The sequence below is a fragment of the Electrophorus electricus genome, chromosome 8 (genome assembly GCF_013358815.1).
Source record: "Electrophorus electricus isolate fEleEle1 chromosome 8, fEleEle1.pri, whole genome shotgun sequence".
NCBI classification, from domain to species: domain Eukaryota; kingdom Metazoa; phylum Chordata; class Actinopteri; order Gymnotiformes; family Gymnotidae; genus Electrophorus; species Electrophorus electricus.
This window is the reverse complement of record NC_049542.1, coordinates 9,275,029-9,419,207: the sequence shown is the minus strand read 5'-3', so window position 1 is coordinate 9,419,207 and position 144,179 is coordinate 9,275,029. Positions and strand designations below refer to the sequence as shown.

Genomic DNA, 144,179 nt, shown 5'->3' with positions numbered 1-144,179 from the left:
TTACATAAAAGAGAGAAATCACTTGATGGTAGCTTCATTTTGACAGTCACAATTTATCACATCAATATACATTACTCTAAGTGAATAAGTATCACTGCTACAAATAGACAGACTGTGTTCTCAATCATACAGCCTAAATAAATACACTATACATCGAATACAACTTCAAGAAAGCACATGTGCACAGTTTGACCACAAACAGAACTGTGTCAATTCTGACCTGACTTCAAGGCAGTAGCACTGTGGTCAAAGCTGCATGCTACCAAGTGCATATGCCATGTGTTAGTGGGCCTGAAGGTGGGGTCATGGGAAAACTCTCTCTGCCCTCCTTGAAGCCTCTGAGGATTAGGTGTGTAGCATGGGGAAGACTCCAGCTCCGCCCACCATTTTACACCCATTGTACTCTTTCTCATTATATATGTGTGTGTGTGTGTGTGTGTGTGTGTGTGTGTGCGTGCATGTGTGTGCATACTGTGTGTTTCACGCATGTGTACGTAGATGTCTAGAGTTCTACACAGATGCCAAACGAGTGGCCATTAGCATTCCAGACCAGAATTAAGATACTGGTGACTTGAGCACAATAGAAATGTTCCGTGCATGACAGGGCTCCAGTGTTCCTTGGAGGCACTGGGATAGAATGTCATTTTTCAAATTAGCCTTTCTTGTTCTGCTCACTGGAGTTAGAATGCCTGCGAGACACACTCTCTCCAGAGTAAGGTCACAGCCATTTAAAGGTACACTCTGCCATGGAATAAGCTGATGATGCAATATGACTACATGAACTGAATGGTAATGTGACACATTGGGATGTTGTTGTCTTTTAGAAGAATGTAATACCGAATGCAATGTGGTACTAACCCCTAATGAATATGCCACCTGATGCAATCATACTCTACCAACTTCTCAGCTCTGGTCACTTCTTCTCTGTGGATGTGACTGAGTTTGTCATGAATTGTCACGAAAATTTTGAGGAGATAATCTGCTTTACAGTGGGCAGTAAATGATCATTAATACCTAAAAAGGGACTGGTGTTTAAGCATAAACCATCCCAAGTAAAGGGTATCCTTTACTCCTGCTGCAAATTTCATGCAGAATTTGATTTCAACACATCTGTCCCAGCTTCTGATTAGTCTCATGCCAATAAACAAATTTTTCTAACTATGGATTGGAGAGAAACCAACCTATCTACCAACATTATTAAACATACATCATATTGTATCTTGTTAAGTTAAAAAGACTAATATGGTAAGGCTAATTTAACACTACAAGCTGTTCCAGGAGAGGACGAAAAACACTCAAGCTCCTACCTTGAGGCTTTGCACCAGCTGAGGCAGCGAACAGTGTTGTCATGGGCAAGGAAACAGTGGTATGGGTAAAGGCAGACAGATCTATCTGGAGCCCTGACTTTCTGCAAGGGTGACTTGGTGCTCAGATCCCACAAAGCCACCATACCTGGAAAGGAGGTATTCAAAATATCCTGTAAATCTTTATCTTCAAATAGCAAATGACTGTATTTAGAAAAATACGATTAAAAAAAATCAAATACCAATTTTCAGATACATGCTTAGTCATGTTTTATACTGCACGTTGACTATTTATGCAGTAGAAAACACTGATGGAAGCGACATCCTTAAATCTGTTACACGCAAATAGACCTTTGAAATGGCTATTATTTGTGAAGCTGATTTAACTGCCCATCACTGCTTAAATTATTTTTTTCCACGCCTAAATTATGAAAAACCAGAAGATGACCAATCACCATCGGAGAAGCCACCTGCCAGGATATTGTGTGGCTTGACAGGAAGCCAGTCAAGGGCAAAGCACTGGCCGCTTTGGCCGTTGTGGTCTGCCTGGTTGGAGCCTACCTTCACAGTCATGATACGCTTCACCTGTGCAGAGAGGCAAGTCAGACATTGCTGAAGGAATTGGTGTGGTCAATACTTCTACTCATGTTACTTCTATATCTAGCATTTTAAGCAATTTTGTACTTAAATCGGCCTTTTAAAAAAGTGCACGTGTAGTCTTCCAACTAAATGGTCAGAGTGAATTGTTCACAGATTTGACAAGTAAGGTATTAAGACCAAACTAAGCAATTGCTTTATAACTTCATAATATATCATCAGTACATAAGGTATTTTATGATGAATGCATGATTACTGTCACTACAGTAATTACATGTAATTACACTTAATGATAATCAACAAAGCTACTGACTAATCTACTGATTTGACTATGATTGTCTTATACTTAAGATTAAATTAAACACGCAGAGGCAGAATTCTACAGAATTCTATCCTTTGGAAAGATCACAATCTTACAGCGCATTTTATGAGTGAATTGTGCATTAATTATAAAAAGCAATGAAATATTTCAGAAAATGGTAAGATAACCTATTACAAAGCAAATGCTGGTGTTTTACATGTGAAGATAAGATTATCTCTGGTAGAGGGATTATTGACTTACTCTATATATCAATGGTGCTTGGCTGGCTTCTCCTGTTGGGGAACACATCAATAGCACTTATCAACTCTGCATGGTTCTTGATAAGAAGATTATAATTCAGTACATGAGTACCCATTCATCATGAAAGACAATTAAAACAAGAGGAGCAGAATATGGCCCCTATTAAGTTGATAACAACAACGAATGCACATGCACAAGCAATCCAGTTAACAGCCTAGCACACCCTCTTGTAGTGTATAATCACACAAATCCAATTGTATAATCAAACTGCATTGAGCCTTGATGATACTAGTGCCTGTAAACCAAGGCAAAGTGAATACCCCCCCAGCCAGAATGACTCCTGAACAATCATCCCAACTACCAATATCAACTATTGCACTCACTACAAACCAGTGACATTGCTGGGTTGGACTGGATAGCGCCTCCAAATTGGGTCTGGCTCAGTTCTAGGTTATAGCCAGGAATGCACATCAGTGTGCTCCTTTATGGTAGGTAAATGGCAATATTCATAGCACCAGTTCCTCCAAAAGACTACCACCATTTCACATTTAAAGAAATGGGACATAAGCCTTAACCTTATAATTAATCCAAAAATGCTACCATTGCTTATGCTCAAAAAATGCCAGTAGGTATCAGCACTACCCAAATGAAATCACATCAGATGATCTTCAATATCTTTCACTCAGTGTTAGTCAAATACGCAGTCCGAGTCAATACCTTCTTTAACTCTTCATTGAACTTTCCCATGCTCCATTGAAATAAACGGGGTATGAGTGTCTTTACCATAGACCCAGGGATAGAATGTTACCCAAATGTATATAAAAGGCAGGAAGTAAAAAGGAGAGAATATACAGATGTATCTAAATCTCTGAGGAAGACACGGACAAGTGGATAGTAAGGTACTTAACATTTCCTGCTATGCAGCTGATAACACGCTTTTCAATATGCAGCAGCTTCTATCAGGGGAGTGCTTGAATGAACTTTCCAACAAGACATGATTAATTAGCCTGTGCTCATTCTCTCTCTACAATAAGGCATAGAAAACAGAAAAAGGGATGATAAACAGCTAAGTGTGCTGAAGAATACACAAGTGTGTTTGTCTGTATGCATGTGTGTGTGTGTGTGTGTGTGTGAGAAAAAGAACGTGAAATCAGAGTCATACACCACGGTGAAAGGTCGATCAGGTCGATAAAGCAAGACACTTTGCATCCCATCGGTGCGGCCAGCACTTGCCCTGGGTGAGTAAGCCTTTTCTGATGGACACTCCGGAGGAAGTGGGTGTCAGCTATGAGTCTGAAATTCATGGCTTCAAACACTAACAACTGCATAGCGATGCATCTTCTTTGTCATTTCAATTATAGATTCTTGTCTGATGGAAAAAAATACCAATCTCCACTGAGGGAGGGGGGGAGTCTGTTTCCTATTAGCCTCCTTTTCACAGGTTATGGACACACTCCTGACCATAAAAAACCCCCCCAAAAAATCTAATCATCTTTCTCAGTCTTGGTGGTATAATAAGAAGAGTGTGACTGCATGTGGACTATTTTACTGCCATAACCTGGCAATGAACCTATTTACTAAAGGATGACATTTCAGTAAATGGGCACTAACCCAAGTTACCTGAACTACAGCTAAGCTGAATTTAGTGACAGTTCAGCTCTTGAATGTCGGCACTGATGTGCCTCTGACTTTATTTTGAATGCATGGTCGGAAATTATATCCGACATTTTCTTTAACACTTAGTTGACAATTATACACAATCACAAAAAGTATCTGACACATTATAGTCGCAAAGAAAAGATTATCACTACAGAAGGGCCAGCAGGTGTTTCAGGCTTGCAGTGAGGGAGGCAAGAGGCTTTTTGGTGGGGGTCATTTATTTCAAGGAGATTTCTTTTGGCAGAAAATGACTGTCTGGGCCACCGAACAAGGTGAGAAAGACAGAGCATGTGAGAGAGAGCACTACAGAGAGAGAGAGAGAGAGAGAGAGACAGAGAGACAGAGAGAGACCCATCTACTGCAGCATAAGCCGGAGGCGTTTGTCATCATGGACAATGATGTTTGGAGAACTGTGAGAGGCAATTTCTGTAGTAATAACAGAAGAGTTTTAAAGACCAGCAATTAAAGTGTGGAAGAGAGAAGCCTTTGAGGGCAGATAAAATATTTATCTTACAAGTCAAATACAGTGTGCTTGTGTTTTATAACAACTAGTCGGAGTCATGGTGCAGATTTTAGACATGCACCAGGTATTTGATCCATTGTGCTCAATGCCACACATTGGCCATATTTAATAAGATAATTAGCCAAATATTAATTACATTTTAACCAAACAAGAAGTCTTAGGCAATTTTTTTTTCTTACCTCATTATCTGGGCAACATAAAGTATGCTATTCCTAATAATAATGTGAAAGAAATTTGCCTTTGTGTACTTGGCTCTAAATGGTAGAATAGATATCTTCATTTGAGACCCATTTACAAATCAAATCAGTTCAACTCCAACTTTCCTCCCATACTGTGAGTTCAACTAACTGATTCAGCCTCTTGAAAGCTCTTTAAACAGAGCATTTGATGTGTTTAAACTGTTCAAGCCTTAAGGAACGGTAATTAGATGCATGTTAAGGTTTCCTGTAGGATCAATGGATTAGACACAGAAATGGAGATGGGGAGGAGAAAAGGAGAAAAAGAGGCTGACAGAACTGAATAATGCACTCAATAACGAAGATGCTCTGTTCATGGATGTGTGCCATCCCGGGCTTATCTGCAGGAGCAGCTGAGAGAGAGAGAGAGAGAGAGAGAGAGAGAGAGAGAGAGAGAGAGAGAGAGCATTCACACACTGAATCATGCATGGTCCCTGTGGGACCTGCAGTTCAGACAATGGGGCCAACTGAATAAGCGTTTGCAATTACAGTGTTGTGGATATAATGCTTGACTGTTTTTATGAAACAAATACACCATCTTAGTCTTGGGCTGTAGAGTAAATGAAGCAAGTGGATGTCCAAATATGGAGAACTGACATTGGATCACGCTGGTATTAGGTCTGTCAGTATTTATTACAGCATGAGTAAGAAAAGTAAGGAAAACACAATCACTGGTGCAGACTGTAGACATTTACACACTGAATTCTGAAAACTAAGTATTTGTGAATGCACAATATCAAGGTTGTCAGACAACACTGGATGCTTAATCTGTCTGCTGCTGGGAAAGTTAGTTATTTTTAAGGATACTATTAATAGTGTGTGTAGACACTTGAGTAATAAAAAAGTACTTATGCTAACCTATTTCTGATGTACTCTGTACAGTGAGTAAAATGGTTTGTAAGAGTCAAATCAGAAAACAGAGCAACCCACAAAAAAGAAGTGGATTTTATTTTAGCTTATGGGCAGTCTCATCCATAAATGTCATGGAAGTCTTTACAGCTCCCACAAGGTACCATGGCCAGCAAGCATATTCCAAAACGTCAGCTTCTAATAAATGGTTAGAGGTCAGTGCAACAGCCCCACATCTATGGGCTATTCATGTCATGCATACAGTGTAATATAATCAATACTCAATACTAAATATAGAAAATTCAGACTAGGCTTGGGCTATAATGTAAATTCAGACAGAATTACAGCAATAAATGATATTATGGTGTTTCAAACATGAACCAATTAGACCTTACAGCCTAAGCGATCTGCTACATCTCAGTGGAAGAATGACAGGCAATTAAGATAGCAAATCTTAATTCTGTAAAGAAAAAAACCCCAAAGAAATAAAACTGGTTTTGGTTCATCTTTTGAACCCGGCAGTTCATTTATAGTTTGACAACACAGACTGGTTCAGACATACTGCTAAATTTATTATGTTTAACGTTTTTCAGCTGTTCATGCCAACAAGCATTATTTTGGATTCAACTATAGTCATTTAAATTCAGTGGGTAATGGACATAGTTCTTGTGTTGAGATGTATTGTTATTTTATTTAACACTATTAAAATTTATTTACCTCTCTTTAGCAGAGAGTAGGTCACATGTATTTTTCCACACATTGACTTTCTTTGCTTCATTTGCATATACACCTGCATTCCTTGCCAGACTGAAAATCTATGTTATCTATCTTTTTAGTATGATTTTAAATTTTATATTTGTAGTTCATTAGAGATGTGTGGCCTATAAATTAATCCAATCTTTTCTATGGTATTGCTTTTAACTAACCATAGATTAGCATGCTTGTACAAAGGGAATGGTTAAAATGTGAAAAAAAACATGGCAACAGTACATGACACAAAGCAACAGAACAATAATTAGCTTAATATTGTCTTAATATCGTCATAATAATATGAATTGTTGCTATATTCGATAATATCATTTATCAGCACCAGGGTCCTCAGGACACAGAAAGGAAGAACACTGGAATTAGACACTGCAATATCAACAGCACATAAAGAGGAATGCCAGCAGGGAAAGGATCAGTATGGTATAGTCAAGCGAGTCCTCAGGAAAGTGGTACAGACTGGAATTAAGAACCTCAAAAGACATGAATTCATACTACAATTAAATTTCTATGGGATTTTTTCTCCCAGTCTGACTGTGATAAATGAGTCCCTGGGAGTGTACGAATTTATCTGTGAGCATGCACACACGCACACACACGAGATATAATAATGAATGCAGCGAAGGGCAAAAGACCAACTTGTCTGCAGCATTCTCTGAACATTGGACCTTCCCCTGCTGCTGACTGATTTTTAATACTGCTCTATGTTTTTCACATTCTCTGTACTGTAGCATTTCATTGCAGTACCTGTTTCTTTCTGTAAATATAGTCATATACACACTGGAGTAACACTTATAAGTGCATGCACTGTTGGAGAACCTCTGCTGCTCGTTCAGATCTACCTCATTCCACTTTACATAACATCTTATATGCACTGATATTTCAAGAGCCTAAAATATATTTTTATCATGCTAAGAGTAAATTGGAATATAGCCAAGCTTTTCTACTTCACATTTTATCCTCCTGTTAGATGAAAACTGCCTTTAAAAATGTGACTTATTTGCCCTAGTTCGTTCGATTCAAGACCTAACCTGGCCAGAGAAGGGTGGAGTGTCAAACCATTTTCTGTAATGCAGAATCAATATTACCAGTGTCTTGAACCCCTCTGAACTTTTTAAAGCTATTTTTCTTAGTACTTAAAAGCATTAAAAATAAATCATTCTACAAATAATAGCTCATATCCTGAGGAATAGATTGAAAGAAACTATTTTTAAAATCTGCCTATGTGGTGTTTGGCTAAGAGCAGTTAGCTTTGGCCACTTTGCTACCATAGCTTATGAACATCTGTTTTGGCACAGTGCCCTCTTCTGGGAGAATACAGAAACTTCAAAATCTTTTTTGCATTCATCTAGCATTATCACTGCACATTTACACTAATATGAATGAACGTGATTTGTGCTCCACCTCTCATTAATTTCTAAGGAGACAAGCAGCAGTAGTGCATGGAGGATTATGGGAGCAAATGTGTTGTGAACCAATCAAAGAAAGCATTGAAATGTTGAGCTATTCTCAATTTTATTTCACTGGATGTCAGACAATCATAACCAAGTGGTGCATTTCCTCATGTAACATCAAGCCACAAGCTGAAATCAGTGTTGTGACAAGATGTCACAAGGAGAGGATTATTATCACTGGATCAAGGTCTGATGTACTTTTCTTTGATGTACTTTTATACTTTTCAAGAAGTGGAACAAGAGTTTTGCTTTGCTGCAGGATAAATGTACTGCCATTCAGACATCTTGAAAAGTTGCCCTTTTATACTGAACTTAGACTACCTTCTGTTGTAATTGTAATGTTATGATTATGGAGCTGGGTTGATGTCAGTGTACACAGATTCTTATCTACCTTATACTCGCCATATAGCAGTATATCTTGCAATCACTAACCTGTTGCTGGATTTTGGGTCATTAGAGCCTCTGGGTGTGGTAGACTGTAGACACCAATAGATCCATTAGAAAAAGCTGCGGCAATGAGTCCTAGTCGAGGCATGTGTGGAGTCTATGAGGAAATGGACACATTATATGATTAAATTGAAATATAACAGTTAGAAAATAGAGCAATAGTTTGTTTCAAAACCTGAGCTAGTGGTATGTTTGCCTAGTGTATTCCACAAGGCACATGTATAGTTCACTGTGTCTAGTTGCACAAAGAGAAGTTCTTCATAATGGCATTGAACAATATCTTTTTTGTTGTCGTGCACTGTTGTCTACTTCTCACATGTTTACCTTTCTGTTAGTAGTAGGCTGTTCCCAGGCTCCTGAGGGACACCACTTTAGATTCCAGATGCAGCCATCATTTATTGCCAGAGCGTAGGCTAGGTGTGGAGAGGATGATGGTCTGAGGAATAAAAATGGATAACTGACATCCTGCACAATGATAGTCATTTGCAAGTTTCTACAGCCGTATACTGGATTTATCAGTGGATTAGGGGATCAGTGGTCTTTAGATCTTTAAAAGCCTTCTGTGCCATTTCGAATATGGCACCCTAAGTACAGATAAGAGATAATTTGGTGAAACAACTAACTACACATACCACTGATTCAGTCCAGTGATGTTTTTTTGTTTTTTTTTGCACAGGAGCTCCGAGGCTACTGCTGATAGCCTAATAAAGAAGAATAGCCTAATAAGGGCAACATTTATCACACTATACATTTCTTTACTGACTACAAGAAATGTAAGCAGAAAGCTGTACATTTGACTTTCAGGCCTACTGACCACTGGTTATGTAGGCAACAATGTATTTGTGTATAACACGGATGACATGCAGCGGTATGTGCTTAGACCAAAGATGTATTTAGAAAAGTTTGCAATCCCAACCAACATGTGCGATTTTTCAGCTGTGATTCTTTATTCTGAGATTTTTCAAAGTCTCTTAAGCTTTAGGTACTCGAGTAGTAATTAGAAAGTTGCCAGTTCAAGTCCCACCACCAAGCTGTCACTGTTGCTTTGTATAAAAGCACCAGCTAAGTGCTAAAAAGTTCCCCTCCCCTCTTTGCATATGTTTCCCAAATATTTTGAGGGCTTTTCCACCTCTCTTCACCTCCACCTCTTTTTGGAGACTGCTATTACTAATGTATTGTATTATTGAATGGAAAGCATTTGAATATGCTCAAAGTGCTACAAAAGCTCATAAAAGAAGCACTTGCAAAAAGTAAATATTTGAAGATTAATGAAATCTGTTACTCAAACATCCATATCAATGATAGTAATGAATAGTGTACTAGTCATTTAGCCACTCACCTACTCATCTGTAGATTGCCCAGATCCCACAGTTGCAGCAGAGCATGCTCTGTGTGGAGTATATTCATTTTGTGCCGGTCATCCATGCCTCTGTTGCAGTACAGGGCAGCATACTGTTTATCTGAAGCTCCATCAGGACACGGGCACCACTCCATCGCCCAGACAGGGCCACCAACAAAGAAGAGGGAATCCCACCTCTCTGAATGAGGTGGCAGGGATTCAAACCTATAATGCAAGAGGACCAGTAAACACATTTAGAGTAAAATGAATAAAGTGGTGTTACATGAATTATGCGAACAATACAGTCTTTAAATTTTGTATTTTCCCCTACCCTAACCCACTCCTATCCGATTCAACTCATAGGTTAAATACTGGGCCATTAATGAGATGTCTAATGATATTCTCTGTAACTTGAAAAAACAGTCTAATATTTCATTACCTTTTCACCCTCTGTAGAACACTCTGACCCTTGATTCCATCACGGGATAACATAAATGTCATTGATTCAACTCATAGGTTAAATACTGGGCCATTAATGAGATGTCTAATGATATTCTCTGTAACTTGAAAAAACAGTCTAATATTTCATTTTTCATCCTCTCATTTTTCACCTACCTTTTCACCCTCTGTAGAACACTCTGACCCTTGATTCCATCACGGGATAACATAAATGTCATCGATTCCTCCTCCTTGGGTAAATATTTTTCTGCCTCACTGATATATATGAAACAAATACATTAGAATTGTCAGTTTACATGGTTAAAATATATAAAATACATAAAATATCAGTATACATTAATACCTGATAGACATTAGATGCCAGTCAGTGACTGAGGGCATCCACTCTGAGAATACCCAGGGGGAGCAATGCTCATCACGACTAAAAGAAGCATTCGAAAAGACCAAGGTGATGAAAATCCAAGAAATGTAGTGATGTACATATTAAGCTATGAATGAATGAATGAATTGAATGAATGAATGAATTAATTAGAAAAAAACAAAAAACAAAACCTTACAATTCTTTGGTGCTTCTAAAAGATGCCCATACAGGTTGCATGGCACTGTTAGAAAATCCGTTGATTCCAATCACTTTGGATTGGCTCTTCTGTAAGGAAAAGTAGGGGTGATCACACTGAGATACAGATAATGCACTACAAATGTACTCTCTCATTGTTTGGACTTGGCTATCTTTGTAATTTATCTCTTCACTCATCAAGCCAACTGAAATTTTGGATTTGTTATAACTTCTCATTTCTTCTCATAAGATAAAATCACAGCATGTTTTTTTGATTCCTGGATGCTGTGTCCTTTTGGGCCTGTTTACGCCATGTACATGTGTTCCACGGCCCGATCTAGATGGCTGCATCTGGCTATAATTTGGCTTGATTTTGTTTACACTTCTCACTAAAATGCATCCCCAGTGTGAGCAGATGAGATCCAATTTCATTGTCCTGTGTAAAAAGAGCACCAACATATATGATTTGTTTTACTTTTTAGCATAAACATGATTTCTCACCCACTACTACCAGAGTATTATATGCTGTCAAATAAAAAACATAAGAAAGCATTAAATCATCTGCATCAGCGGGGGAGAGGGCTTTGTCCGGAAGCTGCATTGCAGTGGTCAGTGCTACTGTCCAGAGTACTATTTGGGTAAGAAAAATAAGTCAGAACTCAGTAGATGGATTTCTGTTTATATGTGGATAACAAAAACACATTCCATTTACACTTGTGTTAAATGTGGTGAATGTCCATCTCAGTCCACCTCTGATTGTGGTTTGAGTGACTATCATAATTCAATCATAATGCATCCAATCACAATGTGGCCAAATTAAATCTGTTATATCATCATCTAAAACCCCCCCCCCCCAACCCCCCCCCAAAAAACGGTTTTAATGCAAGTTGTAAAGAGCCTAATTGTAACTCACCTTGCTTTTTACTAAGAGCAACAAAAAGGCATTTTGCACTTGACTTCCAAACATATTTGCCATTGAACACTGTGTGTAAACAGTTATGATCAACAGATGCCAACGGTTCTGATATAACGCATCCCTACTTTATTCAGCTGCAAGCATGGCTTTGAATCTCCATACTCCTCATCATCGTCTTCCTCACTTTCCACCTCTCCATGGCCCTCTGGGTTAAAGTCAGCATCATCGTTGTTGTCGCCATCATAGTCCGGGGCTTTTCTTTTCCGGCCCCTCCCTCTCCCTCTAACTGAGGTTTTTCTCTGAGGAGTACTGGCCAGCTGGATTGGACTGGTGTCCTCTCTCTTTGTGGATGCTGTGTCAGCATGCTCAAGATCCTTGTGGATTTTTTGCAGGTACTCTAGAGCACTAGTGAAAAACAGTGATTCAAATTATAAAAAGAATCACATTTACAATCTAAAGCAATATGATGAATGCCTTACAAGACCAAACAAGAGTGAATTTACGGCATTTTACTTCATGATGGTATTTCAGCAGCCCTGGCTATCATAGGAATAACTAATCAGTGATTAGTGGTATAGGCTTTGAGCTCTGAAGATCAAATCCATGAAGCCACTGAACAACAAAAAGCTAACCATGATCAGTCAAAGATCATTTTCTGCCTTCCACTTTCTCTGTGTCTATAAAGTTCAGTCCAGACAGTTAGTACTGCTTGGAAACAGCAAAGATCACAAGACTTTAAGGGTGCATAGAAAACAGAGCTCAACTAAAGGCACATTAATGTCAATGAAATAAAAATGAAAATACAGTAATAGAATACAATCACAAGCTGCTCACTGATACAATGTGTAGTCAGCATTCTTCACTCTTGTCAGCTCATGTAACAATTACTATGTCATGAATTCACTGCTAAATATCCATATTATTATCTCATAGTACACACTGGCTTTTTTCATTGTTTACTTTTTCTAACCTATTTTGTGCACATTAGTGTTCTTCAGAGTAGGATATTTTAGGGAATTATAGCTCAACTCCATTATTTCATGGATTTTTGGAGATTCAACAAGAGAAAAGTTTTAAAAGCATACACTTTTGCAGCTCTCCTTTTTGGGCGGCCACCTGGAGTCATCTCAGGGGATTCTAGAATGGCAGGACTGTCATGTTGAAGAGGAGTTTGTGAAAGTGATTCATTAACTTTTTGTTTGATTTTTGCTGGAGCTTTGCTTCTGCTTGTTTCATTTTTTGGTTCTGCATCAGAAGCAGAGTCCTTCTTTGACTTCTGGTTGTAAGCTAATTTTTTTCTTGGACGCCCCCTTTTACGCTTTTTGATTGCTGTTGGTAAAGCCTCTTGGTCATCGTCTGAGGGAAGCTGAGAGCTGACAGCTGCCTGTCCTGCAAACAAACATATACTAGCCCTCACTTTTTACATCTCTCATTAGCAATGTATGATTTATGTGAGTAAGCTTGGTGAGTTGCATGGTAATAAACTGGTGACAAGAAGAATGGACAACACATTTAGTAAACCAATCATGTCCTTCCATGCGCATGTCCTTCACAGGTATGCATGAACAAACACACAAACAAACTTGCCTTCACACATTTCTTGACTTGCTTCAAGGGACAAGTTGATCGTGCTAGAGTCTGATCTCATTTTCGTCTCAGATTGGTTATAATCAGATGCCTGAGGTTCTGATTTTCTGTCCTGGGGTACATGGACATCCAAGGGATCTCCATTCAAGTCACAAGCACTTTCACTGTCCATACGGTTAATCTGTTCACTTTGTTCCTCTGCGTCTTTTTCGCAGGGAAACCCCATTAACTCTCCTGTTTGTATGCCCACCTCTGGGGCAGTACCTGCCATCAGCACTTGAGCCTCAGTTTCACAGCAAAGCTGTCAGTGCAGCACACGAATACCTTAAAGAAAAGTTCCGAGGACACGGTTAGCATTTAATGGCTAATGGTATGTATACGAATGACTGATATTGCATATTATTAGATATTAGAAAATGTAGACGCAGTAACATTTCTGGTGACAAAACATATTCGACGACCAGCCGAAGATAGTGCTAGTTACTGGATCTAAAACAGCTTGCCTAGCTTTAGCTGGCGGAATAATTGAGTTGGCTACCTAGCTAGTTAGCTAGCTTATATGCTTGTATTGTATAGTTAGCTAGGTATCTTACTTTAGCTAGTCAAACAAGCTCACTCATGTTAACAGAATTCTTATAATATTGCAAAACAAAATATTCTGGACGAAAGAAAATAAGTCTCTAAACAACATTGCTAGCGTTAGCTGGCTAACTTTAATCAATCAAACTAACCTCAATGCCTATTAGCTGGATACCTAGCTAGCTATTAAGATAGCTGGTCGTTTATTTACCACTTAACACCACATTTTTGTATCACGTCCGCTAGTTGACAATTTCTACGGACAGAATACTTTATTATGTTTATCAGTGTGTAATACTCACAGAACACATGACCACTTTTTCCGTTGGTATTGAGCGTTTTATCGGTGGCTCAGTGTGTTTGTCCACGCTACAGCAGGTCACCGCCAAACTAGCTACCTCGGTTCGAATCCGCGTCACATTGAACACGAAAGTACAAGAGCAAGGAAACAAACCGACTAAGGTCTTGGCCCGTCTTTGAATACCGAGTCGGTTAAAGTTGAAAAATATCTTACGTCTTGTTAGCGTTAAAGCAATTAAGAACAGAATACTGGTAATTTCGATTTGTCAGTCTGTCCTGTCCGCCATGTTTTTCTTTGGTAACGAAGAACCCAGCTCGCTACTGCCCCCTATTTCAAAAAAGCTTTATAGTAAACATTGAAGCCTTGACTCTACCTTGACTCTTGCATCTAGCCCAGAACCAGAGATACTCAAACTTTGTCCTTCTGAGGGCCCTTTGCCAGTTTTTGAGAACTTGGGGCCCCTGTCAATATACAAACTACTGCAGTGTATGTATAAAGAAAATCAGGTCAAATTTGTCCAAATCATCATGTCAATATAAGACAATGGCATGAAGTGACATTTCTTCTGCAAATTTGTTGAAACTTACAATGTATCATGTAGCCAATTATTATTAAGCTACTGATGATAATGATGATTTAAAATTATAACGATTATTATTAAATTGCAAGAAAATGTTTTGTAAATCCCTGAACAATAATTGTATGGAAAGATTTCAATTTGCATACATTTACTCCTGAAGGAGTAATTGGAAGTTGTCTATGCAGGTTATATGAAATAAAGGATTCATAGTAAACAGACCAAGTCATATATTTTTTAAAAGTCTAGTTACTATAATTACAATGATATGGATATCTTGTTGACTTTCACAGATATATGCCCATGAAAACATCTGAGTAAGATGAACTGTCTGCATTTTTAATAGACCAACAAATGACATCAGCAGGACTTGACTACATCAAAAGGACATGCCTATGTTATGTTCAATACACTCTGTTAAAAGAACATTTTAATAGCACCTATTCGTGAATTCAGTTCACTCAATTTCTGTGTAGAGAAGTCTCTACTTTCTCCCGACAGATAATATGTTTTGTGTCTAAATGTCGTATTAGTTTTGTTGGTTTCAAGCTGTCGATAGCAAGTATCTGAACAGATGACATCCTGCAGCCTTACCTCCCCACATACTTACTTCGTGGAAGTAAACCCATATTTTAAATAATCTTTATCATATCTTCTCTTTGAACATACCCAAAACAACCCTAGAAGCCAATTTAAGGCTATTTGGGATGGGTTTACCAAGGTAATGCCCTGTCCCCACTGCTGTTCTGTTTAAGCCTGAACCTATGCCTCTTCAGTGAAATCACCATCAAGAGTGGCTATGGATACTGGCTAAAGAGTAAAGCAACCAACAGCCACCTCCTCCATATGGATAACATCAAGCTGTAGGCCAGAGGTGAATGATACATTGACTCACTAGTCCATTTCACCAGGATAATCAGCAACAGCATTGTAATGTCATTCGGACTGGATAAGTGTGGTGGGATGCTTGCAAGGAGAGGGAAGGTAGCTAGAACAAAGGGGATCACATTACCAGAGGGTAACATACCAGATGTTGAGGGCAGCTACAAGGACCTTGTAATCCCACACGAATCATGAAGCCAAATGCCTACAAAGAGTGAGGCCAATCCTGAGACGTCAGCTGAATGGGAAGTACCAGATCTAGGCTATCAGCACGTACACTCTACCAGTCATCAGATATCCCAGTGACATAAGATGGCCAAAGGAGAAGATAGAAGCCACTGACATCAAGACAAGGAAACTCCTCAAAATTCACAGAGGTTTCATCCCAAATCCAGCACTCTAAAACTGCACACCAAGTAGAAGGATTGGGACTGAGGAGTAGTGAGTGTCATAGCCACTATCTAGGATGAGACAACCAAGATCCAGAAATACACCAGAAAGATGGTCTCAAGTGATGAAGTGCTTAGTGAGTACCTCAGACAGCTGAGATGATGGGAAGAGAGAAGGCATTAAACAGATTAAATAGGACAGTGTTCCTAACCAGACTTTTTGTATTTGGGGTTGTCTAGTTGAATTAATGTTCCTGCTAATAAATTCAACCTTTGCCTCTTGGCCCCTGCCCCCCATCGAGTCATTAGACTCCATGTCAAAATACAGTTGTTTCTAGATATGAATGCAGATGTGTACTACGCTATTTAAGTAACTTTCCCAAAAGCATTGTACTGTTCATCACCAATAAGAGATTCGCAGTGTTCACTGTAATATTTTCTCTACCCTCTAAAAGATGATTCAAAAGTAGTTAAATACTTTGGATGCATAACATGAATCTAGTTGCCTTGGTCAATGAATCTAGTTGCCTTGTTGCAGACATAGGTCAAGTGCAGGTTATTGTGTTCTCTTTATTAAAGACCCTTTAGAGAAAACAAAGAAAAATCACATCTCATTTATATACTTAAAAAAAACAAAAAACTAGTATAACTCAAGTAATTGAAAGCCAATAAAATGTTACCAGAAGGAAATAAGTTTCCTCTAAACATTAAAAGAGCACAAGTTCATTTAATTTGTAAGAGATTAATCTTTCAAACAAATTATAAAATTTGACAATAAACAATCAGTACAAACCTTAAAAACTGGTATATGTATAGCATTAAGTTACACAAACACTTAAGAGTACAAAACGTCATAAAACAATTATATAAATATAGCCTCATTTAGCAGCAGACAGGGGAAGGTGGTCATTTGCAGGGGAGACTAAATGTTTGCTACTTCAAGGTTTTGACAACCTACTACAAGACCACTGCTTACCTGTGCTAGCTAGATCTATAAAGAGAAACATCAAATCAGTAAAAGGTACTAAAACAGAATTAGGCATCACATTGTTAACCCCAATGGATACACAAAGACCCAGAAAATAAATTAAATTGAAGGCAAAACAGCAGTGGGCTTGAATCCTCTTGGCTGCAGAACAATGAGTGAGTTCCAAAGGACATTATTCAGTGAGATGTATCATAAAACTTCTGCTTCCATCATACTTCCAACCAAACAAAGGAGCAATTGTTGCCTCCACAGAAAACATTAGGCCTACACTAACAGGAGGAAGCTACTACCACACTGTCAGCTTATGGAGTCTTCTCCCAACCAAAAGACATAAACACAGGAGAAGGCAACCTGCTACAGTTGAAAATAAAGGCGCCATCACAAATGAGTCACCTGCAACTAATTACTGAGGGAGAGTTATGTGTGCCAAAAGGGACACTGCCCCCCCAACTGCTGTGAGGATCTGCTGCTCCCTGATACAAAAAAAAGAAGAAAATCTTTACTATATAGCCTCATAATCTCACATCACTAAAGGAAAACAAAATACATTTAATAAAGCTTTCAGAATGTAGTTTAACCTTATTACATTGACTGCACTATGGCTGATTAGACAGAAGGTGGCATAAACCTGCCATTCTAGGGAATTCTTAAAGTGGGTGCGCTGACGAGAAGAATCCTACTGACAAAAATAGTATAAATGTATACGTCAGAAAGATGTTTAACTTAGCATGCACATGGTCCTACTTCAAGGCTATTTCAAGATAAGTCTTTCCCCCTTATTGCTTGTATTTGCAACTTAAGAAATACACATTTAAAACCAAAAAGCAAAACAGATTATATGTAGTCTAATTAACTTTGCCACACAGAGTATATATAGGGAGAAAACCTGCCCCGCTTTAGGCAACGAACATGTTGAAATAGTATCCGTTACTGCAGTCTTGAAACGTCATCAGAGAGAAGAGGGTGGTTCTTCAGGATACCTACCATAGCAAAGTTTTAAAGATATTGAAACGGTTCTCTCGGGCGAGAAGGGTTTCTCAGAAGAGAGTCCGTCTTAGGTGAGTGATAATGGAAATATCCCAGGGAGAAGAACATGGGGCCATGCACGCAGCTACACTGCTGGGGACAGGACAACAACAGAAACATTCTGACAGCGCGAAAAACGGAACACATAAGAAAATAATTGTTGGGGTAAGTGACTGCTCACTCATAACGATACAATGCTATTAGGTACATCAAAGGCAGATTTTTCGGACTTGGCAGTTTTTGTGGCGTGGAATGGGTCAAAGTCTCATCTGAATGTTTTTTTTTTTCCCGGCACGGGTACTATGAGTCATGGTTTTCCATTAATGGAAGTAAAAAGTAACAGCTTGCGTTAAATGTTTAGTGCAGCTTTGTGATAGTTTCTGATTATTATAGTCGGTTATTACAAACGTCACTGCAATGTAGGTTATCGTATTAAAAACAAACTGTCCTTTAATTGCAGTTCTTTGGTGTATCAGTCTATGAAGGCTAACTGTAATTTTGAGGGTCTGACTGCTTATGTGATGCGGTCAGACGACACAAACACAGTCTGCACTTTAGAGGATTCCGTAACCTACAGTTACCTGAAGCTGTGAAGAATCTGATTAAAACAAAACTCGCAAACACTGCTGTTGAAAGACTTTGATGTTCATTTGGTTTTCATTTGAATGCTCATCTTGCCATTAGCGGGAACAGAGATGTGCATTATTGTCTGGTTTTATTGCAAACGGTCAAACTCGAAGTGTGTGTGCACACTACAATAGGCTTACCTTTGTCTGCCTCTATTTCGCACCTCGACATTTAACGTTCTGGGTATTTTTCGGTAACGTCTCAATTACGCCACGACGGGTCGACCCTGTCTAGGACACTCTAGTTGCCATGAGTTAGAAAATGACTGGATTTTTAGTACAGCCTTTGAACTTTCAAGGAACTGTCTGAGGCACTACAAATAGTCATGCAGTTGATACGTGGGCAGTTCTTTACTTCAAAATAATTACCCTTAAAGTCTGTTATCCACAGCCTACTTCTGGTTTTTGAAAAATGAGAGCCAAGGAAAAAAATTCTCAGAGCATTTGCATATGGTCTCATACTCCACTTACAGGATTATTAATTTAAGTTATTTGTTTTATATAGATATTGATGAGCTTCCTCAGGGTGCTATACTGATTGTATGACTGTGCTAATGCTCAGATGTGTCACCAACCTCTGATACAGCTATTGTTTCTGTAGATCAGATACATTTCTTTGCCATTATGCTTATCAAGAACGTTTATGAGTCTTAACTTGTTTTGTTGCCAACTTCTAACCTATGTATTTCCTCAGATATGTACATCAAATATGCTTTTAAATAAATATGCTTCCCATAAGTATCTGGACAGTGAGAACATGACTAGGTTACAGTGTGATGGGTGTAGAGGCCTATAACTATTAGAAAACAGAAATAAATATTGGTAAGAACAGGGTAGAATTGTCTCTGACCAGTTTCTCAGCTTCTTCTTCCTTGAGCCTTCGGCTAAGTTGAAAAAGAAAACCCTGCTTGGTTTTCCTCACTAATACAATAGCACTTCATTGGCACAAGGTTAGAAAATGTTAACCTCAGACAAAAAGTTTAACTTAAATTTGTACTATTACTGCTCATTACTGCTAATTTTCATGCTATAATACATACTTTTACTGTCCATGCCCTTTGCAATTGAGAGCATTCTAGTACTGTGAGCTCACCTTACTTATAACAAAAACTTGCAGACAGATTTACATAAAAATACAGAGTTGCCAGTTTGTTAGCTAAATCCCCCACCTTCACACAAATTGTACATTCCAGCAAGTCTTATGTCATGTGAGAGTGGTGTATGGAATAAATCAGGTGTTCCATTAGTTTTTGTCTAAAATTGGCAAAAAAGTGACCTTTGTGACTTTGAACATGGACTGATAGTTGTTGTTATGAGTTCTGGTTATAGCATCTCCCAAACAGCTGTCATGCCTTTTTTAAAACACACATTTTGTAGGTTTTACAGAGAATGATAGAACTAGCAAAAACCTACTAATGATTGCTTGCTATGGACAAAAAAGTGAATGACGGGGCTGAAATGAGTATGCTGAGAATTGACCAAGGTTAAAACTGGTACAAACAGGAAAATTGTAAATTTAACTATGGAGTACAGAATGTCATTTCAGAACATTGAACCTATCAGACTTTATCTTGAATTGGCTACAACATTGAGGACCATATTGGGTGCCAGTGTTGTGGTCGTAAGATCTCTGGTATGAGCCAGGTTCACACTTCAATTTCAGGCATGTGCAGATGTCTGGTCTCCTACCACAATCCTGCTATAAATGCCATGGCCTGCTATCTTCATTAGGAAGGGCTAATTAGTGGCCAAGCTTTAACTACACTTTTAAGGATGGTTTCAGTCAGCAGGGGAAAGTTTTTGTAGATGTGATTTAAATGTAAACACATTGTCTTCTCCAAAAGACTCAACCATTTTTACACACCACTGTGTTGATCATTATTTGAGTAATGACCAGAAGTCTGCTGTATAGAATTTCTGATGAGGATTTAAGGGAAAACTTCATCAGATGATCTTTTTATCACCTGAGCCAATGACATTCTGCATTTGTTCTTCTGTTTGGCTTCTGCGCTGCCAGGCTGTTGAAGTTTTGCTGAGTTCAGCCAACTGCATCCCCTGGGAAGAAAACCAATTGAGACAAAAACAACCCGAAAAATCACAGAGGGTGTGGCAATGGACTTTAAAGCAAAATCATACCATTCTGATCCTATCTAAGAAACATAACTAACAGTTTGTGGGGTGCAGATATATGATGACTTGGACTTTTGCAGATTTCTTTCTGGAAACCTGAATAAAAAATATCACCAGATCCATTCTGATTCCAGAAAAGACCTAAATAAGGGCTTTACATTTCCTAGCTGCAAATAATTAAATTTACAGCTGGAAACAACTTGGTGTTTATTACTCTCCCTTTTAAATAGGGTTTTATTTATAAACTTAATATGATGATGGGGTTAATGCAATTGTTTAATTGTTGTTTGGAACGTCTTGGAGTCTTTAGAAATAATAAAATGTACTTTTTTAACCTTGCTAACTGATGTCCTTTGTCATGTTATGCATGATTCTTATTCAAGTCTCAAAATTCTTATTTCTCTGAAATATTATATATCATATAAAATATATGATATATAATTATATATCAGATAACTGTTACCAATGTACCTTAGTAGGCCTTTATCTCTAAGTTGAGAGTAGGGGGTTGCAGAGCCTCTTCTCTTTGTCCCTGGGCCTGTTGTCGAATATTAAATGTTCCTGTGGCTGAAATAAGCTCTTTGTTTAAATATATATATATTATTAGTGAAACTGGTAAAGAAATGAGGAGGGACAAATAGTCCAATCTCATGTAGGGAGAATCATGGACTATCTTGACGATGAAATGGCAGGTTTCGTCCTACCAATTCAACCTGTGAAAACTTACATGAATAGTTTACAAGAGTACTTTCCAACTGCAAGTGAAACAAACAATTCAATTAATTGTACTAAACTTAAACTATTATGCACTAGCTCTGCTTGGTGTAACTCATTAAAATGTAATAATGCCTAATGGCAATTGAATTTAAGGTTAACTTTAATGCTTTCATTTCACTAGCAATATTACTTTTACAACCTCAAGCATCTTCCCATAAAAAATGAATAACCAGAAACTTGGCAGTGAAAGACAAATGTCTTTGCATGCAGGATGCAAGCTAATCACAGATAGACACAGAGGGTAGATTGGAGATGAAATTCCATCCCATTTCCTGTACTCCATTCTTGTTGCCTAAACTTTCAGAAGAGTTCGTCTATAATAAGATTCTTCAAACTGACGATTTTAAAATTTCTTGCTGACACTTTTTAAAATCAAAAAGCTATGGAATTTATGTAATTTAGATGCACTTAACATGTTACAAATCTTACCCACAAGACTGAGAGAATATCTGAGATCTAGTTAGGTCACAAGGGTGGTGTATATGCATGGATCTTGCAACTTCAGATCATGGCAGCCAATTTTGTACTGCATGTACCTGTACAAATAAATGTTATAGTCCTGCAGAGAGTAAAATTTACATTATCGTTGGAAAAAGTATATGATCAAGACTTGTGGAAACCTAGCATGCATGCTCTGACAAGACACAAGATCCACAAGCAACCTGGACAGTTAATTGCTAATAGGAAAATATGGAATAAAGAATAAATTATCCCTCTTTCCAAGCAAGGATTATTCCTTAGTGTGCAAAGAGGTTTTTCCTTTACGTTTTTCCTCTTACATAACACACACAATAATAAATCTTGAGTAACTGACAAAGTAAAACTCTTGGAGTCCAGCACTAAATGCATCACACCAAGAAAACTAGCATTTACATTTTTTTACAGACATTTGAAGAGGCAAAATGCCAACATATGCTCCAACATAATTCACTAGACTATTATGACTATGCATTCATGAAACAGACAGTTATAAACATACCCCAGTCTTTACTTGCCATTTATTGTGGCTCTGAATTAATGCTTATATTTGAAAAATCAACATGCTAATAATATAAATTCCTTTCTGAATGTGTACCTCTGCATTTTCAGAAAGTGTTGATAATGCATAGATAGTGTAGCAGTGTAGCACAAATAAAGCTCAAATATAGATACCTTTCACATTCATATCCATTTTTCCACCTTGATTACTGTGATCATTAGCCAGGTTTCCATCCAAACATTTTGCAAATGCACATTTATAAAAGTTTGGCAGAAAGAAATGTGAATTAAGTTGTTTCCATCCAGTATGGTTATGCAAAGATACTGTAGGTTGCCATGATTAGGAGTGGCATTGAAACATTCAAAATGAAAAGATTGAACTCTTTACAGCTTGATGTGTCATCATTTATTTGAAAAACTATTTTCTTCACTCTTTCTCCCATTTTGGCTTTAGTGATATTCTGACTTTTCCATCTCATTCTAGTGTATAAACAGTTTTGTGATATTTGGTGGGGTTTTTTCCTTCTAATTTTAGGCATTTTCAATAGTGGTTTTGTTTTGGGTTTTTTTGGGGTTGTTTTTTTTGCATATTTTCAAAATTTTCAAAAACTTGGTGGATAGAAAACCCACTATTGTTCTAATTCAAAACCCATCTCAAGAAACATGTAAGAATAGCATTTTTCACATGTTGTCAATGACGGGATGAACTTCAATGGACTACCATAGAATGCTTTAATGACATTAGAAACGTTGAATTGAGAAAAAGATTTGAGTGAAGCATGCATCGTTGAAATTTGAAAATACCCTTCTGAATGGTTAGAGCTTCTTTTATGTCCAGAATAACTACATTTAACACCCACTTTATAAGAAACGATGTGTGCACCATTAGAGACTATAACTACCATGTTGCCTCCTTGTGGGTCATTTTCTGGTAACATGACTGCTTTTGACAGACCACTCTTAGCATAGTAGTGAAAATAACACCAGTGCAGTATTTACTGCCATGCTAGTACCATGTCAATGCCACCACATTGAGAATGGTCTTCCACAGAAATAACATTATTTCATCAGTGATCCTGTTGTCTGAAATGGACCAGAATGAATAGGTTAGAGATTGGCTGACAAATGGAGCATGGCAACAGCTTGGCCTCTGTCTGCTTTCTTGCACCTATAAAATGCTTCTTATAATATAAATGTTCCTAATAGTGGCCAGTGATTTATAGGTCCAGGTTAATGTATTTTTAATTAAATTGATGATAAGTATACATTAATGTCGGCCAGCAAGATTGCAGTGGGACTCATGGCCTAGACAAGAGTGTAATTCATTTAGATCAGAATAGAAGTAGTAGTTTTGGGAGTTGGACTATTATGTTTTAAGGCTTTAGACTATGAAAAATTGATGTATATAATTTTTGGACTGTTTTATTCCATTAATCCTACAATGCAGTTGGTAATTAAATATCTGCATGAGCAGGGTGTGGACAGGTGTAGATATAATTATCCATTGAGTCTAGGCCAAGTTTCTCTAAGCAGAAGCATGTCCAAATTTTTCTGGGTAATTATGTAATTGAACAGCTACTGCTCAGTGCCAAATTGGGACATCATATCTGTGTTTACAATAGTTTTTGACTTAAGCCAAAGATCTCAAACAGCCAAGATATAGTTGGCAAGTAGTTATAATGCAAGTCTTTCAATGAAGACAAAAATCCAAATGATAACCAGCCAAGTAACCAAATAACCAGAAAGTCTGTTGATATAGCTAACAAATTCTAAACAAAGGGGTTGTTGGGGGAAAGAATATACATACACTCTTCTTATTCAGGATTAGTTTTTTTTTCAGACATCTACAGTTTGAATCCTAAAATTAAAAGTTTTTATCACAGCATGCAATGGTAAAACACCAGTTTAGAAGATTAGTTTCAATGATCTTTGATTTTTCAGCTTACTGGACTGCTTGTTTGACCTGAACGGACAGGTTGCACTTAAGGAGTATTATAAATATTTGGTTAAATACAGTTCCATTTACTGAAATGGTTGGTCTTCTGAAATAAGTATTGCCTGTGTGTCTCCCCATTCTGCTCAATTAATCATGAACTTGCCCATTTGTGCCTTCTTTTTCATTAGTCTCTGCTACCTTTGGGTAGATGCAATTCCACAAGCCTGACATGCATTTTCAACTACTTGTTACCTGAGTTTAGAGTAGTAACTACTGACTAATTACCTCTTGACTTGTAATTTACATAACTGAACATACCTTGAAATCTTTAAATTGATTCTTTTGGGGAGTAATAGTAGACCTTGTAGACTTTAATACTCATTTTGATAGCTACACAGCTAACATTTTCGGGATGTTAATTATACCAAAGTCTACTTTATTGGTCTACACAGTGTAAAAATGGAATAAAGTTAAAATAATTGTGAACTTTACAAGTTTTAGTGACTTATAGGCATTGCAAGAGAACAGTTCTAGATGATAATTATCAAAAACCAGTCCTGCAATACTGAACTAGACTGACCTCACTGACATGTCAGTGAGCAGACCGTAATCTGAATATTGAAGAATACATTCCACTTCTTTTTGCTCATATACACAAGACTTTTCCTGTTGTACACAGTGCCTGAATATTAACATTTTGTGCTTTTAATGACTAGGTTTACAGTTTACATAATTGAACAAAACATCTAAAAGATATGTGCTGCCAAAGAATATTTTCTTGGTTGTGTTTTTCTTCTATATCCTTACTAGTTGTTTACATATAATATTGTTTAATGTTTTGTATAGCTTATTGTTTTTCTGAATGTTTTGTATTTGTTGACTTGTGCTTCAGTATCTTGTCTGCTGCTGTACTGTGTTGAATACAGTTCTGGAGAAACTAGCCTATTTCTTCTTCTCTAAACACAAGGCCATAATCTGAAAGAATTTCAAAAAGGCCTGACTTGATGACTTCGCTATCTAGTCTGTCAACTAAATTAATGATAATCTACCTGAGTAGTAATTACCTTACTACTCAGCTAGCATATTTGTTTTCTTAACTCAGCAATTTGTGTACCTTTCTTTGAAATGTATTGTATTGTATTTATTGTATAACATTGTCAGTGTTAACATTTTTCAATTTCTTTGTTCATTTCTCTAAAATTTGCTTTAGTGTGATTTTTTTAAAGTTGAATTTATTTTACTCTAAATCTTTGTTGTTGTTGTTGTTGTTGTTGTTGTTGTTCTTCTTCTTCTTCTTCTTCTTCTTCTTCTTCTTCTTCTTCTTCTTCTTCTTCTTCCTACCACTATTAATCATAATTTATTTATATTTTTGTCCATAGGTCATTCTAATAAGCTTACTGGCTGTCATCCTGGCTGTCATATTTGTGATGAAACTACACTGTGATGTAAAAGGTAATTTCTTTTGTTGTTTACTGCTGTTCAAAGATCATATGAAAAACAAAACTTTTATAGTCCTAGCAAATGTTATTGGTATCCATCCCTTTTACAATCAGCTTGAAGTGGTATTTTGACCATTACATTTTAATTAGACAAATTTGATTTTTAACTTATACAACCACAACATTGTGAGCTCTTCTCAGGGGTCATCAGTTAGGCACCTCTTTTCATCTGTGTTTCCTTGAATTAAGTACATGACATCTGCAGAATGCTCTGCAGGACAATGAGTTTTGGCATCCCAGCCTCACCCCCTTCCAAGCTCACTTTTAAACCAAGCTGCACCTCTTTAAGCACTATACCACCTGTAAACATCCTGTAAAATCCATGACGGCCTGCCCAGTGACTAAGGTTGTAACTAAGGCTATACTGATCCATGCCACCAGTTCCATCCGAATTTACCACTTTACACAATGACATGACAACCTCAGCCACTACACTTTTATGGTGCATTGCCACAGCTAGTCTGAGGTCTCCTTAACCAAAACCATCCACTAGCCCTTTCAAATACTTCTGATAACTCCTTCACAGCTACTCTTGACTTACGGCCAAACTGCACAAGAAATGATGTGGCAGACTTTGTTACAAATCCCCTAACATCTATCTCTACTGGTCTTCCATGTGCCTGCCACCTACATTCTGTCACCTAAGCCACCATGTCTGCATACTTCAGCTTTATTCTGTCTAAAGCTTCATCCACTGGTTCCTCAAATGGAATTGTTAATAAACTATCCCTTTATTTTTTTTTAGAGTACATCATAGTTAATGCAGTACACTGTGGGACCTGTAGTTTTTTTTTAACCTACATCCACAAGCAATTCCTAATCTGACACTTCAACCCATTTACCAATATTTATAACCTGCGCTTGCTCTCCAGCATGTTGCCTCTCTCACACAAACTTAATTGCTTTATTACTAATAGCAATTGGCAATGTGTTAACTTCTAGGCACTTAGTAAATAAATGCGATAATAAACTAATTTGTCTCCACATATATTGACCCTGCAACGAAGTAACCTTACATGGTGATAAAATATGCTTCAGCATGCCAACCCCCACAAAGAAATTACACTTAGATTCTTCACCTGGACTTCATAATTTCATCATTTCAGTAACTAACAGCAGTCAGGGTCCCATTTATCAAATGGAGTTTGGTGCAACCCTCCTAGGATATGCTTCCCCAGACAATTACAGACCCACTGCTAAACTGGTCATGCCTGGAGATGTTGCAGATGGCATAAGATTTACCACAGCGTATCCATACTCTGCTGCTTGATTGATGCCTTTCAACAGTCTTGTCCAGCTCTCCTAGTGTAATGGCCTGTGTACTGCTATCTTTTCTATGCATTTGAGACTGTGCTGATGTATGGATGTGCCATCCTGGAGGAGCTGGACTACTTGTGCAACCGGAATGGGCTGCAGGCACACCTTCCACTCTATTAGTAGAGACAAGGATCCTAGCAAAATGCAAATTTTGCTACTGTAGAGAAGAATCAATCTGGAAGGATAAAGAGAGAGTAATTGTTGTCACCATCCCATTGGAGGTTTTCTTGCTGTTTCCTCTCCAGTATACCTGTTGTCACATTCATTTGCACCAAAGTAGGTGAATTTGATTCACAATCACTTATGCTTCCTAACTGGAAAAACAGCAAATTGATATCCCTGAAGTTTTAAATATTTTGAACAGTGTATACATATGCAATATATGTGAGTGAGCAAGAAAAAGATATTCAAAATTGTAGTGAAGTATAGTGAAAGAATATGTTTTGAACAAAGATCTTGTGCTCACACAGCTGACAGATATATCAAAGTAGGTGAAGGACAAATGTTCAAGTCCTGTTTCTCTGGAAACATTATGTATTTCACATTATGTATCTCTACATCTATATGAACTCCCCTTTCTGTGGCAATGTGTTTGCAGTGCGTCAAAAGGTGACATAATGGCTGGCTTCATGTGGCTTGGAAGGCCCAGTCACATTTTGACAGAATCACTTCAGGTTTTTGGCTGCAGATGAAGATAGAAGGAAAGTGCTATGATATTGTTATCCTGAGTGATATTTTAGCACTCTCAAGTATGTTATATTGATGTATATCTCCGAAATGCTGGCCTGTTACTCATAGCAAACAAATCACCTGTTAGAGGATGTACAGTAATGTGCCAGGAATACCAAGCTCATTGCTTTGATTCCAGAGGAATTATCATGGTTGACTGCTTGCATGCTACCCATCGACTCCAATGATATTCACTTCAATATTCTTTGATCGCTGAATAGTGGTGTGTTCTTTGATGGCTAAATAGTCCAATCTTGTGTTCTGTCATGACTTTGGCATGTGTAGTGGTCCTCCAGGAATAATTTTGCTGCCTCATCACCATCCATGTTACTAGTCTCATGCAGGTTGACATGCCATGTGTTAGAGTCAGCAGTCGTATATAATGGTGATAAGTGACCCAAGCTTCTCAGCTCTACAAGTGGGTATAAATGCACAGTATTCAGCAATTTTGTTGTGCAGGTCAAGGTTCTTGTTCTCAAAAATGCTATGCTGAAATTTCTTAAAGACAGCTAATGCTTGTTTAAACTGATTGTGTATTTCTTGATCAATACTGCAGTCCTCAGATATACTGCCCAGATGTTTAAATGATTGAACTACAGCAAGTAGTTTATGATCAATTATGAAAGTGGGTAGCATGTGCAATATTCCAGAGCCCCAGTGGCAGAGCACATGTTTTGGAGGTGTGTACAGACAGAATCCTACTGCAAGCAGGAACTACCACAGTAAGGATGGACTGAAGTTCCTGTGGAGAATTAGCTACAGGTGCTCAGTCATCAGCGTAGTGTAGTTTTAGGACTTGCTCTTTGGAAACTGCATCTCCTATGTTGAACAAAATCTCATTTCAGAGGAGTTGGGAAGCTAACAGGAAGCTATTGAAAAGAACAGTTGGTTTTGAAACTTGGGAATTCTGGAAAATGGAGGATGGAGTGCAGGCCTGTGGAATTCCTGGAAATAAACAGGCTTTGACGCAAACAGTCTTTTATATGCTTTTTTCCTACTTTGCAAGGTAGAGCTCTGTCTCACTCACAGAGGTCTGAGAGAAGAGGAGTCCAGATCAAGACATACATGTTTATATAACGAATGAGATAAGACCAGACTAGGCTGAAGGCAGGCCTTCAGGAATTCAGTAACAGCAGGCAAGAATAAATTTACAGGTCCCACTTAGTTTCTCTCCCTTAAGCTTTTGACCTGTCTTTTAGCATATTCATATACACAATATAGAAAACATATACTTCTGTAATTTCTCTCACAACACATACTGTCATACTAATAAATGTATGTCACTCTGGATAAAAGCATTTGCCAAATGCAAACGTGAAATGTAAATGTAATTTTGGTGGGGGGCATGGGTGAGCATTGCCTGTGAGGCAGAGAGATGGCTAGAGTGAACCTGCGGGTAATTAAAATTGTTTGCACCTGTGTGTAATTAATGTCAATGTACTTATATGGCAACTTTTTTTTTCAATTTCCTCTTTGATTTGGTTGCAGTTTGATATGATATTGTCATGCAGATCATAATTATGTTATATTAATTATATTAAGTTTCTTCTACTTTTTATTACTATTACAAAAAATGGACATGTATACAGGTTACTTTGTGAGGCCTATATTTAGTAATGAGCATAACTGTCACAATGAAGCTGTATTTCCAGTAACCTGATTTATGTACCTTTTGTAGGTGCAGAATAGTACTACACAGTGCTGTCATCTCTGTTACCTTTGCAAATGGGTGTGTGTGTGTGTAACACTTTAGACTGTGTTATAAGTACACAGATAATTTTAACATGATGAGTGTTGCATGTTTCTAAACCATAGAGATCTCTCTTTTGCCCTCTCACAGTGAACAGCTGTAAGAGTAGGTGTCTGTCAGGAAACAGAAACATCGGAGCCACATGTCACTGTGACCCAAATTGTGTAAATGAAGGCAACTGCTGTCTGGATTATGAAGAAGTGTGTATTGAGCCAAGTAAGTCTCACCTCTCTTAGCACCAGTTTGAGTTATTTTTGAAGTTTTCAATGTGAATGTGTGTCTGTGTGAGTGTGAATTAGTTTTAGCTAAATTTTATCAGGGAAAGTTTTGCCAGTGGTCAGGGAACAAACAAAACTCCAACAGAATTTCCTGTTTTCTGCTGAGGAAGATTAATGATGTCATGCAAAATAACTGCATAATGCCTGGGCTGGGTTTCTCAAAAGCATGTGAAACAAAGATCATCTTTAAAAAGTGTAGTTTCCACATGCCAATCAAATCAAGGTGCAGAGATTCCGCTGCAAAAACTAAATATAGACGACTCCAAATCATGAACGCTTCAATACAATAACACAAAAATGTACAGACATCTACCCCAAGCTGGTACGGGGCAAGTCAACCATCTTGGCATAACTACTTTACTAAGGGTGCTATAACAGGCAAGAAACTGTGACACATCCCCAGAGTGTCCAGTTCATGTGAAGCTTGGTACACAACATCTATATGCATGTATGGAGCAAGACCTACAACAAGGATACTATATCTACAAAATGGCGGATGCCATCGGCCAATCAGTTTTCAGTTTCACAGGCTTAGCACTGGGCAATTCACATGAAACTTGAATGGTATAGTCTTAGCGAGTATATACATGACATAGTCAAGTTTCAAGGGAATTGGCCACTGGGGGACACTATACTTGAAAGTATATCTCCTATATAATTTCACTTGGCTATACAAACTTGGACTGAAATGATTCTTTGCAGGAGTCCAAACACCTTTGCAATTACAAGTGCTTTATTGCTATAAAATATATAGTTTGTTCACATTAATCAATTGTATAAAATTAACACATCAAATCATATCTTGAAATACTAAGCAGTATCTGACTAATAATTATTGAAAAAATTTCAATAATTTTTCACAATTTATGGATGCAACACATTAATCCAATGGATACCACTATGGCTTAGCCATATTACAGAAAATCTGTCATAGTTTGTCTGATTTTGACCAAAATGGGCAGATATATTCATACTAACATTCTGAGGAAAACCACAAAGTTTGAGTCAAATCTGTTGCTGGGTGGCTCTTACAGTGATCAATTAAATTTTGCATATTATCACAGGCCTTGTGTTTTCATTCCTAAATGAGCTGAAATCAGGAAAAGAAGAACACCTCAACACAGAAATATACAGACATACAATCATAGTCTGATGTTGCCTGCAAAGTATGAGGCATGTCGCCCAATGGTAGGCTGTACAGCATACAACTAACTACTTCACGTCTAATTGACAGGTTGTGTGTTTGAATGTCTAAATGGATAGAAGTCAGAAAAAGTAGTTCACATCCAAACAGAAATTTACAGACATGCATGTAATGACAGAAAAAAGTTGTACATTGATATCAGATTCAGTAGGTTATGGGCTTTGTTAATTTTAAACATTTACAAGGCACACACTGCTTACAGTCATAATATCATATAATCAGTGGAGGCTATTAGCGCAGCACAGTACAGTTATTAGCTTTTTACACCAGCACCAAATACTCAAAAACTCACCAGCATACACAGTGGCAGAAACATAGCACACACACACACACACACACACACACACACACACACACACCTACCTACCTACCTCTAGGGTTCATCATCACCAGATCTCCAATGCCAATTTCATGGCAGCTTCTTATAAAAAGGGACAAAAACAGATGCAACCATGGTAGTAGGTGACTGGCATATCAGATATGATATAAATTAGTCAGAATTAGTGGCAGGATATAACAACAAAACCTAGATAAAGTTTGAAATGTGTGCATCAATCCTGCATTAAACAAATACATAAAACTGTAAATGTAACCTCCTCAGAAAAAAGCAGCAAATATCAGACCTATCATGTCGTGAAATGTAACAAGTAGTAACAAGTAGTATATGGATGTGTTTAATGTATCAGGAGTATTCAAATTGACCCCAGAAAAAGTGAACATCTTTCCATGGAAATGGCACATTTAGCCTAAGCAGAGGGATGGAATAATTTTTATATTACTTTGCTAATGATGTTCTGAATCTGAAGTCATTTCTTTGTTCATACAAAGATTTCCTTTTTAAGAGAAAAAGAAACTTTAGTTGCCAATAGTTTTTTAAAAAAAAGATGCACATTGAATAAACAGAAATTGATTGTATTTTGAATAAGATAGAAGTGGCTTAGATTTGATTAATTGTGCTCCCAGTGGACGGGACTCCAATGTTAATGTTTTTCCCAACTCCCTTCTCTTTCAGCCTTTCCTAATGTTTGCCCAACTTCATTTCTCCAATATCTCTCTCACCAGGTCAGCGTTGGACATGCTCCAAATTTCGCTGCGGTGAAGAGAAGTTGCCCAATAGCCTTTGCTCATGTGCTGCAGACTGTGATCAAACAGGAGACTGTTGTGCAAACTACAACAGTTTATGCAAAGGTGAAGAAATTATTCAGACATTATTGGAAACTTGAAGCTAAGCCTCAATTTGTCTTAAATCTTCATCTGAACTTGGTTTCATTTCCTTTTTAAATGTGAGACATTCAAAAGGTTAAATGGGTTTGGTAGTGACATTTAGTTCTAACACCATTAAAAATATTTTATCTCTGAAACAGTTGGCACACTAAATTTTTGTAAATACATCACCACAATAGACATTAACTTTTTATTTACAGTACCCGCTAGAATGATTGGCCTCCTTGGTGAAGATGAACAAAAAAGGTTATAGATAAAAAGGCCTTTGATGAATTTTCAGTGAGGCAATATTATTTAGAAAAAAGTAAAGGTCAGATATCTCAATATGTTTAATAAAATGATAAGAAGTAATAGGCATTTATCACTGCCTTTGACCCCCTCATCTTTACAGAGTCCTGCAGGAGTAGGAAAGAGCCTGGAAGAACCATGTTTCCTCCAATTTTCTCTGTCCTGTTAGTGTACTGCATATATTTTACACTAAAAATTCAACTTCCTATACAGTGTATTCAGACTTTTGTCTCTTCACATTGGCCTTAGTTTCTTAATCCTGCCCTAGCCACAGGATTATGCTTATATAGATATTTAATTATTTCAGACAGGCAACATGTTAGTTTATTCCCTCCTTATCTGTTTATCTGTTTGCAGATTTAGATACAGTTATTGTTTTAATTCAGTACTTGCACATTTTCAAAATATTTTTATGTATATCAACATGTCATAACCAAGATCCTCACATTTGTTGTTCCACCAATTGCTTTCAGTGTACTAAAAGTAGTACAGCAATGTTTACTTTTATTATTTATGATTACAGGGTTGTACTGTGGCTCTGGTCCTCCATTTGATAGAATTACTTATTTTTGGTAGAAACGAGGCCTTATTCTGGCCTGTGCTTCTGGTCAGATTTTCTTTTCTCAAATTCTATTGTTACGGTCTTGAGAAACAAGAATCACCATGAATGTAACCATCAGACACCCTCAATCTGCTATCAGGAAGGGTTGTCTGTGTGAAAATGAAGTTGTTCTGAATGTATATGCACCCAGAATCAGGATATGGATTACTAGCATGCATGTAAAATTGTACAGTATGTGCCCCACTGTATTGATGCTGCCTGCTTCCAATCACATGATGTTTGCTTTAACCGTCTAGCCTCCCCTAGATCTTTTTTGTACCAGATCTTTTTTGTCATCAGTCTTCCCTGCCTTTCTCTTAAAACTTCATGCACCTGTAACAGATTATTGGTCTTGCACATTCCTGGGTCTCCATCAAGATTTTTATCTGTCATATATACATTTGTAGCTGGTACAAAAAAATACATTGGACTGTAAGGCGGCTGCTCTCAAGACTGGTTCAGAAATAAAATCATAAGTATGAGTACAATAAAGCGAAGATACTAATAGTGCAAGTGAAGTTAAAGTGACCAAGTGTATTGTGCAAGTGTCTAGTTCAAGTGTCGTCGTGCAGTCCTTTACATGTGCAAGTATGGAGATGTGCTGTGTGTGTGTGTGTGTGTGTGTGTGTGTGTGTGTGTGTGTGTGTGTGTGTGACTTTCAGTGAAGTCTTGTATGTGTGATGTTATGGAGATGTGCTGAGTGTGTGTATTTGTGTGCCTCACAGAATGTTGTGAGGTTTTAGCTGTTTATTTTCAGTATGGCCTGGGGGAAGAAGCTCCTTCTTAACCTCTCAGCCCAGACCCTGATAGAGTAGCGACATTTCCAAGAGGGTAACCACTGGAACAGATCAGCCTCTCCTACTGCCTTTTCCAAGTCCTGTCCTCCCTGCATATCATACTAGACTGCTGTGTAACTTCAGGGCATTTTAGTGTCTAGGAGGATCCTATATCATTTAGCTCCAAGATCAACATTGCTTTTACTTTACCTTACAAAACCATTAAACACATCACATAGCCAGTTCTGTGATTGCTTGGCCTAATGATGACACCATGTTGGTATGTTAGCTGTGCAATGACTTCATTCCATTTAAGACACCCCTGCCTGATGACATCAGTCTCTCCAATGAAGCACCTGGTTCTCGCCCTCCTGACTTCAGCCTGACTGTTCCTGCCTAAACAGCTTTTCCTCAACGTATTTCCTTTTTGCTCTGCTTAATTTATTGTAGTGCCTTACCAGATTTCAGTCAAATATAAAATGCCAGGAAATTTTAATAAGAAGATAAAAAGTCTTGAGTACACGATTTGATTGTTAGTTTCTCAAACCTGACACAGTTTGAAACTTGGTCTCAATTTAAATTGGTACAAAGGACTCCTTGGATCAATGGAACAGCAACAGGAATCGATATCACTTCTTGGTTGAAAGTGGTCCCACACCCTAAAACATCCAGTCAACTACTGTCCTGTTCTCACAAAATAACCTTTGTTAAAGCACGTATTTATTAGTTATATTTAGTACCAGCCCCCTGCCACACATAATTCCAGAATTAATATGAATGGAATTGAGACACCATCTTGTGCCCTGTGCTGCCAGGACAGGCTCTGGCTCCTTGTGACCCTGAACTGGATTAAGAGATGAATGAATTAGTGAAGTACAATGAATTAGGCAAGTACATTACTGGTCTGGAGGACTCTGTCCTGGTAGAGAGGCAAATGCATTGGAATATGAAGCTTTATCAACAACAGCTGTTGCATCACATAAGGTATTGCTGGCAGCCTGCTGCTAAATTATACCCCTTTAGTGAAGAAATCTGAGCACTTAATGGTATCTAAGACTTATTAATGGCCCGATCAGGAGAGGAGTTTTGGTATTACAGTTCCATTCATGGGTGACTACATGACAAAACTTCATTTTTTGAACAAAGGGATATTTAAGGTCCTTTGACCAGAAGCAACAGCCTTATGTCTGAGTACTTTTTTTTTTTTTGAGGACTCCTCTTTCTGTTTTAAGGAGGCTGTCTCTTATTTTTTGTGGCCTTCTAGACAAATCTATATTTAAGCCTGTTTTCATCAAAACAATCTTGAGTACACCTTCTGTTGTCACTGACTCTACAAAATGTATCAAGTTCATCCTGCTCTATTCCCTTGGTCATTTGTATACTCAGATTGTACTCCTCTGTCTTATACCATCTTTCCATCTGATCCTCACCTCATCTGGTTTAGCTGTCAGACTTATAGTTCTGCTCTGAAGTAGTAATGCTTTTCATCAGGATGCAGTTACAGTCCCATAGACTTGCAGCTGTTCACCTATTGGTGTATTGATTTTGGTGGCTTTCACTACACTTGCAGGTTCTCCTCTTTTTGCCTGCTGAATTCACTCTCCTGCTGCAGGAGACACTTCAGCCCTGTGGAAGCTGTTACCTGGTATTCTTCCAGCCATTCATTGAGCCTTCTAGAAAGTTGCTGTCCAAAAAGTCCAGCTTTTATTATCATAGCTTTTTTCCCTTCTACAGTTTTAAATTTACTAGAGTTTATTGTTTAAAATCATAGCCAGAACTTGCCAAATGCAGTCATGCAATAACTGAAGTTTGTGAGAAAGACCAGGATTCATATCTTCAATTGTTAAATATATTTGGTACCTGACACCACTGTTTGCTGTGATGGCATTTTTCACACACTGCCATTAGCTGTCTCTTTCCTGTTCACCATAATGCCTCTATCATTTATTGCAAAGTTCTCTTAGCCCCTTCTACAATTTTGCATTTACTAGTCAAATCACAACCATTTAACTCTTGCCATGGAATGCCCTCACAAATTGGGATTTTTGCATGAACTGGCCTGGCTTGTGGAATGGCTCTTTTGACACTGTTTGCCATTTCACACAATCCTAGCTAGCTGTTGTTGAGCCGGTTAGTCTGCACAGCTGACTTTATTTTCACTTTCCTTCACTTTTAGGAGAAAAAGCATGGTTTGAAGAAGACTGCGAGGACATCAAAACACCACAGTGTCCTAAAGGGTAACATTATACAGTTGATGTATATATGATCAAGTTTAGTGTACAGTTGTGTAGATCTGGGTGATTTTGTAATGTAATTGTTGGCTAATGCTGAAAGAGTGTGTATGATTTAGCTGCATAGTTATTAAGCTTTAATGCATTCTGTACAATTATGTCAGCTGGCATGTGGCATGATCTTGGGTACACTTTGCCACTCATCAGAAGGGCTTCATGAGTTCAACTGAGTGCAGAGATACAAAAGCCAAAATGTATATGGCTTTTACAGTGTCCACAGAGTGTACTTGCAGTCAGAGCTGCAATGTTTGTGGATGGTTTTGTGCAAGTCCCAACTACTGCACAGACTTGGCAAAGAGATGAAACTGATTATAAATATTTAGAACACACAGTCCAATTTGTGTATGGTGGTCATAGTGACAAGATTCAGGAAGGCCTATCTAAACAGGACTAAACAGGACAACTAGGAGGTGTGACTGTCCTAACTATTTTCAGCCACTTCTAGATTCTCATTGGGTCTTAAACACTAACAACATAGTTATTCCACTACTGGGGGGCTTATTCCACTACTACTATTCCACTATTCCACTACTGAAGCAGATGGGCTACAGCAACAGAAGACCATACCGGGTGCCGCTTGCATCAGCTAAGAACAGGCAACTAAGCTACCATTTTCTAGGGCTTAACAAAATTGGACAGTAGGAGACTAAAAAAATCATCTCAGTTTCTGCTGTGATATTCAGATGGTAGGGTCAGAATTTGGTGTAAAACATCAAAACATGTATCTATCCTGTCTTGTATCAACTGTTCAGGCTGCTGTTGCTGGACTATTAGTGTGGGGGATATGTTCTTGGCACACTTTGGGCCCCTTAGTACCAACTGACCATTGTTTAAATGCCACAGTCTACTTGTGTATTGTTGCTGACCATGCACATCCCTTTATGACCACTGTGGACACATCTTATGATGGATAATTTCATCAGGATAATGTACTATGACATTTCAAATAATTTCAAACTGGTTTCTTAAACATGACAGTAGTTCACTGTACTAAAATGGCCTCAACAATCACCAGATCTCAATCCAATAGTGCACCTTTGGGATGTGGTGGAATGGGAGATTCACGTCATGGATGTGCAGCTGATAAAGCTGCAGCAACTGTGTGTGTGTGTGTGTGTGTGTGTGTGTGTGTGTGTGTATATATATATATATATATATAGTAAAAGTAAAATATAATAAACAAACTTGAAGACTGCTTACACAAAGATGATTAGGATATCCGGACCCATAAAAAAAAAAAGCAAGAATCCATCATAAATTCTATAATTTCCATGCTTTTCAGTTTAGGAATATTGCTGTTTAGTTTTTAAAAGCTAGATAAATTCAATGATTGATTTCACAGCTAGATGTGTTGCAGCTTGGGTGGGTGTGTGCGTGTGGCATGTTTTGTTTAAAAATAACACCACCACATGTTGTTTCTGTCTTAAAATGGGATAATTGTGTGTTGCCTATGAATTGATGCGGAAAAGATTATATCCCTGTGTCTTTGTGTAAGGGTGTTTCCTTGAGTGTATGGGTGTTTTCAACTGTAGAATAATGTGAAAGGCCATAAAATTACCACTGGAAGACATTTTAAAGGCTTTAAAAAAGTGATGCCTTTAAATGCTTTTAGTATATCATAGATAATGTGATTAACACACAGAAACGTTTTGTTGTGTCAAAATCAAAACTGTTTTCTACTCTTGTAAACATTTTTTCTGCGATCTTAAATGGAATGCAATAATCTGTTAATTATTTTGCTTACTGCCCTAGTCAAGTGGTCACCCGAGCAAAGAACAAGATCCATAAATAAACATAAACATCTGTTTTGGCTGATTGTAAATATTGAATATGTTTCCTAGGTATTTATTACAAAACATATCAGTCAGGTGTACTGATAACATGCACTTGTGGTCTTTGCAGGAAGTCCATTTTGTATCTTGCATCTTCTCACAAATTACACAGTTTGATCAAGATCTGGGCAGTGATGTCAAAATATCAGAGTTAAAGTAGCTCTACTTGTACAGCTTTTTTGGCTTGAATGAAGTATAAAGTCTTTTATGTTTTTGTAGACATGTTTGGATCTAGCTATATTCCTATACTTGATGCTGATGCGCCATGTGAAATGGTTCTTAGGCTATGGTTTAATGCTTGTCCAACATTGGTCCTTCAGTGGCCAGTGCCAATATTTGGAGAGCAGGAATTTAAAAAAATAAAGAAATATAATTAGGCACAAAATTGCTGAACTTAAATGAACATTCATTTTACACTGTTACTGTCTGTATTGTCGTTTGCTTCATTAGATCTGCACTCTGGAGTACAATTATTTTAAATCAAAAATATATTAACTAAATACATTTCTATAGGTAAACAAAGAAACTTTCTAAAAAGGCTTTGGGTAATGCCATAAAAACAAGGTATTTAAATGGAATTTAATAGGTCCAATTAATTGTCCAACCGATTAATCCGCTGACCTCTACTAGAATTATAATGCTATAGATATTGTATGACACGGTATATAGATATAGTGCTATAGATATTGTATGACATGGTATTTTACTATCAAGTTGAAATACATTGAAATTTATATACATCAATACAGCTGTAAAAATGTTGATGTAATATGTAATATTCTTCTGTGCATAGAAAAGAGTCACTGGTGTTTATTGAGCTTAATCCCCACAAAACATCCAGTACTGTAAATCCATCAAATGAGTTGATCCTATCCTGCAGTGAAACCCTGTGAAAATGTCAATAGGAGTGGTACACTGAGAAACCAATCCTCTGCTTTTAGTTCACAATAACATAATATAGAAAAAAGACTAGAATATAGAAGTAAAAGGAAAATTTTTTTTTCCCACAAATGCATAACATTTTTGCTTGGAGCATCTTACTACATCCTTCCAACCTCACGCAACCTTGAACAGGGGTTAGGTGAAGATTCTAGTTTAAATTGTGTGTAGGGAATGGCACGCTCAAGCATATTTTTTCAGCACGGGACATTTATTTGTTGCAGGGATGATATACATGGATAAATAATCAGGGGACTAGTGTGTTAGCCTTTTTATTTGATAATGAATGCTCAGATGTTAATGACTTGTGTAGAACTGATTACAAAGAAAGTGGTTAGGTTTGTGAGGGGCAGTGTACTGGAGAGTGAAAGCAGTCTATAAATATTGGTCGATGGGTTGAAGCAAGAGACTGGACATTTGTAGCAGATATGTAAAAAAACTACAGGTCTCACTGTGTACTGCCTTAACTACACCAATGCTGTACACAGTGTTGCACTCTGAAAGTAAAAGGATGGTTTATTTTATAGTATTAACAATTCCATTTAAGGATGAAGATGATAAATCTTTTGAAAGAAAGAAGCTGAAAATGCAGATTTGGCTGAGGTGGGAGAATGTGGGTGGCAGGCATATATAAGACCAGTAGGTGTTGGGGAGATTTGAATCTACATCTGCCACATCTTTGCTTGTGCAGTTTTGTTTTAGAGGCTTTAAAATAAAGGTAGCTGCGAAGGAGTTATTGGAAGTAGCTGAAAGGGCTAGTCAGTGGATGTGGATGAGGAGAGAACAGGCTAGCTGGGGAGCTATATTATAAAGGTATAATGACTGACATGTTCGGTGTCTCAGGTACATGGAGGACTGAGCAGTTGTGTGAGTTGTTGTGTTGTCATTGTGTAATATGGTAGATCCAGATGGATCCAGTGGCACTGAGCATGTAATAACGGTCCTAGTGGTGCTGGGTATGCCCTAAGTTAACCAGCAGGCCAGTGTGGCTATGTGGTGTTGGGGAATGCACGTAGGTAAAATCCATGTGGACCTGGACGCAATGAGCACATATTGGGCCTGGGTACAGCATTAGTCACCAGGGAGGCCAATTTGGCTTTACATTTAAAGAGGTGTGCATGGTTGATTTAAAAGTGAGCTTTGAGGGTGGTGGGGCTGGGATGCCAGAGCTCACTGCTGAGTCACCTGGAGGTGCTGTGGGCTTAATTCAGTAAGATGCCAATGAAGGGAGGTGTTTACCTGAAGAGCTTGAGGTGATGTGGTTTCTGAATGAGTGGGCTCGGCCCTACATAAAGCACTAATGATTTGGTGCAAGATGTTTGACATCTTTTATATTGTGAACAATTACAGTATCATATTAAATAATGAATTAAAAGTAATTTATAAACTCAAAGTCAGGATCTGTAGTTCATTTTAATGTATGTAGGACTATAATGAGGCTTGTGTATTTGTGGTCATTGATTTGACATGCATTTCTTGTTTGCTTATTTTGACAGTTTTTCCAAACCACCACTAATAGTAATATCTCTAGATGGCTTCAGAGCAGAGTACTTGAAAGCCTATGGCAGCCTGCTTCCAGCCATCACCAAATTAAGTATGTATCAGTAACTGTCTGGACTGAAATAGTTATACCTAGTTCTAGACTAGTTTGTTCTGCCAGTGCTCCATTTTAAAATCTTATTTATTATTGTTTGAGATGAGGCTTAGCCTGTACACAGAAACATATAACTGTAATTCTTGATACCAAGTATAAATTATAACTTTTTTTTAGTATTTTCAAGAATACTTGAACTTTATTGTAAGATTTCTCTGAAATTCATTTAGCTTTTCCTCAGAAAATAATGGCTTTGTTTATTAAGTTTCAGAAATTTTACAAGAATAAATAAGTATCTTGTATATGTTTATATTTTCAGGAGATTGTGGAACATCTACAACATACATGCGTCCTGTCTATCCTACCAAGACCTTCCCCAATCATTACACCATTGTCACAGTAAGTACAGTTTGAATATGGTTTAGATCTATCCACATTTTGGAATAGTGTTTTTACTCACACAACATATAGGTATAATATAACAAATTTTGGTTCACATTTGTTATTTCTGGATATAGCAATGTTGCAATCTTTAAATATGATTGTGGTAAACATGGTTAAATGTAGTTTGTAGGGATGCACAAACCTTTGCCTTCTTTTGTAGAATGACATAGCCTGTCAGAGGTCTTCCAGAGATAAAACCAGAGTTTTATCTTATTCATGAGCATTATCTTGCCTCTAAGATCAGGCCAGGCATTTATCAAAATGCAATGTTTACCCTGGCTAGGTAGTGAGGAAGCAAGCTTGTATAACATAAACTCCTTCCAGAACTCTTTTAAGTACAGATCAAACAGAGTTTAAGTAAGTAGGGTATGGGGCATCGAAGATTTTAACAAATGGTGGGTCATTAAACCAATTACCATTCAATATTCCCTAGACTGTTAGGAACAGACTCTGTTATAGGGTCCATTCTGGTTAATTGCTGCAGTTTACCTCATAATGAAATCTTTGTCAAGTACATGGTGAATCACATTGGGCCAGGCAGTTTCAGTGGGTTCATGATTAAGTAAAAATGGTAACACCTGTATGAACTGGACCAAAGCTGACAAGCAGTTAGAGTTTAAAAGGTGATATGAATCATCAATCACTGGCATCCGTCTACCTTGAGAGGCAGTATGGTATGGCAGTTTCCTCCACTCTGATTGCATGGCTAGAGGGTGGTCAGTCTCTGCTTTTTTGGTGTCTGTTTTCTCCCTCATTATAGATGACACAATCATCTGTATTAGTTTCCCATCTTCCATCTTGTTTCCCTTTTCTTGAAGTGTGTCGCCCCAAGTTTGAGATCTTGTTAGGAGGTCTCTATAAAGGAGGTGTTTTGGGATATGCCTGTCTGTCACCTAGTGGATGTTGAAACAGTAGATGCATGGAAACCTCTTGGCATTGGTACCACAATAAGGGTGAATCTGTCTTGCCAATGAATGCTGAGAATGTGCCACAAGCAGTGAAGTTGAAACTCTGGTTGTTTCCCTTGTCTTGCATATGATGTCTACCATTCAAAAACCTAGAAGAAAGTGTTATGGACATCTTAGCTTTCACTTTTGTGTTTTTCAGTTACTTGTTTACTGGGCCATACTTACTTTCTCATAGTCTGGACATGACTACAGATGCTTTGGGGGTGTTCTTCGCTGTATTACCATTAAGTGATGGGCAGCTAGTGTGGTGGTTCCCACCCACATCTTGATGCTGAATACATCTATATCTTGACCCATGATACTGTTGGACTGACAGCCCAATCTTCTAGCAGGTGCATGTGTATTTGTTCAATCCATACAATTTAAGAGAACATCGCAAAAATGGACACCAGACACCTGGACATTCAATCTAAAAACTGGATTTTCCAAGTGAAAATGAGATGGATGGCAACCTTTAACATAAGTCTGCTGAATTGTTTAAATCTGTGTAAGATACCTTGAGAAGGTACTTGGGCTTAAATGATTTGGCTAAGTTGGCTTCAGTATTCGTGAGAGCTGTGTTGGTGGTAGATTACATAAGGTTAAATGGATGTTCTGGTAACTATTTTCCATGGGCATTGTTAGGTCAGATTTAGGGTGTCTTTAGCCCCGCCCATCCACATGCATTATTAGTTTAACTCATCAATAGTTCTTATTCATTCTGTCTTGTTCAACTGTACCATCATGTCTTCTTATTCACAATATACTGAGAAAAAGGAGCACTTGGAGCTGGGAGAGGTGGAGCCCAGAAGCATGAACCACAATTCAAGTTTGAAAGATATAATGTTTGGGTGATCTGTTGCACTGATTGCTTTGCAAAAATCTCAACCTGTTTGTGTTGTGCTATGCATGAGATGGAATGTCTGTGTGTCAGAAAATGTTCTGGAAAACTGTGCAACTTCAACATGAAAGGAAAGAAAATATGTAATCTGAATGTCTATTACAATTGTCTGAACTGAAATTAACAGAGGAACCCTAATGATTGATTGGCTTTTGCATTAAACAATGCAGGCTGTAGGGGAGGTGTTAATGGATGGTCCTTTTTCATTTTTGCATTTCTCCTCAGGCACAGTTTTGTAATTTATGTACATCATTGCTATTCTAAACTGCTTGTCTTAGACAGTTTAGATAAAGTACTACAAAAGAATATATATATATTTTGTAAATAAATTGGTCAAGATGGGGGGAAAATAACTTCTAATAAGACTTTCCTCTTGCTATTTGGAAAATCTATACTTTAGTTTGACTTGGTTTGCTTTCAGGATTTCCAAAGACAGTTAGTATGATCATCATGTCAAGAGGAAAGCCTCATTAATAACTTTCTTTCTGGGTAGCACTATAATATCTAAGATATCATTAAAATAGATACTGAGCATTCAGTTCAATGGGATTACAAGGTGAACTAATGTGGGAACTAGTCTGGGAGGATAACATGCCAGAAGTGATATAATTGGTGTGGTAACAAAGCAATAACACATCAAGGTTCAAGTGCAGTTAGTACAAGACAAGTCTTAAATTAACCCTGTTGACTGTATTGATTCCAAAGGTCAGTATTAAATCCAGGATGTAGCTGCAGTAGTAAGTTGGCCTCATAAAATTTTAAGAGTCTAGTAAATGACGTTCTATGATCCTGACTACTACTACTAATAATTTATCATGACAACTTCAGATATACTTTTTTGGCCAAAGTTACTGGAAACTTTCTAAATAATATCTTCTTAAGGTCCCTGGTATTTTTCTAACTTCTCATTCCTTCCTTTGGATGTTTCCTTCACTTGCGATTGTCACTCAGTTACCATTCACTGAGTAGAATCCATGCCCTAAAAAACTGCTGTTGTTCTCTAATAAAGTGGCCATTCAGATTAGATATCATAGTTCGAGTAAAAAGTAGACTAACCGATACTGCATACCATGACATCCATACAGGACTGCCTTAAAATAGTACAAAATTAACATTAGTATAGACTTTTTTTCAGTATCACATTGGAAGGTGAGTTATGCTCGTCCCTAGAGAAACAAGACATCTGAAAAGTAGTCTGATGGGAATGATTTTTCTGAATAATTTAGTTATCTTGAATACCATGAAAAGATGGTGATGCAATGCCAATATTCAAATGCTTGTGTAAAGATTATGAAAGATTTAACATTTGAAATTATACAATCACTGATGTAGATTAACAAATATTCCAGAAAACACCATAAAGTCATAAGTAATATAAACTGCTTGTCTAGCACCTGGGATACTTCTGATTGTCCCCTCTCCATCCTATATTTTAAACAAACTGTAGACATTTAAACACAAAGATGTTGGCATTTATGGCATTTAAGATGATTCTAGCAAATGTTACAAAATACAGAAACACAGGTGCATTTGAATCAAACCTTCATTTATTATACTGGTTTAGATCACAACTGGCAAAATCAGGATTTTAGAAGGGTCATATTGCATCATATTGCATCATTCTCAGAGAAGTAATATAGTCTGTCTCTCAGTGGAGGTCAGTTTCTGGGAATGAGTAGAACAGCATGCTGGATGAAAGGCAGTGGTATTTAAAGTCCAAAACCTCTCATGTGTGTTTCTAAATTTTGTAATGTTTCACAGGAGGCCATTCTAATAATGTTACTTATGTACAACAAATAAGAGCTTTTTGCAACATTGCTTTTTTTTTTTTCTGAGTCAGTAAGAATGGCAAAGTTTTTCAACTGAGAAGCCCTCAAGGCCTTGTGTATTCAGATGTCTTGCAGCTAGAGCCTTTGGAAACAAATAGTAGTATTTCTGTTTTATCTAAATTGAATAGGAGGAAGTTGGCTTACCTCTAGAAGCCCTTGGAAACCAAGTAGTAGTACTTTTTTTTTTAATCTAAATTGAATAGGAGGAAACTACTCAGTAGTAGTTTCTTTGTAGAATATTATTAGTCCTTAATTTCCTTTTTTTATTGAGATAGTTCTTATGTTATTGGCCCATGCAACATGTTCAAAGTGTTTCACCTAGTCTGTGTGCTACTTAATTTATATTTCGATCAGTCTTATCGCTATAGTTATGGATCTTTGGTGGGTATCACTATTTTATCATTGTAGCATCTGGTATGCTTGTTTTGTAAGTAGGGCTCAGTGATATTGGGAAAAGCGATATTGCATTAGTTTAGGTTTGTGCAGTCCCTCTTGTGTTATTTGAAAACTATATATTAATAATGTTTCCACTCTATCATCACTCTAACAGTGAAAAGAGTGCATTTAGAATATGACATATTATGGCATGGAATATATATACAGTACTGATATGAAATATGCATCCAAATACACTGGTGAATCCTAGCTGTGACGTAGTAAAATGCTGGCAAGCATAATTTTGACTAAAGCTATTTATAACTGTTGGTTCATGTGATTCCCAGGATTCTTCTAAATCTGATCACATCAGGTCATATACATAATGCTGTTACACATACACAGACTGAAAAATGTAAACCTCCAGGAAGTCAATACACCCTTTAACAATGAAAGTTTCTTGTAGATTGGAGGACTGTATGGAGTAGTTAATGAACTCTGAGGAAATGTGTGATTGATCTTTTCTCTTTTTCTTCTTTTTTCAGGGTCTGTATCCAGAGTCACATGGAATTGTGGATAATACAATGTATGATGTTAGACTCAACGTCACCTTCAGTTTGAAAGGAAAGGAGAAGTTTAACCCCCTATGGTACCAGGGCGAACCAGTGAGTATGTGCCATTAAAAAACAGCAAATGCCAAAAAGTTAAAACTGCTGTATTAGGATGCTTCTTATACAAGCCTGTTAGAAAGATAAATAATATTTTTCTGTTGTTGTTGTCATAACATATTAGAGCCAACTTTATAGGCCAAAACATGTGTTTTCAACCATGGTTTCCATGGTTTCCTTTTCTAACCTTCATTACAAAACACAAAAGGGTTGCGGGAGAGCAGATTTTGGAGTGTGTGGTGTTGAGTCATTACCCTCATGTAAACCATCTTCCCATTTTTTACTTCAAAACAGTGATGTCCCCAGGGACTACACTGCAAATCAGTGCATGTGTGTGTATGTATGATCTATCTATCTATCTATCTATCTATCTATCTATCTATCTATCTATCTATCTATCTATCTATCTATCTATCTATATATATATATATAGAGAGAGAGAGAGAGAGAGAGAGAGTATAGAGTATACAGAATCCTTATGTACAGAAGGAATATATATATATATATTCCTTCTGTACATAAGTATTCTGTACACACACACACACACACACACACACGTGTGTGTGTGTGTGTGTGTATTTTTTTTAAGTTAAAGACTACTGACTTTGATATATTTTGTCTAACTGGTTCATATAAGATTTCTAATAAACACATTTGAGTGTGGTTAACAATTTGTTACACTAAACATCAAGTAAGCAACATCTGGGTGAATTGATTATAAGGAATATTGCAAATGAAGAGAATAATGAAACAGTATACAATTATTAAGTAATGGAAGCAAACATTCCAATTTGAAGATTATATTAAGATAGACATACATTACTGGTTGGTTGCCATTTGACATCTTAGGAGGTTAAAATAGCAAGTTTTTAATTTGTGATGCTGCAGGAAAAGAAATGTGTATATCTGTGAACATATCACTGTGGGATGAGAAAAGTTGGTTGTCCTGGTAAGTTTTGAGTCAGATGGAATTTAGCTCCTTGGGTATAAACAGACTGTTAGAGGGGTAATGCCTTCCCAATCTGTGGCTTTAGGATACCTACGAAGCCTCTGAAGAAGAAGAGGGAAGGTCAGCTGGTCAGCCAGCATGAAAAGCCATCAGCAAGGCTGCTTTGTTGCTAAGCACTGTGGGGCCAAAGGGGTCCTGGTTCCTGTCTGTGTGCCAGGGTTAAGAGAACACCCACTCTGACCAGATTCAAGTTTCATCCGAGGAATAAGTTGTAGTCTATCTTCAGTACATAGGTTATATGGCTTCTGTACATGTAAGACACCAAGGTGATTTAGTGTTAGGTTACAATTGTTATGAACTAACCCAGCTGTCATTCAGACATTGCTTTTTCATATGAGTGCTCAGAGAGCCATACTGAATCAAGACACAGTGGTCGTGTTCAGCAAGATGTTCTAAGCTTACTGAGGATGGACAGAATATGTGGGTGTGTGGGGATATGCATGGGTGTATATGTATAATAAAAAATGGAAGTGGTTTATGGTGGTGTACAAAGAGAAGTAAATGGATCTATGTGTTACTGACATAAATGACAAAAACATGTTGAATCAGATTACAAAACATTCAAGACAGGCTACGAAATGGGGGGGGATAGTTCTGCAAGAACAGCAAATAAATAGTGCTTCACATACTATATAACAGATATTTAGTCTAGTACATTGTTTTACTCTTACATGAGAGGGTTTTGTCTTTAGAGAGGATTTTATTCTTAGAGATAGCTTTCTAATTTTAACTTTGCGGCTTTTGATTAACTGTCACCACTTCTTACTGGTCAGAATACAAGCAACATCCCGCAACTACTTACCTGAAAATCTAGCTTTAATTTAGCATCTGAATAAACTCGAATAAACAAATCAGGATAAACTCTGATTTTAGGGTCATACTTTGTCAGTCAAGCATGTTTGCCCAGACAAGAGGTAAACTGTATACCGTTCACAAGTTAACACCTCTGTTTTTCTTGACTTCAATTTATTTGAAATCTTGAACTTTGCATGTATCTGCTGTAGGTGCATCAGACATATGCAAAATACAATTATGTGAAATCTTGGTTATTAGGTTTAAAAAGCGTATTTATAGGAAAATGTACACTAATCTACGCAGCAGAGAAGTTCATCTATACAGAGGGTAAGTTGGCAAAATGGTTGGCATTTTATCATTTTCTGTGGTAAAATGGCTGGCTCCTCACCCTCAGCAGTGTGTCTTATTTTTATGGCATTGCTGCTCATCATGAGATCTGTACACGTCTGCCTCTGTGCATCTCTGGAATGTCTCGCATGCCACACCAAATTTTAGTGACGTCACCAAGTGTTGCGTTCTCCCCTGATTTTGGTCGTCTAGGTGACGGGGAGACACAACGTATTGTGTGTGCATGAGACCAAACTGTTGTTTTGGCTGTTTAATGTGATCAGCACAAAATGAAAAAGGTCATGGGGTGGTACAAAGGGACTGGGTGCACTAGTAATGAAAGTAATGGGTGCCAAAGTAATGAAAGAAACAAAAGGTGACTACTCTGCCTGACCATCCATGTCTTCCCTATTAAAAATACAGGGCGCAACTTACTAACATGTAACATATAGGTTCGCTTGTTGTTACCTGTTCACACTAGGCTTTGGGAGAACGGATATGTGAGTACCAACAGTAAAGCAGTAACAAAGAAATGACTAGTGCTAAATCTATCAGCAAAGTCTTGTCAGTAATACTCATAACACTTCTGATCTCACAGCTAGGAATATATCTAAAACACTGTGGGCTGATAGGTGGTAACCTATAATAGCCTTGCCATAACACTCTTGATGCTATCGCAACCAAGAATCTAAAATGAGATGGTAACCTGCTTTCGTAACCTGCAAGACTTGCCATTAATACTTGAAATGAATATTAAATCACACACAAAAATCGCATGCACATATACAACCATTCTCTCAGTACCCCCCATCTGTCTTCTCTTGTTCTGCAGTCAACGGTGCTTATAGGCAAATGGTTATACTTCTTTTCAGGAAGTGATGCATCCTATTCGTGGATCTGGGTGTCCATCCTGTATGGTCAGAATACCAGTGTTGCCTGTAACCAATTTGGTTAAATGGTACCAGTGTCGCCTGTAAGCAATTTGTCACACAGAGAGATGAGGAAAGAAGCCACAAATGCCTCAATGGCACGCAACACCAAGGTCAAAACCAGTTAAGGACAAAAAGGACAAAACCACTCATCCCAAAGTTTTGCATTTAAGCATGGAGACACCTTTTGGGTACTACTGTTAGCATGTTAGGTAGTAGCCAATTTCTGGCCAAGCCTCAGCTGAAAAAGAGATGATTGTTCTGTTATTTTCTGTAGTAGGTTAACAGATAAGGAGTCTGCTTTTTCTGATGTAATCTTCTTTGAAAATATAGCTATACAATTGCTGCATCACCTCAATGGTATATGATGGAATAGCTCAGCGTTCCTATCAAATTTTAACAAATTAACTGCTAATACTTGTTTTGGATTTATACCCTGCTATCCTTCTGTTGGACTTCAGTGTGTATTGATATTAACTGTTCTTTCATGACTGAGCTTTTTGTCTGTTTAATTGAATGCTGCATGGGAATTTTACCATTTCTTGGACATTTATAAGATCAGACATGAGGCCAAATTCCTAAAAGCTACCACCAAATTTAACGTGCAAATAGTACCATGGTAACAGGTTTCCTCTATCATAAATGTGGATTAATGTCATATTTGACCATTTTCTTGGTATATGGTGCTACTGCATTTTGTGCTCATTTACATATGACTTTAATGATTCATATAGAACATATTGTTTGAAGTGAGCATGATTGCAAACTGCAACAATAGTAGTAATACAAAAAGAGAAATGTAGCTTGCTTGAGCAGGATCTCATAATGCCACCAATGTTTGCCATCAGAAATACAATTTTATGTGTTGGAGAGGAATAAATTATGACTAGGTATAGACTGAGGACAGATATATATATATATATATATTTGCACCAACTTGGCATTACCATGCAGTTCGAGTCTTGGTGTAATTTAGAAATATGTTAAATATTTATGTAACTGGCAGTTTTCAGTGTATCGCTGATCTCACAACAGAGGTTAATCGATCATCGGCCTTTGCCACTGGTCATTAATATCTCATCTGCATGTCAATTTTGATTGGCTTTCACCTTGGGGAAAGCTAATTTAGCAGAGCACAGTGCAACAATGGTGCACTAATTGTTGCACTAATTGTAACTTTATGAAAAGGAATTAAATACCGTGTCAAATATTTTGTGTGCTGTAATGCAGTTTCCATTCAATTTTATGAATCTGGCTGATAATTTTCCACTATAACCACATAACTCTCAGCATGCTCTGAGTGCCAGGTGTTTCCCAACTACTCACTCCTCCCCACATGGCTAAGTCAGGGATTAGAGTAATGACATCCACAAAGAATGACCTTTATGTCTTAGTGTTGTGTTTTATATTTTAATATCATTTGTACTGTGGGCCCAATGACAGCATATTTTTGCACTTTACATGGTCCTCGTCTATCTAGGAATATATACCATTGCATAATAATGAAACTCCTGCATGCTTTGTCCACATACAGGATGAGAATGACATAACAAAGATAAAAAGTATAATAATGACACACATAGCAAACTAAAACAATAAATAAAATGGATATCAGATCAGATATAACAAATGATTTTTTCTTTCCTTAATGAACATATTTGATCAGTAACAAGCATTAATAGTGAGTGTAAGCATGCCTTAAATCTGGAAATGTGAATTCTGAATAATTTGCCACAAAGAGGAATATAAAATATATACATGTTGCATGGATCTAATCATGAAGTGATCAACTGAGGCAGTGTTTTGTTTATGTCCAAGATTAAAAGGAGCTGAATTTCAGTCTTGATCTGGGGCATTTTTCACACCCTTGTACAGTGCAGTTGTCATATACATAGTCATATATATGTTTGTTGTTGTTATAGCACACAATACCATATGCATATCATACCATAATAAAACAGGCATATATTTATAGACCTTTATTTATCATCCTTCTTATGCAATTTATCTGGTTTTCTGCCTTGCTTTTTAGCTAGTCTGTGTTCTAAGTAATGTCTAACCATTATACAAGCTATTGTCAAGTATGTGGGGATTTCCTGTTGAATATGTGGAGGCTTCCAATGAGCAGTTAGGAACTTTATAGATATGGTACAGCACAACACAGCTGTCCCTGTTATTAGCTTAATGTTCCAATTTTAAATGATGCAAAATTATATATACACATGTATAATCAGTTAAATGTGTTGTGTTATTCTTAATTGTACGTAACACATTTAACTGATTACAAATGAGTTAATATATAATTTGTTATGATTTTTTAAATTACTGATGCTAATTAACAGTAGCCTATGTGAGTTTTGTATTTCTATGTTGACTGCCTTGACACAGACCATCACTGCACCACACCCCTTGTCTTGTTCTGTATCATGTCTGTGTGTGAGAACTGTTTTACCCCATACATTTTTCCATTATTTTGTCATTAAAGGTCTGGATCACAGCCATGAACAACAACTTGAAATCTGGGACATTCTTCTGGCCTGGATCAGATGTACCTATTAAAGGAAAATTTCCAAATTTCTACAAAGAATATAATGGGTGGGCATATATTAATTAATAATTAGTCTGTGATTTACCCATATTTTTTCAAAATATAAATAGTTTGAATAATGTGCTAAGGCAGGTTTAATGTTCCCTTCCACTGTTTTAGGAAACTGCCATTTGAAAAGAGGGTGACCACAATTTTTGAATGGTTGAGTTTGCCTCAAAAAGAAAGGTGATCATTTTAATGCCAATAATTAGCTACATTATATGTGCATGTGCAAAACAGGCATGTGTACACACAGACTGCATGATTTACAGTATGAAAATGAAGGAAGGGAAATATCCAATTACACTCCTTGTGCAAATTATTGTCACTATCCTTTCTTCCTCATGAATTCTGTCACTGTTTGAGACAAAGGACAAAAGAGAGTGATGGGTTGACTTTGACAGAGAACAAGAGGATGGAGGAAGGAGAATGATTCTCTTGGTGTAAATTTGAGTGTATGCCAATGAGTTAGAATAATAATACTTCCTTGTTTAGTTACTGATGGGAATGTATCTTCTTGTTAATAAAAATAATTAAATAGTAAAACATAATAATACATTATATTTATAATAAAATAATTTTATTTTCAACTGCTTTAGGCCAGACTTTTACACCTTATATATGGAAGAGCCGGACAGTGCTGGTCATCGCTATGGACCAATGAGTAGTCAGGTATTCTTGTAATGAATGGAGTAGAGTACTATGGACCAATGGGCAGTCAGGTATTCTTGTAATGAATGGCGTAGAGTACTATGGACCAATGGGCAGTCAGGTATTCTTGTAATGAATGGAGTAGAGTACTATGGACCAATGAGTAGTTAGGTATTCTTGCATGTGAATAAAACTGCTGTTGCTTCAGAACAAGCTTATAAGCTTATGAGTTCAATTACATGATGAGATCTTATTTTGTGAACACTTGAATAGCTGAAACCCACTAAGGTCATCATTATCAAGGATACTACTTTTTAGAAATTTTTGATTCATACTATCTAAACACTGTTATCCATTATATCAATGTAGACCTTTAGGAAGTTTGCAATCTGTGCATACATAAAGTTTGAATGGAATGTGTATGAAAATATTTACATATTTCCATCTGCTGCATTGTGTTGTAGGTGATTGAGGCTTTAATGAAAGTTGACGGGATTATTAGATTGCTAATGGATGGTCTCAAACAAAGAAAACTCCACAAATGTGTCAACCTTGTTCTTCTCTCTGACCATGGTAAGTTTGTGTATCTTTATATATTGTGCTTCCCTACAAATTCACACCTTAACCAATTTACTGATCCTAAACTTTTATTAGGTACATTTATGCTTATACTGTATAGTGTGACATCTTGCAGTTTTTTTTAAATTATTTTACAGGGAATTGTAAGTTGTAATCCACACAATATTTGGTATGATTGTTCTACTTAAAATTGTCACTGTATTTTTAGAGCATCATTGGTGGATTTTAAAACATAAGTCAATAGTTTACATAAGTGCATGAGTTGGAAAGTCACAGGCATCCTGGCATAAAAAATGCCAAAATATAGTGTAAATAGAGTGCACACCATAGGATTTTCTTTCAATTCTTCCAATTCCACCCATTCCTTACACAAATTATAAAACAAAAGAAATAAAATGTATACCAGCACTAATATTAAGAACATACAAAAAAGGGGGGAGGGGTGTCTTTGTGGTGACTCAGCCAAGATTGGATATGTCTGAGTGTAGTTTGAGCTTCGCCACCAGTCACCATCCATATCATCAAAATACTGCAAAAAGGGAGCCCTAATATTCAGAATTTTTTTCTTGGATCCTCTCAAGCTATATTTTATCTTCTCAAGTTTATGATGATACATGATATCCTGGCATGGGTGGAAGGGGAAGAGTGACTCCATTGTAGATGAACAAGGCAAGTAGAGTGCAAAAGGAGATAACAGTTTGGATGTTTAAAAAGAACCTTGGATGTTTGCCGTATAATGCAATAAGAGGTTCTGGCTGTAGGGATAAATCTGAAAGTGTTTTAAAGATGTCAGTCCAAAATTTTCCTATCTTTGGGCATTTCCAAAACACATGGATTGGATCAGCTGGAGATCCTTGACATCTGTAACCCAAGTCATCAGCATTGAGATATATCTTGGCCACTTTAGCTTTACTCATATGAACATGCTGAAGAATTTTAAACTGAATTAGTTTATGTCTGACACAAGCTGATGATGAGTGAACCTGTTCTCTCCCATTGATCATCAGACACCTCTGTTCCAAGATCCTGTCCAAAATATATTTGTTCCTTTAGCTAAGCTTTATTTTACAAATGATGAGGTCTATATTGGATTTTTGGCACTTAAGACTGTAATTTAGGTTGAGAAGTACATCAGCTGTAGTGGTTGATGGTAGTTCTGAAAAGGTAGGAAACTGCTTTTGGACAAAATGTCATCTTAGTAGGTAATGGAAGAAATGGTTCTGAGGTATGTTGTTGGTTGTAACAGAATATTTTTTGTTTTAGAACAAACTGTTTATGGTAATGATTGTGCTCCTGTGCCAGTCTTTAAAAACTGAGTCTGTGAGGGATAGCCTGAAGACATGATTTACAGTAGAAATTAATTTAATTAGCTTTTATCAAAGTGACCTAATCTTAACCAAAAGACTTGATGTTTATACAAAGCTAATGTGTGTTTATACATGAATATGGAAATTCTATTTATGTGCACATGTAACAATTTAGCATAAGCATAAAGTGGATTCATTAGCTGCATGTCTCCTTTCCTTGAAAAACTTAGACAGTACTTTCTTTGTGCTTACATATTGAGTTCATAAGCAATACAAGCTCTGATTGACAACTACTATGTGCAACAGTTTGGTGCCAAAATGGTGTCTTACAACTTAATGTAAGTTAATGTAAAGGCCTATTAGAGATATTATGAGGCCTGATGCACTGGGCCTTTGTCACGAGGCACATATTTGTATTTAGGTTTCCATCAAAGTATATTTGGCTTCAAGGTATATTCCCATGATGGAGAAAAGCTGTTACAAAGTACAATTTGTAACATGGATTGTCATGATTAAACATTTGCATTACATCACATATTGCTTAAGTTATGTTGAACCAGAAAATGTGCAAAGAAAAATGCCTGACAAATCATTTGTTAGTATTATGTACCTTTTTTGCTCATTTGCATCTGAAAACTAGGAATGGAGGAAGCCTCATGTAAAAAGGCTGCATACGTCTCATCATACCAGGAAAATATAGATGACTTCATTGTCATCCAAGGCCCCGCTGCACGAGTCCGACCTAAACGTATTCCTGAAGAGTTCTTCACCTGTAAGTCCCTGCCTTAACACGTCAAAAGGTGTGTGCATGTATCGGTATAGCATATCCGTTTTCTTCATTATTCTTTAGAAAGTGGATGCATATACAGCCACACCAGTTGTGCTTTATGCAAATCATGAGTGTGCATGTGTTTGTTTATATTTTCTGTGGCTCTATATTTGATATCCATTTGATTTGTTGTTTTTCCCTGTTTTATTCTTTGGCAGTCAATTATGAAGGGCTAGTGAAGAATTTGTCGGTATGGATCTCCTCGCACAGTGTTAATAGTCTGAATTTTTCCTTTTTTTCCCTGTTCCCATTACATTATTGAAGCTTTTATTCTTTAATTTACAACTCCATCCCCTCCATACATGTGAAGTGCAGAGCTCCTGACCAGCCGATGAAGGCCTATCTAAAGGAGCACCTCCCCAAACGGTTCCATTTTGCCAACAACATCCGCATAGAGAGGGCACATCTGTACATGAAGCCTCAGTGGCAAGCGGCCCTGTAAGTGATTCTCATCTTACATCTTTTCCATCGACATAGAAAAGAAGTAATAGATAGTTACAAAACTAACATTGTTATAATTACATATGTTGCGCAATAGTTGTGGTATTATACAGTATAAAGATATAAAGACATTTGGAGACTGACAAAAGAGTCTTAGTGAAGTGAATACATAAAGTTTAAAGATCTTAACATGGGTGTTGTCACCTTTCATTGGTCATCAGAGACGAAGAAGACTTCACCAGTTGGCCACTAAAAGGGATAATGATACAATGCTCCATTTACACTTCTGCCCAGTTATAAACATGTGCTTGCGGCTTCCTTCAGGGGCTATAAATCCTTGCATATTCAATTGTCAGTCCTGGTGATTCTCCATGTTTGTACTTGAGCTGACAACTTTGTTGTGCCCCTTCTTTTCTTCTACAGCCAGCCAAAAGAACTAAAGTACTGCAGTGGAGGCTTCCATGGTTCAGATAATGTCTTCAAAAACATGCAGGTTTGTACAGAACATATGTCACAGGTAATAAATAAGAGATTGTCTTCGACAATCATGCCATGGATGTAACGTTTGGTACTGAAACAGACTCAGAGTCTTGCATGCAACAACTGCAGTGCAGTGTCCAACCCTTAAGATTTGCCTGTTAGGAGAACAGGAACTTTTGCAAATTGGGACTAACTTTAATTGCACAATGCAATCTTTACTAATCTTTTACTAATGTGTCATAGGAAAGAATACATCTTGCTATGTAAATTCACTCATTACCTCTTCTCTCTGAGCAACACTTTTGAATAGTTAATTAACAGGTTGGTGCATGTGTTTCAGTTGTCGGTGAGAATCATAAATGATACATTATGCCTATATACAGCAACAGTTTTGTATGAGTAATGACTTCACTAGGTTCAAAATATTTACAGATCCATATTGTAGATTCTGTTAGAAAAGAAAGAACATTACTGACTTTCTTTGATACAAGCTTATCTCCTTCCCAAATTGTATTGCTGTGTCTCTGCCTGTCCATAGCCATCTTATTAAAGGTTAGAGTTGCAATATGGTCATTATATGCATTTGTCTGTGCATCTCAGAATTTAGTTTCTTCAAGGAAGTAGTAGATAGTGATCTTTTAGACATTGATATATTCATAAAAGTGCTGACATCTTATTTGGATTGCTTTACTATCTTTGAAATACCTGTGTGTTTATTTTAAACCAGGGGAGAAACAGTACAGCTACTCACTGTTCTGGGGGTTCATATTTTCTAAACCTGAAGGCATTATGTGAACTGCCAGTCATTTTTGTGTATTTAAATATATGCGATGCTCATTTAAGTAAAGGGAGGACCATTCAAAACTTTCCCATATGTATTATAACATGTATTGGGATAGAATGATATTTTTATTCAGTAGCTGTACCTTTCTCAAGACATGATAATCTAATGGTAAACCAAACTGCTGGCCTCTGGCCTTACTGGTTGTCGTTGGTTACCTCTGGTCTATACATTGTTTAGATTTTACATAGGCATCAGCAATGAGGCAGTGGGAAACTAAGCTAAAAAGAAAAAAGGAATAAAACAACAACGAATACCTTCCTAACCACCTCATGTGTTTACACTGGCTGTTCATAGTGAGTAAGTCAGTCCACTTTACAAAACTGACAGTTTTCTTAGCAACGACACCAAATGAGATATCATGTATGTCTTTGAAGCAGCTCTAGCTGAAAGCCCTCATGTAGATAATCTTTTATTTTAGAAGTAAGTGTAGGTGACACACCCACAAACCCAGACATTTCCCTTGTAATTAAACCAGTGCATTTGTGCCAGCTTGAGTCAAACGCCCAAGACTGTTTTTCAGCCTCTGCTCCTTTGGAGGCTAAAGCATGCTACTTCCTCTGTTCCTTCCTGCTATGAAAAAAACACTTTCCCAGAGAGTACAGGGGGAAATAAATCAAGTAACAGATGCCATACAGAAGTACTTTTGCACAAGGTTGCTGCAGTAAGTGAATTTCTAGATGTTACAGGATTTTGAGTATAAAATAATTGTCAAAATTTCTCCTGACAACAAAGATCCTCTTTTCTTTGCCGTCCTTTTCAGCCGTCCTTTGTCTCTTCGCACTTGCAAGTCAATTCAAGGCCTGATCATCAAAATAGGAATACTAAACACATTCAGTTCTGCATACATCAACAGTACTCAAACTAAACTACTTACCATTAAAATGGATTTCCCAAGTGTGAGGTTATTCATCTTACACATAAGCCAAGGGTTACAAGTGTGATATTGATAAGTACTATAGGTTAAAAAAAAATTAAAAAGAAAAAAACAAACAAACCAAAACAACAACAAAAAAAAAACAGTTCAGTTGCATGTCAAAGATGGGCAAATACATTTAAAATAAAAGTAGGCAAGGTATTTGAGAGTTGTTTGAGATTCATGGGTTGTTTGAGTTTGTAAGAGCATTTTAGTTAATAGTAAATTAGTTAATTTTAATTGAGTGATTGTGTTAGATTTCAAAGTTCAAGATTTTTTGTCAGGCATTTCAGAAAATTGAACCTTTGAAGAAGCCTTGTTTTGGTTAATATTATTAATATTATTATTAAGTATATGGCATATTTGCGTGTACGCAACCTACAGTCGCATAGCCTTTTGACCAGTGTTTTCATTATGACTGCCATGGGAGAGAATAGTTTTGCTTTCTGAAAAGCTATGCAGAGCACAGCAATTCTATCCTTTCATTTGGGGTTGAAATTGGCAGGCAAGGCAATCGGTTTGTCACCTGCTGCATGGAAAACCCTTAAGGAATTTATGGTTATTGGAAGTATACATATTGGAATTTATGGTTATTGGAAGTATACATATTGGAAGTATTGGGTGGGTTTACTTTTAATATGTAATGGTTTGTAATAAGCTGTATGACTGTAGGTCCAAACAAGGACTTCTAGAAAACCAGACCAGACATTGATTGCTTATTTCTTTTTTATATTTTCTCTATCTCTCTCATTACTTATTCAGCTCTTATTGTTTATATTGTTGCTATAGTAGTGTCCTTTGTCACCCAGAGGAGGATGGGCACCCCCTTTGAGTCTTGGTTCTTCCCAAGGTTTTTCTCCATGCGCTAGGGAGTTTTCCCTTGCCACTGTCACCCTTGGCTTGCACACTTGGGGCTTGGACTCGAACATTTGTAAAGCTGCTTTGTGGCATCAGCTGTTGTAAAAATGCTATAGAAGTTTGACTTGACTTGACTATAGCTAATGGTTACAACTGATTGATAGCTGTAGTCCATAAAGAAATGTAATAAGTTATTACATGGCTCTGGAATGGACTACTTTATTCTAATTGGTCCGAGGCATTCTCTAGCTGATTTATTTTGAAGAAGAGACCATTGAATATCCATTACTGACTTGTGGTTCTGCTAGACCATTTTGCTAAACGGAAGTTTGTAACTTTGCAATTTAATGATCAATAGTCTGTGTCAAATTGATTCCTTTGTGATTAGCCATGTAATAAGCAGCATAATACACGAATTAGCAAAACATTTGGACTGGAACAAGTCCCCAATGTGAATCATTATAATGTGAGCTTTATCCTTTACTTATACCATGTCTATTAGGGATGTCCCAATTATAGTTGCAAACATATTTACATTAGTAAAACCAGTGCAATTTACAAAAATAATTGCTTTAAATGTTTTTTATTAATAAAGAAAAACATCTATATGAAAATGCATTTTATAGAAATTAATGTTTTTGGCATCATTTTGATTGCCTGCATCAAATGCTCTGCTGTATGACATGAGTAGCAGACAGTAAGTACTATAATGTTTAAATTAAAAATGAGTCGATCCAGTCTGCAGTAAGGTGAAGCAATCACATTGGGTAAACATCCAAATCTCAGTAGTAAATCTGAATGCAGTCACATCTACAAGGCTTGTAGGTCACAAATATTGTAGCATGGCAGTGTCTGAGATGTACTGTCAAAGTGGGGAGGATGTATCATGGCTCCAAAAACTCCAGAACAGACACTGCCTGGCCAAAAAAGCTTTAGCTTTTATTACAGCACAGATTCGCTGTGGCATTGTTTCAATAAGCTTCTGCAATGTCACATTTATTTCTGTCCACAGTTGCATTAATTTTTCCCCAAGATCTTGTATTGATGATTTGGACCACTGCGCAAAGTCTTCTCCAGCTTATCCCAAATATTCTAAATGGGGTTCAGGTCTGGACACTCCATGTGTGAAATCCATGTGTGAAAATCCATGCGTGAAAATGATGTCTCATGCTCCCTGAACCATTCTTTCACAATTTGAGCCCGATGAATCCTGGCATTGTCATCTTGGAATATGCCCATGCCATCAGGGAAGGAAAAATCCATTGATGGAATAACCTGGTCGTTCAGTATATTCAGGTAGTCAGCTGACCTCATTCTTTGGGCACATAACGTTGCTGAAACCTAGACCTGACCAATTGCAGCAACCCCAGATCATAGCACTGCCCCCACAGGCTTGTATAGTAGGCACTAGGCATGATGGGTGCATCACTTCAGCCGCCTCTCTTCTTACCCTGATGCGCCCATCACTCTGGAACAGGGTACATCTGGACTCATCAGACCACATGACCTTCTTCCATTGAACCAGAGTCCAATCTTTATGCTCCATAGCAAATTGAAGCTGTTTTTGCCGGTTAGCCTCACAGAGAAGTGGTTTTCATAAGGCTACACAGCTGTTTAGTCCAAATCCCTTAAGTTCCCTTTGAATTGTGTGTGTGGAAATGCTCTTACTTTCACTATTAAACATATCCCTGAGTTCCACTGTTGTTTTTCTACGATTTAATTTCACCACATATTTAAGTGATCGTCAATCACGATCATTCAAGATTTTTTCCGACCACATTCCTTCCTCGAAGATGATGTTTCCCCACTGTCCTTCCACTTTTTAATAATGAATTGGACAGTTCTTAACCAGATTTTAGTAGTTTCAGCAATCTCCTTAGATGTTTTCTCTGCTTGATGCATGCCAATAATTTGACCCTTCTGAAACAGATTAACATCTTTTCCACGACCACAGGATGTGTCTTTCAACATGGTTGTTTAAGAAATGAGAAGCTACTCACTGCATCAGTTAGGGTTAAAAAACTTGTTGTCAGCTGAAAAATAATCACCCATGCAGTAATTTTCCAATGGGAGGTGCTTACACTCTCTATAGTATAGATTGTACACTGCCTGGCCAAAAAAAAGGTCACGTGACCTTTTTTTTTGGCCTAGCAGTGTACAATCTATACTATAGATTGGCTGGTCACCTTAAGCAATGAATTCATATACCGTCTAGGTAATCTTTTGAACCTTGTTGCTGTTTACAAGAAACTTCTTTTGTCATTTGTAAACATTCTCCAAATATTCTCATTGCATGTTTTCTTGTGCATGGATATTCTGGGGTAGGGAACTAGAAAGTTATTTAAACAAAATAACAATAACTATTTCCATAACCCGTTTCAGTTAGACTTCATATTTTAACTTGGCCTCAGCCTCTTACATTATAGTCATTCATGTTCATAAAATGAATGTGTTGTCAGTGGCTGCCAACATGCAAACCAAATTCAGTTTTAAAGTATGACATCCTACTTCTTTTATTTTTTGCCTTGCATTTATTGTATTGCTGCTTATGTGCGGTAATATTCATGTCCACCCTAGTTCTCTTACCAGCTATACTGCAACAAATGCTAATATGGATGTACATGATTCATGTCTTTAGTATTTCTGTGAATGTAAAAAGTTGGGCTTCTTGAACGTCAGTGCAAGAAGTTTTGAAATATTTCCATATTGAAACAAGAAGTGGAATTATTTGTATTCTGTAATCACATCATTCAAACTTCGCTCCATATTTTCTTATTCACGCTCTTTGCTCAGAGTGCTCTGTATTTCCTCTGCTCCAACTGCCCTTCTTTTTTAATATGTATTTAAAAATGAGTTCTTAGCTTAACAAAAATAAGATTAAAAACACTTTAATAAAGGTGTCATATTTTATTGAACTGAAGGAAAACCAGCAGCAGGCTGCAAAAAATATTCACCTAAAATTCATTTAACCAAAAAACAATAATATTGTTTGGTCTGCTGTGTATCAAAAACTATGCAAACTGTTATGTTTTCAAAACACATGTCTTTTTAGATTCCATAGTGAATCCTTTGTGGTTCTTTTTATCTCACTGTACTTGCATTCACCATTAGGAATTTTAATTAGGGACTTGTATTTTGGATCATTTTTATGGTTTTTGTGAAAATATCTAGAGAATTCCAAGCTTGTAAAAATGTATGGTGCAGTTTTATTGTGGACCATAGTCATGTGTTACTGTCACGGACTGCTCCTCTTTCCACTGGTCACATGCTTCATCCCAATGCGTGCAGTGGAATTCATTGTAATTGTTTTTATTTGTAGCCACGCCTCTGGTGTCTGTGCACACCTGCAGATGGTTTAGTGTGTAGAATGTCTGTGTATTTAAACCGAGGTTGGTGTGCGCTGTGTTGCCAGTAGTTGGATGTGTAAACCTAAACATATGTGTATCATTGCTCGTTAGCGTTTGTGTTTCACGATGTTCCATGTATTATGTTTACACCATTTATGTGAGTGCCCTTGTCTTCTGTCTCACAATAAACGTCCATCAACGTCGAGGGAGTCTGAACGTCCTGCTCCTTGCCCTGCGGCACTCAGGCCATTACAATTACAAGGTGCATATTTTGGGTTTTTTGTATTTCTGCATAAATTTGACCTTAGATAATCATCTGATTCTTAAAAATGGAGCCCAGGTAAACAAATTATGCAAAAGGTTATAACTGTTACATTTATTTATTGAAGAAAAATATCCAACATGATATTGTTGTCATAAAAAGTTGTGAACCTCTCTGAGCTAAAGAGGTAATTGATGTCAGGAGTTTCAATCAAGAGTTGGAAGGTTACAAGGGTTACACTGGGAGGTAGATGTTATACAATTTGAGGAAATTCAATACTACTGTTACTCTCTCAAGGAGTGGTCCTAAGGATGCAGCAAATAATATTACAGGAAATCACAAAAAGCCCCAGGGAAACATAGGAGGACCTATGTAATGTTAATGTTCATGAGTCCTCTGAAACACTGCAGAAACACTGAACAATAATGGTGCGCATGAGAGGATAGCAAGGAGGAAACCACTACTCTCCACAAATGGCTCTGCTGCCCACCAGACCACATGGATAAGCCAGAAGCCATTTGGAAGAATGTTTTGTGGACAGATGAAGCCAATAAAGCCTTTAAAAAAAATTTAAAAATTGTGTTATGTTTGTCAAAAACCAAATGTCACATTGTATCATAGGTTCCTCATCCCAGCTCTTAGACAATGGGGGTGGTAATGACATAGTTTGGAGCTGCCTTGCTGCCTCAGGTCTAGGATGGTGTTCAAAGTTCAAAGAAATGGTTAGCAGGAGAAATTCAACATTTTTGAATGGCCAAACCCATGACTTTAACTCAAAAGAAATGCTCAAAGACCTTAAAACAGCAGTTCATACAAGGAAGCCCACCAAAATTCTTCTATCCCATTGGGCAGTATTGATCCAGTTATTGGAAATGATCGACTGAGGTTATTGCTGCTCAAAGGAGTCACATCAATTAATGAAGGCAAGGATGCACCTACTTTTTATGATAAATATATTTCATATTGGATCATTTTGCTTAGTAAATGTAAAAGCTATCTGACTATTTTTGCATCATTTGTTTATTGGGTTTATGGGTTTTACAATTTATGGTAAAAATCTATGCAGAAATACAGTGAATTGTAAAGGGTTTGCAAAATTAATAGTGTCACTGTACTGTTTTTGTTCTGAAAAAGGGCATAGTTGGTGTGGTGTATTATTAGGAGTCCCAAAGTAGTCTGTGGGTGTCCTGCAGGTTAATAGAGACGTAGTGATGTATTTTTAGAGATGTGTATATGAGTGGATGCTATAGAAATACCACTGATTGTATTTGAGTTGGTAGTTGGGTGTGTGTGTGTGTGTGTGTGTGTGTGTGTGTTTTGGTTGTCACAGTGTTTGAATGAAGGGAGACATTTCAGAGGTCTGTAAAGCAAAATCATTGTTTGGGTTAGTAGTCAAAAAGTCTGCAGGAGATTTGGTGGGGTTAACTTTAAAGCTAAAGGAGCTATAGCAGTTTAAAGGCTTGTGATGAGCTATGCAATTAAAACTGAAGGGTAAACTGGTGTTTGGAATGTAGACAGTGGTATGCCTGGGTAAAGCAGCCTTATTATTAAGATTATTAAGCATTTCTTATTCAAAATATATGGTAAAACTGGACAAACTAATTTAATGAAAATATGAAGCTGGGGGAATATAAGAACAGTGCGTTGACATTGGTGTTCATATTTTAAAATGCACAGATGCAGCTCAAAGAGCTTTTGACAAGTGGCGCAAACAGTAAATCACTAGGCATGCTTAGTCACAAAATGTTTTTGTTGTTGTTTTTTTGTGTGATGAAGGTTTAATGATAGTTTGGTCTGTGCGCATCTCCTGCTGTGGTTAGCCAGTAATGTCTAATTATTTCCATAAAGAAAGAGAGAGGTGTGTGGCTTAACTGGCTGTCTGTTACTAAAATTATTCTAAAAAGGAAACAGTTACATAGAAGGGGATTTTTGTATGTTAGTACTGTGCATTACCATAGAGAGGGACAAAAATTCCAAATGCTGTAAGTTATTTTTGTCGAAATGTTTACATGTGGATGCCTTGTGGGCTAGATTTTATTCCCCAATTGTAGCACACTGTCATGATGTAGAGTGTGAGGAGCCAGAGGGATTTTGCAGTTGGGTGAGACATTTCCAGATCACCCTGTTTCAGGAGTAGACTGACTTCATTGTTGTTGCTATAGGGGAAAAACAGTTTTTTCCTTTTTTACAAACATATAATCTCCTTTTTACATACTTGTACATACAAACTTTATTATGACTGTTAATATGAACTGTAGACAGTACAATTCCATATAATAAATTAATCTGTAGATTCTTGTCAGGCCTTGGTGTGCAGTATGGACATTTTATTGCACACCATTCCTGACCAATAACAATTTTATACTAATATATACTAATAACTAATCTAATATTTTGCTTCCTTATATTATACTAATAACTGTCATTTTCTGTAGGCCATTTTTATAGGATATGGACCAGGACTGAAGTTTAAGACAACTGTGGCTCCCTTTGAAAACATAGAAGTGTATAACCTCCTATGTGGTAAGTGGTCTAAAAACCTCTATACCAGTCCGTGAGTGAAATGGAAACTTTCACAAATCTTGCATACACTTGTCATGATGCTGTTCACATAAAATATGATAACATAAAAGTCTTGGTTTCCTATATCACATAAAAAAGAAGGAAACATATCTGTCTATTAATGTGTAAGATTAGATTGATTAGATTGAGAGTTTTCAAAACAGGGTTTTCAAGTTGTACTGGAAACGCATCTTTTGTCTAATGCTGATGCTTTATTTCTACAAAAGATTATATCTGAGTATATGAATTTAGTTTCTCAAACTATTTAATGTTTTCTTAGCAGTAGTATAAAACTTCCTTATTGCATATATTTTATGTTTGATTTATCATTTTTAATTATTAGTCAAAATGTGCAAGAATGACTATTGTAAAATGTGCATTTGGAGTTTATTAATTTTACACAAACCTTTTTTTGCTAATAAAAAGAATGCCAAAAGATTCATGGTGTGAATAATGGGATATTTTGAAGTGTGAGAAAAACTTGGACTAAAGTGAAATAGAAAAGTCATGATACAGCATAATATGGCATAAGCTATACACTTAACAATTTTGAAAGAGAAAAACTTACTGAAGTGCTTAGAAATAAATACCATAACATGTTGGCTCTGGAGCAGAGTAACCAGCAAACAATAACCACTAATCCCTAACTCTTAACTATGTAACTTAGGCCAGTCAGAAATATTTTGTCAAAATTTAAAGGTAAAACTGTGGTAAAATGTGCAATATAAATAAGAAAATGTGCATGTAATTCAATTCAGATCTGTTGGACATTCCTCCTGCCCCAAACAATGGCACTCATGGGAGTCTCAACCACCTCTTGCGGAATCCGCCTCACCAACCTCTTTACCCGGCTGAGGCTTCTGTTGCCTCCATCTGTTCTACTATGGTTCCCTTTCCAGATGACAACCGAGGTTGCGTGTGTAGTTCCCACTCAAAATTCCAGGTTTTCATCACATAAACTCGATCATACCCTGAAATGGTGGTGTGTATGAAGGAATTTTAATAATCCTTTTCAGCTCCACAAAGGCTGGATAGGATAAGGGTTAAAAATGAGCAGATCAAGAGCAATTGCCTTTATCATGCTCATGAGGGCTTTTTGTTTCATACCCAATTGTCATAATAGATATAATGAATTCTGTCAGTGTTTAGCCTTGTGTTTTGCTCCATTTCTGTTTTTTATTATCTATAACATTTATTATTATTATTATTATTATTATTATTATTATCTGTACAAAGGAATTTGAAAGTCATATCTATAAAAAAGTAATTTGAAAGTCCTATAATAATGTTTTTTTTTTTTGTTGCACTTAATTTTTTTTATCTGTTTCAGGTTGAAAATCTCAACCGACAACTCATCAGTTCAGATTCAGGTATGTAGATTATTTGTTTTAAATAAATGTGCTTTTCCACATATGTTTGGATTCATGTTATGCTGTTGTCTCAAGTTTATTTTTGTTGGTTGCTGCAATAGTGAATTAGGCATGAGCTCATTGTGGTTTTTTTGTTTTTTTTATTTTTAACAACTCAGGATGTAGTGAGCTAACTGCAAGCCTCATATAGGCTACTATTCTGTGTTAAATATGGTATTCTGAATGTTTATGTATTAAAATCATATTTTGTTTGCTGGATATAGCCTTTGACTGTTTTTATTTGTCAGTTATTTTTCTTGTGTTTTGTGTATGTTAGACATAAGCAGAACATTGAAAAGTGTTCATATTTATGACATATTTGTGTAAATCATGTACCCTGACAGATTTGAGTGCCAAGCAGCGTCACCTACCATATGGACTTCCTCGGGTTCTACAAGAGAATGCACACTACTGCATGCTTAATCATTCCTCCTATATTAGTGGATACAGCAAAGACATTCTTATGCCTCTGTGGGTTGCTTATACCCTGGAACCACAGGTGAGTTTGTCCTTGGTTTCATTAAAAAACAGTTGAAGGTATTTGAACAGTGTTTGATGGTCCCTGTAATTTCTGTATGGAGGCTCTGTGCTAAAAGAGGCTACCCCAGAGGTGACCCTGCCCCAGCACTTTTAAGTCATATTTTTGTTTCTCATGTTGTCTTTCACTACATTTATGAACCATTCATTATATGGTCAAACCTCAATATAAATCAGGAGCATTGCCCAGAGTACTGTCCATGTATTCTTATACTGTTTATCACATTTTCCTTTTATATTACCATTTTTCTTTTTAGGACAGATTTTTATGAAATAATCATTTCTATGCCTTCTGTTGAATGTAAAGTACATAAATAATATGTATAAATTATAATAATATTGGTTAAAGACCCACGTGTGAGGGAGAAAATTTAACCCCTACCCCCCACCCCCAAAGTATTTTATATATAAACTCACCCACTTTTTTAGATACACCTGTTCAAAAGCTTGTTAATGCAAATATCTATGACCTGATGAAGTTCAAACTGAGCATCCGAATGGGGAAGAAAGGTGATTTAAGTGTGGCATGGTTGGCTGTGCTAGACGGGCTGGATTGAATATTTCAGAAACTGCTGATTTACTGGGATTGCTTGTTTAATCCTTGCATGCAATAACATCATTGTTCATTCAACCCATGGACATTGGAATGCCTTTGCATTTGGCACCAGTATGCAAACAAACAAACAATATAAAATCACTGTAAGAATTTATAAGAGACAAAAATGGGAATGACTCCAGCTAGACACATAGACACAAAACAACAAAAAAAGTGGCAAACAATTTAAATCAAATCAAATTTATTTATATAGTGCTTTTTACAACAGATGTTGTCACAAAGCAGCTTTACAGATGGCTGAGTCCAAGCCCCCAGTGAGCAAACCAAGGGTGACAGTGGCAAAGAAAAACTAGAGCATGAGGAAGAAACCTTGGGAGGGCCAAGACACAAAGGCGGTGGGCCTTCCTCCTCTGGCTGATTTAGTATGCTTATCAAAATAAAATGAGCCTGTGTAGCAAAACTGAGGAAGCTTATGATAAAATTTAAAACATCAACTCTACACTCGAAAGATTTTCCTAAAAAGAATGCGTGAACAGACAGAAGACCTTCTGCCTTACACTGCGGGGAGAAACACAAGAGACAAGTACAAGAGACAGCATGTTGTGATTCTAAAGATATAAAGAACAGGAACCATACCAGATTGTAGAACAGTCAAGTTTGCACATGCTGGAACCACAAATTATTGCAAATATTTGGCACATGGCTAATTACCTAAGCAAAGTTTTCCATATGCTCTCACTTACCATAGCATTAAAGGAGCTTCTTTGTGACAAGAATGAGGGGTCTACAGTTGCAAGCTTGTTAATGAGTCAAAGGGGATTTGAGTTCTCCCAAAGATGAAGCAGCTGCAGGCATGACCTCATATGACCCTGGAGCTGCTTAAATACTGAATATAATGAACATGGAAATTAATCATGTTATTTATAATCTGTTATTTAGAGCTTATTGGAAGCAAAGAAACCATTTGACAAAGCAGAGAAGGAAGCATAAAGACACCTGTATTCTCTGTCAAAGCAAAGATGTTTTTCAGCAAAAGGCAAGAGCAAAAAAAGTCATTTGAGTTCTGACAGTGTGGTTCTGACAGGGCAAATTCTTCACAACAAGGTCACCAAGGCAGATAGCATAAAAAATCAAACTTATAAAAGAACAATTAAGCTCTGGTTATAACTATCACAAAATTGGTGTGCATAGACAATGCAGGGAAGGTAGTGCTGTTTCTCAGCACATTTGCAGCTGTTTTCCCTGCTTTAGCAGTCACCAGGACATGCAAAAGTCTCTCTTTTTATCTTGTTGGACAATAAGTCACAGTAAAACTGACTTCCACTGCTGAGCTCCAAAGGGTTTGGCCTACTTTTAATGCAGATACATTACAAATTTCATGTACATAATGTAGCATGTCCATGTAAAGTCACCTATCCCAGCCAACTCACTTTTCCAGTTCCAGTATGAGACCAGCTCATAGTGAAAGATGCACTAGTGTAAAAGTGCACACACCATCAAACAGTGTGGTTCCCTGCACTCTGTAGTCACATCAGAGAAGTAGTGAATACCTGCAGAGACTTATAGATTAGTCACCAACTCCACAGTAAGCCACGTCTTCCCACCTACCCTTGACATGCCTGGTAAAGATGACATATACAGAGGTAGCCCACCTCACGTCCACCAACTCTGAGACTGATTTAAGGATTAACACAAGTTTTTACCTAACATGGTGTTAGAGAAAAAGAGGAACTAAGAGTGGTTTTGGCTCGTCATTCCAATCTGCTGGATCGCGATTCCTCACCAATTACTAACTGGGGTGGGGGGACCACACTTTGTCTTAAGTGGCAAAACCCTGCAAAGGAGTCAGACAAGGAATGAAGTGTGTATCATATGCACACAGTATAACTACTATCATCTACTGCCCCAACTACCAAAGGAATAGATGATAGGTGTAGTAGGTGAGAGGTATATTAGGTGTAGTTTGTAAGAATTTTGTTTATTATTTCTAAAAATGGGAAGAGGTCCCAGAAGTGATTTCCAGAGAGTTCAACTAAAGGATCATCACTTTTCACATTCCTGTCTCACTGCTTTTAAAACTATCCTAGATGAAAACTACACCCTGTCTTCCTAACAGCTTGAGTATAGGTCAGTTTGGCTTGACTTCATAAGGCACAGTGTATCCTGTGTCCCCTCTGGTCATAAGGTTATATTGCAGCTGTATCCCTCACTTATGCTCTGCCTCCCTGTTTCTCTCAAATGCACATGATCAGGTTGGCGTGCCATGTTTAAATTGCTCAGAAGAAGAGTGTGTTCGTGCTGATGTGCGCATACCAGCCGAGTTGAGTCAGAACTGCTCCAGCTACAAGGACAAGCCCACCCTGACATATGGATTTCTCCATCCTCCCAGTGAGCTTCACAGGATGTTCATGTTTTTGCACAGACCTAGGTTAAATAATCAGACGCTGTGTGTGGGTGTGACTTACTTCTCAGTCATTGAAACCAGGAGTGTGGTCACTTGGAAAAATGGGATTTAATAAGTGATTGAGCTGTACTGCTTGTTACTTCTAATTCCTACAGCAGTATATTCAACTCAATTAACCAGATTTTCCCCTGCAGATTTTGGTCCAAATGGAACTGCATCTGACTCCTTAATTACAAGTAATATGGCACCAATGTTTACAGCCTTCAAAGGTAGTTTCTTATTTCATCTTGACAGAAAAATGAATTATTTTTCATGGATACTAGCATGAATGTACATTCACCAACCACTTCACCAAAAACACCTTGTAGGAAAACACTTATTTTGTTTTGATCACAGTAACACTGTAAACCACAGGACTGGAAAACATTTGGCTGGCAGGCTGCTAGAAAAAGATTTGCCAACAGATGGGCTACAGATGGGTCTATATTTATAGTTATAAAGTGCACATAGAAAATGACTATACTTAATAAAGTGGTTTGTATAGATTTTTATACATACAAGACATGGTTTCTAATAATGTGTTTGGTCAGTGTACAGTAAATTAATTTAACGAATGAAATGAACTTGAATCTACTTATTTATTTATTTTTCTAATATTTTTCCCTCAGCTTTTTACCAAGTTCAGTTTGACTACTCTTTGTGTAGTGTTTAAATGGTGTCTTGTGTAAATATTTTCCATTAACACACCTATGTCTAGTCATATTCCAGAAATATTTTAATACAGGAAAAAAAACAAAAAACATCAAGCCATCAAGTCCAGCTGACTACTATAAGTCAGAATAATGGCACATTTAAAGCAGGAGGATTAACTTTGATGTAGGGTCAAGATCACAGATTTGTTTGTGTATCCTTTTGGTCTAACAAAGAACGACTATTCCAGGGTTATTTGTGGAATATCTCCAGGGCTTATAAAAAATTAAGTTCAGTTAGATATAACAGTAGACCTTATGTGAAGTGCATGTATGTTTTTAGGTGTATTTTTCTAAGAAAATAATGAGTCCTACACAATTTCCACAACTAACTTATTTTATTTAAAAAACAAACAAACAAACAAACCCACAGACATATACAGTGATAGACTGACAAATATTAAAGTTTTGTCGACTGCCAGAAAGTGCTCTGTTCTCATTAAATGTTGTGAAACGTTTAGATCAGTGTCAATAAAAATTGGACATAATGTGGAAACTATGCATACTAAATATTGGTCTTAATTCTTTGGTTTGGATGCAGTGAGTTATTTTTTAACTTTAAAGTATCTTCATCAAATGTCTTTCTATTGATGACTTATTGCCCTCTAGTGGCTACTGTCAGACACTGATTTAATATTCATTTCTTTTCAAATTCAGAAGCCCAGCTCTTAGTACTGAGTAGTTATATCACTGCTGTTTACAAGTTAATTTGAAGTGACATGGTTATAGTGACTATTTGATTTTACCATGTGCATTTAAAGGCTTCAATCTCCCTATAAGACTTACTGTGACTAATAACACCTTGCCCTCTTTACATTATCATGGATGTGTGTTATATTTTCATTGCTTGTTTTCACAGGTATTTGGAATTACTTGCACAATAGTCTAGTGGTAAAATATTCTCAAGATCGGAATGGTGTGAATATCATGACTGGACCAATATTTGATAAAGACTTTGATGGGAATTATGACATCATGACTGGGAAGATAGTGTAAGTTGTCTGACGAGAAAAAAATCATTTATACAGATGGATGTTTGTGCGTTCCTTTTTTTCTAAAAACTAACTGAGCCATTGCTTTAGGTTATTTTAAATCTTCAATATGTTATCTATGACTTCTTTGGATTACATATTACCTAATCTAGTGTAGTATTCATTAGTCATGGGCAATATGTATGTAATGCTGTCAAGAATGTATACAACCTTAGTTTGCTATTAATAAACATTATACATTTATATTTTTAATTACTATGTCAGAAATATTAAAAAAATAATGTCATTGTTAATTTTTCTGTACCAGGAAGGAAACACCCTTACCTACACATTTCTTTGTGATTTTGACGAGCTGTAAGAACTCCTCTGTGGTTGTACAACAGTGTGATGGACCTCTTGAGGCTGTTTCTTTCATTCTTCCCCACAGGTCTGACAACCTGGAGACCTGTCATGTGAGTCATAAACTTAAATATGTAGAAACATTATATCCTCACCCTGTTCTCATGTCGATGTTTAACTGGGTATTGAGGCAGACCTGTGTAGATCTGTTACAAGTAAATTGTCAGACTTGTACATATATGATGGCTTGTGTGATCAGCAGAACATACAGTCAACTAAATTCTACTAAACTAGTAAACTAAATTTTAAATTAAGTAAACTAAACTGCTAAACTAAATTTAGTAAACTAAATTCTGCAGTCAACTAAATTCTTAGTAGCACAGATAATAATGTCCAAAATGCCTTACACTATATGTACACTGGACAGACTATACACTCTATTATTACACTAGACAGACTATACACGCAACAGCATCATAATTAGAAAAATTTAGAAACTATAATTTTTAATTAACCTTTTTTTTTATACTTGGAGTACACTGAGGGTAGTCTTAATTTGCAGTGGAGCTGAACAATAATTATAAATCATGACGTTGAAAGGAGTAGCTCAAAACTATTAGAGGATAAAAGAATGCCAATATGAAACAGTAAGTCAGTCAAAATAAAATTTAAGAAGCGATTAAACATTATTAACTCATGAGTATATGGAAACTATAGTCTGTTTGTTATTTGTGGAATTACACAATTTGTTTACCATTTTCCAACTCTGTAACAATGGTTAAATTTTGACCACAGGACTAGAGTTGGCTGTCTAATTTTAGGTTGCAGGCCTCTGTCAACCCAGGTGAGATGCAGTGACATGCATAAAAACTCTGCTGTGCCTGATAACTGTGCAAACCTCACACTCTGGTCATAAAGTGAAGACTGATGTACAGGAGAGAGTGTGGTTAAATAACTGTCTGAAATCTGGGATGCAGCCTTAGTTTAGTTTAAGGAATGTGCATGTAGGTTATCTTAACATAATGAAGTGACCAGTGAGTGTAGGTACAAGGAAGGTGTTGTGTTTTTATGTATAAAACAGAAAATTGAAATTGTCCAGATTAACATGATCAGTGTAGGAACTCATGCAAATTTAAAGTCTCACTTAAGGTTCATCTTTGGTGACAGTATACAGCATAGAACATTTTCTAAGTAAAGACTTAACATTAACCACAGGGGTTAGATAATATATAGGTGTACCAATTATGAACAGATACACTGAGGCAGAGGATGTGTAAAATGATCAGGAAGCAGTCTGAGCTAGGCTGTTTGTCCAACCTGACTGACTAAATGACAGAACGAGAGATCACAAAGGATTTTTTTGCTGTGTGTGCTTGCTTGCTTGAACTTCCATTAATCTTTGTTCTCATGTTGCTTACTCCTGCAGAACAAAAGTGACTACTCATGGGTTCAGGAGTGGGTTCAGCATCACGTGGCACGGGTTCGAGATGTTGAGCTTCTAACTGGCCTGAGTTTTTATCATGACCAGTTATCTGTTGGAGATGCATTACAACTCAAGACCTTTCTAAATACCTTTTAGCATTTGCTCCTAGGGACTAAAGTCAGACCACCTTATGAGACTGGTTATAAGTCTGGGTAACATAAGGACCTTCATTAAACTTTACACCAATGTGAGGCTGTAATCAACCAAAGATGTAAAATAATATAAAGAATTTCTTCTTTTTGATAAAGGAGACTAATTTTAATGACCATTTTATAAAGACAAGTTGGTTTTGTTTATACTGTCAGCCATGTTTTTAACATCTTGGACACCACATCCAGAAATTGTTGTTTCATACATGCTCAAGATATTGTGCTTAAAAAAGAGAATTGGAGAATTTCAAACAAGGAAAAAGCTATTTGGAAACAGGATAAGCCGTATATTATAAAAAAGAAAGATATATATATATATAAATTAAATTTAGTTGTGCACATATTGGTTGTTCATATTACACAACAATTCAACATCAAAAGGCATGACAATAAAAACATAATCGTATTTCCCAGGTGAGTAATTTATGTACAATGACAAAGGTTTTAGATATTTTATATAGGTTATACTTACAGACCAAGCAATAGTAGAATAAAAGGAGCTTCACATATTTGGATGTGCCTTCAGTTATTTCTTATTTTATGTACTCTGCATTGTTGTACTGTATATTCTGGATGTTGTGTACCCTTCATTGTTAAATCACATAAATTAATTTTGGGTTTATCTCTGGTGTATGTTTGTTCCCTGTATTGGCAACCTGCAGTTTTATGGGGCACTAGTAGCCTAGTGGATAAGACTTTGGCCTACCAATTGATTAGAAGGTTACAGGTTTAAATCCACAGTTGGGCCCTTGACCAAGGCCCTTATCCCTTTCAGCTCTATAGGTGCTGTACAATGGCTGATCCTGTGCTCTGACCCCAGCTCCCAAAGCAACTGGGATATGTAGAATATTTCATTGCCTTGTTCTGAGAATATTAATCTTGCTGTTTTACATCAGAAAGTCTGAAGTTCTAATAAGAAAATGTAGGTAATGAATGAGTGGAATGCAGTTTTTTATAAGCACAAGGATATGCAAATCTCTAGAGTATCCCAATGGGTCTGTTAATGCAACACAAGAGTGGAACTCATGTGCTAATGGCTCCAAGGCAATGAAGTGTATCCAAAGGCCCACACCCTTTTACTGCACTATCAACAAACCTGCATATTATCTAAGTCTGAGACTAGGTCAGTGCCTGAAATGATGGAAGGAAGGTTATTTCATAGCTGTGGGGCTTTGCCGGAATGAGCATACCACTGCAGAATTTTTCATAATTCTAAGCATCGTATGCAGGTGTTACAATCAATATAGAATTTAACTGGCAGGCAAAGTAGGGTTATTAAGATGGGACTAATAAGTAATCCAACCTAGAGGCAATAAATTCATGAAATAGTTTCTCTATATGTGTTGAGTGTACATTTCTTAGCAATATTAGATGTAAGATGAGAAGCCTAGTTTTAATTTTCCTACAAGCAAGGCAACTAACCCTCAAATTCTCTTTGGGTGCTAGCTGAAGTGGATGCCCACTGCCCACACACTGTGGGTGTGTTTAATGCCATAGATGGGCTAAATGTATAGATTCAATTTCCCCATAGGGATTAATAAAGTACCTTAATTAAAATTTAATTAATTAAATAGTGAAAGTTGGTAGCCTATATATGAATAAATATAAAAAACGATATATTTCCAAAAAATGACAGACATACAGGTCTGGAAAAAAATGAGACCACTCTCATTATTCTTAAATCAGCATCTCCGCATGTTCAGCAGAAATTCCATTCAAGTGTTTTTTGAATTCCTTCACAGACACACCTCATCTCTCATGAGATGCTGAATAGGTGATCACCTTAACAAAATCCTGTTCTAACGAGCAACAGCATAAAAACCACTGCTGCTGTCGTCACTATTCTCTTGTTATAGAACCAGCTGGATGGGAAAAGCAATGCTAGCAGTACTACAGTAAACTACAGTAAAGCAGTACTACCCAAAAGGTAAGTGTAGTCAAAATACAGCTACAGACTATGCCAAAAGAGTTCATCCCCTCCCTACTCACTACTAAGTTTGGAGGATCTAGGACTGCATGCATCCCTGTGTGACTGGATCTCCAACTTCCTAACAGACAGACCACAATCAGTACGGGCAGGCAACTGTGTCTCATCCACCCTCACCCTCAGCACTGGAGCTCCTCAGGGTTGTGTCCTAAGCCCCCTGCTCTACTCACTGTACACCTACGACTGCACAGGCACTTCCAGCTCCACCATCATTGTCAAGTTTGCTGATGATACCGTCATCGTGGGCCTGATCTCGGACAATGATGAGAGGGCCTACCTGGAGGAGATTAAACACCTGGAAAACTGGTGCAAGGAAAAGAATTTCCTTCTAAACGTCAGCAAGACAAAGGAGCTGATCGTGGATTGCAGCAAGAAGCAGGAGCAGCATTACCAACCTGTGAGGATCAGTGGAACCACGGTGGAAAGAGTAGATAGTTTCAGGTACCTTGGTGTTCACATCTCACAGGACTTGTCCTGGTCCCGCCACACCAACTCCCTGGCAACGAAGGCTCGTCAGCGTCTTTACCACCTCAGATGCCTAAGAGACTTCAGACTGCCCTCCAAGGTACTGTGGAACTTCTACTGCACTGTTGAGAGCATCCTCACGGGGGACATCACAGTCTGGTTTGGGAACAGCACCAAGCAGGACAGACAAGCACTCCAAAGGGTGGTGCGTTCAGCAGAGCGCATCACTCATACGGAACTTCCTGACCTGCAGAGCAGCTATTACAAGCGGTGCCAGACCAAGGCTAGGAGGATTGTGAAGGACCCCACCCAGCCCAACAATAGACTCTTCTCTCTGTTGAGGTCAGGGAAGTGCTTTCGCTCCCTGATGACCAAGACAGAGAGACTGAAGAGGAGCTTCTTCCCACAGGCCATTCAAGCCCTGAATCAGGGAAAATGATAAACTGTGGGGACTACCACCACCATGTAACTGTAAATATTCAAATGTAAGCTGGAACTGTACATTGTGTACATACACTTATACATATCCATACATACATTGTACATTGTGTATATAAACATACTATACATATATTGTTCATACATTGTTAATATATTTTGTATATATATAGATATATATTTCCTTATACACCCCTGTTTTTTCTCCTCAGTTTGGACAGAGCACTTGCAAACCATTTCACTGCGAGTTATACTGTGTATTACTATGTATGTGACAAATAAACCAAACTTGAAACTTGAAACTATTCTGACCCCTGTTGTCTATATTGTTAATATTTAGGTGACCATTGTCAGCCAGGGGAGGATGGGGCCCCTCTTTGAGTTTTGGTTCCTCTCAAGGTTACTTCCTTATGCTCGAAGGAGTTTTTCCTTGCCATCGTCACCCTTGGTCTGCTCACTAGGGGCTTGGGCTCAAACATTTGTAAAGCTGCTTTGTGACATCTGTTGTGAAACAAATTTGACTTGACTACCAAATGCATGCAGAGACAAGTCAAATTACCCAGTATTTTAAATTAAAACATCATTGAAAAATAAAATCAAGATATTTACAAATTTACATTTCATTATGCTCTACATGGGATAGGCTAAGAGCTTCCTTATTTAAGCGAGCTTCCTTATTTAAGCGAAAGCCCTAGAAGCTAAATGGATCGACAACTTGTAAGAATGCTTACATGTCTTTGTGTTGTAATAATAAAAAAATGTATGTAATTTTTGAAGTGTTTGCATATGTTACTGTGGGCAGATTGCTCACTTGCAATGTAGTGATTGGCAGTTTGTTTAGAAAGTGAACAGGGCCTACAGATCTTTGAGCATGGGATCTGCAAGAAGGTACCTGGAAAGACACAGACAGAGGAAAGAAAGAAAGACACTTGATAAATATATCTCACAACCATCTTCTTTTCTCTCTGCATGTAACCAGTGAGACTCTGATTGGTTGGTCAGTTCTTTGAGTTTCTGTGATGGAGGCTATGGGAGTGTTGAAACTGAGGGTCACACCACTGTCTGCATTGCATTTATTTAAGCCACCAGAATCAGACTGGACTTGATGTGGCAGGAGTTTGTGAATGCTAACCTTGCTATTCAGAAGGGTTTGTGCAATACTCCTAGCATCTGGTTAGTTTTAAATTCCAAACCTTATGTTTGTCTCACATACACATAGGAACACCTTGATTTCATTTACAGAATATATAGGGTTGTTTGGTTGGTGACAACTAGCTATCTGGGTAGCTTAAAGCTTTAATTAAGTGCTGTTAGTGGGTATCTGGCTTTCCGTAATAGTGTTTTTTAACAAATTTATACATTGGGGAGAGGAGAGGGTCATATTTAGGTATAATCAACTCTTCATGACAAGCAAGAAACTTTAAAACACCCCTACACCAGTAGATCTTATATAACGCATTAGTAGTTGAGCATTACTTTTGCTAAAAAAAACATATGACCAGCTGTTAATGCTATAATTATGTGGTAGGGCAAATAGCAGAGTAAAGGTAGCCAAAGTTAATGGATAACTGTATACTTATTTTTTGGTACTATGTTATCAAGTTGCCCTGTTCCCTGTTGCACAGCTCTGTTATGAAGATGGTTAGTACCTGGTAAATCTCTTCCCTTAGGGCTCTTGGGCTACATGTGGGGCAGCTGCATATTCACATAGGACAATGCCCTGGCATTGAAATTTCAATATGACTGGAAGGAATGGATGGAGTGATTGGTGTTAAATTACAACAATTTAAGACCTATTTTATATGTCTCCAAATATGTCATCAAATATATAAAATATATATCACTTGCAAGTGTGCCACAAACAATATTACAGGCAAGACAGTCCATTACAACAATTTTATTAAATAATATATAACGCATTGCGTCCTATCAGTTCCACCTCATTGACATCCTGACTTGGATTCCCTTCTGAGCTTTGTTCTCTGAGCTGCTGCTAAATTAGACAGGGAACATGGCTAGTTCTGTGTATATTAGCCTTTTATAAACCATGGAAAATAATATTGCTCTTTCAAAGTTAACCATCCAATCTTTTGGTGCCCCTAACATCTATATCTACCTAACAGATGTGGACTACAAACAGGATTAGCTACTTAGCCCTAGCTAGCTGGTCAGTAATAAACTATGACTAAAACATTTATAGGACTGAAACTCATGTTTGTTTGAAAAAATAATTTCATTGAGCTTTGGTCTGTGCTGCTCAGTTTAGGAGGTTTAGACAGTTACTCAGTGTGGTAGAGCTGAGCAACTACAAATGACAGTGAATAACAAATTATATTCAATATCCTTGTTGCTAGATATTAGAATTATTTTTGCTGCAGTAATATCTTTTATGCCTCTTTTTGTTTGGTTTGTAATAATAAAGGGAAAAGTGTAGGTGGGTATTTCCTCCATGAGCCAGTAAATTACACCTTGTTGTATTAAATTCTACCAGCATGGTTCATCCAGACTTCTCCTGGAACTCCATTGCACAGGTCTTGAATTTAAGACTGTTGGTCAACTGAAGAGGTAGCTGAAACTTGAGGATTGTAACAAAGTGGCCTGCCAGATACAGCTTATTCACGTCCTTCTGGACAGCAGCAACAGCATTTTGGCTCCTGCCTTGGAGTTTCTGGCCAAGGGCTTCTGGCCCTATCAAGTTTTCTGTCTCAGTCATTTTATCCTGGGTGAGCCGTTTCATGCTATCTAGCTTCTCCCTTATCTGGTGGACATAAGAAATAATCATCTCTATAACCTTTTACCATCTCGTACAGGACTTCACCAACAGCAACAGGGGTGCTTGCGGTCATATAGCAAATGCAAGGGTTCTGCTGAAATATATTGCACATCTAGAAAACAACATACATACATAGAACATACAGGAGTTGCTGGTGCTAGTCAGTACCACTTGGTACCAGTCTCACTCACAAACTTATGGAACATATATATCAGAATCTGAATTTCAACCAGATCTTCTACCCTTACCATTTCCTTCTTAGTGATATCCATGTCACCTTTTTAAGGATTTGAGAGCAAACCTCAAGCTCATTGAACCTAACTACATAGCTCAAGCTGAATATTGGCAGCAGATATGTCAAAATTTAAAAACTGTGGCTGAATGCACCAGTCTTAAAGACTACTTGCCTAAACACAGCTAGAAGCTACCACTAGAGAAAATTTATTCAGCCATTGGAAACATGAATGCAATAGTCAAACCCACTGGGACAGAACAGGCACCAAGGCACTGTACATTCTATCCTAGTCTCCAGGTTTCTGATTAGTACAATCAAGTCACAAGACAAGCCAGGTGTCTTGCTATTTTGAAGAATATTACTTAAAAGTGTGATACTAGAGCAGAACAGCAAAACAATTTTTAGCTTCCGATAATTAAAATAAGGAATAATTAATAATTATAATCTGCATGTCTAAACACCTCAGTGACTAGCGCAGAAATGCAAAAGTAATTTTAAATTAAGAAAAAGGCTATTCAGCTTTAATGTAAGCAACAAAAAAATATATATTTAAGCTTAAATTTTGTTGCAGAGTTTAATAACTTAAATACTGAACATATGTGTAACCAGTGAGTACTACCAACATCATTAACCAAATTCAAATGACAGCTAAATAAGCAAGAAATTTATGATCACTTTTCTCATTTTGGCTGGAACTTATTACCTTACCTTATTACTTTTGGACTCAAGTTTCACAATAGCTTGGTTGTGTTTCCTTAACTGTCTAAAAAAATAATGTCATATATTACTAACAGTAATGATTATAGAGCTTGACACTGATTTGATCAGTCACACTGAATGCCTTTCTTCATGAGAGGAAGACCGCAGTTTAGTTGTTTTACCTTGTTCAGAGCATTGTAATATTTGGTCTACGGGATTACAGCCTTCGATGAGCATTACTGCACTGCTGCCTGTTTTGTTTGAAACTATAGCTCCTACTTGTTTTTAAACAACTTTATGCTCATACATATTCAGGTGTCTTGTGATATTTCTTTTGGATAAGACATGTTTCCTCAAATTAAGACTTAAGATCAGTTGCTATCTCACTGAACAAGAGATAACCCCAAGAAATGCGCCAGCATTTTGGTTTTATGCTCCAAATACTTGGATCCCATGACCGTCCACTCCCAGTATTTATGAAACATATCTTCAACCAACAGCTCAAATCCAATTTTCATTCATGTAATATTTCAGTCCATGTTATGAATAATTATCATTTTCTGGTCTTTTCTATCCAACTGATTTGTTTACTTCACATTACATTTTATTCATTTTCTGCTATCTAAGAGATTGCATGTTTCTTTGTTTTGTTTTGTTTTGTTTTGTTCTGTCCCCGCAATATAGGATACATCAAGATATATGAATTATTTACTAAACAAGGTTCAAAAATGTGTTTCAATATCTGTGCAGCTATTCTGAGGAGAGCAAATAACTAGCTAATAATCAAAACTGACAGGGGTCACAGGTAAATACATAATACAAAGTTAGTTTCCAAATGTATGCAGTTCTTAGCCCCTCAGATGATGTTGCTGTAGGTTTTTAAGCAGTAATCATTATAATTTGGCTGAAATGTTTTGGGTTTAGGCTGTTCCCAACATGATTTAATTGGGCCAGCACTAAAAACCATTGCTCTGCTTTCAGATAGCCAATGCTTATATGAACCCTGTGAAATACAAAAGAGAACATACAAGTAAAACATTAATTTGAAACCTCGGAGGTGCTCCTACAGCAAAAACTTTAAAATACAATCATTAAATCTACAGGAGAAATTAAGATTCAATACTGTATAGCTTAACGCAAAGTGAAAAGCTAAAATTAATAAATAGGCAATCTACGTTATCATTATGAAGAAAAGAATGCATAGTTGAAAAAATATTTTGGCCAACACCTGACAAATGCTTATTTTAATTAACAAAACAGCAAAATATACAATTCCAAATTAAGATCCCTTTTAAATTGTCCCATATACACAATAAATATAAATGAAAAGTATAATTGATTACATAATGATTATACCCTAAAGGTTACAATACAAGAGGATAAGGGTTATGTTATGCTCCTCATTGATTTATATAGGGTTATGTTATGCTCTTCGTTGATTTATATAGAAAGACACTTCCTATTTGCCAATTATATATGCGTGCATCTGTGTGCGTCTCTCACACAGAAGAGGAGCTATATTTACTTTCTTAAAAGCTATTAAATATATTCAAAATATTTATTGAGCTACAATCCAGTTAGGAATTAATTTCTTATCAAAACACAGATTGTTTAAAAAAGAAAAGTGATTTGAAAGTGATTTATAATTAACTAAAAAAAAGTCAATGCTATCAAAAGGTGCATTTTGGCACTAGTGTATCAGAATGTAATAAATGTTGCTAATTTTCCTAGAAACCCTTTATGTTAAGAGCACATTTCTAGAGTCTTTAACAATCTGGTGTTCCATAACCATAAGCTTTTTTCTTGTATTGAGGGTGTGCCTCTTATAAAGGATGAACAAGAAAATCTTCCTTCCATGTTGTCAGCCCTCCCTCCCCTCCCCAGCCTGCAACTTTTACAAGGCCTCAAATTCATCAATCCGTTGTTTAGTGTTGCCCTGTCGGATCTGTCGCAAGGTCTTGTATTTGTCACGGCCAGCGCGCACGTTCTCAGAGTGCAGAAGGTCGTTCTGGGTCTTTTTGGTTTCATCGCGAGCATGAGCTAGCTCTGAGGTTAAAGCCTGAGAAGGCAAAAAAAGTGCAAAGGGTGGGTAAGTAATCTGCACAGGCTATATTCAGTGGCAAAAGTCACTGAAATTTACTAGCAACTTTAAAAAAAGTTCACTTTTAAAAACATAACAGGCTTAACATGAATTGCAATTGCATGACTCTTAAACCATGGGCTGCAGGAAATCACTCCATCATCAAAGACTCTTGGAATCAATGCATCTGCTTAGTGTACAGGCATGTCCTGCTTTCTTCTTAAATCACAATGTGGTATTTAGTAATATGAATTTTATAGATTTCATTATTTATTTTTGTCATAGAGACAATATTTTCTTTATGTGCATTATGTGTATGCATGTTCAGGAAACAGACAATGAGTAACATGCATGTGTGTTTGTAAATGTTCCAGGGAGCACACATGGGTCATTTAACTCTGTCTGTACACAGCGAGTATCCATGTCTCTGTGCAACAGGTGGCAATTGTCTCTCTTTTCCCCCCGCTACATCCCCCCCCCCACCATCTACCCCTCCCTCTCACCAGCAGCTGTTTCTGAACGCGCTCGTTCTTCTCAGCCTCTGTGATGCGGTTCTCCTCGTGGCGATGGTCGCTGATTCCATCACTCCGCAGGTCGGCACTGTAACTTCTGGTTCCCTCCTCACCATCTTCGCCCTCATGGTCCTCTATGTCATCGTAGACAGGAGGGGGAGGAGGAGGAGGGGGAGGGGGGGCTGTCATCATCAGGTGCAACTCCTCCCGGGTCTTCAAAAGGTCCTGCTGGGCTTCGTGCGCCTGGAGAAACACAGCGTACCCATGCACTACACTGCTAAATGTGTGGGTGTGTATTGGCTCTTCACGAGAACCTTAAGATATGTTCTGAAAATAACAATGTGTGCACTTTAGGCAATGACAACATGAATAGGACATCAAGAACTCCAGGTAATGTTGTGTAACAAACACTAGTGCTTCTATGCACATCTCTTAACACAAGTAAAATTCCACTGTCTTGGTAGGTGCTTACTCTGTGCTGCCATGTGCTGGCTTCATCTTCCTTGCGCTTCCTGGCCTCCTCTAGGTGGGCAATCTTTGCAGAGTGTTGTTCAAGCTCAGCTGCCTGTATGTGCATGCAGTGATCCATGTGATAAAGAATGGAAGATCAAGTACATGATATGCATGCATTCTGATTATTATATATTATAGAGATAGACAGACAGACAGACACAGACAGAAATAATATTCCAAATACTTAGACAGCCTTTCTTTTATAAATAGTTTTTCATATAAACAACTTTTCTGGTAAGCAGAAGCTCCCGGTTCAGCAGCTCTTTAACACAGCTTCTCTCACCAGCTGCTCCCGGTTCTTCATTTGATCTTGGGCTTGGCGTGCCAGTTCCTCCTTGGCCAACAGGGCAGCCTGTCTCTCAGCCTCCAGTCTGTCAGCTTCCTGCTTTGCACGCATCCGCTCCTGTTCCAGCTGTTGGGCCCTCAGCATCTGCTCATGCAGGTCTGACACAAAACAAATGCTCACTGCAGAAGAATGCAAACACTATGAGCAGCACACCCTGTTGATTTTCACACCCTTGGTGATGCTGTACAGTAGGAGTTATACTGAGATTTGAATGCTTAGGCAGGTCGGCTCTTTGAGAGTGCTAACAATAGAGGAACTCTCTCACTCCCTTTATGTGCTTTATTAGGCCTATATGGAATTCCTACCATTTATATCAATGTGAATAAATATAAAAGGTGACAGAGAATTTGCAATTGCTGCTCCTCGATTGTGGGACCAGTTGTCATTAAAGATTTGATACGTTTCCTCCATCGCTGCATTTAAGTCTAGGCTATTCTCTGGCTTTTCTGGCCCCTAATCGTGCATTTTTAAATCTGTATTTGGTTTTAGTTACTTATTGTTTTGTTGAGGGTTTTCTTGCGGTTTTATCCTTTGTACAGCACTGGGTCTGTGTTATATGCGTTTCAGAAATAAATTCTACATACCTATATTTGAATGTATCTGGTTTGTCTTGTTGGCTTAAGTTAATTGCAAATGGGTGTTCAGATCTTAAGTTTCCTTATATATTGGCTTTGGCATTAGAAATCTAATGTTTTTTCTCTGACAATGTGATGACAGAATAATGTATTACTGAGTAAAACACAATTTATGAGAACACCTTTCAATTTAGTGATCTCTGATGAACTGAAGAAGATTAAAGAAGATTAACCTACAGGCACTGTTAGGCAGCTCTAGCTAGGAAATGAACTGAGCAACAGCCTCATGGCAAAACAGAAAATCTCAAATGACACCAAATGATCATGGAGTGACTGGAGGTAAGCAGGTGTGTGTAGTGCCCATCTTTTCTGCCAGTGTACATATTCACATAAGCTTACTTAAACAGCTGAATTCTGACAAACCAAAAGTAGAACCAGTCTTCTGCAACCAAATTAATATCCTGTGTACAGTCAACTTGCTTCTGCAACTATTAGGATATCCATCAATGTCCAGATTGTTCTGTGTATGATGTAACGCACACTTCATGCAGTGTACCTATATTGTGTTAATGTGTGCACGTGAATTAACTAAAATGACAAAATGTTTACGTATTTTTAAGGCTGATTATGTAAACAAACATTTATAGCACAGCAACTACAGATGGAACATCTGTAGCACATTCACAAGTCCAACAACCATCAACAACTGTTTTGTTATTGTACTTGGGCATTGTTCATTACAAATGACAAATTCATCACATACAATTCTCTTTGATTTAACATGAAACCATAGGGCATTAATGGAATGTCCTACCTTTCTCCGCTTTCTCAGTCTTCTCCTGAAACTGGTACAGCCGCATCATCAGCTCCCGCTTCTCTCTCTCCATCTGTTCCTTCTCCTGCTCTATGGCCTCTCTCTTTTTCTTCTCACTCTCCAGCTGGGCCCTGCAGATAAGATAGCCAGAAAAAGGCACAATGAGAGGCAAATGTTTACTACAGCGAATTGTTTCTCAGAGTAATGCATAATTCAGGTGTCTGGTGACATGTTTCCTCAAATTAAGATGCACACTTAGTTGCTATCTCACTGAACAAGAGTTAACCCCAAGCGCTAAACCAGCATTTTGGTTTTATGCAACTGGCAGAACAAGCCCAAGACATGATTTATTCATAATTGAAACTACATTGATGCAAGCTATACTAGTGTAATGCCAATTAGCCTCTAGAATCTGGCTTTTATTTTACTGTAAATGTGTTAAGGTATTTGACCTTATTCAATACACATACAGCGTGTGCTTTTGGTCAACTGTTCATGCTTTTTGACCTCCTCATTATTTATATGAGATATAAGGGTCCCCATTCCACTATTTTACCTTGATGATTTACTTAATGATTATACACAGACAGAGCATAAATGACTTGGTTGAATAGTTTAAGTGGTAGAAAAACAAACAAAATTAGCTCTTGGCATAATACAGTGATTCTATGAGAGTGAAATAAAGCAAAAATCAAATTTTCCACTCACCTCAGATTTACATGATCATAAATTAAAAATGCTAAAATCACACGTCTCAAAATATATTCTAGATGGTTTCAGTATGACATATCTATACAAACTGACCTAAATGTCACATAGTTAAAAACAGAAGAAGCAACACACATGGGATTTTGTCCATTTATCTGTTAAAACTGAAACGGCTGTATATTGCAAATGTCCTGGCTGCAGTAGAGCATAATTTCAAATCTTTTGATTATTTTTTTAACTGAACGATCACTTTGTGTCTTTCTGTGCCTATATGACTAAAGCTACTAATGATCCTCTAAAATTGACATTAGAAATATTGTGCATTCAAAATATATACGGTGTATATTACTGCTTAAACTGTGTGCAAATGGCAAAATTATCACAAAGTATCACAGAAGAAAGTGCCGTTTGCTCATAAAATCTTATAATCCCACAATATTATAAATTGGGATGTGGTTGCCATTAGCTGGTACCCAACTGCCGCTAAATTTTCATCAGCGCTAACATCTGAAAATACCATGGATCAAAAGCACCAACCAACACATTACAGGGTACAGAGACCACCTTGCCCCTTAAACTGGAAAGCATTCTCCCAACGCACCTTTCCATCTGTTTCTGATGCTTCTCCTCTCTCGCTTGCACCTTCATCTGTTGCACCTCTATGGAGTCTGGTTTCCTACGGCGCATGTACAGCTCGTGGTTGCCCATGCACAGTTGCAGGATGCGCTTGTTAAGGCGCAGACGTGGGGAATAGAAGACGAAATCCTGTGCAGCACCGAGGAGGAATGAGCATAAGTTAGGAACGTGTGTGCTGAGAGGAAGGACTTCACATATTTCACTGGTAATCATATTACACATTTTGGACATCAAAGATCTAAACATCATCTGGTTCTTTTAGCTAGCCACCAGCAATTGGTGATCACTAATTGCATCTACACTCACAGGCCATTTTACCAGATACTCCTACCTTACAGCTGCATGGTTTAAGTGTACAATTACAAAATGTTGCCCAAATGTCGGGACAGGCAATTTAGCCAGCCATTTACAGTTTCTGCTGACTGGGTATTATTTAAGTGGAATCTCATTTTCTGCCCTGCATGGACACAGACATGTTAGTGGCTTGGTGATTCGCTTTAATAGACAGATAAGTCCTGTTTATGTGTTTTTTTACAAGTTAACATGAATCAGTGCTGGGGTAATAGTCTGCCACCTCAAATGAGTGCATAAACAATTCTTATGAGCAAAAGTAAAACATCTGAAAATCAGTATTTACAGCAATTCATGCTTGGGTGCATTTGAGTCATACAGTAATACAGTCAACAGTAATACAGTTTGTGAACCTTTTTACATCATTACTATGACATTTGTCTGATTCAAAATAAAAACTTTTAAAAATAATATTAAACATGCAACATTATAATCTTGATTATTTAAACAATCATAAAAAGTGAAATAGGACTAGAAAAGAGACTAATCAAGAGGAAATCAAGTATCCCACTCAATTCAGGTGTGGATTTGAGCTTCTTTTTTTTGGTTTGAAATGCTTGTCATGCCATGTCAAAGATGCAATCACCAAAGCACCAAATAATTCCATTAACAGTGCATTCATTTTAATGCATCATTAAATGCTACAGTGCATGATCTAAAACTCAAAAGAAACTGGGGAAATACAACAATTATGCAGAAAATGTACCATTTGTTCAGCACAGACTCACCTTCATAAACTGTTAAACAGCCATAGCATATCTCTGTTTACCAGGTATACCAACAGTTAGTGACAGCCATTAAAATGGATCATATAAATGTCTGAATGTGTGCTGTTCACAGCTAACTCTTTAGAAGAGTATGGAGGAACAGCCACCTTTTTTTTAACCAATCACAAGTAGGAGGAATGTCTGCTGATTAGTGAGAGAGTATCAGAAGCTGTAATATAGGATGTGAAACCACAGATTTTAAGACATGCTCCCTCCTCTACATAATTAAATGTTGAGGAAAAAAATCTGATATTTCTAACTAGTGAGCTTGAATACTAAGCAGAATTAGTTACAATATATACATACTGAGTGAACTAATTTTTCTCTACTTAAAATGCGCAAATGCTGCTTCAAAATGCTCAAAAAGAAGTATAATATTTGTCGTGTAATCTTTTTTATTGGATGTGCTGATTGTCATCTGAACAAGGCAACAAAACTGATTCATTTTGTATCAAAGCCATCTCTCTACTTGTTCAGAACAACACTTAAGCAGAACAGTATTTTACTGGCAGAACTACAGCTTTCCAAGAAACCTCAGTATATTCAGTATATTCCATCTTTACACTTGAAAGCGAAGAATTCTTCTCACAGTTTACATTTCCCCTCTAGTGTTGTCTACTTATTTATCATTGCTTACAATTCAACCAATCCATTAATAATCTGGGCAGGACAATGGGCAAACCAGCACTTTTCAGTGAGTGCTGGCTGCACCAGAATAGTGTATACATCATTTAAAAATGGACTCGTATTAAACTGGTCAGCGGAACAGTGAAAACAATTCTGACAAATCACTAAAAACTACATGTGATGGAGAGAACTACTCTTACAATTAATGTACAAATTCTACAAAATTCTAACTGTTAAACAACACAAAAAACAAAAAAGAATAAAAAATATCAACAAAAGCCTCATTTTCCTCATAATTGAATATAATTTTCCTGATATTTTGTACATTTTATATCATTTTGTACTTTGAAATGGCCACTTACTGGAGCTTTTTTGTCAATGGGCTTGATGACAAACTTCTTATCATTAAAAGAAATGTTTCTGATTTCACTCCAGGGAAATCCGATTTTGGGGCTAAGCCTATAAAGAAATTGGGAAGAAAAAAAACAAAAAAAACCCAAAAAACACCAATGAGTTATTTACACTTTTCAGACAAAATGAAAATAACAGTAATTATTCTCTCGTTCTCTCACACACACACACACACTTACGGCATTTAGCTGATGCTTTTATCCAAAGCAACTTACAATTATAACAATTAGTACAATTTGAGCAATTGAGAGTAAAGGGCCTTGCTCAGGGGCCCAACAGTGGCAACCTGGCACCAGTGGGGCTTGAAATAGCAACCTTCTGATTGGTTAAGGTACTCAATTAGCACTCAGTTACCACACACTCATGATCTTAAAGGTGCAACAGAGATAAATATGTGTTCCTTAATACTTTAATAATTCTGCTATAGCCAGAACATTTTAATAACGTCTCAAAACGCAATTAGGACACAACCATAAAATTCAAAGAATGTGTTTCCAAAATATTCAAAGAATGTACTCAAAAGGTACATTCAAATGTGCCTTTGTGTAAGTAGCTGACCTCATTAGGAGTAAGTGTGTTATGTGGACTGTGTATGTGAACGTGGCACTTTTAATTCTACTCTCTGTAAATGTCATACCTCAATTATGACATTCATTGAATACAAAGTTCTGACAGAAATTTAAAAAACCCACTTTAAACCACCCAACAATACACACAGAACTGATGGTAGGTGAAGAATGCTGAGGAATTTGTTGAATACCTTTATAACCCTAAAGTCTTTAATCAAATGGCAGTGCAGATATCATGTTAAAAAGATTTTCAATTACAAAATTCATACTAAAATGGCACTCATAAAACAAGCAGTTATTCCTCTTTACAATATTAGCCATTTTTGACAAGATATTTTATCATTTTAATAGACTGCACACAGCCCACAGACTAAAACACATGCTAATTTATGACATACCAAAAGTTGCTTACGCAACCCATAAAAAGTAGCCAAACTGAAAGCAGCATTAAAAAAAGAAGATAAAGATATCCTCAGGGAATGACACATTCTCAAACAACTTAAGACATTTTCAGTGACTCGAGCTATTAACTGTGACTGTCTGAAAACTATTAAATTAAAAGGAGTTTGGCTACAGAGACAGAAAATTTGGCTGAAACAATGAGTGCTAAAATGCGCACTGTATCTGTAGTACCATGAAACAATGAAATAAATAGAGAAATAGTGCAGATATGCTGTTACACTGAGATACATTAGTGGGCAAGGGAAATACAAAATTAAACTTTTTATTACCATATATATATATATATATATATATATATATATATATATATATATATATTTTAAACTTGTGTTACTGCAAAAAGTGCATAATTTAAACTGGACTATTTTACTGCATCTCTCTACCACACACAGACACACACAGACACTCCCTCAACAACATTCCTAAGAGCCACATGGCTTGAAAAACCAGTTCTTATCACTATGGTTACATTAGAGGGCACTGTGCAAAAGGTATTTGTCGTCACTGAGCTTAAAACATGCACACACACCCCTATGTTTGAGGCAAATAACAGAAAGGTGTTACTCAAAATACAGGATATGATCACACAAAAATATCTTTTAACTCTTCAAGGAAAGAACCATGAATGCACTCCTAATGCACTGGGTACAATATGATTAAGTGCAATACTTTAAACCAACAATAGAGTAGTATAACTAGATACCTCTCACTTAGCTTTTTACTGTATAATAACAATGAAGTGTTTTTTCAAAGTGTATAATCATACAATTTAAAAAAAAGAAAACGCTTAAGTAAAATGTCACAGATGTCTTTGTTCTAATATTCAGAACTTATCTGCAACACTACAGCCATTGCCTTGAATTCCAGGCAACACAAAAAAAATTTCACCTAGACATGACAACCAATACATGAGGGGCGTGATTCATTTTTAAACACAGTCAATCACATAAGATGCATCTTAAACAATGAGCTAGGAATTCAAACTTGGATTTGTGTTTGGTAGATGGTTTTCCAGGGTAGAAATAATTGGTCTGATCAATTTTACTTAACACACTGGTAAATATGTTAAGTACGCACTGTTTAGAAATCAGCTTTCTAAATAAGGCATGTAGCATTTAGATGTGTCTGTCATCTCAGAAAGAACAGCTCCAAAGGGATTCTTTAATATCCCCCATCATTAAGACATTTATTAGAAGATAGATATTCAGTTATAGTGTAGCTGTTAAACAATTGGCATTTTATTTGAGGGATAAATTATCTGGGATGTCATAAGCCACGGTCACACTAGACATTTCGAGTTCATTTCTGTGAGAAATAGGTGGGGCTGGAAGATTGGCAACACAAACAAGTCATCCATTTTAATGTCGCTGGCAGCTTGGCTAGTGATACTGTGGTAAGAATGAGGAAACAAGGTGTAGAACTAGCTATACATCTGGTTTAAGACAGTAAAATGATGTAAAACAATTTACTGATTAATCATATGAAATTATGGAAAAATATTAATAGTAAGCAAGTGCAGGTAAAGTATTATTACAAGCATGCTATGCTAATCAGTACCCAGGTTTAATCTGATCTGTAAACACACTTCAGAGTTCCCTAAATTTGGGCACATTAAATAAAATCTTATGAATATAAAAAGATTTGTATATTGTGAATTTGTTGGAATCACTCTACTTGCCAACCAAGTTGCTAACCGGGTAACTCAATAGCACATATATATACTTAGCATTTGCTCAATTACAGATCTACAGTACTGCTCTATAAAGGCCCAGCCCTTTAGAGCACTGTACCCCGAGCAGTAGCGTGACTGGTCAAGACCGTGGATAGCTGCATTGCGAATTCCATTGAAATTAATAATGATTTTGCTCGCAAAATTCTGTTAACTCAAGTCTAGGGTGACTGCGGCTATAAAGGTTTATATTTTGTATATGATTTTATGATAGCAGAACCCTAGATTTTTCTGCCAAAAAAAAAAGCATACACAAACCATCTCAATCAATATGACAACTATATTCAAGTCCATCTACTACTATGGACAAGACCGAATATCTGGTTGGTATACTTGAACTTAAAATTAACCCGAGGCAAAAAAGGAGTAATATATGGTAGGTTCAATGAGAGCTGAAATAGCATTAAGGTTTTGGGGTTTTTTTTAAATGCAAAAGAAACGAGTACATTGTATGTACAACTACAAATTAAGTACTTTGGGCACAAATGAATCATTTATATCATTCATACCACGGTAAAATCGAATTCTCAGACATGTTTGGTCAAAAGGTGTTGATTAAATAGACAGCAGTTTTAAAAGATGTGCTGCTTGGCATTTCATGTCTCAGAGGAACAACCCTCCATCTAGTAGTTGTCATATGACAGGAGGTAGTTGATGGCATAATGGCTAGGTAGTGGCATCAGCATAATGTCCCAATGGGGGGAGTTTTATAAGAAACATTAAATAACATTAAATAAGATTTAAACTTTAAGTAGCAATCGACAAAACTTATTGGCAGCTAATCAAATGCCACAGGTGTCACAAAGCTACAGGAAATCTACAGAAAGTCACCCCCCAGAAGAACAACAGCAACCAACCAAACCCGTCACTGATTTAAGCCCAGACAGCAGGTTTTAGGGTGCAATATTTTGAGATGGATTGCTCTATTTGAAACTTCATAATCTATGGAAATATGCAGTTTAATATCATTTAAAAATTCAGAATTATTGTTTACCTACTAACTGTTACATTTGTTACATGTAAGGAGAGATATGAACTGAAATAAAGTTTCAAAGGAAATAACGTTGCAAGATATTCCACAATATAAAAGTTTCATTCAGTAACAAAAAAGTATAAGCCTTGGCAAGTTTCCATGAGATGAATTGAAAATAAATCACTCCCAGGTGTGCAGTTTTATGAAAATAATACCCATAACACCACTCTCAGACAGACAGACAGACAGACAGACAGACAGACAGACAGACAGACAGACAAATTTAAGCAATGAGTACATCTCAACTCCAAAGCAAAGTAAAGTCTAAAGTGCAGTGTAAGGAGAGAAAGGCTGGACTTACTTGTCCTCTTTGTCATAAATGTTTAGGCCTAAGGCATCTACTCCCAGACAAAGATCTGTTCCCTTCTTGTTTTTTATATCAAAATAGTTCACCCCATACATTTCCAGGTCTTGTGCAATCTTTAAGTACTCCAGCATGGCATCCTCCCTAGAGAGAGAGAGAGGAGTCGCAAGTTCTATGTAAGTTCTATGGTAAATACATAAGGTGCCAGATGCAGCCATGCTTTCATGACCCAATCTGCTATCAACAATTTCCATGTTACTCATGTGCATACAAAAGGCATAAAGCATCATAGACCTGAACAAAACTGACTTACTTCAGCATGCCAGTGTGCTCCTCATGCCACACGCGGATCCTCTCCTCCCACTGTTCTCTGGATAGATTGTGCTGCTCTAGGACTCTGGAAATGAAAGTGTGAACACAAGTAAGGAAAAAACCTATATTATTCCAATTCTGATTTTCCTTTTTTTTTAAATTTCTTTTTTTTTTTTTTTATATGCATTTACGGCTTGATTGTCAATGTTTTTCACAGTGAATGTGACCCAACTATCAATCTATTTTTTGTTTAGGTTTATGGCATTTGGCAGATGCCAGAGCCACGTACATATTTATTTATCAGTATGACAGTGTGTGTGCTACCTGGGAATCGAACCCAAGACCCTGAAGTTACTAGCACCATGCACTACCGAGTGGGCTTCAATCCATTCTCAAAAATATGTGTAGGAGGCATTACATATACAATATACTGTACATTACTTTTTGATTACTCTACTGTAATCAAAGATAACAGTTTACAAAATGTTTAAACAACTTCCAAACAAGGCATAAATACAGAGATGCTTGAGACTGAATGAAGTGAGTGATAGACAGAGCACGATGGTTTGGTTTGGGCATTCACCCTCCTGCCTACATAGTGATTTCATTGGTCTGATGGAGAAAAGAATGCTTTTTTTTTGTGATGAACATATAATGGTTAGCCAAGCAGTCAGTTCACTCCCCCACTTCAGCCATCATCATCATCATCATTGTATTATCAGATCTTTTCAAGTTTATCAAGAACTTTATTATGTCATATTTCAGGATTGGGAGAAGGGTGCATCACATTGCACACTGAATATCTTTAATAATTAAAGACAGCAAACCAAATAGTCTCAATCAGACTTCAAACATGAAAGTAGCATCACTAAAATACAATGTACTTGTACTACCCTATAAAGCCTAATTTGGAGAGGGTTTAGGAACAAAAGAAGGCCCAGCTATATTGTACTCAGGCTGTAGCTCAGTGTTAATATAAATGATAGTGAAGTGAAATAAGCTATCGGGGATACTTCAAAATGCCTACCCTTTGACATGGTCTAAAATCTCAAATGAATTTCCAACACCTTTTCAAATCCATGCAGGTTATTACCTGCTGGTAAAGGTTTTGAAGCACAACACAAAACAGTATCATTGTGGGGTATTGTTAGATTCACTGGCAGACACACTGACAATAGGCAGTTCACAAATACCCCAACAATTTAAATATTCTTTTGCATCACACTTGCTCCTTTGTTGGTGTGGGCTATTGGTTTTTCCTTTCTCTCCCTATTTAATGCATGCTTAATACTTCTTTTCCGCCATACAAGTTTTATATTCACCCCATTCTCTACAAAACCTCTGTCTAAACTAAAATGTCTTTCATATGACATGTGCTCCAATCCAGTCCATCCAAAAATAAAAGATCTTACTACGTTTCACAGATTTTTATGGACTCTGGAAAGGTTTATGAGTAGTGAGACTTTTTTAGGCAAATATTGAGTAATTATATGTCTATATATTGATTTTTCTAGGCAACTACCCCCATACTGTCCATGGGTCAAGAAGGACAAAGATGACATATACTAATCAGGTTATGAGAAACAACCATGTAAACATAAGGACATAGATTCAGGTATGATCTTAGGATATTATTAGTGATGAGTAGATTTGGAAGGTAACTTTTTTTTCTAGAAATATCTAAACTGAGCTTGGGAACAAATATATTTGGACTTGGATTTTGTATTAATATGACTTATTTTAATTATAATCGTAATTTTAATAATAACCTTAATGAAGATCAATTAAATTATTTTAAAATAATTCAGAATTATATTCAATTTTGATTCATTTTGTGAATGTCTTGACAGGCTCATAGTATAATATATGCATAATGTTTCTTTGATCTTTCCACATTTTTGGCAGAAACAACTGTTAAAACTACTTCGGTGGTAAAATATAATTGGTTCATTTTATAAGAAGCCATTGCAGGCTTGAACAAATTAATACATTAAGGCAAAAGCATTAAATCCACTGCTCTCAGTTAGCCACTACTTTGGTATGAGCCTTCATTTCAGGCCAAAATTAATTTATTGTACATAAGAACGTGTGGCCCATTTTACTGCTCCAGAAACAGAGAGTATTATAGTGTTTAATTAGATCTTAAACCAAATGTGAAATGGGGAGAACAATCTAAAGGCAGCAGTTAGGGGATTTGGTTCATTTTGGTGAAAAATGTGCATAAGTGTGCTTACTTGTGTGTATACTCTGAATTATTCGCCTTATTACTGAGTTTTGAATAACAATTATGGTATACACGTATTCAACATACAAAAAACTGTCCAAGTTAATTTTACAGATTTATTGATGATATACTTTGTTATTACAAAATGACAGCAGTGACCTTTAGAGGAATTGTTTTTTGTTTTTTTTTAAATCATCATTAAACCTGCATTATATGTGCATGAGGTTCACAGGAAAGATGATTCAAACGAAAGTGTAACGCATGCAAGACAGTTGAAGCACAGGGCATTTATTATTCTATGAATGTATATATAAAAATACATATCATTTACCTTTGAGGCAAGAGGCGCTCAGAACTGAGGTATCCAGGCTGGTGTACCACTTTGTTGAAGTCACCAAATTTGGCTTGCACTGAGTAAGAGGCAAGAAGCACAGCTGTCTCTGGAGGGCAGTAGATCTCGTCACTGAGGATACCTTCCTTTGCCTGCAGGAAGAAGAGCTTCTTGGTGATCTCCTGTATCAGCTCCTCTGAAACATCCTCTGGGAAGAATTTAGCACGGAACTTGAATTGAAGTGGGTTCTCCTTCTTTACATCCTGAGTGGTGACCTAAAAAGAAGACAAAGTTTGTGCCACTCTGCAAGAATAACTTGAATAGTGTTGCAGTGTTGTTATATACTACTACTGGAATGTTAACACACATAATGCTTCTTTATTTTTTAAAAGGTTTTTAAAAAGGCCTTTAAAATGTAAGGGTATGAATTTCAGTAAATGACAATTTAACTTAAACAACTGGATCAAAGTGAAAGTCATGGTTCTTACATAAGTATGTTCAAATAATTGAATTGTTTCAACTCAGTTTGAGCACACAGAGCTATTTAGTCTTTACTGTTCACCATAAGCATAGCATTGCGGGTGAAAAGTTTGGAGGGCAGTGAAGAGTTTGAACTCTTCCACTCACAGCAACAGCGGGATGTGATTTCTTTTAGCTGTTAGGTGTGGCTATAATTATTATTGTTTTTAAATCATATAATTTTAAATGATTGCGTATATGTCCTTGTAAAATTAAGGCAAGACAGAGCAGGCCTGTTCAAGTCATTGTGCTGAACAGTGTTAAAAGTTACTGACTGCTCAAGATTTGCATCATCCACCTCAATCCTCAATGTTTTAAAATGTACATGTACAAAGATGGATGGGCCAAAAATAGAAATTTGCTTTGTAATAGATAATAAATACAAGTTTTTTTAATGATCTATCTAATTTGTTATCTAAGTGCAATTTCATGGCTTTATGCCTTATTAGAACATTGGGAATAGGAAATTGGAATGACCAACATTCTAACATGTCACTAAATACAGAAAAATCAAACTCATCACTACATTGACTTTTGAGAGAGATACATGTTCCTTATTATTTTTTGCTAAGTAACTCACAAAATTGTGAATTGTTCATAAGCGATCAAAAATGAACAGAATACATATTTGGACAATTGTTTTAAGTTACTTTTTAAACTTTGATCAAATATGGGTTAAAATTGGATTTAAATAAATCTACTGAGTTTTATATCATATTTTTATATTATTCAAATAATTGATTCTGGTTGGTTAAAATGGTATGAATATATTGTCTTTAAAATGTACAATATTCAAACTTTTTTGCTGTTCCATCCATTGCCAAAAATTGAATGTTTGCATTGACTGGAAAGGGTTAATCATTCATTTAAATTTAGTTGAGAACTAAAATTTTATAACTGACAGGCCTAGTTATAAAAAAAGACATTTAAGATAATTATATTAATTGGAAATGCATAATTACCTTCTTATCAAGTTTAAGCCAAGTAAGATAACCTTTGCTGTCCATGTACTGAAGTCCAAAGAACCACACCTCACGCAAACCAACGGTTTTAACTACCTGTTATGAAAATAAAAAAGCATAACTTAGTCAAATTACAACAAAAAAAGTTAACATTTTAGATAACCTTTAGATTTTGAAGGAATACAAGGAAGACACTGGGCATATGTAAACATATCAATATAACATTTTGTTTCAGCTCACAAGAGAATATTGCATATACCTTGTAAAACATTGTTTGGAAAGAAGTTCCAATTGAGATTAGAAAACATGGAACTTATTATATATTTAAAAGGAATTCACTGGAAAGATTAACATTTTAAATGCAATTCTTATTACATACATTTTATTCCTCTAGTCATTATGTTTTGGGTAATTTATTTTTAACCATACTCATTTTTCCAAGAGGAAAAGAAGCTTATAAAGAAGCTTTCTTTAAAATATTCTAATAATAAAAACATTTTTAAAAAAGGTTAAATGGTTAATATTATATATATATATCTTACAGGGCTGAGGATTTTGGGAATCCCTTGAATTTTATGAATCTTGAATTTTCACTAATGGAACATTCATGACAGTCACTTTAAAAACACTACACCTATGTATCAAATTAGGCTAGTCTCTGCCCACATCCTCCTTTAATTTAATTAAAAGAAATTAGAGTTTAAAATAATTATTTAAAATAAGTCAGAGTTAAAAAAAATATGCCAATGAAAGCTCGCAAATGTGATAAATGTGTTAATCAGCATGTAAATTCATAATAGTTAATAAAATGCATGTCAATAAAGGATCTGAAATGATCAATATTTGTTTTGTTTTTTGAATTGGCTCAATCAAAACCAATCTGGTCTTTGTGAAAACATTAGGAGTAACCCAAATTTTGACAAAGACAAAAATATTCTATATTAGTACATTAGCTATAAAAATGATATCAAGTCATTTCATAATCATTTAAGTTTATATAACTTACCTAGTTTATTATATAAATCGAGCAAATTTTGTTACTTTCTCACAAGGATAAATACAATATTTTACATTAGGAAGGAAGATGAGAAGCTGTGACAAACATGCATCAGGATACAGCCATTCAAGTGATGCAGATAGAGAAATAGCAATAAATATTACATTTAGCGCCTTTAAAATCTTGTTTATAGTATCTGCAGATCAACAGACCTGGTCAAAAAGTTGTTTGCCAGTTGTGCTGGGCTGGATGGCAAATTCCAGCTCAGCATCCATGGTAGTGACACGGACATTTACCTAAAAGAATGAACAGAAATAGGTAATTGAACCTATTAATTGTTAAATGTAATTGTTAAATTTGGATTCTTAACCATAAACTGGCAAAGTCTGTTTATGTATGTATGTGTATATTTCATGCCCCCCCGTCACACACAATCAAGACTGGTTTTAAAATGTGAAATGACTATTTATGTAAGACAAATTATTCAAATAAGGCAAGACACTGCATTCATACAAACTTCCTGATAGCTCCAGATCTTGATTAGGTACAAACACTGAACAAACACCAGTGGACTGCTGACTCCTGGTTTTAATACATGTTTGAGCCCAGCCCACATTCTGTCACTGATCTGTCATCTCAGAGCTGCTGTGACCATCAGCTGGTACTATTACAGAGTGCATGATACCAACTGACAGACTGTCTGGCTATGGGCTCTATAGGCTCTAAGGATTGCTGCAACTGCCTCATAGGCTGAACTCACACACTAACTGAAGTTCTCAAACCAACACTACAAGTGGTGAACCTGATGCACTCCACAGTTCAATGAAACATCTATGCATGAGAATGAAAAGTGAAATTATGTTAATCTCTGTGAGAGATGCAATATCCTGTAGTTCCCAGCTGTCAAAATGGAAGAGGGGCTTGGGTTATGATGGCTCATTTACACAGTAAATCAAAGACTCCCATTCAGCTGTGCCAGTTTGCATTCTGATGGACCCTTGCTCGTTTTGCACTCTTCCAACTTAGAAATGCATGTGCGTGTTCACAAATACACTTACTGAAGTAAAGATTTACTTACAGATTTCCTAAATGTTTACAGAGCAAGTGGGATTGCTCATATTCACACTTCAAGGATTTTCCCATGTTTATGAAAAAAGAGAACTCAATAAAAAGAGAGTTTAACCATTTCAGAAGGAATATGTTTTCTTTTTTAACAGAGAGAGAGGCAAGCTCATGAGTGTCCAGAAAGAAGCATCACTTCAAAGAAGTCACATTTTATGATTAAGACAATGCCTTAGACATAATACTGTACAGTACAGAAGCAGACAATGAGATAAATGAAACTTTATGGCATATTTTCTGAGGGCTGAAGTAAATCACTTGGTAGTTGCTAATATATCAAAAATAAACAACAATTCTCCTCTCACCCTTACAGTGAGTGGTCATATGTCTTTTTCTCACACTCAGGCCTTCTACCCGAGGCCAAGAAGTTGCACGTCCTAGGATGGCATTGATGATTGATGTAATTTCTGGGATCTATTTGAGCCACTCCTCCATCTTAGGTGTCACATCCCAAGTGCTCCCATCATCACTGGGACAACCTTGGTGTTAACCTTTCACAGTCTCTCCATTTTTTCTTCCAGCCCCTGGAATTTTTTCCAGATTCTCATATTGCTTCCTTTGGACATTTGCATCACTTGGAACTATCATATCTAATTACTAGTGCTGTTTTCTGTACCTTGGCCACCATCACAATATCTGGTTGGTTCACCACTGCTTGTTTATCTGTGTGGATCTGGAGGTCCTACAGGATCTGAGCCTTATTGTTCTGCACCTCTTTCTGTGGTTCCAACCATTTGGATTTAGGGGTATCGAGGTCATATGCCTATTTGTTCATGTTTATGATACCTGTCAATTGGTTGTCTCTCTCAGTTTTCCCTACAAACTTCTTCTACCCTGCTATTATGTGCTTAATTTTTTCAGAGGCTCCTTTGCACAAGTCTGTATCTTGGGATAAAATCAAGCAGTAAGTTGATCAAAGCAGATCCATCATGATTAGTACTTCTGAGCTGTTCTTCAATTGTGCGTTTTTCCAACCATTGGTATGATTGTGTGGTGTCAGTCACCTCTGCTATTTGTCGGTGGTACATTCCATGGAGGGGTTTATGCTGCCATGGCACTTCCTCCGCTTCAGTGGTGACCAAATCCTGCATCTGACTGAGGCACTCCATCATCAGGTCACACTTGGGGTCCAATACTTGAACTCATGTCTTGCCCTGGACTGCTGTAGGCCCATTTCTCCTCCCCATATTTTAGTCTTTTGATTCATTTACAGACTTTGAATGTTGGCTCTTGGGTGGCAACCAGCTCATTGTTATCCATGTACAGGAGGCAGATAATGGTAGTTCTGCTCCCGAATTTGTACCACTAACCACTCTTATTAATGATCTGACAGAGAGGACATGATATATTAACCAGACTTTATGGCCACCTGTGCAATTGTTAGAGTTGTCTTCTAATGTCCTTCAGTGTTCCACTGCATATTGGATGAAGACCCTATGGTCTTATTAACCTTATACAGCACTAAGTATTTGAGCATCCACTTATGTGGCATTGAGTTGTGTGTCAGAAGTTGATGATGTTACCAGTCTCCTTCTGAGCAGTGCTCATGGAGCTTGGTGGCTAGCATTCCTGACAGGAGCTTCCATGTTGAGACCAGCGGGGTCTTGTTTTTGTTAACCCACCCAGATGAGGGCTGGTATTTAGAAACTGGTTTTGTTCAGCTTGGCAGCCATGCAGAGCTTTTAATTTCTTTAGCCTGTAGGCATGGATCGTGTACAGTTCCTCATGTTTCTGACCCACACTTGGACATCTGGTGATGTAAATGCTGACTGTCTCCTGTTCTGGAAGATCTCTTAACCACTAAAAAGTAGTGTTATATGATGATTCATTCTGTCATTGTCTTCCAGTACAGTGCATCATTGCAGCCTGCACACCAGTGCTGTTAACCTTAAGCCATAATTAATAACGATAGGTTGTTTGCATTAAACATAGCCTACACATGTTCTTATATTTCCATAACTATTTAATATTGTTATATTCATTATATTAATGCTGTATAATAATAACAGATAATAAAATCACCCATATTCTTATCACAAGCAGGAGATCCATGCTTGCTTTTTGGATAAACAACAAACAAACCAAACCAACAGTGGCTAATTGTAGTCAGTCCATAGTTGGCAGTGTCCACATGACATTCTGGTACTCCTGGATTCCATTTGCATTTTGTCAGATGCAGCGATGTTCTATTTGGGTAGTAACAACAGATCATAGGAATAATAATAATAATAATAATAACATTATTATTATTATTATTATTAAGTTGTTTTCCTTTTAGCAAAAAGTAGAACCTGATAGCGTACAACCTACAAAGTACATCCTTTATTCTTCAGTTTTGGATTCAAGCTCAGACCACAATTGATTACTACAAGTGCTCTTTATTTGCAAAACTAAGCGACAATAACTTTAGATGAAAGGCCACACTACAACCTCTTCCCTCCTAGCTTATATACTCCCTCATTGCCACTACCATTCTCGTTAATGAGTTATGGTTTCCTCCCTGTTCTTCAGGACTACTACACACACACACCCAGCCTTCTAATTCTTTTCCCCTTCTACAGTTTTGTACTAAAATCTTTGGCCACAATCAGTTACTCAAAGCTATGGTTTACATTTACAAAGCGACCAAAGCTTTAAAAATATATTATGATTTGATTCTGTGAGCCGACTTGATTAACATTTCCTTATACAAATTTCAGGGTCAACTTGTAAAATTAATTTGTTCTTATACAGTACTAGTTAACAGCACTTATATAACAGTACTTATACAGTACTATATCCTTGTGTTATATACCTACATATGGCACCCTTTAATTTTGTTTAAATTTAACATATCACAACTTAGAAAAACAGTGTTGAATGCCACAAAAAACTGCAAACATTAATCCATCTTTTGTATAGTATGTACCATGTTATTTTCTACAATGAGAAGAAAAGGCAATTGTGTGAGAATAGATTCTGTATGCTAATTAATATTGCTCTCTTTGACCCCCTCAATTGGGGGAAGGGTGGACATCTTGCAGTGCTCGATAAATCTGCAATATTTACAAAACTGACACAATGACCACAGCTGAGGAAAGTATAGCAGCACAATGGTAAAGTCTTAAGCTTTACAAAAGGGGTATTCATTTCATCAAGACTGTCCACTTAACCATCAGAGGACTATTGTTTGGTGTATTTTGACTGGATGATATTGTGTTCTCTGTGTTGATGCAGAGTAAATTAATTTATTAAACTAGATTAGTGATTAATTTCATCCTCCAGAATAAACTGCCACTACTACACAGTGTTGAGATCAGAACATTTCTTCAACTTAAAATGTTTCTCTTCACATTTTCACTCAGACTCCTGACTTCAATTTTTTGCATAGCCTGCAGAAAGAATAAACTTCTCATGGAAGTGAGGCCTTATCTGAAAAGAAAACAAGGGGAGCAAAGTTAGTATGGATACGCAAACATTGACAATGTTTGGTGCACAAGGTGAGACCGTAACTGTGATTTCACATGTGACAGTGAAGGCTGCGTATGTGGAAGAGTTCATTCAAGTGAGGCAGCACAGTTGCTCGATGTGACCCTACATAAATTAGACTCAATGGATCACATTCTTAGGCAATTTGTAAACATCTTGGTTTGGCCTACTTCCTTAGACAGTCTATAAACTTATTGTGGGCATGTAAACATGGCTAAAATGCTGACCTATTTATTTGTTCATTGGCTTAGTTCCAGTACATATGAAATATCAATGTGTGTAAAAACACATCAAGAAGGAAAAAACAGCATAAGAATGAACATGTAATTATGTCATATATATTGAACACCATTTAAAATAGTGGAGCAAGGTTAGACTGAGTTTATGTGCAGCTTTATTTAGCAATCATTATGCTAGCTTTATGTTGTTTGCAGGCATGGCTCAGTCATAGCCTACAAACAATAATGTAAATTATATGTAAATAAGCCATTAAATATAGATTATTCATCATCAATATGTTGACGAATGTCTGAAATTCAGATGCACCTAGAAACTAAAAGAAAGGTGCGTGACACTGGTAAGTGAAGCATTAGCCTTAGATGTAGGGTGGGGTGGTAAACTGATACTAAGTCTAAGAATCTTAGACACGAGGCATGAGAACATGAACACTACTGCTGAGGCTCAGTGAAGGCCAGGGTGAGTCAAGTGTAAATAAAGGCAGACTGAAATTTGCAAAGCATCACGCATGCATAGCAGCCCTGATAACTTCCAGTGGCAATTCCCATTTCACCAACACATGGCCTACGCAGAAATCCCAGCTGAAGAATACCCCAAACCCAGCTAGCTTTTACATTGACTGCACATTCAATCAAAAAAGCTGCAGGTTGTGAATACACTGCCTGTCCAAAAAAAAAAAAGTCACCACCTGGATTTAACTAAGCAAATAGGTAAGAGCCTCCCATTGGATAATTGCTACATGGGTGATTTTGTTTCAGCTGGCAACAAGTTATTTAACCCTAACTGATGCAGTGAGTAGCTTCTCATTTGTTAAACAACCATGTCGAAAGACACATCCTGTGGTCATGGAAAAGATGTTAATCTGTTTCAGAAGGGTCAAATTATTGGCATGCATCAAGCAGAGAAAACATCTAAGGAGATTGCTGAAACTACTAAAATTGGCTTAAGAACTGTCCAACGCATTATTAAAAAGTGGAAGGACAGTGGGGAAACATCATCTTCGAGGAAGGAATGTGGTCGGAAAAAATCTTGAATGATCGTGATTGACGATCACTTAAATATGTGGTGAAATTAAATCGCAGAAAAACAACAGTGGAACTCAGGGATATGTTTAATAGTGAAAGTAAGAGCATTTCCACACACATAATGCGAAGGGAACTTAAGGGATTTGGACTAAACAGCTGTGTAGCCTTAAGAAAACCACTTCTCTGTGAGGCTAACCAGCAAAAACAGCTTCAATTTGCTATGGAGCATAAAGATTGGACTCTGGTTCAATGGAAGAAGGTCATGTGGTCTGATGAGTCCAGATTTACCCTGTTCCAGAGTGATGGGCGCATCAGGGTAAGAAGAGAGGCGGCTGAAGTGATGCACCCATCATGCCTAGTGCCTACCGTACAAGCCTGTGGGGGCAATGCTATGATCTGGGGTTGCTGCAGTTGGTCAGGTCTAGGTTCAGCAACGTTATGTGCCCAAAGAATGAGGTCAGCTGACTACCTGAATATACTGAACGACCAGGTTATTCCATCAATGGATTTATTCTTCCCTGATGGCACGGGCATATTCCAAGATGACAACGCCAGGATTCATCGGGCTCAAATTGTGAAAGATTGATTCAGGAAGCATGAGACATCATTTTCACACATGGATTGGCCACCACAGAGTCCAGACCTGAACCCCATTGAGAATATTTGGGATGTGCTAGAGAAGACTTTGCGCAGTGCTCCAAATCTCCCATTACCAATACAAGATCTTGGGGAAAAATTAATGCAACTCTGGACAGAAATAAATGCTGTGACGTTGCAGAAGCTTGTGTAAACAATGTCACAGTGAATGCATGCCGTAATCAAAGCTAAAGGCAGTCCAACGAAATATTAGTGTGTGACCTTTTTTTGGCCAGGCACTGTATATCCTTAAACATCTTTTACATTTCTACTCTCTTTTTTTTGTAAGGTATTCATTTGTATTATAACAAGGTTTATAAAGATTATTCTTATTTTGTGGAGTTTTAATAGCAGAAATTTCTGTTTCATATCAAAAAACCTTTTTTTTTTTTTAACTTTGATGCAAAGCCACACACATAGGCACTGTGTGCATCCACTAGCCTATCCTCCAGTTGAAATCCTCAAGCAATTACTAGTTTTTATACAGCATAAATACAGTACAAAAAAATAGCCCAAATCTGGTTATATTTTTGGCTTGAGTTTGACTTTTTGATGGTTTTGATAGTGCTTCTAGAATTACTGTGTTCAAAATTGCATCAGTGTGATGTGATGAAAATGTGACAATGGTTTTTAAAGCTTTACATGGCACCAAGTCACAGCACTGATATCCTTTGTCCCCTTTCTCCTTCAGAGCCTTAAGATTCTCTAGACCTTTATTCACTCCCAAGGTTTCAAACTAAGATTCAAATGTAATGGGGAGAGGGGTTTGCTGCTGTATAGTATGGAATAGTTTAGCCTTCTTTAAAAGACATCCTCCACAGAAGTGATTTGAAGTTAAATTAAAAAACCTATTTTACCCAGTGTTTAGGCCTTATTACGGTCATTTAGTCACTGTGTTTTTGTTATACCATTCTTGTTATCTGATGCTTTGGTTTTTCATTGCTTTGCTTATTTTATATCATGTCTTTTTAATCTTATTATCAGTATCTATAAAGGTGTAAATATGTAGATTTTGCATTAAAGCACCTTGGCTGACACCTATTGTCTTTTAAGGTATCTTTATCTACAGATTACCTGACTTGGATAGAATTAATACATCAGATCTTAAGGAAATGAACTAATCATCAGAGTTTGATTAGTGCATTACAAGCCTGTACATCTTATCTTAAGCAAACTAATTACTTTAAAATCAGCATACAACCATGGCCACCTTAAGTAAACTCAGACTTAACAGATTTAACATTAAATCCTACCATGAATGAATGGGAAATACCAAGTCATAAAATACAACAGAGTTTTAGACAGAATAATGGGCAGGTGGCATAAGCTAATTAAGTCAATTTCATCATCAGTGAGGATCATAATGTTAATATAAAAAAAAGCTAATTATATATATATATATATATATATATATATATATATATATATATATATAAAAAATATATATAATATAAAATATATAAAAAATATATATAATATATATATATATATATAAAAAATATATATAATATATATATATATATATATAAAATAAATATATATATATATATATATATATAAATTAAATAAAGCATAGAAAAAAGGATTAAAAATGTCCAGGAGTACAAAGTATATTTAGAAAGAAAAATTGGGCAGTGCACAATGTTTACTGTATCAGAAAAAAAAGTAATCATTTTATCCTATATTGCGATGTATGGTGATGTTGAGGTTATAATGTTTAGCCCCATTTAGATGGTATGACTTAAGGTGACAACAGATATTCAAGTGGTGGTTGCCAAAAGCATACACTAGTCTTGGGCCAATAAATTATATTTTAAAATATAAATTATTACTACTAATTAGTAGCAATAATTTATAATTAGTGATATTAAGCAAAATTATCATTCTGTTGCTTTCGGTCACATTTTGTTTATGGCTTCAATCTCCTTTTAACCATAAATACAGTCAGAACTATGTTTACAGGTTAGGCTACACAAACATTATGTTTAATTAACCACAAACAAAAGATTCTAACATGGATTTTCAGTCTGGCGGTGTCTTCTGGAGTATTTGCAAATTAAGCCAAGAACACCTGGTACATGTGACCTACTCTCTGGTAGAGCATGAAAAGTGAACAAGCAAAAGAAAGGTGTCAATGCACTGGCCTGGCAATATTTCAGTTTCCAACCACCCACAGAGAACTTGTTTTGATATTAACAGTGAAAATATCAGCAGTTTCTCTTTCTGATGCCCACTGTATTTAAATAACTGTATTCATGAGTGCAAACCCACGAAGAGCTGAGTCAAACAAATGAGAACAGGATGTTCATTTCTGAACCAGTTTGTGCTCTCAAAAAATTTAAATAACTATGGGGTAACTCTACATGACTCAAAACCAGTTTTTTTTCTTTCGCATTTTCTTTTTCAAAATTAAGATTTTCTATCTTTTCCATTAGAGATCACTTAGGTTATGAAACAGCAGCTACAAGAAAATAGCCACATTTACAACACTAATATAATTTATTGCTATGTGGGTTACCACATCTCATCAGGCCATATGATCAAAGTGAAAAATTCACTTTAAATATTGTAGTTTTAAGTACAAGCTTGATTGCGTATTCTGGTAAAAACAAGTCATCTTTTTACTGGTCAAATCATGGTTTGTACTCCCCATGAGCGTCTGTGGAACTGAATCTGTAGCCACACCCTGAATCCATGTTGAAACAGTGAGAATTTTTCCCTTTATTGCCTGTAAACGGGCTGTAACCTTTCAATTGTCAACTTATAATGCAGTCACCACATAAAACAGTCCTTCAGCCCATTATAATTGGGGGTGGTGTTTCTGGTGTAGAAAAACTTTCCACTTCAAAAGACCTACCTGTCACAATGTTACTTTGTAATTGATCATTACTGCTGGGTCTATGCTTGCTATCAATGCTTAGCATACTGCTAATCTGTGTGCTGGCTAAACACCCCATACCATGCATTTTTCAAAAACACAGAAAGGGCAAGGATTAGCACATACTGAGGGTGTATATACGCTAAGCATGGCATGCATTTCAAAATAAAATACACCAATTACACACAAAGTCATATTTCAAGAGCAATGTTAGAGATAACCAACAAAGAAAAAACATTTCATGTCAAATATTACATGCAGCAGCTTTTTAGGCCCTCGCATGAATGGACATGTCCCATAGACTACAGCACAACAATCATTTGTACCTGCATTGCACAGGAGACACAGTTTACTCATGGATGTTTATATATATATATATATATATATATATATATATATATATATATATATATATATATATATATAATGTTTATATGTTTTATATATATATATATATATATATATATATATATATATATATATTTATATATATATATATTTAATATATATATATAATTTTTATATATATATATATATATATATATATATATATATATATATATATATATATATATATATATATATATAAATAAATAAATAAATAAAGTATTGTCAAGCCTCAAGAATGAAGGAATGAAGAAAATGAAGAAAATGAAGCAAGATATGTAAATGACAAGTTTTTACATGTGGTATTTCATGTACTAGGACTGGTTCCAGCACACAGACAGTTTATATGAAAGACCAAGAGAAAAGTTATTAAAGCCTCAGAGGGAGGCATGTTGTAGTGAAATCTCACTTTGTGATTCACTTTCAGAATGAGTAATTCCGAGTGAAACCAGTGCACTGACATGAAGGTAACATAGCATACTTCATTCATAAGGAACTAAACACAGGTATTCACAAGTCAATTCAGAACCTACTGAGAATAAACACATAAAATGCCAGCAATGTTTTCACACTTTGACTAGCAGGCACCTAGACTAACAATCAATTAATAACCCTTTAACAGTGCTCAGCTTTCCAGTACAGATCTGCTGATAATTGGATATTTTTGGATTCTAGACCACAACTCACTACATGACTAAACCTTCCAGCACACTGCTGTGCTTAATAAAACATGACACACCTCAATCCACAACCATGACACTACCACACGTTATTTCAGTGTTGGCAGTCTGCCGCCCGAATATCAGCACTGACCAGTAATAAATGGAAAAGAGAAACTGTGCATGCCAAGAGATGCTCTACAGTAGTTGTACATTAATAAAATGCACCTATAAGACAGGTGTACTTAATACAGGTGTTTCTAACAGTGGTGATTGTAGGCTGACACAAAAATGTTCCTTACAACCCTGGGGCTGTCAGCAAACCAACAATGCAGGGTTTTCATGGTCAGGCCCTTGGTATTTCAGTACCGCACCATTTGAAATGAATCAGCCTCACTTATTTGAACTGTATAAGATATTTGTTAGACCTAACAAGCAGAGGATATTCACACAGTAAACTCAAAACATTAGGTTACATAAATCTTTGCCTTTCTATACGTCTTTGGGTACAGGTAATGAGTGATCACTGATTATGTTCTTAGCTGAAATATGTCCAAGACAAAGTCAAACATGGACTTTCTGTCGTGGAAGACAGCTCATATTACATTATTGTGCAGGAAACAACAATAACAATTGTTAATAACAAACTTCAGATATTTCTGGTTATAACTGACTTTGTATGCCACATATAAAAATTATACAGTGTATTGTCTTGGTCCGTTCCAATTTACCTCGACCTAGCCGACTTTTAGCATGTCATGAGTTTACTGATTGGTTGTGTGTTCGGCTGTCAAAACCTAGTCATTCAAGCTATGTCAGGTGAAACCAACTAAAAATCAGCGAATCGTTAGGGAGATGATAAGCGTGTGGACAACAAACCGATACCCAATGTTTATCTACAGAATAACTGAACACATACTTACAGGTTTGGGCATTTTAAGTGCTGTTGTAGAAGCAAAGGTTCTGAGTTATTCCGGTAAACGACTTTTCCAGAGAGCCTCCTATAACAAAAGAAGAGAAACGAGTTTCACCTATCCCAGTGATACTGACTCAGCGACACCCTTCCTTTAATGACGGTGGGAAAATACATCGGTATTGACGCAGTCCATGTCTAACCTTATGAATCACTATTAAAATTAAAGACACTGTTCTATACTGGCCTCACCCAAAGTAGCACAAAAGGTATTAGTCGGCAATGACTTAAGTCTTCACCCGAGTGTAATTCTATTTCTGTTGCTTCCACCTACGAAATAATCTGTCGTTTTACAGGATACAAATCTATTACAGGATACAAATCTACATCCGATTTTTTTCCACTGAAATTGGGGTAATGAATCCATCTATTTATACTGGCAAAATTTTGGACGAATCGAGGCAGTATACTGTAGATATGTCACAAATTCAATACAACAACCCATGTAAAGCAAACTAATTAGGCTATAGATTAACACTTTGTGATGAATCCTGCTTCCTCGTCGCCTGATCTGGAATTGTTCTAACCTACCACTCTGAAAATGACACAGCTTGGAGAATTTATAAAGTAATGTATCACCTAACTGATTCTGTCAGTGACGAGAAGCCTAAACTAGCCTATTTAACAATCATCCTTTTTTTTTTTTTTTTGCTATGCAACTACCCTAACCACATCCCACTAAAATTCCGAGAAACACCTGTTGAGAGAGATTTTTCCTTTGAGCGGGGCGGCGTCTGCGCGTCTCTGGACTAAATAAATAAATAGATAGATAGATAGATAAATAAATGCAATACGAAGTGTAGCGATAACCGTACAGGAGCTTTCCTCAACCCTTGAAACCATGGTAAGCCAAAGGATTATCTTCTTCTCGAACATGTCTTACCTGAACGGGAAGAGATGAAATTTGAGGAAACTCCTATAAATCCGACTGCACCAGCACAATTCCCCTCCCTCTGATGAATCGTCATGCAACGGCGCAATATGGCTAACTGGCCACTCCGGCGCTGTGAGCTGCATCTGAGTTGCCGGCGAATTGTTGAACGACTTCCTGTTTGTCACCGGTGTAACGTAAAAGCCCTCGATGCCTGCAACAGCGACTCCTAGGGGCTCTTAACACATAGCACAACGACGCGAGAGGCCGAATTGCGTTTATGTTAATGTTGTGTTAACTATTGCGATATATTGATGTTTTAAAACTATGTTGCGTTTAGAATGATTAGGGATGCTACCTAATGAATGAGCCTATTATGTCAATTACCTACACTTTAACATTTTAAGAAAACAATTTGCTAGCTACATTAGGCTCGTAATGAGGAGGGGAGCGGGTGACAGTAGTCATCTTATTCATGTTGACCGGTATCAGGAAATAATTTGCCAAGTCTTAAATTCTGAATTTCTACAGTGAATAAAATATACTTGGAGATATCACTGATGTTCATAACATACATTTATTTACTCAAAGTGAAAACCATTTGACAAACTATTAATCTGAACATATTAATAAGATATAAAATATTTTAATAAAGTAATAGGCATATCTGTATGGTTTATGTGTGTTCACAAAAATATGCCATTCAACATGGCTTTACTAGTGTAATTACTAACGTTGTAGATGGCTGTGGTAGCGGTAGCTGTAGCTTCAGGTGTTTTTACCGGCTACTGGTGCTACTGATGAACAGGTTCCTCGCTACTAGGAGTGGCGCTAACGTTAGCTTGCTGAATTTAGTACTGGTTCTGACTGAAGCACTGATGTGTTCATTCTCTGACTTACCTGATCTCTTAGTGCCTTTATGGAGCCAGGGCAGCGTCGTTGTTTAGCATTAATATCACTTAGACTATCTTTAACGTTACTTGTCTTGTTCTAGATTTGTAAAGGGAATGGGATGTAATGAAGTTTTTATAGGGTCGTTATGAATCGTCCAGAACCTGTTATGGAGAGGGAAGAAAAGAATATGGGAAGTTTGTGAGAAGTGTCGCAAGTCTCGGTAAAAGTCATGGTAAGCCAAAGAGTAAAATGTAGAAATGGCGATACTGCGTACCGGTGAGTACCCGCTCAATTCTAGCACTGGATATGCTGTATTAAGTACCTCCGATGGTTTGAGTCATAGCAGAATGGCTGGAATTTTTAATGCACGTTAGTGGCACTGCTGGTTTGAGAGTGGGCAGCCGCCGAAAAATACATATCAAGCAGGTGCAAACCGAGGCCAGAAACCGATCACTGATAAAAGATAAAAGTCGTTAGTGACTATACTTGTATTCGCTAACTGGTGTCGCTGTTTTGTCTCAAAACGTAGGATTAGGAAGAATATGTTAGTTTTATTGTTAGTTTTTTTTTTAATTGTCACAAATAAAAACACTTTCCACCCTTCCGTAAATTATTTTTTACCTTTGATTATGATCATACAACTTAGACATATAAAGCAGTTACAACAGAGTTTGCGTCATGACTATGTTTTATTTCTACTGACATGCTAATGTACTAAAAAGAGATGTAAAGAGGGTTGTCAACTCACGTTTCTTTCCATTTGAGCTAATATCCTGTTTCCATATGGCATAGTGAAACGAAATGCTTGTAGCAGAGAAAGTTTCATTTGTTCATTTATTTCCATTTTTGGAAAAATCACATTAGATGGAATCAGAAAATATTTAAAGACTAACCCTAACCATAATCCTCTAAAGAAAATCAAGTTCTAAAGAAAATCAAGTTTATAAACTTGTTAACATGTCCATGTGTTTTGTTATATACCAGAGAACAAATCATGAGCAAAATAAGAATCTGCATTTCAGCGTTGGAACTTTAGTGTACTAGTAATCATCAATTACTGTAATCATCAATAATAATAAAAAAAACCCCACCAATGTGCAGGAGAGGGGGGATTCCATGTCATTTGCATAATGATATAGTGACTCAAGAAGTATCAGAAGAGAAGCCAGGTGTAGTATATTTTGTAAGGTTCACTATTTTCAAAACAATGTCATGTTGTTTTTGTTTGGTAAATACAAAATTCTAAATATGGGCCATGTGTTTCCAAATAATCTGAAAATCAGACAGAAGTTTATTCGGAAAAATTTGGAAAGATTCTCCCAGCCAAACAACAAAATTGTTTTGCAGTAGCCATTTTCCAGAGTACTGGGTTTTTTGTTTTGTTTGTTGTTGTTTTTTTATTTAGGCATAAAAAAAGTTTTTATCTAGTTTTTATTGAAGTTTTTATTGTTGTGTTTTATTCACTGGCAGTATACGACAAATCTCATGGCAAAACAAATCAACAATGATCTTTGAACAACAAACTTCAGGTGTTGAATGATGTTATAAGAATAGTTTATAAAAGCCTTAATGAAAAAATGTTCTTTTGTGGCTTGCTTGAAGCAGCAAGCAATGTGCAGCGCTAGAGAAGGGAACCTGTGGTCTTAAATAGAAGGGCATATAAACTAGGAATAGGTGCATGTCCCCGAGGATCCTGCTGGCCTCTAAGAGCGCAGGTGGCCCAGTCAGCACGGAGCTGACTTGAATGGGTGCTCAAGGTGGAAGGAGTCCACTAGGTCAGGATCCAGGATCTGGTCGCCGGCACCCAGCTCTGTTCTTCTGGGCTGTATCCCTCCCAGTCCACCAAGTACTGCAGTTGCCGTCCTGTCCTACAACACGTTAAAGACATTATTATTATTAAACAAACACACGCACACAGATCAATGAAGACATCATGTATGTTACACTCTAGGTTCAACATGTTCACCCAGACTCTAAAACATACTTTAAATGCACTTTTTTAAAAATCAATGTAACTATTTTTCATAAAGCCTGAAGATGTTAAAAAATATATATCAAACTACATCTAAATAAAAATGTGCCCACATAGACTACATTAAGCCATATGAAAGAAATAAAAGGATTTAAGAATGACAATAATAAGTTGTTCTAGAGACTATTACTTATAACTATAAAGATCTAAAAGTAATGTTTTCTAAAAAGTCCATCTCCCTGTAGGTCATTAGCTAGTTTATTCACATCAACATAGCAAGATACACACTCCTCAGTATTTTGTCATAACTGTTATAAAGTTTAGATTTATTTTTTAAAAAACTTTTATTTAAGTAATTTACTCAGTTACGGAGGGACTGACACAACCTTTCCTAGAAGCAGACCAAGCTTCAGATAGACTTATATCAGGGTGCTGCTTCATATAATTTTTGAGTCGGAACTGCCTGGCTTGGATAAATTTCTCAGACAAACCTAGAAAATAGCTTGTGGCTACAAACTGGAAAGCAAGCAAGTGGATCTCCCTTTTCCTTATTTGCAAACCTCGTTTTGCCAGTATGTTAATGTGCTGCAACAAAACCTGCTTAATGCATGGCAGGATCCCTTTACACAGCCTTTCACTCACTTCTGAAAGTGCTTTTAGGCATTATACAAGCAAGAGTAAGAAATCCCTGTTGCAGCATATTTCAGTGCTTTCACCTACTCCCTGTATATTCCTCCATTGCATCTCTCATCCTCTTCGTGCCACTGATTCAGTCTTTTCCTTATTCTGAATTTGCCTAGTGCTAATCTTGCCTGTCTTTGTTAGTCAATCATGAAGTGAGGCATGCAGTTGCTTCTACATACTGTAAGGGCATACCCATAAGCCCCTTGCAGTTTTTGTTGATATAACTAAGTGCAGGCATATCCATAAATGTAGTGGCACATCCAGGCTCATCCATAAATGTAGTGGCACGTCCATACATGTAGTGGCACATCCAGGCTCATCCATACATGTAGTAGCACATCCACTCTCATCTGTATATGTATTGGCACCTCCAGGCACATCTATACATGTGGGGTTTATTGAAGGGAAATATATGAAGTGGGGTGTAGTGATTTTATTCATCTCTTACATTTTAAAGAGATGTTATGAAGCATAATGCCATGTGTTATTTTGTGCAGCTCTGAAAATTTGGTGGAGTATGAGGTTTGAGTTCTCTTTATATAAATCTACATCAGGTAAAGGTGGAGCTTCTCTTGACTTATTGCAAGTGTTGTGGAATTTACTTTGCTTTCTGTTTCTATAGTCACAGCATAACAATCTGCAGATAGGCGTGCAAGTCAGGGACATCAGCGGCTCACATGCGTTCTTCTTGTTCTAACCATAGAGATAGAGGAATCCTTGAATGCTCAGACTAACCAAAGCATGATTAGCAGATACACTGTAGGAGTCATTTTTTTCTTCTTTTCTATTCGCTTTGGGCGTCACTGCCACTGTCTGTGTATAAGGGGAGGGGGACTGTACTGCGGGTTCAGTTCTCTTTCTGTTATACAGGAGACAGAACTCAATAAACTTTACTACTCAATGCATAAGGCTGTCTGTGTTTGATGTGCTCTCATTTTTCCACAATTTGGCGTTGTCGGCAGGATGAGCAGCTCCACCACTGAAGGGGGAAAATCAACACTTCACCGAGGACGCTCCTTGGCAAGGCTGAGCTGGGAGGGAACACCCATTCAGGGAAAAGTACTAAATTAATGCAATATGACCTGTCCGAGTGGAACCAGCCCTTACATAATGACATGCGAAGGGACTATGGGGAGAGTGCCATAAGGTGGTTGCCCATATGGATAGGTTGTTATGGATTCCCTTGGAAAGGGAGCTTGAGTGTGAAACTGCTTAATAATATACTTAGACGTATGGAAAAACGACCAGGGGATTCTGGTCAGCGTAAGGTATGGGATAGACACCATGGGAATATGATAGAAAGTCTTAAAATGTGGCTAACAGAAAAAACAAACAAACAAACAAACAAACTAAGGGGACTGGGAGGGGGGATGAACCTAACTCCACTTCTCAGTGTGTGTCCTCCAGAGCCGATCCCGATCTTGACTCTGCTCCACCGCAACAGAAACCAGCAGCCGTGGTGCCTGATCCAGTGGCAACGGAATGTCCACCTGCCTATGGACTGCCTCAAGCAGGACTACACACAAGTTTTTAGTAGATAGTGGTGCAACGCACTCAGTAATTCAAGCCAAAGGGTTTAATGTACCAATTACTAATAGGACAGTGTCCATAATGGGTGCGAGCGGAGAGGTGGTGCATGAAAGAATGTCTGTGCCTCTCCAATGTCAGGTGGGGGAATGAAAATTTTGACATGGTTTCCTTATTTCCTCTGTGTGCCCAATCAACCTGCTGGCTCGAGATTTGATGTGCAAATTGAGTTGTACTTTAGTAAGCTCCCCAAAGGGACTCAGTGTTACCTTCGTGGAAGGCGAAGCCAGTGCACAGATGGTGTAGCTGGGAGAGGGAGAGCCGGGATATATCTACGAGTGGGGGTTGCAAGGTGGGTCAGGGAAAATAGCCGAACACATGATCGAAACTGCCAGAAGGGCAACTAAGGGAAGATTTAACTATATGAATGCTGAATGTTTGCATGTGACTGCATATGTTTCTGATGGTCCAGACGAGCAGCACGCGGAAGATTTTTTTCTGTCATAAAAACCTAGAGACCATTAGAACTAAATATTTGTATTGGGATGAGGATTTTGTAGCTGCGCAAGCTGAACTGTCCGATGAACAGAAACGGTGGTATGATGTTGAGTACTCCATCCCCCATGTCTCACTAGGAAGAAATAATCCTTTTAGACAATGGCAGGAGATGGGACCGTGGATAAGACGAATTAGTCATCTCCACATATGGGAACCCACTGAGCAATCCACTATTCACTATAATGTGGAAGCAGATGCATTCCGAATGACTCTGCCGTATGTGATTACTGCTAATAGAACTGTAGAGCTTACCTCACCTCATCAGAGTGTACCATTGACTTATTTTGTAGCATTAGAATTCGAGCATGGTAATTACCTGAGTGAGGTACCAGATATCTTATGGGCTAAAGGGAAAAACGATGTGGGATTAATCAAAAATTGTGAGCCAGTGCAGATTATGCCAAAGGCCGCATACAGACCGAAACAACCCCAATACCCATTGAAAAAGGAGGCTATAGAAGGTATTAGGCCAGTATTCCAATCCCTTCGAGACGCTGGTGTAATACCATGCCCATCCTCGCCTGTCCGTACCCCCATATTTCCTATGAGGAAACCAGGGTGTGATGAGTGGAGATTTGTACAAGACTTACAATCAGTAAATGCAGCAGTACAAGCAAGGGCGCCTGAAGTGCCAAATCCGCACACCATATTATCACAAATACCACATGACAGTCCATGGCTCACCGTTGTGGATCTGGTGAATGCTTTCTTTAGTGTACCGGTACATCCAGATAGTCAGTTTTGGTTTGCTTTTTCCTTTGAAAGAAAACCCTACACGTTTACGCGCCTTTGTCAGGGCTATTGTGAATCGCCAACCATTTATAATACAGCATTAAAACAAAGCTTAGAAGGTCTTACCCTTCCTGCAGGCACAACTCTGCTGCAATACGTGGATGATTTATTATTAGCAGCGCCAACAGAGGAGTTGTGCAAGCAAGTCACTTTATGCCTGTTGAAACATTTAGCTGCAGAAGGGCATAAAGATAGTAGAGCAGAATTACAGAACTGTAAATAGAAAAAGAAGTAACTTTCTTGAGGCATATTATTAAGGGGAATACACAGAGGCTGTCTCACAACCGAGCACAAGCTATAATTTCGCTACCTAAACCAACCACAAAGAAACAGGTATTGTCTTTCCTGGGCATGTCTTCCTACTGTTGCATGTTTATTCCATCCTATGCAGAATTGGAGGGACCATTACGAGCCATCATTCCCACTAAAGCCGGGAATGCGATGCAGCTGGCCTAGACCCCATAGGCGGAAAAGGCATTTGTAGAATTGAAACAAGCACTACAATGCCTGCCTGTCCTACGTTTACCAGATCCCAACAAACCTTTCACTCAGATGGTAGATGAGAAAGGTGGTTATATGACATCGGTTTATGCTAGAAACATGGAACACACCAAAGATCGGTATCTTACTTCTCGGCGAAATTAGACACAGTAGCACGAGGGCTACCAGCCTGCCTCAGAGCAATAGCAGCTGCCGAGAAGGCTATACTAGCCTCAAGAGTTATAGTGGCATACTCCCCTCTTACTGTTTTAGTCCCACACGCAGTATACCGAATACTGCAGGACCAAAGAGTGTCACACTTATCAGCCCAGCGGTGGCTGAGATACCACACTACCCTCTTAGACATGCCTAATATAACTGTCAAAAGGTGTATAACACTGTATAACACTGAACCCAGCTATACTCCTTCCTGCACAGCAGTCTTAGCTGAAGTATGTACATCGTGGGTTGATCTCTTTGAAAAAGCCATAAGTAACCCAGACCTATGCCCCTATGTGGATGGGTCAGCAAGCAGGGATGACACAGGGGTCAATAGGGCAGCATATGCTGTAGTAACAGATCATGAAATACTTAAAACAGAAGTATTACCATCCTCCTATTCAGCGCAGGCTGCTGAACTAGTAACACTGACGGAAGCATGCAAACTAGCTGCAGACAAAACTGTTAATGTCTATACTGATTCCAGATATGCTTGGGGGGTAGTTCATGATTTCGGAGCCATATGGAAACATAGGCAATTCCTGACAAGCTCAGGTACATATATTAGACGTCACCATCTTGTAAATACACTGCTAGAAGTCATTTTGCTGCCAAGAACAATTGCAGTTGTTAAGTGTGCAGCTCAAAGAACCACAGAAGACCAAATAAGCAAGGGGAATAATTTCACAGACAGAGTAGCAAAGTCAACTGCAACTAAAACCGCTGTGCAAGCAGTACAGGCAATAGCTGCTACCCTGCAAGCCACATTATGAGAGATTCAGTCTGGGGCTACGGCCACTGAATGCACCAAGTGGAGACAACTAGACTGCATGGTGCGCGATGGTGTTTGGACACACACACCTACGGGCAAAACTTGCCTACCCAAATCATACATGCAGGGCCTAATCAGAATTGCTCATGGGCGTAGCCATATGAGCAAAGGGGGAATTGCAGGACAGCATATCAAAGTACTGGTTTGTGCCAGGACTCACAACACTTACCCAAAAATTTTGTTCCAGCAGCACTCCCCAAAGGGCACCACCACGCAGAGCCCAGTAGTGGGACACCCGCCAGCAACCAAACCATTTCAACATTGGCAGGTTGATTTTGTTGAATTAACCCAAGCAGAAGGTAAGAAGTATATGCTGGTGTACGTGTGTATGTTTAGTAAGTGGGTAGAAGCATTTCCCACTACCAAGCAAGACGCACAAACAGTAGCTAAAATGTTCCTAAGGAAAATCATTCCTAGGTGGGGCCTACCAAAGTGTATCTCAAGTGACAACGGCACACTGTTCGTACATCAATGCCTTATAGAACTAACCAAACATCTAGGTATTGATATGATGAAACACTGCAGTTACCACCCCGCTAGTGCAGGGGTGGTAGAGCAGGCTAACGGCACTCTGAAAGCAGGATTAGCAAAAATGTGTCAACAGACAGGACTTAACTGGGCTCAATGTTTACCATTAGTCCTGTGGCAAATGCGAACTAGACCCCAAAAGCGCACGATGCTCAGTGCCTTTGAGGTTTTCGGCAGACCACCCTACACAGGTGTAGAGCCTCCACTGATGGATAACGTACTCCTAACTGATTCCATAGTACAGTATTGCATGTCATTGCACCATGCTCTGTCAGTTGTATCCAAACAGGTGCAAGCTGTCCTGCCAAGCCCTGCAGACAAGCACCTTCATGATATCGCTCCAGGCGACTGGGTGGAACCAAGTACGGTGGACAGGACTGCACAAAGTCCTGTTAACAACCCACACTGCTGTCAAAATAGAAGGACAAGGAACCTGGGTACATCACACACACTGTAAGAAGGCTCCGACACCAGCCCCAACTCCAAGCAGCAGCACCCCAACAGACTAGGTTGGAACTGTGTTGAGTAGAGTGTTGAAGGCAAAGCCTACCCTTTCGACACTCGGAACCATCAAGAAACCTATAAGATGGGTGTGTCGGTGCTTGTGATACTTGGGGTCTGGCATAGTGTCCACTTGAGTACATCCGAACGTATAACCTGGGATACCGCTTCCTCCGGTTATTGGACCAGGTTAAACAACGGCTATTTTAGTACCTCTAATCAGGAACAAATCCCATGGTATCAAGCCTTCAATAAGCCAGTGCAGCAGACAATTACAGGTCACCTAAGAGAAAACACCACAAAGCAATGTCAAATTATTAGGGTTCCGTCTGGTTCTTATGATTATTCTGCAAACAGAAAATATGTATGGGACATCAGAACCGATAGCGAAGTTAAACAATCAGTCAATCTTACTATAGCCAATGCACCCGGGGATGGAAATGCCATTCAGGTAATGTTACGAGGAAACTGGAATATGACTAATCCCAATGGTAGCTATCTGTGCTGTATAGAAAGGGTGGGGGCTGACATTTGTGCGCCACTGACACTGGTAGCATTGCCACATAGAGAAAATCACACACAGCTAACACAGTCAGAACATAGACTGCATATTAATATGGACGAAGAATCCCACGACTTATTAGAAGAATTGTTACCATTTCAGGGCCCCATCGCCACAGAGGCAGAACGATTAGCAATTAAATGCCAACACAACAGTGTGTATGTCAGCCATTGTGCATGCCCAACATATCGAGCAAGAGTGCCTGGTGTGCCAGCACACCAGTGTTCCATGGACTGTAATCCCTCTGAGAAACGCAGACGTAGGAGAAGTGAATATGACACTCTCTATGTGCCACGTTATTAACCAGACCTCAAACTGTCCCAGTCCCACTAACCCCGCACCACCGAAAATTATGCTGCATGTGGCAGCTAGAAAGGGTGAGATATGTGTATGGCAGATGAAGCAGCAGGTGCCGGTAGGCTGGTCCAGATGCGTCGACTATGTGCAGGTGCACAGCAATGGCACTTGCAGTGACTCCAACAGCAGTTCCCTGTGGAATTGCCCCATGACAACCCTGCAGGGGTATTGGAATGTAATGTGGGTCAGTGGTTCGGTGGCCTATGGTGAATTACCACAGAATTGGACTGGTTGTTGTTATCCAGCTATAGTGCACCCAAGGACGCAGGTGTATACACTTCCCCAGGCCAAGCAGCACAGGGCGAAGAGAGACATAACCAGCACAGACCATCGTGGTAGAATCCTGAGGGACCCATGGACCACTCCAGGTGAAACCATTGGCTGGTCCCTTTTTCTGGGCGGTGGCACAGTAGCAGCCCTGCAAAAGATCAATGGCTTAGCTTATCAGTTACTGCAAGTAGTTAATGATACCTCAGCAGCTATAGGCACTTTTAAGCTAGAACAACAAGCGATAAGGGCAGCAGTGCTTCAACATAGAATAGTATTAGATCTCCTAACCATGAAGGAAGGAGGGGTGTGCAAAATGATTAACACTTCCTACTGTTTTTACATTCCAGATCTCAGCGCTAATATTACTGATTATATGACTCACATGTGATCTGCCATCACTCCACCGCCTGCAGTTCCAGGTGGATTCTGGGACTGGCTGACGGCCTGGTTGGGCAGTCGGGCAGCGAACCTAGCGGCTGTAGCGTTGCCCATTCTGCTACCCATTCTTCTTCTTCTTCTTCTGTGTTTACCGCTGTTTTTTTTGTCACTGTGTCAGACATCTTTCTAGTGTGTTCACCATGCCAGCTCTCAGCGGCATGCCAATGACCAAACCCACGTCTGTGAAGACATTCCGCTCCCCAAGACGGTCAGTGCTGGTGACCCACATGAAGACATCGTAGTGTTATTTGCTGCATAAATGTGTGATATAGAATCAAAGGGGGGAAATGTTGTGGAATTTACTTTGCTTTCTGTTTCTATAGTCACAGCATAACAATCTGCAGATAGGCATGCGAATCAGGGACATCAGCGGCTCACATGCGTTCTTCTTGTGCTGACCCAGCAGGTGCACACACTGTTCTAACCATAGAAATAGAGGAATCCTTGAACGCTCAAACTAACCAAAGCATGATTAGCAAATACACTGTAGGAGTCGTTTTTTTCTACTTTTCTATTCGCTTTGGGCGTCACTGCCACTGTCTGTGTATAAGGGGAGGGGGACTGTACTGCGGGTTCAGTTCTCTTTCTCTGTTATACAGGAGACAGAACTCAATAAACTTTACTACTCAATGCATTAAGCTGTCTGTGTTTGATGTGCTCTCATTTTTCCACCACAGCAAGCATGTACACAGGAAATAAATTTAGCCATTGCTAACTGTAACTAAACAAATTTAGCTAGTATGTACATCTCCCAGGAATACTGCAAGAAACAGTCAAACAAACAAAACAGTAAAGTTAACTCAAGCAACACTATATGATGGTACCATGGGTAACAAGTGTTCTGTAATTTGGTCAAACTGTTAGAAACATAGTTATCCCATAAACAATAAATATTTTTAAAATTTAAGATCTAAATATCTTTTGGAAAAAAACATTAACATGCTATGCTTTAATTGTTAACAATCATATCAATCTACTATTATACAGTATCATAATTGTGATTGTTCAGGACATTACATGAGCCAATGTAATTACTGCACATTTCCTGTAAAATCTTTGTTTTCACCCGCTAATTGAATCATCAAATTAGTATTACACTGGGTTTAGTGCTCTGGATTTGTACAATTTCAATTACTTTATTGTCATAGAAAACCAAGACCTTGCATTCTGCTACATCATTTGCATAGAATTCCCAATTTGTTGCATCCAACTCCACTTCCACCCTTGTGCACTGCATGATGTGCAGGGCAGGAATTGATCAAAATGCAAGTTTCAAGGTCATGAAAATAATGCGTGCATTAAGGATACCACAGGTTCAAACTCTTAAGGTACACCACAGAAACAGATTACATTTCAGAAAATTAACTTTATACCATCCTTGAGGTGCAAAAAAAAAAAGGAATTTGAGGACATATAAATTGGATTTTTGAAAAATGTTATATTTAATTTTTTTTATTTTAGTAAAACACATCAGAAATTGTTTTTTGTTTTTTTTTTATTTCATATATTGATAAACAATTCAGGATTAAATATATCCATTATATCTGTCTTTTTTAGTTATTATGAAACATTGATGATGGGTCCACACGTATTGGTACTCAAACTCCATTTTAGGACTGCCCTGTAACATAAATAGGAAAAATATTATTAATTCACAGCTTCCTGCTTTACTGTGTCAGTTATTGATAAATAACATCTTCAATTTGCAGGCAAATAATCTCACATTTTACTTGTCATATTTAATTACATAAAATCACACTTGGTGTAAAATAGTCTATTCTAATCAATCTAATCCTGTGTATAATTACAATAAAATTAATCCCAGGAAATGAATGGAAAAGTGACTGAAAAGAACCCTAGTCTCCATTCCATGCTAATGGGAGTATGGAGGTAAAGAGGAAGAAATTATCCATCATGTCATTTGTGAACCACACAGGCTGTTAATTTTGTTGGGTAGTCTATTTTCATGCCATATCTTGGGACTTTTGCTAAAAGTGGAAAAGCAGGTGGTTGCCATAAGACATCTAAACATCACTGCCCATTGGATTCCTTGATGCCTTGCCACTTTATGTAGTCAGAATGTCTATTAATGTCCATTGCTAGAGTGAAGCATTTAGAGCAGAAATGCACTACCAGCTAACTCAAAATAGGTGTAAAATCACTGCCAAGATTCACTGATAACCATACAGAGAATCTAAAGCAATTATAAAAGATGTCTGAGATGGCTTCTAGTGAGCATGGGAATCATGCTGTCCTACTGTCTAAACATTTAAGTATATTGTTTCTGCTGTTCATCTTTGCTCACATTGTGTCTGGTTGGTAGAAGCTATGAGTGTAAAGTGAAATTCTGGCATCAACAATTTGGCCTTTTTGGAACTGTAATTGACATAACTCACCCCCTAGTGCTGCTTATGAAGTTGTCATTTAGGTCACTGAAAGTAAAAATTCAATTTTTTGTGTGTTTTATGCATTTATTTTGTCCACTACCAGTATGTTAGAAACAGATTAACTGTTCCATTGTGTAATGCTTTTGCCTCAGTTCTTTGTTCTCTTTTGGTTATTAGCCTTTGGTTAATTTCTTTATAATTACATTTACAGAATTTAGCAGACGCTCTTATCCAGAGCGATTTACAAAAGTGCTTTGTCATTTACTCATAGAATACATCCTAGCCAGTAGAGTAGGTTAGAGTCCAATATACCAATGATCTAGAATACTGTAGAAATACACGGATCACTGCTGATGCCTAGAAGTACAAAATTCATAAGATCTATCTTAAACAATGATAAATGCGATAAACAATATGTGCTCGAGTTTGTTACGCAACATCAGTGTAATAAACAATACCCTACAATAAGTACTAGTTTAGTTAGTCAATATAGGAGCAGGGTCAGTGGTCATTTAAATATTCCACAAATAGATGGGTTTTCAGTCAGAAGACTGCAAGGGACTCTGCTGACAGAAGACAACAAGTAAGAGTTCATCCCACCACCTGGGACCAAGACAGAGAATAGTCTGGATGCTTGTCTTCCATGAGACTTGAAGCATGGTATTTCAAGCCAAGCCGTACTTGAGGTGCAAAGTACTTGAGGTACGGATCGGGCTTTGACCATTGACCTCATGTATGTAGGGGCTGGTCCATTTTTGGCTTTGTAGGCAAGCATCAAGTTTTTAAATCTGATGCATGCAGCTACTGGAAGCCAATGAAGGGAGCGCAGCAGCAGAGTGATGTGTGAACTTCAGAAGATTGAAGAACAGTCAAGGTAATGGATTAAAACATGTCATGTCTGCCACACAACCAGTCAAGCCCACTTTGTTCCCCTTCTCCAGAACACTAATGCTGCCCCCTGTCATCAGATGAATGTCTCTCCTATACTGACTATATTGTCCAATTCCTCCTTGCGAAGTATTGCTTGCCTCCTGTCTCCTTGTCCTGTCTGACTGGACAGCCCGTAGGAACCAGTCTTGTTAGCCATACAAGTACTCTCACCCTTGTAACCTGCATTCTGCACACTGAAACCATTCAACTCCATCATCCTCTGTGTGAGACCCACTAATTTTGGTTAAACAAACAACCTGTTCATCCAGTGAACTTACTGAATGGAGACTCTATTTCTTCAATAAGTACTAGGGGTGTAAGGATGCAGAAATGTGATAATGTGAATCGAGACCATGGACGTTCTGTTTATTTGTTATCTAATGCAGTTGCATAGTTTGAACGACCACAGGTCGTGTGACCTATGGCAAAGATGTTGCAATAGCATGCTTTAATACAACAGCATGTTCTAAACAAATATTCCTTGAATTTTCTTTGTATTTTCTTTTAATTGCAGGGAAATTTTTTAAAATCTTGCTTAATATTTCCAGTATTTTGCATTGTTTATGCTTCAGAAAAAGGGAATGCAGTGAAGCTATATTTTGTTTACAGTACATTTTGTCTACAAATGTAAACTCCTTATTTGTTGTAATTGCAGGGGACAAAAGATTCTTTGTTTAAAAATGTATACAAGAAAAATGCATTTTTAAAAAGATTCACTTTTTGATTGTCTTGCAAAATCTGAGACTAAATTTTTGGGAAAAAAAAGTGTAGAAACAATAGTATTGTAAATCGTATCAAATTGTGAGCATCATTACATCCCTAGTAAATACATATACATCCTTCTAAACCCTGACCCTCACCTAGCCCCAGTCAAATATGCTGACTTCATCCATGTTTTTAGCAAGATCCATTCTACTGAACTGCATTCTCACCGATCATGCTATTGAACTCTTGCCTGGCAGTCACTTGCCCAAAAAGTCTAAAGCCTACCTTCTGTCCATCCCAGCAACCAACAATGCTGCACACCCTGATGTGAGTTTAAATACACACAGACGAAACAAAGTACAGGTGTGTGCAGGCGTGGCCACAAATGAAAGTCCTCCCACTGCATGTGGCTGGCCAAACCACGTGCCTCACAAGAGGCGAGCGTTCCGTGACAGGTACATATAAAAGTGCCCGGATGTCTACCTTACATGTAACGTAAAGACAGTGGTTACACCTTGCCATGGATTTTGTCACTGGCCTTCCGTGTAATGGTACTGAGTCTAACGGTAACTCAGTAATCTTGTATATAACTGAGCTGTTCTTGTGCACAGGTTTAATAAACATCTCATACACATGCCATAAGTTTGCAATAGGTGTTTGCCAAACACAGATGCAGACCTACCCCTCTACTCCACCCTCTCTCTCCAGCTCCACCTGCATTGCCAAAAATACTTAGATGTTGGCCCATATAAAACCTGCAACTTATCTCCTGCAGATCTCTCCTCAAATGTGGCTCTCCCTTGTATTCAATATCTCACTGCTGAAGTCAATCCACTACAGTTCCTCCTTTTCAGCAGGGACCCTGTATAAGTGGTTTGAGCACTGCTGGACTTGTGGGGTTCTCCAGGACCTTGTGGACTGAGATGGCTATGGCTCTGAGGAACAAGTATGGGTTCCTACCTTGGACATTCTGGGTCCCTGGCTCATCCAGTCTTCCACTTATAATACCCTGATTGTCTTTTCCCTCACCCATGATGCTGGCCTTGTCCCTGTGTAGTTGGGATATCAGGAGATGTCCCTTCGAGGAGGGTACTGTCATGTCTACCCCATTTCCAAACCACTCCATGAAAAAACAGTGAAGCACCAAGATCAACCAACAACAATCACCTTCGCGAGAATACTAATGCTCCTCATTTGTCGTTAGCTGACTGTCTTTCCCTTACAGACTACTGTTGCCCTGGCTTGAACACTGATTGTTTATTTGCATATTGTATGTTACTGTTGTTGTAATCCCATTACTGTCCGTTACTATTTTTGCCTAGCATGTTTGTACATTAGCCTTCACTTCAGGTTTTCTCCTCAACTGCCTTGACTAGTAGATTTGGAAGTTTTTGAATTGCTGCCGATTTAATATATTTTCTATGCCTTGCACTTGGATCCCCTGTCTTCGTGTCGTAGCAATATAAGTGCTTAGTGCTTAAGATATTTTTCTAACTATGTACCATAACAACAGTTGAAGTACTGGTTCATGCCTTCATTACTTATTTTCAACAATAACATTTGCTTCAAGCTAAAAGCTTTTTAACTAAGCCAATGCTCTGTCTCAGACTAAATGAAATAAGGGTTAAACCAGGCCACCAACTAATCATGACAACATCCATCTGTTTGGCTTAATCGTTGACTGCTTTTTGGATTTTTGACCTTGTCTTATGTTCTCTGGATAACGGCTGAATTTTAAACATATTGAAGTGAGCGGATGGTTTTGTTTGGGATGCCAATGAAGAGGGAGTTGCAGTAATCAAGATGTGAGGTGATGAAAGCATGAACCAGCGAGTCTCAGCTTGTTTTGCCAAGCATTGTTTGCACAGCATTGGCCTAAGTCTAGTGATATTGTGGCTATGAAATAAGGCATTTTTAACCCGTGAACTGATGTGGGGTTCAAAACAGACTGAGGAGTCAAAATGTACACAAAAGCCACTAACTGCAGATGAGGATTTGACCAAGACACCATCCAGATTGAATTTAAAATCAGAGAGTTTTTAGATTTTGGATTTAGAACTAATAAGTATAAATTCTGTTTTGTCACAGTTCATGTTCATCCACTGTTTGAGATCTTGGATACAAGAGAGTAAAGTAAGATGTGGTATGGTAGTGTTAGCCTTGGTGCTTATGTAAATCTTAACATCTTAATAGTGGAAATGGAGACCACGCTTATGGATAATCTGACCAAATGGTAAAATATAGATTATGAATAGGAGAGGGACAAGGACTGATCCCTGGGGAACACCTTAAGTGTGTGCAATTTGTGTTTACCAAAGTTGACAAAATGTGATCTATTAGAAATATAGGAGGTGAACCATTCAAGAACCATATTAGTAATTCCAATGTTTGAGAGGCAAGTGATGAGTACATTATGGATAACTGTCAAATGCGGCACTTGAATCTAGAAGGAGGAAAATACTCAAGTCACCAGAATTTAAGACTGCAGTTGAGAGGCTACAACTTTTTCTAATACCTTGGCTAGAAATATCTTGGCTAGGAGCTTTTATGTCCTATGGGATCACTATTCTTTTTATTAATATTATTTATTAATATTATTATTAAGACCAGGTATAGCTATGCACCAGCTAAGCAATAAGCATATTACAGATGATACTTAACCTTATTGTAATGGCTTGTGCTCTGAGATTTCCATGAAATTCTGAAACATCATTCCTTGAAAGGCAATATAAAATTACATGACTCCTAGTTAGCTTTTTTTTTTTGTTCAGTGCCAAAGTGCCCTCAAATTTTGTGCATTTTCACTGAAGCCTCTAATGTGACAAAAGCAAGTGAAAAATTAGACACAGCAGCTTTTTAATATTCTCATCTTGGGACCTAGTTATATTATACATAACCAATTAAACTATCAAATGTAGCATAAAATTGTGTGAAGTGGCACTTTACCAGCAATGGAATACATCATTTAGGGCTGCTGTTCTGAGAGACTACCAGTCTACGATCATTCACATCTTGGATAAGCACTGTAACAGAACAGAAAAACGGACCAGTCATTTTGGATGGGGTGCAAGTTCACTTAACTGACAACAGATATAACATAGCTGTACATTAGATTAATTTGGAAGTTTCTGGCTTGAACTGTTATGAACACAAAAATGAACACTAAAGTATCAGTGCAAAGCCTAAACCTACACCTGAACAACTGTTTTAACAAACCTTTCAGGATTATGATTCTGTGATACAGTTTAACTTAAAAAACCACCAAATATATCTAGATGTCAGTTTGTTTGAAATCACCCACTTTTATCTGAATCACCAAATGGATCAGTCAACCTTCTGAACATTGCATTTTCTTCTGTAATTGTATACTGAAATGTTATCCTTACATTGTCATGTGAAAAAAAACAAAAAAAAACAAAAACACAATCGTGCCAGTTTGCTACCATTTTCTGTCAATAGGAGTTAGCATTACTGAGAGAATAATGATCAAATGTCTTACATAAATCTCCATATATTATTATTAGCCAGGAATTGACATTTATTTCAGAAGTTAAGCAGTATTCTTAATGTTTTAGTGGTTTTGTGAACTCAAAAGTTTATTTGGCAATGAAGTGTTTCCTTCACCATCATCTTCACCTTCACCTTATGATTATTTGCCATGTTTGTTGTTCAAACTTCAGAAATTGTACTTTTATTGCATTTTAAGGATCTGTCTAGAATTCCTTTACTGGTTATAAAATAAACACCAATAGTTTAAATCTTAAAAGTGAGTCATTAGCTGTTGTTTAGCCACTTGTAATTCTTTCACAGCCATATTGTGACCTTGATCATATTAGGCACTAAAAAGTGAACTGATTACCACTTATAACTTGGCTTTAGTACAAAAACATTAAGCAAAATTGGGTCAAATGAGGAGATCATCTTCCAGATTTGAAGATGAGAAAATAATCACCAGGTGGTGGCAAAATATATCCAAAAAGCATAACTAATATCAAAGTAATGCTCTGTAAGATACGCCATTTTTATTGATTCTAGAAAAATAGTTTTTTAATTTTAACTAAGATTGATAAGATTGATCAAAAACAGAAAAATACTATCAAGTACATCAAGTGTAAGTTATTTTTCTTTCTTTTTTTACATAGAGGGAAATGTTTAATTACATCCTTCTGTCATTTATCCTTATGGACATACCACAAAGCAGAAATACAGAAACAACACATATAACTACTCATGTAACTGCTTCCATTTTCATCATATCTACAGTTGATCCTGCCAATGTTTTGATGACCAACATTTTAAATGTTAATTTTCTGCGTTTAAATGAATAGCATATCTGCTAACGTTTCTCAGACAAGAAGGGAAAATAAATCAATCATTCTAAATTGTTTTTCACTATTGGGAGTCTCTGGGTTAATTTTAAAGTTCTCCCACGCCCCTTCACCCCACCCCCATTCCTAAGTCGATGACTTAATTCTAGCAAGTGTCTTACACGATTTCAAATGACAAAAACAACAAAGTTCCCAAAACCAACTTACTAAATGTATATTTAAAAAAAACTACTTTGAGACATCCCACATCAGTGAAGCACATAATGAAATATAATGATATGTAACACTCTAGCACATTCCTTAGACTATCTGAAGGAACTTCCACAATTAATGTGGAATAAAAAATTACAAATGTACTCACTGTCAAGGACTGCTAGGGCAGCATGTCGTTTGTCCAAAGCATTGCTGACTTCTTCCATCAGCCAGGGAAGGAATCCAGTCTCTATATCTATAGTATGGCAGTAAGTATATATTAATTTAAAGGATGTAGATTAATTTAATAAATATCACTGAATTATGTATTTTAGGAGCAGAAGGAGTCATAGAAAAAGTAAAATGGTGTGAGGACTTGTGCATAGAATCTGGATGCAGGGAAGCACACCTCTCTGCACTGGGTCATAGAAATAGCCATGGTCCCTCAGGGTGGTGAAGACTGAGGGCAGCAGGTCAGCCAGATAGTGCCGAGCAAAGGCTCTGGCAGCAATTTTCTCTGCAGTCTCTTTCTCCTTCTCCAGGACTGCCCTTTGCTGCTTAATTCTGCGGTCCTACATTTGCAAAATCACATACAAAAGTGTAAGGAGGGGGTATTGGTGGATGTGGTCGCAGATCAGCGAAAGACACACAATACTGATTTCAGTGACGCATTGCATTTCTAAACTTATATCTGTTGTATTTGAATGGTTAGCTGTGTTCTGAACTAGCCCGTGTGAAAACATTAAAGGGGAATGCAATCAGTTTTTTTAAATGTTTAATTAGATGCTAAGAACTAAAATGTAATTGAAACAGCTTTAAGGAAAACTGCACCATTCCAGAGAATTGTGAAACATAGTAAGTCAGAATTGTTCACAACAGCAATGGGGTCTGAGAACCAGAGGTCTGGAGTGTTTAAAGCCTTTAAGAGCTACCTAACAAAAAATTATTAAATGAAATGGTTGCAAAAATGTCATAGTCTGATTTACAATAGGATTCTTTTGCAATAGGAAATTGTGACCTACAATTATATTATTATTGTAGTTATTGTTATTATTATGTTTTATAATAAAAAAAACAGAGAGTGCGGCAAGAAAAAAAAAGTACATTTTTTTTGTTTGTTTTGTTTTACAGATTTATCACTACTTTAGCTTTCAAAACATTACATATAAAACTGTGTTTTGACATGTGTTACTTCACTGGTAGTTTGTATAACAAATAAAAGCTGTCTTCCACAAAACAGTGTGGAGAAAATTGTATTTCTTCAGTACATTGTATGACATGTTTACTTCTCAATGAGTAAATTTTGCTGAAATTTTAAAAGACCAATGAAGATCTATCTCCAACATCCCTATTCCTTACATTGTTGTAATAAATATAATGTAAACTGGCCCTGAAAATTGTGACATATGTAAAAATATACTGCATAAAACAAATTTATGAAAACATAAATTCTCAAAAAAGATCACCTAAAGACTGAAAGACTAAATACTAAAGACTGATTATGGCTAGCATTACCTAAAGTACTGTGGAGAAAAAAAAAGATCATAAAATGGTGCAGTGAGAATCACACTGAATACACTCTATAATTTAGGATGTTCTTAACACATTAATACTTTTGGGACACAGGACCAAGATCAGAACAAGACACAGGCAAGATGAAAGAAACTCTAAATGTTCATGATCACCAGACCTTCTCCTCACGGCGACGTCTCTCTTGTTCCTCAAGCCTCTGCACCTCTACCAGTTCAGCATTGCGCAGCTCCTGGAAGGCATGCTGTTGGGCCCTCAATCTAGCCAGCTCCTCCTCCTCCATTACCTCCAGCAGAGCCTGCTCTATGGTCTTACCCACCAACACCTCTAGCACAGGCTGCACCTCCATGTCAAAATGAAACAGCTGTAACCAAAAAGAGAGCAGCCAAGGTTAATATTGATATAAAGTGCTTGCTTAATCCTTTGTAATTCTTGCAAAAGAGCCAGTGTAAATGAAAGCCTCGTCAGCTTGTCAAAAAACAAAACAAACCTGTGGTTCCATAGTCAAATTCTGCATTCTCCATACAACACAACTTTAATAAAAATATAGTAAATATACAACAATAACAATAACAGTGGATCAAGTATATTGAGTTACATGGTTTGAAAATAAAATGCAGGCCACACAGCTGTTTTGATTCACATGTTTTACCAAAACTTCCTTTATCTTTCTTATGTCTATGTGTGTGTGTGTGTGTGTGTGTGTGTGTGTGTGTGTGTGTGTGTGTGTGTGTGTGTGTGCCGACACTACATCCTGATGCTGCTAGAGACTCACCCACCACAGGACTACAGCCAGTACTATAATAGAAATGTAAGTCAGGCCAGGTTCCAGTGCCTGAGTGAACTCTGAGTGGTCAGCTCTGATAAGGCATTGTGTGCTTGTTTGGTACAAAAGATACCCACACAATAAGCTAGAGGAAAACAATCATGTCAGAGATGGCAAAGTCCTTAAGGGATACTGCTGGACTAAAATTACTCACTAAATGCCCAAACCCATCACCATCCCCCTGCATAAGTTTGAAAAAGACAATAAAGACTTTACTGAAAAGGGTGGAAAGGTTTTCTCAATTTTGTTTTATGTCACATGAATATTTAATCTACCTACCAAGTTGCAAAAGGTCTGTAAAAAAATCATATAGGACCCTAACTTTTTATTATTTTTTTACAAGAAAAAAAAGAGGTCTTTATACACATATAGATCTTATGTTACTTGAAGTAAGATAATTTTGGGTATCAAATGCAAGACCTGTGGAAATTAGCCTTCTTCCTGTATATAGTGACGCTTAGCTATAAGACTACAACTAAAAAAAAAAACAACTACATAAATGAAGTATCTGTGAGTAAATATCTTAACATTTTGAATTATACTTAAAAAAACATTTACTTTACATTTTCTTTGCTGTCAACACTTTTTGAATACCCTTATTACCGAGGCTATATTAAAATAGAAAATCACCACACACTACTCAAAGTAAAAGGGCAGAAACCAGTGAAATAGCTGAAGGGTTGAATGACAAGGCATTAGACTATTCAATTCTGCAGTTTTATGAACTCATCTATGACTCAGTCATATCTCTTTTGGTAAGGCTGCTGTGGTTGGTTAGTTTGCACACATTACATTTATGGCATTTAGCTGACACTTTTATCCAAAGTGACTTATAATCATGCACAAATACCCTTGAGCAATTGAGAGTTAAGGGCCTTGCTCAGGGGCGCAACAGTAGTAACTTGGCAGAGGTGGGGCTTCAACTGGCAAACCTCTGATTACACGTCAAGCACCTTAACCACTGAGCTAATAAGATGCTTTAAATTTATTATAGTTTGCATCCATGTTGAATCCTATTATCAGTGCTCAACTGATTATGCCTTTCAAAGTTAACTGTGAATGTGCTTCAGTTAAATTCAGTCTACTCAGAGTAGACTGAGTTTCATGGAAATTTTAACTAGCTGTTCTGGAACCAATAACTGTCTATGTTGGGTTGAGTTAGTTCAACTCAGAGTTCAAGGTTAAGTTTAAGGTTTGTTAAACACACTCTCTGAAATATCCCCCAGAGCCATTGATTAAGCTGTGGGCTCTGTTTACCAGGGATTTAAATATCTTTTCTGTGTACGTTTAGGATTATGGATTGCTACATCTGTCTTTCAACATCTGGTTGTTTTTTTAATTTTTTTATTTTTATTTTTATAAGACCTAGATAACCCTAAATAGGAATGCTATACTGCAAATGAAAATGAAAATGTGTATTGGGAATTAATGAAGTAGGAGCAACTGAGGAAAATCCAACAGTCATTATTTTCTAAGGAATGTTCACATTTGAGAAGCATGCACGAATAGTAAAGAAGCTTCACACTGGAAAAACTGTATGGGTTATTGTTGAACTGGATGCAATTAACAATGAAAAATACTGCCTCACTGAGTTAAATGCAAATTAAATGAAATTTAGTGACAATTCAAAATGTAACTACTTCACCAGGTTCAAGGAAAAATGAATAATTTGTTGTTGTTATACGCAAGCTGTATCTGTCTCAATGTGTTGTACATGTCATTGTTTACTGTTGCATGGCAACTGGCTTTATTTTATATGATTTACATGAACAGGCATTCTTATAACAAGGTGCTGCTACTACCAAGCTAATTTCTGGTTGTTGCTTAAATTATAATCATGAAGTTTAACATAACATTTAAACCTTAATATTTTTGCATCTATCCACACCAACCCCTTGTTAATATGTCATGCAGTTAATATCAGGAAATGATGCAGTAATTGTACATATACAACAGGATAAATTAAACTGGCATAAACCATGTAAAAATACTGAACAAGTTCTATGTGTACCTCTCCTTCCTCTATTTGTGTGGCTACATCTTTTCCAGATTTGGCAGGGATGAAGAGAGGTGTAGCTGGTTTGTCCAGGAATGCATCTGTCTGACATTCCACATTGACATCCTCAATATGATCGGTCAGCTCCTCCAAGTACAACTCTAGGATTAAAATCAAATCAAAATTTAAAGCCTGAAGAGAATGTAGGAACAATCCTCTTGAATTCCTGCTATCCTTAACCAAAGTATCGGTTTGGTGAACACAGCTGGCATATGTCCCCCAATGACAAGGGGAATTATGTCGTCCAACACCCCCGCCCCCCACCACCACCCAAATAATTACTTTTAAACAGTGTGACATGAGTTATTTTGGATTCCTTTTAGATGTGGTCAAAAGTATTATTATTTTTAGGTCATACATTTTAAAATGATATACTTGCAAAGATTATATATAGTACACCAAGTTAGTGTAGATCTGTTCAAGTCAATGGGGTGAAAAGTGTTACAGTTCCTATCTGCTTATGTCATCCACCTCACCCCTCCCACATCTCCCAGGCAACGGCAGCAGTACACACTGCAAGTCCCAGGTAACTGAGGGAACAAGACCCAAAACAGTTTTTCTGAATTAAGACAATTTAGTTGGGTGATGTGAGCAGTGCCCCCTGAACAACATTGATCTACATGAAAAGCCAAAATTTACATTTACAGTTAGGGCTAGAACATAATAGGCTATTAAACCGAGAATCTGAGGCATAGGAACCCAGTATGGTCAAATACACAGGCTCTTCAAAGAATGACATACTGCACATATTTTAAATGCAATAATAACACAGAAAGTTGGTTGTGCATTACATCAGTGTTCCATTATTAAACAGTTTACAATATTAGGAAATTCCTCAAGGTGCCAAAACCTAATAAAAGCACTAAAAATGCTATATGCAACCTCTGACACACTGATATGTTGATAATGCCACTGTGTTATAACCAGTTCCCCTGATGCATATTTCATATAGAAATAGGAATATGCATATTTGGCAACTGCATAGCTACTGTACTCATCTTTATTTTTTTCCATCAAGATTTATACTGGACTTCATGGTAGCAGACATGAGAAATATTTCTGCATTTCTGAAATCTTAGAGAACCCAGAGTCACATGTAAAAATATGAATAATATGAATAATCATCTCCTCCACTTAGCTGCTTAAGTGAAAAAAACTGAAACTCCCCAGATGTAAGCTCCAACTCCAAGTGTAAAGATGAGTTCTTGGATGCGAGGTGTATTAAATACGCGAGGATGCTATTCTGTACACGCCAATTCAACACTTTTCTTTGATGTAAAACTGATGTATTTCCTCAAATGCGTTAGCCCAGATGTGGAATAACAGTATCCTCGTATGACGATGGAACATGTATTTGTACTTCAGTGACGGAGGGGGCGGCAGTAGCTCCATCCAAAAAAGAAATTATCCAGCTAGCAGCCTGATGATAAGTTGAATGGAAGACTAGCGAAAAGTTTTGTATGGTAAATAGCAAGAGTTTGACTAAGGATTCTTACCACACACACACACACACACACACACACACACACACACACACACACACACACACACACACACACAATAGGTAACCTGCGGCAAACAGCTTACCAGTCTGCACATCTGTATGCTTTCTTCCCTCAAGTGCCTCTGGGGTTCTTGAGTGAAAATGTTCTTTTTCCCGCTTTCGTGCAATTGCTCTTCTTCTAGCCTCTTGTTGCCTTTGAATCTCGACTTGGTCCGTCTGAGATGTCTGTCAAACAAATATTTCCCGTGGTCTATATAGCTAGCTAGTAATTATGTTTTTCATATTTCTGAATGGAACCAACTGCTCAAGCGACATTGCTTGCATAATTTCCAGCTGAAAACGTGTAGCGTTAGCCAGCCCATTGTGATGATTATGATTAGCTAGCCCTAGGTAAATACTCACAACTGGCAGGATTTGATGCGCATAGGTATTTCCTCTAACGACACGCCGATCATACATGATGTTTCCGTACACAACTTGTCCTTCATTTCTGTGGAAAACAAAGAAAATAACTGTGGCAGCTATCTAGTTAGCTATCTTACCTAACTTTTTAATCTAATTAATTAAAACAAATGAACGATTTCTGTTTTGTTTGTGTCTATCCTCATCAACTTGGCCTATCCAGGTTAGCTATCCAAGCTAGCCTGGTTAGTTGGTTCTTCATCTTAATAACGGACAAAATTACTGCTATGATGCAGATGATACTAGTTAGCTAGCGTTTCTAACCACTATCTTACATTATTTATGTAAGTTCGCTTACTGCATCATCGTAGGCTCCCTGTATTTGAGACGACTGGGAACAGGTCGTGGACGACTAGAAAATGTGTAAGTTCCATTCGGAGCCTCTCTTTGGGGCTGCAAAACCGAAGTCATTCTCTCTGACTAACTTTTAATATAGAATGAAAATATTAGCTATTGCTACAAGATGATAAGAATGAAGCACAATAAAGAAGCCGACGATTGATAGCACGAAGAAAAAGTCCGTTATTTGTTGGGGCAAACCTAGCAACAGTAACCATGTATGACGTCTCTACTTTGGAAATCCTAGATGAGCGACGTCAAAGTCAAGAGGCTAAACAGCAGTTTGTTATCACCCACATTATTAAAAAACATTATTTATTACAAATATGTTGTAGGTTTACAGTAAGAGTATAGCCGTCTTGCCCTCCTTTAACTCTTCAGTGGTGAGGCTCTATTATATTTGGCTGGTCATTTTTCTGTGTTGAAGACTAACAGTCTTCAACATGTGCCATTGCAATACACTCTTTCCAGCACAACACACGCTACCATCCCTCTTCAATATCAGTGTTAACTGCGCTGAGGATGGCCTAAATAATATTCGGACAGTGTTCATGTGGTTAATGATGATAGAGTGACTGAGAAACTGCGCAAGATAATACCCAGGTCACTGCCTGTAATTGTACTATATTTCTAATAAAATGGACAAGCATTTAGTCTTGAGAGAGACTCTAGCCTACCTATGGTTTATCTAGGCTATATAAGGCCAAAGGAATCAGGAGATAATTTTTGATTATATTTGAATAATTTATAATATTTTAAGGCTTATTCTTGGGGATTATAAATCTTGTAGAACTGATCCCAATTTAATGGTACTGAACTGTTACAGTGCTCAAAGATGTTTCAAATTTACAATATTAACTACTTTTATCAAATAGAACAGTTATCCAACTATTCATGAATAATGCATTACAGCAGACACAAAATTGTCTTCTCTTTCTGAAACAAGGATGCACACTTTGTTTTTGTTATTGACTAGGCTACCCAAACATCAGCAACACTCAGCACGCAGAGATTCCACTCTCTACTAACAGAGGGACGTTTCACCAGTATTGTCTGTGACTATGATTACATTTCATGATTTGCATGTACACTAAACACTTTAATAACAGAGTCTCAATGGATTGGAGCTTGTAGGTACATTACAATTGCCCTAGAAATTATATGGTGTGAAAACATTCATTTTGAAGGAAACTCCAAAATGTCCAAGGAGTAGTGTATAACAGTTTATCACTGTGCAGGAAATTGACATGACAGTATTCCCATCAATCACTGAGAGTCTCATCAGGCTCTCCTAACAAGCTGAGCCTGCTGGCTGGCTTATTATAATAATTTATAATCATTTTGGATAATTATCCAGCAGAAGAAAATAAATGGAAATGTGTAAGATTTCACTTGTGTGTGAGAACTAATAATATTTCATACATTTGTTTGCTGAAAAATATCAATGATGTGCAAAATCATGTACAAATCCTGATGTACATTTTCCTGAGGTAAACTGGCCATAGCAAGCTGTTTAGCTAACATCAACCAGATATTTGTTTTAGGTATAGATACAGTTCAGTAGCCACAATAGTAAATAATGAAGCTTCCTAATTGTCCAGCTGTCAGGTGCTCTGAATGACAAGGTGTTTGTACTGTAGCCAAAAACATGCTGTACTGCCATAAAAATTCACAAGAAACGTGCTAAAACAAGAGTTAACACTGGAAGCGGTTTTCCAAAATAGAAACAATAGCTAGCTAACTATACATGCCTTACATGCCTGAGGGGTGAATTGAATGCTGAATTAGAGACTTTCCTCTTGGACAGGTAACTAGATAGCTAACTTATCGATATGTAAATAAGATTTGTAAAACGAATCGAGGAGATAAATAATTATCACTTACCTAAGTAAAGTACAGCTTTGGGTAAACCACTTTTAGAGAAATAAATACTCGTCAACTGTATCAAACTCCCTTGCATCTAATGGAACTCGTGGAAGCTCATTACAAAGAAATATTGGACAGTGAAAACGCTGGATTATTCTCACACCGGCAATTCATTATGAGGCGAATTATCAATCAGTTATTTAACCGCGGTCACTCCACCTGCAAATCGCAAAAGGTCGGTCGCGAAAGGCTTAAGTGCGCGCCTACATTTAGTATTACAGTAGCCAGTTTATGAAACGACATAGGGGGAAGGTTTCGCGCACTGAACTAACTGAAAGTTTTAGTTAGTGCAAACACTGAAAATCTAATAGAAATGCATTCTTCATCTTAAATAACCTATCTTACTGAGGTCCAATGTATCGATAAAATGTGTTAAAATATATGTAGAAGAGAAGAGTCTTAAATTTGTTGGAAATTCAAACCTTCCAAGTTAAAATCCATTTCTTATCAGTTGAACCCACTATATTTACAAAGATCACAGAATGCTGAGAATTTCCACACCTTCCACAATCACAGACAAACAATTAGTTAACCAGCATTCAAATGTTGTAAAATTGGAGATGGATTAAATAAAGGGTAAATATCACAGCATATACAAAACACCTGCAACATCTGTGAAAGAATGTGATGTGGACATGTAAAATATGATCAGGTCTAAGCTTACTACAGTCAGCCATTGCTGTAGGCTTACCCAACGTAGTATCAAAGTACCATCAGAAGCTATGCTTGGAGATATGCATTCAGCAAAAAGCACAACAACCTGTATAACTAAAACCAACAAACTATATGCCTCTACAGTATTCATGCTTGAGACCATAGGCTATATAATACAAGATACAGTCTCCTTTGAAATAGAGTCCGAGATAAAGGACAACTCAGAAGTAAGTCAGAAAATTTACAGAACTCGAAAATGGTATAAACATAAAAAATGAACCTTGGTTACAGAAGAAATACAATTCATAATACAAATTCATAATTGAAGCTACAGTCTGCTAAACAAAGGTTAGCAGCAATGGCATCAAGATTGCAGAGATATACAAAAGAAGTATGTGTTCCTCACCAATGAACTAACCAAAGCATACTTTCAATTGCAGTGCATCATATCTCTGACTGTGGATCCACCCAGAACTGAAACATAACAGTACAGAAAGAATATATGGGAGAATGAATCATCACATAACACCAGTGCTCAATGGTTAATAGATCTCAAAGCAGAACACCACAATCTTCCAGAGCCTTTTGTCAGAATTACAAAAGCAAATATTTAAGAGCGGGTCAGAAACATGAAGAACATGGCAGCCCCTGGCCCTGTTATGAACGCTGCCTATAGGCTAAAGAAAATTATAGCTATACACCTGCTCCCATCTGGGCCGGTTAACAGGACCACAATAAGGGGTAAACACCATCCATCTACAGACCAATAACCTGCCTGTCCACAGCATGGAAGTTCCTATCAGGAATACTAGCCATCAAGCTGAATGAGCATATATGCAAGTACATGAAGGTAACAATACCAGAGGCTCAAAGAACCACCTGCTGGCAGAGCAACCTAAATAGTAACTGCATTGACTACAAGAAAGCATACAACTCAATACCACAAACCTGAATACTTGAATGCCTCGCCATGTACAAAGTCAATAGGATCATAAGGCACTTCATCCAGAACTCAGTGTAACAATGGAGGACAACACTAGAAGCTAACTTGAGGACAACTGCCCAGATCACCATAAAGTATGATATATACCAAGGAGATGTAATAACCTCACTGCTGTGCGAGGCCTGAATCTTCTCAACCAGATCAATGAATGGGTACAGGTACAGATTCAGGAATAGAACTACTATCAGCCACCTCCTCTACTTGGATGACATCAAGTTATATGTCAAGACAGAAAGAGACATTGACTCAGTGATGCACAATTTGGTCCGGAAAAGTGAGGTTGACTGATGGTATAAATAGAAAAAGTGATCAGGGCAGGGCAATTGAACTTTCACAAGGCCTTATAACAGACCTGGAGGACACCTACAAAAACTTAGGGATTATCCAGTCATACGGGAATCATGAAGCAGAAAGGACAGCAACATCCAAGTGCCTCCATAGGGTAAGGCAAGTCCTCAAGAGTCAGTTGTATGGGAGCAATAAACAATAATCAAGACTGTGACATGTATACCCTGCCAGTCATCAGATAACCAGCAGGCATGATTAGCTGGCAAATAGAAGACCTGCAAGCTGCCAACATCAAGGCCAGGAAACAATGCATGGGGCAGTCCACCCAAAAGGTGTACAGATGTTGAGACTGACACAAATTTTGGTTTTCACAAAGTTTACTGCTTCAGTTTTTTTTAGATCCTTTTGTCAGATGTTTATATTGTATAGTGAAGTACTATTATAAGCATTTCATAAGTTTTTTTATTGACAAATACATCCATTTTAAGCAAAGACTTAATATTTACAGTGTTGTCACAGTTCCTGTGTTTTTGGTTGTCCACCCTCTTTTTGAGGATTGGCCACGGGTTCTCAATGGGATTGAGATCTGGGGAGTTTCCTGGCCATGGACCCAAAATTTCAATGTTTTGTTCACCGAGCCACTTGGTTATCACAAAAGCATTGTTCATAACCAAATTGCTCCTGGACTATTGGGAGAAGTTGATCTTGGGGGATGTTTTGATACCATTCCTTATTCATGGCAGTATTCTTAGGCACAAAAAAAAAGTATGCTTCACTGTTGGCATAACACAGGACTCATGGTAGTGCTCACCTTTTCCTCTCCGGATAATCATTTGTCTAGATGTCCCAAACAGTCTGAAGGGGGCTTTAACAGAGAAAATAACTTTACCCCAGTCCTCTGCAATCCAATCCCTATACTTCCTGCAAAATATCAGTCTGTCCTTGATCAGTCTATCCTGTTTTTCTTGGAGAGAAGTGGCTTCTTTGCTGCCCTTCTTGACAACAAGCCATCCTCCAAAAGCCTTCGCCTCACTGTGCATGCACACTCACACGTGCCTTCTGCCATTCCTGAGCAAGCTCTGCACTGGTGGTGACCGAATCCCAAAGCTGCATTCTCTTTAGCAGACAGTCTTGGCATTTGCTTGACTTTCTTGGGCACCCTGAACTCTTCTTCACTGCAACTGAAGCTCTTTTCTTGAAGTTCTTAATGATTCGATAAATGGTTGATTTAGGTGCTTACAAGCAGCAATGTCCATGCCTGTGAAGCCCTTTAGGTGCAATGCAATGATGACTGCACGTGTATCCTTAGAGGTAACCATGGTTAACAGAAGAAAACTTTTAAAGCAACCAGTCTGCTCTTCTAATCAGCAAGATAGAGTAATATTAGCTTCCTTGTCCTTGTTAACACTTTCTTCTGAGCTAACAAGAAGATCACTGAAATGATTTTTGCAGGCTATTTTGTGGCAGGGCTGAAATGCAGTGGCTGGAATACAGTAATTTTTGTGATTGTTAATTTTCATGGAAAGGAATGACTTTGCAATTAATTGCAATTCATCTGATCACGCTTCACAATCTGGAGTTAATGCACATTGCTACCATAAAAACTGAAGCAGCAAACTTGGCGAAAACCAAAATTTGTGCTCGTCTCAAAACTTTTGTCCACAACTGTACAGCAACCACAATGAGGGTGAAGTTGCCTATCAAATCCAATGTCCAGGATGAGACACAAAATATCCATGAATGTATCCAAGCAATGGCCACCAACAATGTGCTGATGATGGCGTGCCTCTGTCAGATGACAGATGGGGTCACCGTGGAAGTTGAAGAGGTTCCATGGAAAGATGGAATGTACCAGTGGAATGTACCAACAAGTGATAGCAAAAGTTGCTGACTTAAGACAATCCTTCCAATGGATGGAATAGGCAGTACTAAAGGACAGCACAGAGTCAATAATCATGAATATAAGAAGTTGGAAAAATACCATGGAAACAAAGAAGAAATAAAGAGAATGTGGAAGTTAACACCATGGCTGTGCCAGTAGTGATAGTAGCACTAGGGGCTGGGACCCCTAAGCTGCAAATAATTCTGAAGTTCAGGCACCAGATAAGATGCATTCATAGGTGCTGATGGGGAGTGGAGGGTATGGCTTCTATGAGGATGTGGATGGTGGAAATTGCATAGACCTTATTGCAAAATAACTTTTGTATAAAATAATTCCTGTAGTTAATGTCAGAGTACCCTGATCTAATATGTTTAGAATTAACTCATCATTCTACAAGATGCAATATTGGTGTCACCAAGATGCAATGATTTATGTGAGATTGTGTGATCTATAAAAATTATATTTAAGTCAAATTGTTACTCCAAGACAGCTGCTGCAATATGTTGATCCATGTATATATACATTACAATGTCAGTTTGTCATGTGTATGCCCTTAAAAGAAGCAATCCAAAGATGTCAATTAAAATGTACATTTATGGCCTTTGATTGCCAGACAGTTTTTGCTCATTACCTAGCTAGGCTTGTCAGACTGTTAAAGGTAACATAGCAGGAAGGCAGAGGGCCTCAGCTTTCTGACTGGCCAATGTAAGCTTTGCACATCCAAAGATGGCCAATGTTGAATCAGAAGGTGATGAATTCTGACAAAATAATCATTTACTGGACTTTGGAACTATATTCATTGGACAAACTTTGTGTATGTATATTGTGTGTGTTTGTTCAGTTCAATATTTCTGATTAAGTACATCACTGCTGCTACTATTCTCTAGTGTGCACAATACTGCTATTTTGTGTGTGTAATAAGTCATCACTCCTGGTGGAAAGGGCTATATGTTTACACTCTTAGTTTCATTTGCACATAACACTTGCATAAAACATGTCTATTGCAATTGTAATTGTTTTGTTGTGAAATATTTCTAATATATACTTATAGCATATGTCCCATCTGAGACCCAGTCGTTAAGGTCCTTGACTTGTAATCAGAAGGTTGCTGGTTCAAGCCCCACCTCTGCCAAGATGTCACTGTTGGGCCCCTGAGCAAGGCCCTTAGCCCTAAATTGCTCAAGTTGTACTCAGTCATAATTGTAAGTTGCTTTGGATAAAAGCATCAGCTATAAATGTAAATGAATAATCACACATTCCACTCCTAAACCACTATCATGTTATCTTAATGTCTCACTGCCATTTTAGGCACTTTGAATTATACAACCTGTGGCTTAAGCAGCAACACTCCAAATTAGTTTCCATGCAAACCTATTTACTAGTTAATATTTGGTTAATCTCTTTGCATTTTTATAAGTGAAAAGACTGGTATGGAGTAAATATGTATCTTTTGGTGTACCCTAACCACAAAACTGATAAATTGATATTATCCACTTTCTGTATTTTTTATATGGAAATATCATATTAAGGCATTCACATTTCATGGGATAAGAAAACCAGATACATTATTAAATTAATTATAATAAATTCTTTTAATAGTCATCATTCTTCTGAATATGGCTTTTAATGACAATTTCTGTACCTGATCAGTTTATCTATATTATGCAGGCCTCATACCCGTAATAAAGAAAATCACCTAAATCTGGACATAAGCAAACCAAAATATGTAATCTGTGATACAGTACACCAGACAAATAATTTGAACACATGTTTGTTTTCACAAAAGGAAATGGGGTATGGGGTACATTTGCTTTCCTCTTGAGCAAAGGTCATGGTGGAGGGCAAAAGGCCTATTTTTGTAAAGACAGCAATCAGCAATAACAAACCAACTGAAAATATCTGTGGTGGGGATTGGAAGGCTGTAAGATAAGAGTTTACACCCATAGTAGATTACATGCCAGCACTTCTGCTGAGTATTCCCATCCACACATATTGTTGTTATCTTTTTGAAAACTGAAAAAAAACCAAAAAAACAATTGTGACAGTCTTGTGTGTTGCTCCACTGCTGCAATGTGTTTTGTTTTTTTTCATAAGATGCATGACATATATGGCACGTGGCATGAGAAGATCTCTCCAAACACTTTTATTCTTTAGAGAGTACATTTTGTCCACCACTAATCATAAAACCTATATGTGCTTTAAAGGTTTTCCACCTTCCAAAGCTATAAAATTCCCAGAGAGCATAAATGCAACCATAAGAATTAGGCTTTTTATAAAAACAGGAAAATGGATTTTTTTTACTTTGATGGGGTTGTTGTGATTCAGCACAAATGTTGCAATAGAATAGGAAACTCACTCTTGGAAAAGGGAAAGGATGTACACTAGAGACATGCATATTTTGCACCCTCAGCGAAGGTCCATTCTTAACAAAACATTGTATTAACAATGTAGTCAAACATACCTGATACTTAAATCTTTACTATATTATTAAATAAAGATGTCTAAAACTGAAAACTACAGCAGGCTTTGATCATGAACTCTTCTGTGCACTCATCGAAAGCCTAAAATGGCATAAAGAATCTAAAGCCTAAAATGGCATCTAAACCACTGTATTATTTAGAACAGTCTCAAGATATCCCTGTTGCATAGCCC

The 144,179-nt window shown here is 37.4% G+C and overlaps 5 protein-coding genes across 7 annotated transcripts in view; 1 reads left to right on the top strand and 4 right to left on the bottom strand.

Moving 5' to 3' along the window:
* The window catches only part of gtf3c2 (general transcription factor IIIC, polypeptide 2, beta), a 21,247-nt gene extending 6,464 nt beyond the window's left edge, over positions 1-14,783 (bottom strand). The window contains exons 1-13 of the mRNA XM_027000443.2: positions 14,135-14,783; positions 13,254-13,577; positions 12,752-13,055; positions 11,792-12,071; positions 10,752-10,840; positions 10,538-10,615; positions 10,351-10,449; positions 9,736-9,960; positions 8,721-8,832; positions 8,382-8,493; positions 2,464-2,495; positions 1,760-1,889; positions 1,308-1,452 (exon numbers count right to left, since the gene is read on the bottom strand). Of these exons, the coding sequence (XP_026856244.2) occupies positions 1,308-1,452; positions 1,760-1,889; positions 2,464-2,495; positions 8,382-8,493; positions 8,721-8,832; positions 9,736-9,960; positions 10,351-10,449; positions 10,538-10,615; positions 10,752-10,840; positions 11,792-12,071; positions 12,752-13,055; positions 13,254-13,524 (1,877 nt within the window). The 5' untranslated portion in view covers positions 13,525-13,577; positions 14,135-14,783. The remainder of the gene's footprint in view (positions 1-1,307; positions 1,453-1,759; positions 1,890-2,463; positions 2,496-8,381; positions 8,494-8,720; positions 8,833-9,735; positions 9,961-10,350; positions 10,450-10,537; positions 10,616-10,751; positions 10,841-11,791; positions 12,072-12,751; positions 13,056-13,253; positions 13,578-14,134) is intronic.
* Positions 14,784-17,759: 2,976 nt separating this feature from the next.
* Positions 17,760-73,888, top strand: enpp1 (ectonucleotide pyrophosphatase/phosphodiesterase 1). 2 transcript variants are annotated; one of them, XM_027001153.2, is made up of 25 exons: positions 17,760-18,160; positions 25,822-25,894; positions 29,828-29,953; positions 32,282-32,407; positions 36,285-36,345; positions 40,667-40,764; positions 41,084-41,163; positions 45,806-45,925; positions 51,474-51,583; positions 51,696-51,761; positions 52,175-52,247; positions 52,691-52,799; positions 54,753-54,884; positions 55,100-55,131; positions 55,252-55,379; positions 55,806-55,875; positions 64,522-64,609; positions 65,407-65,591; positions 65,979-66,018; positions 66,402-66,556; positions 69,403-69,538; positions 69,749-69,823; positions 71,163-71,295; positions 71,603-71,747; positions 73,061-73,888. In XM_027001153.2, exons 1-25 carry the CDS (start codon positions 18,038-18,040, stop codon positions 73,211-73,213), a joined length of 2,637 nt encoding a protein of 878 aa, XP_026856954.2. In that variant the 5' UTR covers positions 17,760-18,037; the 3' UTR covers positions 73,214-73,888. The 2 variants fall into 2 exon arrangements, with proteins under 2 accessions (XP_026856954.2, XP_026856962.2); XM_027001161.2 differs by lacking the exons at positions 29,828-29,953; positions 32,282-32,407.
* A 7,188-nt stretch (positions 73,889-81,076) lies between these two features.
* ezrb (ezrin b) lies at positions 81,077-110,000 on the bottom strand. 2 transcript variants are annotated; one of them, XM_026999972.2, is made up of 14 exons: positions 109,914-110,000; positions 108,981-109,058; positions 97,858-97,941; positions 96,649-96,744; positions 95,168-95,442; positions 92,614-92,697; positions 92,298-92,444; positions 88,155-88,251; positions 86,013-86,176; positions 84,704-84,834; positions 83,252-83,412; positions 82,928-83,020; positions 82,447-82,698; positions 81,077-81,922 (listed from the first exon to the last, which is right to left on the bottom strand). In XM_026999972.2, exons 2-14 carry the CDS (start codon positions 108,990-108,992, stop codon positions 81,758-81,760), a joined length of 1,761 nt encoding a protein of 586 aa, XP_026855773.1. In that variant the 5' UTR covers positions 108,993-109,058; positions 109,914-110,000; the 3' UTR covers positions 81,077-81,757. The 2 variants fall into 2 exon arrangements, with proteins under 2 accessions (XP_026855773.1, XP_026855780.1); XM_026999979.2 differs by lacking the exons at positions 95,168-95,442; positions 96,649-96,744; positions 108,981-109,058; positions 109,914-110,000 and having other exon boundaries at positions 97,858-97,916.
* An 11,575-nt stretch (positions 110,001-121,575) lies between these two features.
* Positions 121,576-135,973, bottom strand: rsph3 (radial spoke head 3). Its single transcript, XM_027001208.2, has 9 exons — positions 135,734-135,973; positions 135,376-135,463; positions 135,057-135,198; positions 133,425-133,570; positions 130,748-130,951; positions 129,467-129,629; positions 129,227-129,313; positions 127,484-127,560; positions 121,576-122,136 (listed from the first exon to the last, which is right to left on the bottom strand). Exons 1-8 carry the CDS (start codon positions 135,844-135,846, stop codon positions 127,499-127,501), a joined length of 1,005 nt encoding a protein of 334 aa, XP_026857009.2. The 5' UTR covers positions 135,847-135,973; the 3' UTR covers positions 121,576-122,136; positions 127,484-127,498.
* A 7,854-nt stretch (positions 135,974-143,827) lies between these two features.
* LOC113571121 (alpha-1,6-mannosyl-glycoprotein 2-beta-N-acetylglucosaminyltransferase) overlaps positions 143,828-144,179 on the bottom strand; it is a 2,176-nt gene continuing 1,824 nt past the window's right edge. The window contains exon 2 of the mRNA XM_026999913.2: positions 143,828-144,179. This exon is cut by the window's right edge and continues 1,646 nt beyond it. The gene's annotated coding sequence lies outside the window, so the exon portion shown is untranslated.

Coding starts and splice junctions, on each gene's coding strand:
- ezrb (XM_026999972.2), bottom strand. Junction 92,445..92,613: donor GAGCACACTGGCATGCTGAA/GTAAGTCAGTTT, acceptor CTCTCTCTCTAG/GGAGGATGCCATGCTGGAGT. Junction 88,252..92,297: donor ATTTATGACAAAGAGGACAA/GTAAGTCCAGCC, acceptor ATTTCTTTATAG/GCTTAGCCCCAAAATCGGAT.
- enpp1 (XM_027001153.2), top strand. CDS start 18,038: ATGGAAATATCCCAGGGAGAAGAACATGGGGCCATGCACGCAGCTACA. Junction 25,895..29,827: donor ACTACACTGTGATGTAAAAG/GTAATTTCTTTT, acceptor GCCCTCTCACAG/TGAACAGCTGTAAGAGTAGG. Junction 55,380..55,805: donor CCTCAGTGGCAAGCGGCCCT/GTAAGTGATTCT, acceptor TTTCTTCTACAG/CCAGCCAAAAGAACTAAAGT.
- rsph3 (XM_027001208.2), bottom strand. CDS start 135,846: ATGACTTCGGTTTTGCAGCCCCAAAGAGAGGCTCCGAATGGAACTTAC. Junction 133,571..135,056: donor GCATACAGATGTGCAGACTG/GTAAGCTGTTTG, acceptor TTTTAATCCTAG/AGTTGTACTTGGAGGAGCTG. Junction 129,314..129,466: donor CTATGACCCAGTGCAGAGAG/GTGTGCTTCCCT, acceptor GCCATACTATAG/ATATAGAGACTGGATTCCTT.